This window comes from Aegilops tauschii, chromosome 3 (genome assembly GCF_002575655.3).
Source record: "Aegilops tauschii subsp. strangulata cultivar AL8/78 chromosome 3, Aet v6.0, whole genome shotgun sequence".
Taxonomy (NCBI): domain Eukaryota; kingdom Viridiplantae; phylum Streptophyta; class Magnoliopsida; order Poales; family Poaceae; genus Aegilops; species Aegilops tauschii.
The window spans coordinates 3,298,154-3,442,332 of NC_053037.3; the positions used below are offsets into that span (position 1 = coordinate 3,298,154).

The 144,179-nt window shown below is 46.8% G+C and overlaps 5 protein-coding genes, 2 long non-coding RNA genes, 1 other non-coding gene and 2 pseudogenes across 8 annotated transcripts in view; 5 read left to right on the plus strand and 5 right to left on the minus strand.

Annotated features, from left to right (window-relative positions):
* Positions 1-6,094: 6,094 nt before the first annotated feature.
* LOC109786648 (probable serine/threonine-protein kinase PBL28) lies at positions 6,095-8,000 on the minus strand. The gene has a single exon (XM_040401880.3). The coding sequence runs from the start codon at positions 7,845-7,847 to the stop codon at positions 6,468-6,470; it is 1,380 nt and encodes a 459-aa protein (XP_040257814.2). The 5' UTR covers positions 7,848-8,000; the 3' UTR covers positions 6,095-6,467.
* A 539-nt stretch (positions 8,001-8,539) lies between these two features.
* Positions 8,540-9,355, minus strand: LOC109786649 (probable receptor-like protein kinase At5g59700; annotated as a pseudogene).
* A 3,987-nt stretch (positions 9,356-13,342) lies between these two features.
* LOC109786650 (probable serine/threonine-protein kinase PBL22) lies at positions 13,343-49,297 on the plus strand (annotated as a pseudogene).
* A 2,026-nt stretch (positions 49,298-51,323) lies between these two features.
* LOC109786647 (probable serine/threonine-protein kinase PBL21) lies at positions 51,324-52,974 on the minus strand. The gene has a single exon (XM_020345226.4). The coding sequence runs from the start codon at positions 52,916-52,918 to the stop codon at positions 51,497-51,499; it is 1,422 nt and encodes a 473-aa protein (XP_020200815.1). The 5' UTR covers positions 52,919-52,974; the 3' UTR covers positions 51,324-51,496.
* Positions 52,975-87,435: 34,461 nt separating this feature from the next.
* LOC120976329 (uncharacterized) lies at positions 87,436-88,570 on the minus strand. Its single transcript, XR_005771585.3, has 2 exons — positions 88,337-88,570; positions 87,436-87,669 (listed from the first exon to the last, which is right to left on the minus strand). It is a non-coding gene; the product is annotated as an uncharacterized lncRNA (long non-coding RNA).
* Positions 88,571-96,182: 7,612 nt separating this feature from the next.
* LOC109735892 (uncharacterized) lies at positions 96,183-97,210 on the minus strand. Its single transcript, XR_002226274.3, has 2 exons — positions 96,741-97,210; positions 96,183-96,650 (listed from the first exon to the last, which is right to left on the minus strand). It is a non-coding gene; the product is annotated as an uncharacterized lncRNA (long non-coding RNA).
* A 1,590-nt stretch (positions 97,211-98,800) lies between these two features.
* Positions 98,801-104,987, plus strand: LOC109735889 (protein PAF1 homolog). Its single transcript, XM_020295091.4, has 12 exons — positions 98,801-99,819; positions 100,508-100,576; positions 101,488-101,595; positions 101,680-101,860; positions 101,953-102,032; positions 102,142-102,261; positions 102,627-102,732; positions 103,186-103,272; positions 103,387-103,455; positions 103,552-103,623; positions 103,713-103,865; positions 104,430-104,987. The coding sequence occupies exons 1-12, from the start codon at positions 99,089-99,091 to the stop codon at positions 104,535-104,537; spliced, it is 1,884 nt and encodes a 627-aa protein (XP_020150680.1). The 5' UTR covers positions 98,801-99,088; the 3' UTR covers positions 104,538-104,987.
* A 2,004-nt stretch (positions 104,988-106,991) lies between these two features.
* LOC109735891 (pectinesterase inhibitor 2-like) lies at positions 106,992-107,718 on the plus strand. Its single transcript, XM_040403151.3, has one exon. It carries the CDS (start codon positions 107,063-107,065, stop codon positions 107,588-107,590), a length of 528 nt encoding a protein of 175 aa, XP_040259085.1. The 5' UTR covers positions 106,992-107,062; the 3' UTR covers positions 107,591-107,718.
* A 1,128-nt stretch (positions 107,719-108,846) lies between these two features.
* On the plus strand, positions 108,847-108,918 carry TRNAM-CAU (transfer RNA methionine (anticodon CAU)). Its single transcript has one exon. It is a non-coding gene; the product is annotated as a tRNA-Met (tRNA).
* A 32,941-nt stretch (positions 108,919-141,859) lies between these two features.
* Positions 141,860-144,179, plus strand: part of LOC109735890 (U-box domain-containing protein 9) — a 4,746-nt gene continuing 2,426 nt past the window's right edge. The window contains exon 1 of the mRNA XM_020295092.4: positions 141,860-142,428. Within this exon, the coding sequence (XP_020150681.1) occupies positions 142,121-142,428 (308 nt within the window). The 5' untranslated portion in view covers positions 141,860-142,120. The remainder of the gene's footprint in view (positions 142,429-144,179) is intronic.

A 144,179-nucleotide genomic window follows, 5' to 3' on the forward strand; every position in this document is an offset into this window, starting at 1 on the left:
TGACCCCTTTGCCGGCGTGCACGAGCACCTCTAGGGTGAACGCGCCGCCGTCAAACGGCTCGTTGGTGGTGCCCTTTGCCCCATGGGGTTGTTCTTCTTCCCTGCACCTCGGCTTGCCGATGCGTGTGGGGATCGAAAGGAACGGCGTGGCCATGACGGCGGCGCTACTTTCTCCAGCGAGGTAACTTTCTTTGCCTTGTCAATTAGGATTCTTTGGGGAGGGAAGGATTTCTGTTGCTACCGAAAATCGACAACGCCAACCTGGGCTGATACCATTGATAGGACATGTTGATCCAGTGGGCATGGGGATTCCGCTAACAATGGTGGTAGGTATTACCTTCTCCTTGTGGCTCGAGGAGACACCGGTGCCGGCCATGGTGAGGGTGGCCGGTGATGGCAGAGAGTAGTGGGCGAAGTGGTGGCGGCGCTTCCCATCAGCACTGCACTAACCCTAGATTTGTAGGGGATTAGGTGGGGTGTACGGCTGTGCGACGAACCTCGTGATGCGAGCCGCCGGCCCCCACCTCTTTATATAGTGCAGGTGACAGGGCCCCGTCAACCATAGTGGGTTGAGCGTCCCAAGGCGCAGATATAAGGGCCCGGTGGGCCGTTGGGCCCACACGGTGGAGATCATCCTAAACATGTTCATGTTAATATATGTGAAGAGAGTCTTCAAGTCCACGCCACAGGATGCATCCTTCTCCTCCGTATACCAGCCGACGAGTGGCACGATTTGGCCGCGACGGAGGGGAAATAGAATCTCGAGCTCCGTCAAGATCGCGTGCTCCACGTCCTCCCACCCGTGCTTGTCCAGCACCTTCAAGGCCACCTCCGGGCCATTGTGGAGACGACCTTGTACACCCTCCACGAGCAGCCTCCGCTGAGCTCGACGGCAAAGTTGTTGGTCGCCGCTGCAATTTCTGCCAACGTGAACATCGTGGGGCAATAATCGGGTACCACCACCATCTGAGTCTGCTGCAGGTAGCCTGAGCAGGACTCCTCCGACGATGGCACCATGGCCATCGTCGTCGTCTGCCGGCAGGCGATGATGTTGAGCAGGAAGAAGTTGAGGATGGTGATGTCGGATATAATCCTGAGGTTGACTTGAGTGAAGCACTCGGCGTACGCGGTGGCGGGACCTGAAGAACAGATTCCCGGAGCTCCAGTCCCGACAGGCCACCACCATGCCGTGCGCCTCCTACAGCGTGCTGTTGAGCTCTTGAGCGACGGCACCAGTTCCGGCTCTTGTGGCAGGCTTAGACAACACCCCGTTGATGCTTGTTTTGGCGCGCCGTCTCCACCGCCGCTTGATCTTGTAGATGCGCCCGAACGCGTTCCCGACGAGCTACGTCACCGCTGCCGCATGCCCCACAACCACAAGCGTCGCCTTGATGGCTCAAGGACAATCTATTACGAGTGCTACCAAAGTGTTCCCCCTATTATTATTAGCTGATCAGCAACCAGAAGTAGTCGCAGTACAAGTGGAGCTAGTTGCTAGGTTTTCTGTGGGGAATCTTAATTTATTATATGGAGCTACTCGCTTCACAGACTAAGTCTGTCCCAACTTGCAACTTACACGCTTAACAATGCAAATTATAGAATCCAAACTCACGGTGCAAAAAACAAACAAACTATTCAACCTATGGCACTAGAATCCAAACTTGCATTGGAATGCAAGTTATTGAACTCATACTAGAAACAAAACATCGACATTATTATTTTACATTTGGTCTACGTTCCTCGTATTTAGGGCAGGGCTCGCCTCTACGGACAAAGACGGCACGAGTTGGCCCCCTGGCCAAGCTTGTTCTGCGTAAACCACGACCGCGTGACCATGTTGAGTAGTCGTCTCGATTGTGCAATAAACTGGCTCATATGCATGTACTCGTGAATAATATCGGTGCTACTGTTTACCGTAGCCATATTGTGCAGCAATGGAAGTACACATGAGGGCTATTTTCTAATGCTGAATGTTCATTGTAGCTTACTCAGTACATATACGATGCTATTTTCGATTGTATGTAGAGCATGTGTATTGCTATTTTCTAATGTTTGTACTGCCCTAGAAGCGGAGATCATTGCCATCTTGGAGGGCCTGTAACTGTGTTTGCAAAGGTCAGAATTACCTATTATGGTCCAATGTGATAGTTCGACTTTGATTGCCTCTTCGACAGATGAGTCATTGGACCGGTCAGCTTATGGTCAATTAACGCTGGAAATCAACAAGCTTTTGGCTCTTCGGGGTTTTGTTCCATTAAAGATAGAGCGTAGTCAGAATAGAGTTGCTCATAGTATAGCTAATATTGGTCGATCTGGTTGCGCTGTGTCCCAGACAATGTAAATAAGTTTGTATTAGCAGACTGTAATACTATTTCTGAGTAATAAAACCCAAGTTTTACCATGCAAAAAAAAATAACTAAAAAGCTGTTGTTTGTATTTTCTAATGGCTGAAAGCGTCAAAGTCTGAAGCATTTTTTTTCTTGTTCTGGTGTGCTGGATTTTTTTTTTGAAACGCGGTCCCTTAGGGCATGATTTACTAAAAAAGGTTGAAGAGAGTTGCCCAGTTAATTAACAGAAAACCAGGCGAAAATGTTACAACACGCCCGCAAAAACAAGACCCACAAGGCGACCTGGCAATCCCCACAAGAACGCACACACACCGTCGATGAGAAGAGCGCCGTTGAGATTGCAATACGGTTTCATCGTCATCACACCAATGCGAGGGCGATTCCAACTACACCATCGACGACGACCAATATAGCCCTCCCCGCAAACAAGCGCCGAGGCCTGCGCGGGCCAACATGCCAAACAGTACACCACATGCGCCGACGACCAGGCAGCTCCGACTCTGTCGACGAGCATTGCAGGTGAAAAGCACTGGGCCAGCGCCGAGCCGGTACCGGAACTGACCACCCGTCTAGTTTCGTCATCACCGCGGAGGCACCTCCTCTATAGCTCCAACTCCAGGAAGACAAGTGAGGCTTGGCAACCCCTTGAACACGCCGGATGAAACTGACTACCAAAGCTCATCAACAGCCCGACTCCGCTCGAAGCCGCCAGCGTTGCCACACAAGAAGTCGCGCCACATCACCATTGTCGGACGAGCACCTGCCGGTCGCAATGCCGCGAGCGTCCGGCCCATGGAGCGCGCAAACAAGATCCAATGCTCTTCAAGACGACGCCCCAAAGAAGGAAGCGGCGATGTTGACGCCGTCGCCCGACCCGACTAGGCCATAGGCTTTCACCCGAAGAGTTGGAACCAAGGGTGTGCAAGGGGTGGGCTCCACGACGGCGCCTCCAACGAGGTGACATGACATCCACGGACGCCGACACCGCCGGCCGGCAAGACCCGGCAAGCTTTTGCCCGGAGCACCTTCCAACACCACACCCACGCGCATAGCCCCGCACCGCTGACCCGCACACCTCCCACAAAGTCATCGCGCCATGCCAAGTGGAAGCCACCAAAGACCTCACCGGTGGCGAGAGACGCCACCGAGCCCGACCCGACTGAAAACGCCCAAATCTGGCATTCCACCGCCGTTGCAACACCACGGAGCCCACCAAAGACCTGCACGCCGCCGGCCAGCTCGAAGACGAGCCCCACAGAGCAGGAAGGGGAGGGCCATGCCCGCCCTGACTCGCTGGAGATGAGCGTCCGGACTCAAGAACCGGAGCCCACCGACGAAGCAACTGCAACTGCCACCCGCGAGAGACGCTTCTAGAGGCCACCAAGCGCCGTTGCGGAGGCCATCATCCCGCCTAGAGCCACCGAGTCGTGCAGCCGAAAGGGGATCGAGCCTCCCCCGCTTGAGCGTCTGCTGCTAGACGAATAGAAAGACCCCGCCGTACGCCGCACCCTTCGCGCCCAAGCCGCGCCGCCCCCCGACCGTGGCCACCCTCACCAGAGCAACCAACGCGAGCACCGTGTCGAGCTCCCGCCGGGGTGGACGGCCCGCGCCGTCCCTGCCCGAGCTGGAGGTAGGGAAGGCCACGCCGCCGCCGAGCCGCGCGGGCTTCACCCGGCGACCCCGCCAGCGGCGACGAAGGGAGGAGGGGACTGGTGAGACTGCGCTGGCAGCGGCTAGGGTTCGCTCCCTGGCCGCCCGCGGGAGCGATCTGGGGAGCGCCTGTGTGCTGGATTGATCCCTAGCAGCAAAGTCTGAAGCATTTTTCTCTGTTGGTTCACTCATAGCACTAGAGGCTGAAAGTACTCGGTGCATTTCTCTTGTTCTACAACCACTAGTCAGCAATGCATATATATATGACTGCGTCTGAAGCACTTTTTATTGTTTAGTTGTGCTAGACGGATGCATTTTTCCTTGTTTAGTTGTGCAGGATGGATTTTTTTCATAAAAAACATTTCATAAACGAACATAATCATATTAAAAAATGCTAGACCTCTGCATAGCACAATGCACACAACCAAGATGTGTAACACAACGAAAAATGAAAGGTCATTTTACAGCAATAATAAAAAGTCCAACCTAAGATGGGGTACATTATATCCGAAGATTACACCGCCATCCATGAATACACAGGCGTAAATACTGAGATAATTTTGCTTTGGTGCCCCGCTGTCCGCTGGATGTGGTATGGAGGGCTGATGCGTTGCCACATGTTGCAGCGTGACTTGCCATGTTCAAGTCACCTAATCTCGGTCCAGTTGAGTGGTGCTAGCATCATATCAACCAGAGGTTCATTACATAATGCCACGTGAGGAGTTACCATATCATACTTCACATTCCATACCAAAACTATATAAGAGCATCTACACCGGAATCACCTACTCCGGAGTCCTATACGTCTGTGGACACGCCCACGGATAGTGACCGGGCGGCCCTCAAATAATGCCATTTGCAATCGCAATTCCTAATTTAAAGACATCAAATACATCCACACCAACAATGGATTCCTGCAAAATGCTGCAGATTTAGACCGCATTTGCGAGGTCCGGTTGGGTGGCAATTTTGTGCCACTCAGTTACCGGTCAACCTGTCCATGCATTTGGGATGGATTTGAGGGGTTCAGTTGTGGATGCTTTAATACAATCATATAAGAACTCGAATAAAGTAACTTGAAATTACAGGCCTGCATAATTACATTTAGCAAAGGTTGACCTAAACAAAACAAAAACCAACTCAACTATACACGATTGGTGGAAGTCAATTATGACGGTATACCATACACAATGATAGATGTAGTACACACCATGTACGGTTGACAACATTTTGGTGAGCCATCGCCATCGCCATTGCCCGAAGAGAAAAGTATGTTTTTGGTCCCTCAAGTTCCCAGAAAGTATAGACTTGGTCCCTCAAGATTTTTGGTATACATTTGGTCCCTCAAGTTTCAAAACCGGATAACTTTGGTCCTAAACCAGATTTTGAGGGCGTTGACCGGGTCAAAACCGCCCGATGAACAGTAAATTCGATTTTTTTCAAAAATACTTCAAAAAAATCTGAAATTTTTTAGGGTTCAATATGCTTACATGCGCAAGGTGCGCCCAATTTTCCGTGCTCTTTCGACACTCGAGGAGCTCGTGGCCAAAAAAACAAAAATATCTGCCTGATGAATAGTAAATTGAAAAAAAACTCAAAACAAAATAAAAAAAATTCTGAAATTTTTTGGGGTCCAATATGCTTTCTTTAGAGAGAGGGTCCAATATGTTTTAATGCGGAAGGCACGATCAAAATTTCGTGGTCTTTCGACAGTCGAGGAGCTCGTGGCAAAAAAAACAATTTTTTGTTCAAAAAAAGCCTGAATTTGTCTTTTTTTTGCTATGAGCTCCTCGAGTGTCGAAAGACCACGAAATTTTGGTTGCACCTTCCGCATGTAAGCATATTAGACCCAAAAAAAATTAGAATTTTTTGTTTGTTTTGATTTTTTTCGAATTTACCATTCATCAGGAGATATTTTTGTTTTTTTTGTCACGAGCTCCTCGAGTGTCAAAAGAGCACGAAAATTTGGGCGCACCTTGCGCATGTAAGCATATTGAACTCCAAAAAATTTCAGATTTTTTTATATTTTTTTGAAAAAAAATCAAATTTACTGTTTATCGGACGGTTTTGACCCGGTCAACGCCCTCAAAATCTGGTTTAGGACCAAACTTATTCGGTTTTGAAACTTGAGGGATCAAATTTGTATCAAAAATCTTGAGGGACCAAGTCTATACTTTCTGGGAACTTGAGGGACCAAAAACATACTTTTCTCTTGCCCGAATGATGTAATAAGGACCGAATGTATATAACTTTGGTGAGCCGTCGCCGTCGCCATTGTCATCGCCATCACCGTCGATTTTTCCTCATCGTTGGATTGAGATCCAAACGGCCGGGACTTGTTTTTCTTCCTCCGGCCTCTTCTTCTTCCTCCTCCAGCAAGGCAGCAACCTTGTTCCTCCCGTCCTCCGGCCTCTCCTCCGGCTGTGAGGCAACTTACGAATAGCTACCCCGCCCACATAATAGCTAGCTTCAGCTAATTACTGACTGCTTAGTATTTATGATCGTGAGCGCCCTCGCGAGGTTGGCCACAACGTTCGACATGGCAGGCCGGTCGTTCCCATCCGAAAACAGGCAGCACTCTGCCGTGTGCGCCACGAGCTCCAGCGCCTCCAGCTGCCGCGGCGTCGCCGCGGGGCGGCGGACCAGCACATCCCGTAGCTTCCTGTTCCGTATGGCCAGGAGCACCGAGTCCATCTGCATGGTGGCGGCATCCTCCCCCGTCAGCGTCTCTAGTATCACCACCCCGAAGCTGTACACGTCGCTCGCCGCGCTCACACGCTCAGTGCGGCGGTACTCCGGGTCGACGTAAGCAGGCATGCCGACGACCTCAGTGTCGACCTGGTCTCCGGGCGCCGCCAGCAAGATGGCTTGGCCGAAGCCGGACAGGCGCGGCGCCCAGCTGGCGTCCAGCAGGATGTTGAACGAGGTCACGTTGCGGTGGATGACCCCACAACGGTGCAAGTGCTCGACGGCTCGCGATGCGCCCAGCAGCACCTCGACGCGCGCCTTCCAGGTCGACCTCACCGGCGACGAGCTAAAGCTAGAGCCGCCCCTGAGGCGCGCTTGAACGCGCACGCGCACGCGCAGGCGCAGCAGGTGGTCTCTGAGCGTGCCGTTGCTCATATGCTCGTGGTGGTAGACGATGATGCGGTCGTCCTCCTCGGAGCACCAGCCCACGAGTCGCACGATGTGTGGGTGGCTGAGGGGGAAGAGGATCTCGACCTCAGCCACGACCGCGCCCTCCACGTCCTGCCGCCCGTTCTTGCTAAGCACCTTGACGGCCACCTCCGTCTCCGTGCCATCGCGGAGACGGCCCTTGTACAGCACCTCAGAGCTGCGTCGGCTGATTTCGTCGGCGAAGTAATCGGTCGCCGCTGCAATTTGCGCCCACGTGAGCCTCACGGGGGCAGCAGGGCCGCCCGAGGAGCAGCCGGGTGACGCCGTATCCGTGTGGTAGGGAGGGCGGGTTTGGTCACCGCTGCCGGAGGTGGTGAAGACCAAGTTCAAGAGGCCGATGTGGGAGTCGATCCTGCCGTTGACCTCCTTCAAGCTGTCGGCGTGGCGGCTGGCCGCGATGAGCTGCCTGGCGGTGCTCCAGTTCTGGCAGGCGAGGACCAGCTGGTGCGCCTCGCCCAGCGTTTTGCCCAGCTCCGTGAGCGACCGCTTCACCTCCGCGTGCTGCGGCAGGCGAGGCAGCACCTCGCCGATGACGGACAGGCGGACCGTGAGGTACTCGCACTCCCGCTTGTTCTGGCGTGCCGTCCTCGCTGCATCAATGATCTTGGAGATGAGCCTTCCGACGGTCCCGACGAGTTGAGCCACCGAGGCTGTATTCCCTAGCACGTCCATGACCCACTCTACAGGAGGCTACCTAGTAGTACCAAGAAGGAGCAGGAGGAGGAAGACGAGGAGGTAGTACTAGAACTAGACTACGAGTACTCTAATTGCTATACTACTATATATGTTTTCTAGACGAGGAGGGAGGTATTTGCCGCGTTAGGTAGTATGCATAGTTGCTAAGGTCGATCGGCACGCACACGGTGTGAGAAATCTCTGATCCTTTCGCTCTCGACATTTATCTGTGGTTCTGATATATTGGAGGCGAGCTTGGCGATGAGTTTTTCGAGGAAATTCCAGTGAGTAGCTTCACTGCCATTGCTTAGGCGCCAAGCACGCGGTTTCAACGGCTTGGTCTGCGGCTCTCGACATCTAGACAGTATTGATGGGGCGTGTGATCCTGGCTGCCATGGCGCTGTCGACTGGGCTGGGTGAGGTTCAAGATGGCAAAACCCACCAGGTTTTTCTTGTCCAAACCCATCCTCATGGGAAAACGCAAGCCCATCTCGTTCCCGTCTGCGTGTACGGGGTCAGTTTTTTGTCCCCGTCTCCTAAACTCGTCGGGTTTTCTAAACCCACGAGGAATCCGTCCCCGTGAGCAATCAGCGAAAACAGCAACGTTTGAGAAAAAAATAGGAGCATGTCACAACAATAAGAGCAGAAAAAATCACACATAGTATATTTTAGTAGCACAAGACAATAACCTATTTCAACAACAAAGATGAACATATTTCAGGAACAAACAGGCACACTCGAATGCGCACGCGCCGGCGCAGGCGCAGTAGGTGGTCTCTGAGCTGTTGCTCATATGCTCGTGCTCGTAGACGAACATGCGGTCCTCTTCCTCGGAGCACCAGCCAACGAGTCGGACGAGGTCTTGGTGGCGGAGGGGGAAGAGGATCTTGACCTCCGCCATGAACACGCCCACCACGTCCTGCCGCATGTTCTTGTTCAGCACCTTGACGGCCACCTCCAGGCCGTCGTGGATACGGCCCTTGTACAAGGCCTTCAAGTCCAAGCTGCCTCAGCCGAGTTCGACGGCGAAGTAATTTGTCCTTGCTGCAATATCCGCCCACGTGAGCCTCACGGGATCAGCAAAGGAGCAGCCCGGCGACGCCACCGTCGTCATGTAGTTGGGTTGGCGGGTTCCGTCGAGGCGGCTGGCTAACCACGTTGAACAGGCTGAGCCAGGAGTCGATCTTTGTGTTTACTTCCCTAAATCTGTTAGCATGGCGGCGGGCCCCGATGAGCTGCCTAGCGGTTCTCCAATTCTAGCAGGCGACGACCAGCTTGTGTGCCTCGTCGAGCGTTTTGCCCGAACTCCCTGAGCGGCCGCTTCACCTCCGCGTCCCGCTGCAGGCGAGGGAGCACGTCGCCGATGATGGATAGGCGGATCTGAGGTGCTCGCTCTCCCACTTGTTCTGGCGTGCCGCCCTCGCTGCATCAATGATCTTCGAGATGAGTCTGCCCACGGTCGCGACAGGCTATGCCACCGAGGCAGTATGCCCTAGCGCGTCCATGACTCACTGTAGTTCGAAGAAGGAGGAGGAGGACGAGGAGTCGAGGAGGAGGTAGTACTAGAACTAGACTAGCTACTAGTAATTGCTGAGGTACGTGGCCAGGATATATTTGCCACCTTACATACGTATAGTTGGTAGGTTGGCACAATGTGAGAAATGCAATGCCCAGAGAAGAAAATTTTGGATCCTTTCGCTCTCACCATTTAATTTTGATTCGACGGCATGCCCCGTGGTTGAACTTTTCTCTTGACCAAGACGGTGTCGATGTTGGATAAATTAGCAAATTTTTTGATTAATTTAATCTATACAAAAATCATGTTGAAGGTGTGAAAAAATAAATTTCATATTGTAAGCTAATCATACTAGTACGTATTAGGTATATAATATGCATATTTATGAACATACTAAATAGTGCAAACACATAAACCAATAGAGACGGGATCAACACATTCTACCTCGAGTCGCTAAAGGTCGAAGCGGCAGCAAGAACATTCTTCATGGCATCGGAGACATCACAAATAGCAATGTCGGAGCAGTCAAGCAAGTGTTCGAAGTCGTCATTCTCTCGGTGCAGGATAAAAGGGATAGGGCTCGATGTGGTGACGCATTATTTAGCTAAGTTTAGTTTTGATAACCAGTACGATGGAACTCTTATAAGCAGTGTTCTGTCCAAATGATTGTAAGAATGTTTTAATTAAATATTATATGGGTGGTGTTTTTTCAAAAAAAGGATGTGGTTCGGGAGGACTGGTGAGAAGCGAGAGGAACTATGGTGTTGATTCATACCCGAGGAGGTAGAACAGATGATTAGGGTCGTCAACATATGTAACGTGTTCGTTAGTGACTTGTAATTAATTAGCAATTATTTATTCACTTTGAACTGGCAAAATTAAACAACACACCTGACATATATCAGGGCTCAACTCTAGTTCATGAAACACTACACACAAACGGTGGAAAAGGAGCATCCGTAAACCACTCCTCTCCTCATGCTACAATAAGATGTGAAAGATAATCCCTTATAAGTTTGTACCAAGTCTTTTTCACTATATGGATGAGACTAAACGTCCCAGCATATCATGAAGCCACACACGGGCCTCCGAGACTTATCCAGGGATTATTTGATTCATGTGTCTAAAGCCCACCCAAAATTCAACAGACGATGAAGTGTGTGATCTTGGCTGCCATGCATGGAGTGGTGTTGTGGACTAGGTTGGCTGAGATCGCAACAATGATCTGCTTGGAAAACTTTCGATCAAGATGTTTATTTCAGTGCATTATTATGGAGTCGGTTGCAATAAAATTTGATTGTATGATACACGAATATTTAAAACATCAAAACTAAAACTAAAAATACATATGATTTATTTTAGTACAAGTGGAGGTAGCCTACCGCGTAGTTGCTAAGTTTTTTGGGGGAATATAATGCATTATATGGAGCTAGTCGCTTTCTGTCGATACTTTATTGTATCTTTCAGCAAAGTCGCTTTAGAGACTCAGTCTATCCCAACTTACAGTGGAATAATGGAAATAATTGAACCCACGGCACTATAATCAAAACATACATTGTAATGCAAATTATTGGACAGCGGCGACTCTGCACCTGGGCATGAACAGTAGATTTGAATAAAATAAAAAAATCAAAGAATATGAATTTTTTAGGCATCCAAGATGATCATGTGCGCAAGGTGCGTGCAAATTTTCATGATTTTTGGACATTTGAGGAGCTCGTCCCAAAAAATTAATTTGGGTGTCTAGGAAACTTCGAAAAAGAATATTGCTCGAAGCTGATTATTTTTTTATGAGCCCCTCATATGTCTAAACACCGCTGAAAAAGAAATGTTGTACGCTCCTGGCCCACGTGAGCATCTTGGATGCCTGAATTTTTAGATCTATTTTAAAAAGTTAATACATATTAAGAATTTACTGTTCACTGAGTGGGCAACGTTTTGTATTATCGAAATTATTGAGGTTATACTAGACTTACACTATACTATTTTGAGCGTCACCTTCCGGCCGGGGAAGGCTATCGTCAGCGAATAGTGACAACCTATATGTTGAGTACTCATTTGACCTTTCGATTGTGCAATCAGCAAGCGCATGTGTGTCGTTGTGAATATATTTATCGAAACTACTGTGCGTGCGGACTTAGGATGCAGGATGATCAACCGAGTGGTGTGCTGTAGTTTAGTCATTACACTGGAGTGCAGCGTGAATTGAATGAACTTTTAGACTAGAATGTACGTGGAGAGAGGATATTTCGGATCCTTCTCTCTCTCTCCCATTTACTTAATTTCAGATTCTGTTATTCGAAAGGTCGCCACGCGTGCGAGTGATCCGTCGTGGAGATTCCGCGGCGGTCTTCCTCGCTCTACAGCAGCACCCTTGACCTTGAGTACTATACGGTGTGAATCAACGGGTGGTCGTCAAGGTCAGCGCTCATCACACGGCCGACCCCTAGCCAGTCCCTCACCTTCCAGCGGTTTGAACGGGCCGGACACGGGCACACGGGGCCGGCGGCGGGTAATAGCAGCACCTGCGACATCACAGGGCGGTGGTGTCGAGCTAGTAACCCCTAACCCTAGCTCGCTGGCCGGGGCAAATTGGGTGAGCCAGAGAAAGAGGATTGACCTAGCCGTCGCCGCCGCCGAGGACCACGGGGAATCGCCGGGTGGAGCCGCCCTCGTCTTCCGTCGAGCACCAGCAGAGACAGAGGGCGGCGGGTTTCGACTTTCGATCTAGGTGGATGGGCGAAGAGGAGAGCGAGAGGGATTTGTAGAGAAGCACGGGATCTTGGCGGCGGCGAAGGGCAACTCCTCTCGGCAGCGAAGCGGGAGATGAGGGCGGTGGAGCGGGAGATGGGGCGGCGGCGGTGGAGCGGGAGACGAGGGAAAGAGAGATGTCGCAGCGGGAGGGCGTGGATCGGGAGGAGGGGTGGGTTACAGTTTTTTTCTAGGGTAGGGTGGTGGGAGGTGGGACGAAAAAAATCAGCGAAATAAAACCGTGGATGCTATTTACCAACTCAGACATTAAGAGTAGCGAAAAGCCACATCCACATCTCTCGGGAGAAGTCCTTCTTTGTAAAACTAGTCAATATGTACTTGCAATGCACGTTAATTTGAAAGTATATTAAGTGCATTCAGATATTAAGTAGGATATTATTTATGTGTTATTATGTGATTAGCACTATATTTGGCATGAAATTAACTGCACGCTAAACGTGTTGAGCGCTCGACATTGAAGCAGTCTAGGTCGTTGGATTGACATGATTTGATGACCGAGATTAATTGAATCTGCCCCTTTGGGTCTTTTTATATTGGTATAGATGATACACACACTCGTGCTTATTCGAGAAAAAAACATTTCTAGGAATCGGAGAAAGAAGTTGAAAACCGATGGCCAAGCCGTTGATATCGCTCCGTTTGCATGGAGCATGGAGCAAAGGGTAGGTGGCGGAGGGGGACGCGGTGAGGGGGCCTGACGATGAGCCCTGAGCTTGGCGACCACTCAACGGTGCAGATCGTGAGTAGCCAGGAATACCGGCCGTGTGCTCACCGCCTTCCGCGTAGATGCCCGCGGCGTGTGGAATTTCCACGACGGCTCACTCGCACCGAAAATTCTAGATCAACAGGGTAATACGGGGGCTTTACGGGATTCCTTAACTAACTAAACTTCACCCCCCCCCCCCCCTGATTTTCAGGGGGTGTGGGCCCTCCACTCCCCATTCTTCCAATCAGTTTATCCCACCTAAGCACCTCTGTAAAGTCAGTAAAAAATTGCCCGTGCGTGTAGCATTGCTCCGCTCGCACGGGGGCGACCCTTTCAAATCCGTAATGGGATGGACGAGGGGGCAGTATCCCTACATAGGAGTATTTCTCTAGTCCAAGTTCGTTAGTATACGCGTGCTATATGACTATACATTGCTAACTACTACTACTACTACTAATCATTGGCACTCCACTCCGTCTACCTTCTCTACTTCTACTTCTACTTCTTCGACGACTGGCGTACGTACAGGAGCATCATGGAGTTCCCTGCTGCGCTCAAGTGCGCCGCCGTCGCGACCCAGCTCGTCATAACCAACATCAATCAGGCACTGGAGAAGGCACACCAAAACAAGGCGGAGTACCAACACCTCAAGCAGCGCCTGCCGACGATCGGCTACGTGCTGCATCGCCTGCCGCCGGACCCGGAGTTGGAGCCGCTGCTGGCCCAGCTGATCAACATGCTGCAAGAGGCGTACGGCGTGGTCCTCAGTTGCCAGAAGCGGAGCTCCGCCAACCAGCTCATCCGGGCTAGCATCCATGCCGACAGGTTAAGGTTAGTGAACACCAGGATCGACTCCCACCTCCTCCTCTTCTCCATCACCGGCTATGCCGCCATCGCCCGCCGCCTCGACCACAAACCGAGCTGCTCATGTGCTGGCTCCCTGCACAAGTTGCAGGACGTGTGTAAGATCCTCCAAATCGTCCCTATCAACCACATCGGCGAGGTGCCGGTGTGCTCCTCTCCTGGCCCCCTGCAGGATGTGGATGACGCGTTTGTGGCGGAGCGCGAAGGCAACAACCACACCAGCGAGGTCCCCGGCTGCTCCTCTGCTGGCTCCATGCAAAACTGGGAGGACGTGTTGGTGGCGGAGCTCAAACCCGGCCATACCGGCGAGGTGCCCGTGCCGGGCAGCTCCTATGCTGGCTCCATGCCCAAGTGGGAGAAAGCGTTGGTGGCGGAGGGCAAACCCAACAACGCCGGCGAGGTCCCCGGTGTTAGGAATAACCACGACGTGTACGTGGCCGTGTCCGGTTTAGTATATGTGCATGTACGTGTCCGTGCATGTTTCCAAGGAATCACCGAGTAGGAGTAGTATTAGCCAGGTTGGCTAATATATATACCTATGTACCTCAGGTTGTAAACTGTGGATTTGTGAGAGCAATACAAAGAAACAACAGGAGCGACACGCTCCCGTGGCCATCCAAAATCGATTCAAGTGTGTGCGTTTGTGTATGTGCGTATTGGTGTCCCGGCCAGTACTACTAGTGCATACTAGTACATGAGTCAGGAGAGAATCGATCAGGATTAGCTAGCTAGGCTAGCTTTGCACTGCGGTGCATCGTCTATCTCAGCGTAAAAGAACTTCGCCGGGATCGTCAACGTTGCTTCATCGTCGTTCATCACGTGTCGCCCTACGTCAGAAAGTACTCGGCGTCGGGTCTGGGCCAACACCCGGCTGCTCCTCTGCTGGCTCCATGCCCAAGTGGGAGGAAGCATTGGTGGCGGAGGGCAAACCCAACAACGCCGGCGAGGTCCCCGGCTGCTCCTCTGCTGGCTCCATGCCCAAGTGGGAGGAAGCATTGCTGGCGGAAGGCAAACCCAACAACACCGGCGAGGTCCCGGGCTACTCCTCTGCTGGCTCCATGCAAAACTGGGAGGACCTGTTGGTGGCGGGGCTCAAACCCAACAACACCAGCGAGGTGCCGGGCAGCTTCTCTGCTGACTCCATGCAAAACTGGGAGGACCCATTGGTGGCGGAGCGCCACACCGGCGAGGTCACGGAAGTCAGCATGGTCGTCTACGAGCAGGGCCATATGAGCAACAACACGCTCAGAGACCACCTGGTGCACGGTGTCTGGTCGACGGTGACGGAGTCCTGGAGGACCCGCGTGGAGGTGCTTCTGGGTGCATCCCGGGCCGTAGAGCACTTGCACCGCTGCGCGATCATCCACGGCAACGTGAGCTCGTCCAACATCCTCCTGGATGCCAAGTGGAAGCCGCGCCTGTCCGGCTTCCTCGGCGTACAGGTCTTGCAGGCGGGCCAGCTCGTCGCGGAGGTTGTCGACCCAGAGTACCACCGCACGGGGCTCATGAGCCCGACCTGTGACGTGTACAGCTTGGGCGGCTGCCACTCAGTGGCAGCTGGGGGAAGGGGGAGGACGCCATGACCCTGGTGGATTCGACGCTCTCATTCATTCAAGGCGGTAATCTGCGGGCTGTGTTGGACGGCCGCCCGGTGTTGCAACCCATGATACATTTGGATGCGCTGGATCTCATGGCGGACACGGCGATGCTCTGCCTGTCGCCAAACGGGAAGGACCGGCCGCCAATTTCAAGCGTCACGGTCAACCTCGAGGGGGCACTCATGATCATGCGCAACAATGGGCCTATGAAAGTATTGCGAGTTTGAGCAGATCCAATGACGTCCATAAAGGACTTTTTTTTTGTGTTTGTGAATAAAACGGCTACTAAAGTATTTGTTCAGTGTTCCATAATCTTTGTCTGTAAGTGTTGAGTATCATGATTAGTTAGGAAACATATGTTCACGGTGCTTAAGCAATACAACAACAATTTTATCAATCCCATGATACTTCCAAACTGGTCTCCACCAGTCCGCGGATGGATGCTTGAGCGAATTTGTGGGCCAACGGTGAAGATGCCCTAAGTTTGGATTAAGTGACATGGGTCAATAATTTGCATTATTCCACTGTAAGTTGGGACAGACTGAGTCTCTAAAACGACTTTGCTGAAAGATACAATGAAGTCTTGAAAGCGACTATCTACAATAAAGAATTATATTCCCCCAAAAAACACAGCAACTACGTGGCAGGCTACCTCCACTTGTACTAAAATAAATCAGTCTCAGTCGACTGAGACTTCGTTATGTCTCAGCTGATGCTATATTTTTTTGATCTTGCATGAAGATTCGTAAAAAAAATATTTTCAGATTTTTTTCTTTTTATATCTTGCATGGAGATCGATACTTTTTAAAAAAAAGGAGGAACACCCCCGGCCTCTGCGTCTGGACGATGCATACGGCCAATTTATTAATTATTAACACAAGACCTTACAAAGTCGTACAACAGTAAGACCAAAGCCACCATCTTCGCAACCTCTGTCGCTACTCCTATCTAACTGATGAAGGGGCGCTGATGGTCTGGGCCTAATACCAAACAGACCTTGCAGCCAAACCTAACATCTAAGACCTGAGGTCCCAACCAGGACGCCTGCCGAGTATGGGCACCCACCAGTCTGGCGTGCTCCTCAACCAGGACGCCTGCCGGGTATGAGGCCGCCACAGCCACCCGCCACATATCCATCTTCAGAGCTGTACTGTTGCATCGGCCTTGCCCGGTCTCGCTGCCGCCGACGCCACCACAACGCCAGACAGCGTCGACCTCCTGCGCGTGTCCGTCACCACACATCTAACGCCAAGCCTCCGCTACTCCATGCCACCAAGAGCCGCCGCCAAGCCACCGCCAAGAATATGTAGAACGAAACACCGCTCCACCGAAAGGGAGGCAGCACACCCCCACCCCTCACCTGCAGACCCTTCCATCCGATCCCAATGTCCTTGGCGTCGCCTCCAGGAAGGTTACGGTGCACGGGGCGCCGCCGACGCCCGATCCGCATCGGATCTTGGGCTTTCACCCGGACATGGGTCGGAGTGGAGAGATGGTGCCCTCAGCAGCGCCCCAAAGGAGGAAAGCGGCGCCAAAAAGCGGCGTCGCCGCTGCCGGCCAGCCAAGGCGGCCAAGGTTTCCTCCGGACACCGATCTGCTCCACCAGAACACACCGCCGAACCGGGGACTGGGAAGGGATGCATGGAAGGGAAGGGGGCAATACCTCCAGATCTGGCACGCCTGCGGCTCGCCGTCCTCACGGCCGAACCCTCAGGCACGCCTCACGCCACGCCAGCAGGGGCACCCGCCCTGGATCCGATGGCCTCCGCGAAGAAGAAGCGCCGAAGACCCCGCCGCCACCTTCCCCGGCGCCCGTGCGGGCTTTCCCGGTGGTTGTCTCCGGTGGCAGCGAGGGGGTGGGGGAGGTGGGGGGAGGCGGCGGGGGAAAACCCTAGACTCCCCCGAGTCGCCCTAGGGGCGACGCGAGGGACGGGAGGGAGGGACGCGAGGGACGCGAGGGACGGGAGGGACTGGTATGGAGATCGATGCTATATCACTAGACTGAGACTTCGTTAAGTCTCAGTCGACTGAGACCTAGACACAACCTTTAATTATTCATGTTCCTTAGAATCAAATTTTATTGAAATATATTGTAGTCAATTCCATAATAATGCAAGTAAAAAAACATCTTGATGGTAAGTTTTCTAAGCACATCATCTTCTAATTAACTAAGCTCCCTGGGCCTGAAAGTGCTCACGATCGATTGAGGTCACTGGATTCCGATTTGGTGCTCAATTTTGACCAGGTCGCTCACTAGATGGGCCTTGTTGGTAAGTTGCTAGGTCGTGTGGTCTTCCGTTGTCGATGGTGCAGGGACGATATTTTCCTGGTCGAACGGTTTCTTTGTTGGACTTGGATGTGGAGCTCTCACGACCATGCTACTCGGGTGAGCACGCCGCCGCCCTGATCTCCCTGCTCCATCCACGCCCGCGTCCGATGAGACCAGATTCGGGTTCTCCATCGCACGCTCGTTACCCTCATTCCACTGGTTGAGCACTCCCCCCACGACGGGTCTGCACGCGTGTAGTGCCGCCCAGCTCTTCCTCCTTTAGCCTTCCCTGCTCCGACACCGCCAAGTGCTCTCTCCTCCCCTCCGCCGAGATCCTCCTCCATGGACACCGCCGGCCGGGTTGTGGCCCAGGACGCCGTCGAGGCAGAGCAGCGCATCCATGAGCGCCTCCGAGAAGCACGGGCGGCCGCCACGCGCATCCGCCAGGCTCCTCTGCTCCAGCGCGGCGGATGGACGGATTCGGGCGGTTAGGATGGCAGGCGGCGGACTGGAATGGGTAGGGAAGGGGCCGGAGCCGGCAAGGGCAGCAGGGCGGCGCCGGAGCTAGCAAGGGAAGCAGGGCGGCGTCAGAGCTGGCCAAAATCGGTTGGCGACGATGGCGGGTGAAAGAGGACAGGCGGCAGCAGTGGAGCGCCGATTTGGTGGAGGGCACAGGGGCACAACAGTGATGGAACCGGTGGTGGGGCCGGTAGAGTGCCGGGATCTGGCAGTGGCGACGGCACACGGAGGGCCGGGCTGGGCGGCGGCCGCGCGTATGCGGACGGCAGGCGTCGGGGGCGGGTTGGAAACCAAATGAAGGGCGGTTGGGCAATTGGCACGCGGACAGGTTTTTACTTCTCCTATAGGTGGAGATGCAAATTTGTAACTCGGGGTGTTGTATTTTACTTCTCCGATAGGCGGAGGTGTAAATTTTTTAAATCTACATCATCAGTTGGAGAGAGGTTTTTGGGCCTTGAAGATGCTTTTAGTATAACTTTGTACTAAAGTTAGTACAAAGTTGTGAGAAATTTATTTTGAGATAGAGGGAGTAGTTTGGAAGGAGAGAGTAGAGAGAAAAATAAACCGGTGGAAAAGAAAACTAACATGGAGAGGGTGGTGGAATGTGAGGCAAAAATAAACCGGTGGGGCGTTTTGGCACCCAGAAACATATGCTCTTGGTTTCTAAAATGTGTTTTAATAATATTTTGAAATGTCACAAAATTCTGAAAAAATGTTTCGCGAGTACATCTCGACATTCTAGGTATTCACAAAGTCATTTCTTCAAAAAGCGACAATTTTTGTGTCGCACGTGAAAAAGACAAAATTCAGTGTTACAAAGGGCTTTTCACGTGACATTTGTTTGTCTTTTTACACAAGCCACAGAAAACGCCGGTTTTTTTCACAAAACTTGACGTATGCACATAGAATATCGAGATGTACGCGTCAATTTTTTTTGACATTTTGAAATGTTTTTCTGATGGTAGGAGCATATGCTCCCATGTGCCAAAGTGATTTTCGGAAGAAAAACCCCGGTACCGGCGTACCAACTACCTCGTTAGTTTTCTCAAAAAAAAAACTACCTCGTTAGAAGTAGAGATACTAGTACTAATCAGTTGCCTCGTTGTGGAGAAAGAAGGTGTGTAGCGCGCCATCCCATCCCTCTCTCTCTCGAGAGAGAAGAAAGTTCCAAACCGCGGGCCAAACCGTTGAAACCGCTCCGTTTACGCAGAGCTAGCGTGGACCGTGGAGCAATGCGTGCGAGGAGGGCTCGCTGTCACCGGCCGGAAGGTGGGGACTGGCTAGGGGTCGGCCGTGTGATGAGCGCTGACCTTCGACCACCATTAAATCACACCGTACATTACTCAAGGGTGCTGATGTAGAGCGAGGAAGACCTGTTGGTCACGTCGATCATCGCGGAATTTTCACGACGGACCACTCACACGCGCCGCGACCTTTCAAATAACAGAATCTGAAATTAATTAAATGGCGAGAACATATATCAAACAACCAAAGCCTGATGCCACGCCTACAGACTCAACAATGGGAAATGCCCTCACGCCTCACCATCTAAATACTGGGTCACAGCCGGTCCGCCCGCATGACTTACCAGGAAAAAACATCTGGTGCAGCCCAGCCAAAGCATACACTGTCTACACACGCTTCAGAAGCCGTCATCATGATCGCACCACTGACTCATCTTCAGGAAAAAGATATCCATCATCCTTTCCAGACCGCTCGGCTGTCGGCGCCTCCACAATGCCAAGCAACAGCACCGTCCTGCACTTGTAGTCCACAAGACACATCCATAACCGCCAAGACTCACCGGCCTCGATGTGGTAAATACGACGCCGCTCCACCTCTGTACCCCTCCAGTTAACGCTTGCTCCAAGAACGATGGCCCCAAGAAGGGGTGTGACACTAGACGCCACCATCATCATATCCGGGAAGCCCAAATCTAGGGATTCCCCTGGAGCAAATGACCCTTCCCGGCGAGTCTACGCGATAATCCAACGCCGCAACACCCTCGCAATCTCTCAGAAGATATGTGCTTCAAAACAATGCCTGCAAGAAGGTAGACGAGGTCACATGCCGCCACTCTCCGGTCCGGCAAGCCAAACTTGAGGTTTCACTTGGAGCTCGATGCGACCGCCATCGTGACGATGCCCTAGCGACGTACGTAGACGTTCGCCGTACCATCCGCACTAGCAGATCCAGGAAATGAATTTATCCTTGATGGTAGTCCCTCTAACCAGGAGAACAACAGACAGAGGCTCGTCGGAGACGCACACCAACGTAGAAGGAACAGGCACATCAAGCGAAACAAATCCGGGCACGTGGCCCAAACCTGTCCAACCTGACCTGACTAGAGGAACCGCCGCCAGCGGGAAGAGGATCTGGGCTCGCCAGCCCTGGATCCGCCGCCACAGCTTGCGGCCCGTCACCACGTCGTCCGCCAAGCACCGGAGAACTAACATGCCATGATGCTCGTCCTGCATCACGCCCTAGCCGAAGACACCGGCCCGCATTAGTGTCCCCACGCGAGAGGACGGGAGAGCCCCACTGCCGCCTGCGCCGACCAAGCTTCGCCTGGCCACGCCCTCTGACAGCGGCAAGGGAGGAGGAAAAGGAACCGACAACGGCCGGAGTTAGGCGCCCCAGTGCGGTTGGAGGAGCCGCACAACAGCGATCTCATTTCTAGGATCGAGAGCGACTAGGAAACATGATAATCGAATGAAACTGCTGCTATCTTTATGAACGGTAATATACACTCTCTTCGTCTCAAAAAAAGCCTCTCAACATTCTACTAACTTGTGACGATGACGATGATTCTTTTTTTTTTAGGGAGCGCGACGATTCACGACTTGCAAATATATTGTAAACCCTTAGCTGTGATCTATGTTTGGTATAACACATTTACATCATGTTGTAGGGCATACGGTAGATATACCACATCCACATATTTCATAAGTATGTTTTTCGGATTTGCTACAAAGAAAAGTCGTGTCTTCGCGCTGCACACCTTAATTGGACTAAACTTTGTGCGCTGTTGAGTTACAATTTTTCGTCCTTACTTAAGTACCGTGTATAACGTGTTACACTGCTTTGGATTAATATCCTTTATAACACTATGTTTGCTAATTTTAAAGTGCACACATTCAATTGAGGTCTTCAATTAAAATTGTATCACCCAATTATAAACGGGTCAACAATTCCTCAAAACTCTCTCGTTCAATACTTTTATACTAGACACCATGCTTCCTAGTTTTTAAGGCCTCATAATTAGTTGAGGTTTTCAATTTATAATTGGATCACCCGATTTTGACCGGTTCAACAATTTCTCAAGAAGCTTTCCCATTCAATAGTTTAATTCCTATGTTCCCTAATTTAAAAGCTCTTTCATGCAATTGAGGTATTCAATTTTAGATTTGGTATACAATTTTTTGACCCGGCAAACGATTTTTCAAATCGATCAGCAACAACCGGCCTATGAAGCACATCATTCCACGCACCGTCTCACCGCCTAGAAAAAAGAAGCGTTACCATGTGATACTATTGCACCAATAGAGTACATGCATCCACCGACGCAGAAATTTCTCATAAATATACGCCGATTAGCGGATAATACAGAACCACACCACTAAAGACCCGTCAAATCAACGCATTATATAAGTAAAACATAAAACACACTCCATCATCTCCCCCACCTGCCAAATTAAATATTCCATCAATTTCAAAATATAAGGGTATTAACTTTTTGGAAAGTAGAATTTCATTAACTTTGAGAAAGTTCAAAGCAAAAAATACACGACCTCGTCCCGGGCGCATTTGCACTATGTGTCGTCTCAAGCCAAACCGCAAATGGCCTCATCTTTCTCTCTCCCAACTTCGTTTCCCGCCCAAAGTTTCGTGCTCCGCTCGAAATACCGACTCGCGCCCGTTCATCATATTTTGACCCCTCCCTTTATTATTATTTTGTTTTGTTATGGCAGGAGACGCGGTGGCGATGGTGAACAACAATACACCCTGTTTTGGCATGACGTGGAGAATTTTCCGCCCAAAATGACGAAAAAATGACCACGATCACGACTGTGGCAAAGCGCTTCCGGAGGTGTAAAAACGGTTATAGGAACGTGGCACGGAGTTTGGTGGCCCCCAAATCCGGGATGGTGCCGAAAAATAGGGGCAATACGGTCATTCCTTTTGTATCGGGCAACGTAGGGTGGACTCGGGGAGAACAACGCAACCGGGGCTCCGACCCGCGCGGCTACAGGTCTGTCGGAGAGGCCTCGTGGTGATGGCGACCCAAGAAGACTACCTGCCGCATCCCATGCGCGTCCGCACTACGCGTCGTCTCAAGCAAAATCGCAATGGACCGCCTCTCTCTCTCTCTCTCTCTCTCAAAATTTCATTTTCCGCCCAAAGTTTCTTCTCCCGCTTGAAATACTGTCTTGCGCCCGTTCTTCATATTTGGATCCCTCCTATTTTGTACTTTTCCTTTTGTTATGCCTGGGGGACACCGCGGCGATGGTGCAAGTCTACATGTCATCCACTTCTCATCAGTTGGTCGTCTATGGCATCAGTCCAAGTCGGGCTCTCTTGGCATTTCTAGGCCGTCGGACCAAAGGCCACGTGTGTGGCAACATGCCGGCTTGCGTAGGACAAGGCTAGAGGACTACTGACGATCCGGCTCAGTGGTGGCCATCGAGCTTCACGAAATCCGGTTCCCCCAGTCAACAGGGACTGGTTATGGACACACGCATTGGTTCCTCCTACCGGCGAGGCATGAATCGGCGATGTTGGGCTAGGAGTCAAAGGAGGCCCCCTCTAGTCTTCCTACCATTGTAGGTATGCTGTGATGTAGATGGTTGGCGGTGTCTTGAGCCATGGATGCTTGGGCGGCGACCGCAGGTGGTGGCCTACATGGTTAGCTCTCTGACGGGCATCATGGCGGCGATGGTGGATGTGCCTGTTGGTCATGTGGGTGGCGAGGGGTGTAGCTGCGGGTGGCTTAGGCTCGCTTTATGTCATTGGCAATGGCGATGTCCCAATCCGGATATGGAGTTCTGGACTCGTCATGGGTGTCCTCGATGCCTAGGGCTAGCATGGGTGAGCTGTTGAGCAAAAATTCCATGCTTTGTGTTGCCGGCGGCGGCAGCCGGATGAGGCCGAGCACGTCGTTGTGGTTCTCCTCTTCATGCCAGTGCTCTAGGTGAAGACCCTTGTGTGTTCGGACTCAACCGTGATGGAGTCTGACGCCGTTGCCTTTTTTGAGAGCATTGTTGTGGGGTTAGGTGCCCTAGGGTGGGGAATTGTCGCCCTTTCTGGCTCGCTCTTACCAAGTTTCATAGATAAATTTTCAAGACATTTTTTTGTCGTTTGTCGGCACAAAAAACATGATTTTATCAGCTGCTCATACTAAATTTCAAGAGTCAAAACTTAACTTTTATTTTCAAAATTCATCAAAACGTATTGAAAATGGATCATATTTGGAATCCCTTGTCGCGACAAACACGAATATGAAACCAAAATTTAATTTGAATTATTCGGTCAAAAGATATAAAGGTTTAAAAATCGAAAGCCAAAAATAAAAGGAAGCCCGAACTTGGTGCCATCGCCCTTGCTTCGAGAGCGTGGCCTGATGGAGAGCTCGACAAGGACGACTGCTTGCGTTCACCGACACCCATAACCGATTCACCGTACTCAAGGGTGCGGATAGGGAGTGATGGATAGATATGGCGCGGACCTTCTCGTCGGCTCCCATGTTGCCGAGTGATGTCCACATCGCCTCGTACGCGGGCGTACAGTTTCCCAGAATTTCCAAAAAAAAAAAAGCTCAGGTTCACACCGGAATACGCCGATATTTCAAGATATGCAGGATTCAAGTTTAAATAATCAATTGGATGCGTGAGAGTGAGAGCTACCTAGCGAAGGACGCAACATTTCTTCTAATAGTAGTAGTAGGCAATATGTTCAAGCTACGCACACTTCTTCTTCTCTTCTTGTAATCGCAGGGAGGCACTTGGTAGTTGGTAGTGACTCGTGGTGGTAGTACAGCGAGTCGTCATGCAGTATGTGGCCGTGGTGACGCAGCTCAGCGGCACAGAGCGAGGGGCGACGCGATCGAGCGGCTGAGGTTATAACGCGGCGTGCACCGCTACCGGAAGTAAGCAGGTTGTAGGTTTGGATGCGCTGGGGTGCTGGGCTGCGCTCAGTAAGCGGCGTTTAGTTACGGCCACTCAGGCTTTTGGGCCGGGTAGGTTTAGGCTTTTTTTATTTTCCTATTCCCCTTTTCCTGTTTATTTCCCTTGAATTTGAATTTGATTCCAAGGATAAAATTAAATTCAATTTAAAAAAAATCCACAAAGGTAATATTTTTCGAACATCGGAAATTAATTTCCAGCTCATATATTAAATACAAAGTTTACTGTATCTAAGAACCAGATCGAGTCGGAGATCGTCTACTCGCGTGTACCGCTGCTAGAAAAAGTATCGGCTAAGAGTAATTCATGAGTGGAAGTCAGCATTGTTGTTAGACAGACAACAGGCAAATCAACACAGCAAAGAACAAAAACAAGCAGGAAACACGAGAATTAACGTGAAAAACTCCTCGAACACGAAGGGGAAAAAACCACGGGACATCGGAATGCCCATTCCTTTCAAAGTTTAGCATAAAGGATATTCAGGCCGCTGCCATCATCCATCAGCACTTTAGTCAGTCCAGTACCTTCAACAACTGGGTCGACCACCAACGCTTGCCTCTCAGGTGTGGCTATACGTGTTGGATGATCAGACTGGTCGAATGTGATGGCAGTCTGGGACCACTTCAAATAACTTGGTGTTGCCGGAGCAACCATGTTCACTTCTCTGTTGATAACTTTTAGTCGACTTTTGCTCTCAACATCAGCAAAAATCATCAGAGTGGAATTGACGTTGGGAAAACCATCATCATCTTCTTCCTTATCCTCACCCTTGTCCGACTCCTTTTCCTTCTCATTGGGTTGTTTCTCTCGGAACTGCTAGATCAGGAGTCGACACTGTCGAGTGGTGTGCTTAGGGTAAATGAGATTACCCTCTTCATCTTTCTTGGTATGAATGTGGCATGGTAAATCCAACACATCATTTCCGGCTTGATCTTTCACTTTCTTGGGGTTCCAGGGCCCTTTGGGCTTCCCCTTGAACTTTCCTTGAGCCACAACTAAAGCCTCACCAGGAGCAGCTGGCTCGGCCTTACGTTTCTGTTAACTATTGGAATTCCCTGCTCCGGTTTCCTGGGCCACTGTTTTGTGCTTACCACTCCGGAGTCAGTCTTCCTCTTCACCGTTAGCGTATTTGGTGGCAATCTCCATCATCCGAGTCAGGGACATATCCCCTGTCCGACCGAATTTCAGATTCAACTCTCGATACTTAACACCTTCTTTGAAGGCACAAACTGCTTGGTGATCTGACACATTCTCCACTGTATGGTGCAACGTGATCCATCTCTGGATATAGTCTCTCAGGGTTTCATTCGGCTTCTGCACGCAGTGCTGCAATTCTGTTAACCCTGTCGGCCGTTTGCAAGTACCCTCAAAAGTTCTAACAAACACTCGAGCGAGTTCCTCCCAACTGTATATGCTGCCAGGTGCTAGCTGAGTCAACCATGCTCTGGCCGAGCCTTCCAACATCAAAGGAAGGTGCTTCATGGCCACTTCATCATTGCCGCCACCGATCTGTACAGCCACTCGGTAATCCTCAAGCCAAGTGTCAGGCTTGGACTCACCAGTGAACTTGCTGACCCCAGTCGCCAACCTGAAGTTGGGAGGAATCACTACAGCCCTGATGGCTCTGCTGAAGCACTCTGGACCTGAAGCATGCACTCTGCTGCCAGTCGGGTGATCTCTGTCATGACCCTCTCTGTGTGATCTGTTCCTGTCAACCAGACCTTGAACGAGAATAGATCTCGCATCAAAGCCCGGCTCCTTGGGGTCGACTGGAATTCTTCGCCCGCCACTGTGAGGGCGTCTGTCATCGTGTTGCCGAGGCACATATGACCCACTCCTCGGAGGAGGTGTGGGCACTCGAGGACGGCCGTCATATTGCTCGTGGTTTCTGTACTGATCTTGCGGGTGCCCGCGTCCCTCACGCCGCGGGGGCGATCTTGGGCTGTGGGCCGACTGGACTGTATCTGCCATCACAGACCTGCTATGAATCCTATTCCGTGACTGAGACACTGTTGTGTTCTGCTCTCCGGCTTCTCGGAGCAAGGCCCGGATCTGCATCAAACCTCTGCCAGCTTCCGACTGGGAAGGCTGAATTGACTCCGCTATTCGGGCCGCAGCTGTGAGATTTTGAATTGGAGTGCGGTATACCTGAGTTTGAGGCGGAAAAAGCTGCCGTCGACTGGATTCAGGGATCCGCTGCCGAGCACGCTCGTCGAGTGCGTGCTGGAGGTTCTCCAGTCGAGTGCGCTCAGCCAAGTTGGCCAGGCGCGCCTCCTCCAAGGCCCGGGCCTCGGGGGTTTCTCCAACGATAGGAGTGTGAAGTGCATCCATATTGCGGCGGCGAAGCTCTTCCCTCTGCTGCGAAGAAAGGGGCTCGGGGCGGTACTCCTCGTGAACGCGTGACGGATCACCGCCGCCATCACCACCGTCGTCGCGTGGGAATCTAGGAGGACTGCATGGTCCGTTGACCATGAATACTTCCGCCGCGGGATCGCTGCTGTCGCACTCGGATGCGGTCTCGACGGAGCCAGTCGAACAGGCCGTAGAGAGTTTCGTCGGGCTCGATTGCCGCGACTTGTGGGGTAGCCGACTGACGGGCCACCGCGTGTCTCACCCACCGCTGGAGCCGCGACCGACCGGAAGGCTTGCGCCGGCGAACAGCGGGGAGCGAGGACACTACAGGAGCCGACCGATACTGGGTCGACGGCTGCCGGAGAAGGACGCCGCGGACGCACACGCGAAAATGCGCCGCCCCGCGGACGGGGAGCGCCTCGACGTCGAGTGGAGCCTCTTGAAACCAGGCGGAGTCATCGGCGACGAAGACGAGCGCCCCGAAACGGATCTCGCGGCCCTCTGTTAATCCACCACCGGAAACCATGATGATGGGAATCGGAAAAATCGCAACTTCACCAAAAAGTCGCTAAGACACCTGCCCCACGGTGGGCGTCAACGGTCGTGGATCTAAGACGGACAGTAGAATGGGGGGTAGGTATGAGGAGGCAAGATCCTAGCTATGGCGAAGTTGTATACACGAGTTTTACGAGTGCAGGCCCTTCGCAGAGGAAGTAATAGCCCTACGTCTCGGAGCCCGGAGGCGGTCGACTGAATTATGCGTGTGTGTGTGTGTGTGTGTGTGTGTGTGTGTGTGTGTTACAGGGGGTGCGAACCCTTGTGCCAGTGGAGGGGGGTGGCTTATATAGAGTGCGCCAGGACCCCAGCCAGCCCACGTTACAAGGAGTTTAATGTACATAAAGAGGGAGCATTACAGGTAATTAACGTCCATAATAAAGTGATATAAATGATCATTAAGTCTATGAGTAACGCCTGACCGTTGCTGTGCAGATTGACTTTGGATCTTCTGACTGTCGAGTGGTTTCTGTTACGGTCGAGTGACATCAAATCTTCCGAGTCGAATGCTTCTGGTCGAGTGGATGTTGTTATCCTTTGAATACTTCCGACTTTAGGGTTATGTCCTAGGGGAGGGTGTCTAGGTCAGGCCTATGACCCTACCCTAAGTACATAGCTTCATCAAGTAGTACTACCCGCAATGGTGACTCTAACAGATTGTTTACTTTTAGCAGGACAAGTGTGAGGGCGCTAATGATTACTCCCTCCGTTCCTAAATATAAGTCTTTTTAGAGATTTCAAATGGACTACAACATACGGATGTATGTAGACATATTTTAGAGTGTAGATTCACTCATTTTGCTCCGTATGTAGTCACTTGTTGGAATCTCTAAAAAGACTTATATTTGGGAACGGAGGGAGTACATGGTAATAGTGGTAACTGAAAGTGCTAGTTATCGACTAGAGGGGCGTGAATAGGCGATTTTTACGAAATTCTTCAAAACATGAGAGTTTTGAAGACAAACAATAAAAGTGAACGTATTGATATGCAGCGGAAGCTAGACTGCACTAAGCAAGCCATAGTCAAGTATGCAATGAAGTGAAAGCACGAAGACTAATAGCAGCTAGGTAGAAGATCAGGATGGAAGATGGTATGAAGCCAAACAACGATAGTAGTCACACATTGAAGTCAAACAGGTAGTGCAAGCATGCAATGACTTCACGAAGACAGATTGTAAGTAAAGAGAGGGAGAGGATAGAACCAGTCACTTGATGAAGACTATGATTTGTTGGACCAATTCCAGTTGCTGTGACAACTGTACGTCTGGTTAGGGAGGCTGAGATTTAACTCAGAAGATCGTGTCTTCACCTTATTCCCCTTGAGCTAAGGACACCCAGTCCTCGCCCAATCACTCTGGTAAGTCTTCAAGGTAGACTTCCAAACCTTCACAGACTTCGTTCACCGGCAATCCACAATGACTCTTGGATGCTCAGAACGCGACGCCTAACCGGCTGGAGGATTCACAGTCCTCAAGTGTAACAAGTCTTCAGGTCACGCGGACAGAAAGACTTCAGTGATGCCTAACACTCTTTGGCTCTGGGTGTTTGGGCTTTGTCCTCGCAAGGATTTCTCTCTCTCAAAAGCTTCGGAGGCGGGTTGCTCTCAAACGACAAAAGCCGTGCATTAACTCTGAGCAGCCACCAATTTATGGTGTAGGGGGTGGGCTATTTATAGCCACTAGGCAACCCGACCTGATTTGTCCGAAATGACCCTGGGTCACTAAGGAACTGACACGTGTTCCAATGGTCAGATTTCAAACACACGCGGCAACTTTACTTGGGCTACAAGTAAAGCTGACTCATCCAGCTTTGGATAAGATTTGCTCTCATTGTCTTCGCTCGAAGACATAGGATTTGGTTGAGCATCACTTCAGTCACTCTGACTTTGTTCACTGCGACCCTACTTAACAGTACGGTGGTTCCTATGACTCAACAAAGAAGAAAAGGAAACAACGAAACAACTAAGTCTTCGTGCTCCATAGTCTTCACGCGATGTCTTCTCATGTCATAGTCTTCAATGTGAATATCTTCACATACCACCTTTGTCTTCATACATTGTTAGGGGTCATCTCCGGTAGGTAAACCGGATCAATGAGGGACTACTACCTGTGTTATCCTGCAATTCTCACAAACACATTAGTCCCTCAACCAGGTTTGTCGTCAATACTCCAAAACCAACTAGGGGTGGCACTAGATGCACTTACAATCTCCCCCTTTTTGGTGATTGATGACAAACTGGTTGAAGTTTTCAACGGGGATAAAAGTATGTGAAATTGTAAAAGATAAGGTATTGTCTCCATAAGTAGCAAAAGGCTTCCCCTGAAAATGTGCATATAAGTAATTTGCTTTTGGAATGCAAATGCACATGGCAGGTTGTACTTATGGAGATCCTCTTCAACTTATGAAGACAATTCATCATGCATGATTTGATATAACGAAGATAATGACATGCATAATGAAAAATGGACGTCTGCAATATGACTTAGTGCGGGATTTATCATCGCACATGCGGAATTTATCATCGCATCACAGTATAGCAGAAAACGTAGCAGACGTCCATCAAGTTTAAGTGTTACAACTCAAAGAACCAAATGTATCAAGAGCGAGAGTTGTAAACACTAGGCAATATATAAAACAACTGCCCATATGGACCCGCTTGAAGACTATCAACTCATATGTTTCTCCCCCTTTTGTCAGTAAGGACCAAACAGGTTTGAAGACATAGAGCCTCTACTCGTTCCCAGAAGGAGTAGGTGAAGCTGCAGGGTCGGCGTCGGGGTTTGGCGGTGTAGAAGAACTTGGTGCAGTGTCGATACGCGCTGAAGTTGGAGGTGGTGAGGTAGCATCATCTTGATCATCTAGGACTCGGGCATTCACCGTTGCAGCTGAGGAGGAATAATCAGAGTCTTCAAGATAGGGAGTTCGACGCAAGACAACATTCCTTGGAGGAGTGGAGTCAAACTTGAATCTTTCAGTGAAGCCATCGTCTTGAAGATCTGCTTCAGCACTCAGCAATGTCAAACTCTTCCATGACCTCCGACAGGTTTCATGTGTAACAAAGGCATTCTTGGTGGCAAGATTGCGAATGCGATTGATGTCCACCAAGAGGCTTTGCATCTGCCGCTTCAGCCAGTAGTGATGCTTATCCTGTTTCTGATGCAGGGCAACGAGAAGCTCTCGGTCATTGAGAACACGAGATCGCTTCCGAGGCCTTTGAGCAATAGTGCTTTCAGTGGCTTCAGTTTGAGCACGGTGAGGTAAGCGTGTAAGCCAAAGGATAAACACGAGTGACTGCCTGGACTCCTTCAATGGGCTGTGTGAAGCTTTGGTGATCAGCATTGTGACGACAAACGGGCTCCTTGGCAGGCTCTGGGTATATGGCTTCAACTGACATATCAACTTCAGGCAAAAAGATCAGATGGTTGCGAGCAGAAGGCTGATAGTTGACAGCTGAATGTAGCTTGATGAGGCGCATAACCCATGGAGCGTAGAACTTCAGTCCAAAGAGATCAGAGCCTGATGCAACCAACTGCCTGATAAAGAAGTCTTTAGCATTGAAGCTGATGCCGTTGAAGATATAAAAGACCAAAGTCTTCACTGCTCCTTCAAGTTTCGCTGCTGAAGAATGTTCTTTGACAGGCCATAGAGTTCGCCTTATGATATGATAAATAGTGCGGGGCAGATACTCTAGGTCTTCAACAAAGAACTCTTTTGGGTAATCAGCGTCATGTGGCAGAGGCTTCATCATGCTCAACATTTGGCTCATGTTGGGCTCTGGCTTCTGAAAGATGCTCTCCAATGCATTGCGGTGAAGCTGACAACCAGGTTCATATAGTTCACCTGGAGTGGGCAGACCAGTGAGCTCAATAATGTCAAAAGATTTAGCTTCATGGTGTACGTTGCCTGTCATCCACTCAAGGACCCATGTCTTCGGATCCCTGTTGTAGCCGCGAATGTGGAGGGTGGCGTAGAATTGCAGCAGAAGCTCTTCATTCCAATGCTCCTTATCAGTCACAAAATTCAGCAATCCAGCATCACGGAAGTAGTCAAGGGCTTCTTCAAGGCATGGCAATCCAGCAATGGCTTCACAGCCAAGACGCATATGAGGGAAGATGCGCCCTTGGTTATAAAGAACACAAGAATAATAACTGCGCTGCTGATAGCTCCAGAACCGATCTGATGAAATCTTTGGCTTGGAATAGGGGTTCTTGGCACTATCAAAGAAAGTGTTGTGCGCAATGAAGCCATTTGCATTGAAGGACCCTGGCGAAGTGGCAGTACCTGGAAACCTGGGCAGTCTTGGCTTAGGCTTCTGGACCTGAGGCCTGTGCTCGACATGGTAATCAAATTGCAGACCAGCAGCAGGTGGAGGAACCAGAATAGGCCATCTGACAGTGACCAACTGACCATAATTGTATGCTTGCTGGATAGTATGTGGCCTGGGAGGCGGTACAGGAGCAGTGGCAGTGACTTCAGGCTGCAGATTTGCATCAGGTGCAGCATTGACTTCAGGTGCTATCACTTCGGGCACCACATTGACTTCAGGCGCCACATTAGCTTCAGCCATGACAACGTCATTGGCTTCAGTGTTGGTGTTGGTGGTCGCCTCAATGTTGTTAACCTCCACTTGAGTAGCTGGAGGGTCGGACACGTTCTCCTCGAGAACAACTTCAGGGTTGGACGGGGGTGTAGCAACACGAACTTCTTCAACTCTTGGTTCTTCTTGGTCATCGGCTGATGCAGCCGGAATATCTTCAACCGCGTTGGCTTCAGACTCAGGGTTGTTCACAGTTGGACAGGCTTCAGGAAATACTTGGCGTGAAACCGATTGGCGCTCTTCTCCTTCTGGAACACTCGACAAGGTGACTTGAGCCCTTGGTCCCTTGCGAAGCCTGTGGAAAGCTGGCAACACTTGTGGAGATGGAGTAGGTTGGGCCTCAAAGTCATCATCTTCAAGCACCGGAGTGGTGACTTGAGTTGGAGGAGTAGTTGGTGTTTCTGCTAGACGGGGGGAGTCTTGAGGGTGATCAGCCCATGAGTCATCCTGAGCAATTGGCCTCAAAGGACGACCAATGCTGATGAGTTCGTTGTTCGTAAGAACAGGCGATGATACCACATTGTGCTCAATCTGAGGAAGGACTTCATCATCTTCAACATTGTCTTGATGACCAATGTCTTCAGCTGCGGTGGGGTATATAGCTGGAATGTCTTCAGCTTCAGGAGCCTCTGGGGAAGCAGGCTCATGAACTATCAAGCGACGTTCTTGTTGTGCAGATGCAAGACGAGCAACAGAAATTGGCTCGACGACAAGGGGCTCTGTGGGAGCAGCCCGATCTTTCTTCTTGGTCTTGCGCTTCTTGGTGGGTGGAGCATCGTTAGTGGTGTTCTTGGTCTTGCGCTTTCTGGCTTTGGCTTCAGCTGCCCTTGTCTTCTAAAGCTCTGAAGCCACTGTGGGGACCTTAGGCTTCACGCCTGTCATACTGGCTGGGAAGACAATGCGAGGTTCTTCCCGCCTGGATGGTTCAGCTTGGTCCACAGTAGGCTTCTTCTGCTTGGCAGCCATCTTGGGGTCGATGCCAGGACGCCCAAGTGCCTTGCGCTTCTCAGCTTCATTGTAAGCTTGAACACACTTGGCAGCGAGGATCTTCATGCGCTCTCGAGAACCTTTGGCTTCTTCACATTTCTTGTGAAACGCTTCCTTGAGCTCATGCAGCATGACCTTGAAGTTTTGGACGTCTGTCACGCTGAGCTTGGCCATGTGCTTCTTGAACTGAGCCTTTTCATAGTCGATCTTGTGCTTCAGCTCAACAATTTTCTGAGCAAGAGCTAGCTCAGGAGCAATGGCGCCATGGAAGGAGATGCTTAGCCCAATGGGAAGTTGCAGATCATCAAAGTTGAGATTGGGGGTGTCAAACCACTCATCAATGAAGTTGTTTAATACTTCCACATCAAAGAGAGGCAAATCATTGAAGATTTCCGCCTCTTGCTTGCTCTTTATCAGCTGCTCAAGAGCATTATCAGCAAGATCGTCGTCACTTGACAGATCAATGGCGTCGTTCTCATTCCTCAGAACGGCAGCAGGGGTCAGAGCTGGACCAGGAGTGTGCATGGGCTTCTTCTTCTTTTTGTCAGACTTGGAGATGCGTGAGAGATCTTCAGACTGCACACTTGGTGCAGGAGGAGCAATGGCCAGAGGCTTCGCTCGCGAAGCTTTTGGTGCGGCGGAAGGCTTCGAAGCCTTGGGTTTCTTCAGCTTCTTAGGCTTCGGTGGTGCAGGCGCTTCGTCAGAATCAGCGTCATATGCAGGTTGATCCACGTATGTCCCTTGAACCATAATATGAGTGATGAGACCTTCTAGGTTGTAGAAGGGCCCAAGAAGATTGGGTTCAGCTTCGCGTGTGCCATTGGCACGAGGAGCAGAGGGACCTGGGTTGAAGTCTAATCCCTGCGACTTCTTGTTTTCTTTGGCCGAGTTCTTGGCAAACTAAAAGTTGCGCTTGAACAGATTGTCGTCACGAGACCATAGCAATGAAGATGGGTCGGCATCAGCGGGCTGCGGTCCACGGACCATGCAAGGGTAGAAGCCTTGATCAATGGCTTCAGCTCTGGACCTGGGTGGAAGATTTTTGTACAAGATGTCTCCCCAGGGTCGCTTGATGGCATTTTTCTCAGCATATTCCTGGGTCACGAACCTGTACTTGTACAATTGTTCTGCCCAATATCTTCGAATCCATTGGATTCGTGTTTTGCGCTGATTATAGTCCTCCTCTGGATCTGTCTTGTACAGCTCATAGAGGTCTGGTGGCAAATCCTTCGATGTGTTCCCGCGGTGCTGTCTGCCACCCTTCCTTGCAGACTTATCTGTTGCCACGAAGTTCAGATTGAATGGCTTCAACACTGTCAAAGGCTTCCGTCTGCTGGTCAGACAGGAACTGGCTTCGGGAGAGTTGATATGATGCTGTAAGAATTCTGCAAATGAATGCAGACTATGAGAACCAAGGGGTTCTCCCACAGACATGTACCTGTGACAGCATTAGAGATGCGAGGGAAGGGGAAGAGATCATATGCATTCTCAGAAGATTTTGAAGATAAATCAGTTTAGAAGACATTGACCTCATAGCGCGAAGACATTCACTTATATGTTGAGAGTTGGTTCCAGATTTGTACGAATCCAAGAATAAGTACAAGTGAGGAATCTAACTACGTGTGAAGCATAAGTGAATATACTAGGCATCATATGAGATGCAGACAGGATAGATCCAAATTTGTGGAGGCAGAAACCACTTTTGGTAGAAAGGATGAATCTATAGGATCAAAAAGACAGTAAAAAGAGGATTTTAATTTACCACACAATGAACTGCTAGACGGAGTAGAAGATGAGGCCGAGCAGTTCGATCTTCCGTGCCCTAACTTGGTGACGGAGGACACCTACGGTGGCGGCGGAGAAGACGATGTCTGCGGCCGGCGTGAAGATGGCGTCGGAGAGGTCGCGGCAGCTAAGCGCTTCGTCGCCGGCATCGTCGAGAGCTAGCGGTGGCGCTGGGGTTTGTCGAGTTGGAGAGGTGGAAGAAGGATTTTGGCCGCGATTGGATGTGCATTTATAGGGAAAGGGACGGCACAGCGCAATTACGCAGGTGCCCCTAGCGGTTCACATCTGAGGGACACGTGGCGAACATGCAACACATTGGGAGTTGTCCCACGTTCCCACGCCCGCCTGGACTGTCGGGTGGTCGTTCCAGCTTCTCCGGGTTTCAGGCAATAAGAATTAAGCATTTAAAACGGATTTAATGTTTGTCTCTGTATCTTCTGCTGACAAGGACGCAGAGAAGACATTCGACTGTTTCAACAGAATGCATATGATTTGGATAGATAGAGTTTGAGATAGGAAGCATAGAGAGGTTAGGGTCCGATCACATTCACTTAGTTCAAAAGATTCAAACGAGAAGACATAGCTATAAGTGAATGTTGTAGAGGACAGAACACCAAATCAACATAGTGAAGATAAACATGAAGTCAGGTTGATATTGAAGACAAACCAAATGCGAAGACATAGCAAATGTAACGCCATGAGCAAAACACTTCAAAAAGAAGAATTTGGTGGTGGCGTTACCCACCATATAGGAAGTATTAGACCCAGACATGGCGCACAATTATCGTGGCGCTCCGAAGTCGAATTCGGCATTAATGTATTCACACTCAGAGTGTAAGTCTTCATTGATTGAAGATATACATTACTTCGTGTGTTGCACATCTAAGTCATCAACATGCATCGGTGTTAGGATGTGTGCCTGATCACAGGACATACGAGGATTCCAAGATATTTAGCTCACACCGCAACTTGCAAAACCTTTTCTCATCCAAGGGCTTTGTGAAGATATCTGCCAATTGCTCTTTAGTGTTGACGTGAATGATTTCAATATCTTCCTTCATAACATGATCTCTGAGAAAGTGATGACGAATTTCAATGTGCTTTGTCTTTGAGTGCTGAACTGGGTTGTTGGCAATCTTGATGGCGCTTTCGTTGTCGCAGTAGAGTGGTACTTGTTTCAGATGGATGCCATAATCTTTGAGTGTTTGCTTCATCCATAGAAGCTAAGCGCAGCAAGATCCAGCAACAATGTATTCAGATTCAGCAGTGGAGAGTGATACACAGTTTTGCTTCTTTGAAGAGCAACAGACAAGTGATCGTCCCAGAAATTGACATGTGCCTGATGTAGACTTGCGATCCACCTTGTCACCAGCATAATCAGCATCCGAGAATCCAACTAGATCAAACTCTGAGCCCTTTGGATACCATAATCCTAATGTTGGGGTGTAAGCCAAATATCGAAGAATTCGCTTCACAGCTAAGTGATGCGATTCCTTTGGTGCCGCTTGAAATCGAGCACACATGCAAACACTAAGCATAATATCTAGCCTAAATGCACATAAATAAAGTAAAGAACCAATCATGGAGCGGTATACCTTTTGATCGAACTCTTTACCATTTGCGTCAGGACCCAGATGACTCTTGGTTGGCATTGGCGTCGTGTAACATTTGCAGTCTTGCATTCCAAACTTCTTCAGGCAATCTTTGAGATATTTCTCTTGAGATATGAAGATGCCATTGCTTTGTTGACGAATTTGAAGACCAAGGAAGAACTTCAGCTCACCCATCATGGACATCTGATATTGCTCTTGCATCATGTCTCCAAATTCATCACTGTATTTCTGGTTGGTGCAGCCGAAGATAATGTCATGCACGTATATTTGGCACACAAACAGTTCACCATCATATGTCTTCGTGAAGAGTGTGGGATCCAGGGAACCAGGTTTGAAGCCTTTGCTCTTCAGGAAGTCGTTGAGTGTGTCATACCAAGCGTGAGGGGCTTGTTTGAGGCCATACAGTGCCTTGTTTAGCTTGTACACCATATCAGGATGTTTTGAATCTTCAAAGCCAGGAGGTTGTGCAACATACACTTCTTCTTCAATCTTTCCGTTGAGAAATTCACTCTTCACATCCATTTGATACAGCAGGATGTTGTGATGATTTGCATAGGCTAGCAGTATGCGAATAGCTTCAAGCCTAGCCACAGGAGCAAATGTTTCATCGAAATCAATCCCTTCAACTTGAGTGTATCCTTGAGCAACGAGACGAGCCTTGTTTCTGACAACTTGACCATGCTCATCTTGTTTGTTGCAATATATCCATTTTGTGCCTATTATGTTGTGCTTGCGGGGGTCAGGACGCTTGAAAAGTTCCCAGACATTGTTCAGCTTGAACTGTTGAAGCTCTTCTTGCATAGCTTGAATCCATTCAGGTTCCATGAAGGCTTCAGCAACTTTCTTGGGTTCAGATATTGAGACAAAAGCAAAGTGCCCACAGAAATTTGCTAGTTGTGTTGCTCTTGAACGAGTGAGTGGACCAGGCGCATTGATGCTATCGATTATCTTCTCAATCTGTACTTCATTTGCAACACGAGGATGAACCGGACGAAGATTTTGCTCTTGCTGATCATTGTCATTGTTAGGAGGATTGTCTTCGGGCTGAGCGTTGTCTTCTGGTTGATTAGGTGTAGAAATGGTAAGTTCCTCTTCAGGCTGTGCTTCAGACGGTATGATTTCTCCAGTTCCCATTAGCTTGATGCATTCACTAGGTGGAACTTCATCTAGCACATTTGGCAGGTGCTCTCTTTGCGAGCCATTAGTCTCATCGAACCGCACATCCACAGTCTCAACCACTTTATAGTAAAAGAGGTTGAAGACTCTGTAGGAGTGCGAATCCTTTCCGTAACCAAGCATAAAACCTTCATGTGCTTTCGGTGCAAATTTTGAAGTGTGATGTGGATCCTTGATCCAGCACCTAGCACCAAATACTCTGAAGTAACTGACATTTGGCTTCTTACCAGTGAGGAGTTCATAGGATGTTTTCTTCAGAAGCTTATGAAGATAAACACGGTTGATGACATGGCATGCAGTATCAATAGCTTCAGGCCAGAACTTTCTTGGAGTCTTGTATTCATCAAGCATTGTCCGTGCCATCTCAATGAGCGTTCTGTTCTTGCGCTCCACGATGCCATTCTGCTGAGGTGTGTACGGAGCTGAGAACTCATGAGTGATGCCCAATGTATCCAGGTAAAGATCGAGGCCGGTGTTCTTGAACTTTGTGCCGTTGTCAGTTCTGATATGCTTGATCTTGACACCATAATTGTTCATGGCACGATTGGCGAAGCGTCTGAAGACATCTTGCACTTCAGTCTTGTAGAGAATTATATGCACCCATGTATATCTAGAATAATCGTCAACAATGATGAAGCCATAGAGACAAGCAGTAGTAGTGAGAGTAGAGTAGTGAGTAGGGCCAAATAAGTCCATGTGTAGCAGCTCGAAGGGTTGAGATGTCGTCATGATTGTCTTCGAGAGATGCTTGGCCCTAGTCATCTTTCCAGCTTCGCAGGCACCGCACAAGTGATCCTTCTTGAACTTGACGCCCTCGATGCCTATGACATGCTTCTTCTTTGCGAGAGTGTGCAAGTTCCTCATGCCAGCATGCCCTAGCCTTCGATGCCAGAGCCAGCACTCTGAAGCTTTTGCTAGAAGACATACTGCAAGTTGTGGTCCTGCTGAGAAATCTACCATGTACAGATCATCTTTCCGGTACCCTTCAAAGAATAGAGACTTGTCAGATTCCATTAGTACAAGACAACGATATTTTCCAAATATCACAATCATGTTCAAGTCACGAAGCATTGAGACGGACATTAAGTTGAAACCAAGGGATTCAACAAGCATCACTTTATCCATGTGATGATCCTTTGAGATTGCAACTCTACCTAGACCCAATACCTTGCTTTTACCAGTGTCAGCAAATGTGATGTGACTCTTGTCAGATGGACGTAAGGTTGAGTCCATGAGAAGACTTCGATCCCCAGTCATATGATTAGTGCATCCGCTGTCCATAATCCATTCTGAAGCATGAGGTGTCATACCCTACAGTACAGTTAGGGGGATAGGCTTCACCAAGAGTATTGTGAAGCATAAACATTTGATGGGCAAGAGGATTATCAAAGCTTAGATCAAGATAAGGACTGATAGGATGATTGGCAAACGATTCAGGAACAAAATACATAATGAGACCATTTGGGCATTTGATCTTGCGCCCTACAAGATATTTTATGTCCCCAGCAATAGCATCAGACGCCTTTGATTTCCGGCTGGAGACCTTTCCCTGCAAAAGAAAGTTAATTCTTCTTAACCACCCACATCTTCAGGGGTGGCTTAGAAGCAATGAGTCTAAGTGCAGCATCTGAGAACTTCGGCTTTGGAGCCCTAGCAAATAGCCTTGCACGAGATGAATGATACTCATATGAATAAGCAGAAAAGTTCTTAGTTTTATGAACATAGCGGTTTGAAGAAACACGCTCATATTCATAAGTTTGAGTATGATTTCCCTGCAAAACATTGGCGTTAGGGTGACTCAGTTGAGTCCTGTATCTGTATGAAGCCTTTGGTCTGGGATTTGTCTTCTTCCCAAGTGGTGTCATGATGACATTCATAGGAAGATTCTCAAGACAACTTTTGGGAACCCAGATCTTCTTCATAGGTGGCCCATTCCTGCAGTTAGTACCAATATACCCGGCAAACACTTCACCATTCTGATTCTTAAATAGTTTATAGTTTGCATCAAAGGATTCATCAATGATAATAGGGTTAGCACAAGTGAAGCCAGATAAGGTGGATGGATCCACTGAAGGTTCCTTTGCAGCAACCCATGTGGTTTTGGGGTACTGCTCAGGCTTCCAGTAGGAGCCATCAACATTCATTTTCCTCTCGAACCCAACACCCTCTTTCCTAGGGTTTCTGTTCAGAATCTTCTTTTTGAGGACATCGCACAGTGTCTGATGCCCTTTGAGACTTTTGTACATCCATGTTTCAAGCAATGTCTTCAACCTAGCATTTTCATCAGCAATGGTAGTGGTATCCTCAGCAGAGGGGTTAGTTACCACATCAACAGTTGAAGATATTGCAATAATAGCAGCAGTAGAACATTCAGCAACAGAAGTAGCGTTATCACGCTCAACGCATTTTAGACATGGTGGTTCAAATCCTTCCTGAGCGGAACTGATCTGTTGAGGGCGAAGTGACTCATTCTCTTTTTGAAGATCTTCATGAGCCGCTCTCAATTTCTCAAGCTCTTGCTTCCTTTGAAGATAATCATAGCAGAGCTTTTCATGAGTGGTTGAGAGCGTTTCATGACGACTTTCAAGTTCCTGGTACTTAACATGAAGATTTTTTATGTCTTCAATTAAGGACTGAGAACGGGTCATTTCCGCATCCAACAGGTCATCGCTTTTGTCTAATAGTTTTTGAGTATGTTCCATAGCTTTCGGTTGTTCAGTTGCAATTTTAGCAAGTGTTTTGTAGCTGGGTTTGGATTCACAATCGGAGTCATCTTCACTTGATGTTTGAAAGTAAGCATCGCGTGATTTTACCTTGGCACCACGTGCCATGAAGCAGTAGGTGGGAGCAGAGTCGTCCTTGTCATTAGCATCAGCGTTGGTGACGGGGCCATTGTCTTGAGTGTTGAAGATGGACTTGGCAACATAGTCTGTAGCTAGAGCCAAACTTGCAACGCCAGAGTCGGACTCCTCCTCAGACTCCACCTCCGCCTCCTCAGAAGCAGACTCCTCCTCTGAATCCATCTCCTTGCCAACAAAAGCACGAGCCTTGCCAGATGAGCTCTTCTTGTGTTATGAAGACTTGGACGAAGACTTGGAAGAAGACTTTGAGGATTTCTTCTTCTTCTTTTCATCAGAATCATATTCCTTGCTCTTCTTCTTCTTCTTCTTCTTGTTCTCATTGTCCCACTATGGACACTCAGAGATGTAGTGTCCAGGTTTCTTGCACCTGTGACATGTTCTCTTCTTGTAGTCATGAGTGGAAGCTTCATCATTTCTTGAGCTGGATCGTGAAGACTTTCTGAAGCCCTTCTTCTTAGTGAACTTCTGGAACTTCTTCACAAGCATAGCAAGCTCCTTTCCAACGTCTTCAGGATCACCAGAACTGCAGTCAGATTCTTCTTCAGATGAGGAAACAACTTTTGCATTCAAAGCACGAGTCCGGCCATAGTTGGGACCATAGATATCTCTTTTCTCAGATAGCTGGAACTCATGTGTGTTGAGCCTCTCAAGTATGTCAGACGGATCGAGTGTCTTGAAGTCAGGGCGTTCTTGTATCATCAGGGCAAGGGTGTCGAACGAGATGTCAAGTGATCTCAGCGGTGTCTTGACGATTTCATGCTTGGTGATCTCAGTGGCGCCGAGAGCACGAAGCTCATTTGTGATGTCAGTGAGGCGATCAAACGTGAGCTGGACATTCTCATTGTCATTTCTCTTGAAGCGGTTGAATAGGTTGTGAAGAACACTGATCCTTTGATCTCTCTGGGTTGAGACGCCTTCATTAACCTTGGAGAGCCAGTCCCATACTAGCTTCGACGTTTCCAGAGCACTCACACGGCCATACTGTCGTTTGGTCAGATGACCACAGATGATGTTCTTGGTAGTGAAATCTAGTTGAATGAACTTCTTGACATCAGCAGGGGTGACGCCTTCACCAGTCTTGGGAACACCATTCTTGATGACATACCAGAGGTCGACATCAATGGCTTCAAGATGCATGCGCATCTTATTCTTCCAGTAGGGATATTCAGTTCCATCGAAGACGGGGCAAGCAGCGGAGACTTTGATTCTCCCTGCAGTCGACATAGCTAAAACTCCAGGTGGTTAAACCAAATCACACAGAACAAGGGAGTACCTTGCTCTGATACCAATTGAAAGTGCTAGCTATCGACTAGAGGGGGGTGAATAGGCGATTTTTACAAAAGTCTTCAAAACATGAGAGTTTTGAAGACAAACAATAAAAGTGAACCTATTGATATGCAGCGGAAGCTAGACTACACTAAGCAAGCCATAGTCAAGTATGCAATGAAGTGAAAGCACGAAGACTAATAGCAGATAGGTAGAAGATTAGGATGGAAGATGGTATGAAGCCAAACAATGATAGTAGTCACACAGTAAAGTCAAACAGGTAGTGCAAGCATGCAATGACTTCACGAAGACAAATTGTAAGTAAAGAGAGGGAGAGGATAGAACCAGTCACTTGATGAAGACTATGATTTGTTGGACCAGTTCCAGTTGCTGTGACAACTGTACGTCTAGTTAGGGAGGCTGAGATTTAACTCAGAAGACCGTGTCTTCACCTTATTCCCCTTGAGCTAAGGACACCCAGTCCTCGCCCAATCACTCTGGTAAGTCTTCAAGGTAGACTTCCAAACCTTCACAGACTTCGTTCACCGGCAATCCACAATGACTCTTGGATGCTCAGAACGCGACGCCTAACCGGCTGGAGGATTCACAGTCCTCAAGTGTAACAAGTCTTTAGGTCACGCGGACAGAAAGACTTCAGTGATGCCTAACACTCTTTGGCTCTGGGTGTTTGGGCTTTGTCCTCGCAAGGATTTCTCTCTCTCAAAAGCTTCGGAGGTGTGTTGCTCTCAAACGACAAAAGCTGTGCACTAACTCTGAGCAGCCACCAATTTATGGTGTAGGGGGTGGGCTATTTATAGCCACTAGGCAACCCGACCTGATTTGTCCGAAATGACCCTGGTCACTAAGGAACTGACACGTGTTTCAATGGTCAGATTTCAAACACACGCGGCAACTTTACTTGGGCTACAAGTAAAGCTGACTCATCCAGCTCTGGATAAGATTTGCTCTCATTGTCTTTGCTCGAAGACATAGGATTTGGTTGAGCATCTCTTCAGTCACTCTGACTTTGTTCACTGGGACCCCACTTAACAGTACGGTGGTTCCTATGACTCAACAAAGAAGAAGAGGAAACAACGAAACAACTAAGTCTTCGCGCTCCATAGTCTTCACGCGATGTCTTTTCATGTCATAGTCTTCAAGAATATCTTCACATACCACCTTTGTCTTCAATGTCTTCATACATTTTTAGGGGTCATATCCGGTAGGTAAACCGAATCAATGAGGGACTACTACCTGTGTTATCCTGCAATTCTCACAAACACATTAGTCCCTCAACCAGGTTTGTCGTCAATACTCCAAAACCAATTAGGAATGGCACTAGATGCACTTACAGTAACACCATCAATAAAACGGCTTCTAAGGGTTTGAGAAGATAATTTTGAGTAAAGGCAACCTCTATCCCAAGTCCTGTGATTTTATGTGAATGCCAATTATTACGGAAAATACAAAACTGGAGTCCTACTATTAAGGGTATAAATTGTTGATTCCTTGGGATCCAAGTGCATTTCTGGACATGAAATAAACATTTATGGCAAATTTAGAAATGCATATTTGACAAGGATTTTTTTTAAATATGCTCAACATGATCAGATAGGGTGCTTGCCTGGCCAAACATAACTTGTTGATGCTGAGTCCTTCGTCGAAATCCTCCGCAATGTTGTCATCTATTTGCTACTACCTCGTCATGGTTTATTGGTCCCCTTCATATTTAGTGTCAAATTTTGACCATAGATTTAACTAACAAAATGTCGATGCATGTCATAAAAAATTATACCATGAGAATCTATGTTCAAATATGAATCGAACCATATAATTTTTTGTGACATGTATTAACATTTTGTTAACTAAATATATGGTCAACATTTGACACAAAATACAAAGGAGACCAATAAACCAGGACAGAGGTAGTATAAAAGAGCAAAATAAAGAAAATAAAAATTCCATTTTATTAAGAATACTAAAATCTATGTAAAGTTTGTGATGTCATCCAGATCTTATTCTTAATGGTTTTAAAATAGGACTTCATCTGGAGTTAAAAATATAGTGACACCGGTGTTTATTGTTTACGGAAGAAGTGTGAAGGTTACCCATTTTTCGGTCTAGCTGTTGAACAACCAATATTTAGAAGGGACAAAGGAGATGGGCCAGGTTGACAACATATATGGCTGGAATAGGGAAGAGGGATGATGACACATGAGGTCCACATGTCAATATGGACAAAACAACGGAGCGGCAGTGAACATTAATTACCGGCTATGTTCCAAGCGGCAGTCATGACGGATTCGTCATCAATATGACGAGGTTGACAATTAGGGCAATCTTTTAGGAAGCAAGCAACCTAGCTTTCACTAATCCACCTCCACATACAAACGACTGGTCGATCAATTGTAAGTTTATGGACATTAATTAGTGAAAGCTAGGGTATTTGCTTCTCAATTGTTTGTTCCATCTCGACTCCTCGACATATATCGATGGGTGACCAATTTTTCTTAATGCTACTATATGTATATATAGATCTGCATGCCATAGACACCGGCCGAGCATATGTGCACCAAAACCAATGGGTGGTTAGATGTCTCGCGACCTAATTTTAGCTTCTTCTGTTTTATCACAAAATTCCAAGTTATGCGCAACAACTAATGACCGTACAACACCAAGTGCGCCGGAAATGAATCATCCTCGAAGATTGAGGTGACGATGGTTATGGCCGAGCAGCCAGAGGAAAGAAAATGGCCATGAGGAGTGTTGATAGCAAATAACGGTCAACACACTGGCATGCACGACAATGCCATTGATGTGTGTACTTATGCGTTTGCCATCCGAAAAGTTGATAGAAAATAACGGTCGACACACTGCCATGCCATGCGCGTGTCTCCCATCCTATCTATCTGCTCATTCAACAACGATGATGCACATTCAACCTATTTTGAGAGAGTTCATAATTTGGGAGTGTAGAAATATGTTTGTCCAACTTGATTACTGTATTGCATGAGAATTGAAAAGAAAGGATAGAAATTAATGTAACCCCAACTTAGACGAGCCCAAATTACTGTATTCCAAAATATACATCAAACAATGCAGCAGATAGAGCAGCTAGCTCATGCAAGCGTGCGTTTGGAGATGCCGAACAGGTCAATATACATTTGACAGTGGCCGAGCTTAGTGAGGCCAAAGGGGGCCAATGGCCCCCCTACCAAATTTATTTCTTTGTATAAACACATAGTAATATTTAATAATATTTGGGCAAACTTTAATAGAATGCACTAGATTAGGCCCTCATGATAGTGAGGATGGAGGATGCACCAGTTTGTGTCCAGGTACCTGCTGCCCTTTCGCGACTGCCTGCAGCTCCGACTGTAGCTGCCCTATGGTGGCCGCGGCGGCGGCGGCGGCCGCCACGGCCTGTAGGATGAGCATAAGGAGGAGGACCGCCTTAAACTTGGCCGCCATGCTTTCGTTGTTTCCGAGTATTTAATAATATTCATGCCGCACCGTTACCGCAGAACGACTACTACTGTGTCATCGCCGTCCGTGAGGGGGGCCACACCCCGGAGACGCGTGCCGCCTCTTCGGACATGCCACAACACCACCCCCCATGTATGAGGGGCCGGTGCGACGCTCCGGTGGCATTGCTACCCCCCAGGGCCCCCGTCCCGCCTAACCCTGGAGCGGTTGACCACGAGATCTAGCCCTTTGACTTCCCACGGGCGGGCTTTGACCAGTGGACCTCTCCACCCGGTTGTGTCAGGTCAGCACAGAGGGACATCTGGGAGCAACATCCGGGCCAAACCCACAGCTACATCCCCTCCGTGTAGACCCGACGCGTCCGTTTCCCCCCTCCGTCCGTTAGGGGGGCCACGCCCCGGAGACGCGTGCCGGGCGTTTGCAACCGCCACAACACCTTCAGACTTGTGAGAAGCCGCGTACGCATGATTGGCGGCATGCTAGCCCACGGAGGCCGCCGGCCACAGTCGTAGACATGCGAAGGGCAATCCGCGTAGAGGGAATTGTTCGGATACTTCTCCATCACCAAAAATTATGAAAAATTACCATCGTTCCTATAGCACATGTGCCCACGTCGTGTAAAAAACTCATGATTTTATCACGATCCGAGTATTTAATAATATTCACACCGCACCGTTACCGCAGAACGACTACTACTGTGTCATCGCCGTCCGTGAGGGGGGCCACACCCCGGAGACGCGTGCTGCCTCTTCGGACATGCCACAACACCACCCCCCATGTATGAGGGGCCGGTGCGACGCTCCGGTGGCATTGCTACCCCCCCCCCCCCCCAGGGCCCCCATCCCGCCTAACCCTGGAGCGGTTGACCACGAGATCTAGCCCTTTGACTTCCCACGGGCGGGCTTTGACCAGTGGACCTCTCCACCCGGTTGTGTCAGGTCAGCACAGAGGGACATCTGGGAGCAACATCCGGGCCAAACCCACAGCTACATCCCCTCCGTGTAGACCCGACGCGTCCGTTTCCGCCCTCCAGGTGCCGGCGACGGCGCCGTCCGTAAGGGGGCCACGCCCCGGAGACGCGTGCCGGGCGTTTGCAACCGCCACACCACCTTCAGACTTGTGAGAAGCCGCGTACGCAAGATTGGCGGCATGCTAGCCCACGGAGGCCGCCGGCCACAGTCGTAGACATGCGAAGGGCAATCCGCGTAGAGGGAATTGTTCGGATACTTCTCCATCACAAAAAATTATGAAAAATTACCATCGTTCCTATAGCACATGTGCCCACGTCGTGTAAAAAACTCATGATTTTATCGCGATCCGAGTATTTAATAATATTCACGCCGCACCGTTACCGCAGAACGACTACTACTGTGTCATCGCCGTCCGTGAGGCGGGCCACACCCCGGAGACGCGTGCCGCCTCTTCGGACATGCCACAACACCACCCCCCATGTATGAGGGGCCGGTGCGACGCTCCGGTGACATTGCTACCCCCAGGGCCCCCGTCCCGCCTAACCCTGGAATCGTTGACCACGAGATCTAACCCTTTGACTTCCCACGGGCGGGCTTGACCAGTGGACCTCTCCACCCGGTTGTGTCAGGTCAGCACAGAGGGACATCTGGGAGCAACACCCGGGCCAAACCCACAGCTACATCCCCTCCGTGTAGACCCGACGCGTCCGTTTCCCCCCTCCAGGTGCCGGCGACGGCACCGTCCGTGAGCTGGGAGGCCACACCCCGGAGACGCGTGCCGGGCGTTTGCAACCGCCACAGCACCTTCAGACTTGTGAGAAGCCGCGTACGCAAGATTGGCGGCATGCTAGCCCACGGAGGCCGCCGGCCACAGTCGTAGACATGCGAAGGGCAATCCGCGTAGAGGGAATTGTTCGGATACTTCTCCATAACCAAAAATTATGAAAAATTACCCTCGTTCCTATAGCACATGTTCCAACGTCGTGTAAAAAACTCATGATTTTATCGCGATCCGAATATTTAATAATATTCACGCCGCACCGTTACCGCAAAACGTCTACTACTGTGTCATCGTCGTCCGTGAGGGGGGCCACACCCCGGAGACGCGTGCCGCCTCTTCGGACATGCCACAATACCACCCCCCCATGTATGAGGGGCCGGTGCGACGCTCCGGTGGCATTTCTACCCCCCCCCCCCCAGGGCCCCCGTCCCGCCTAACCCTAGAGCGGTTGACCACGAGATCTAGCCCTTTGACTTCCCACGGGCGGGCTTTGACCAGTGGACCTCTCCACCCGGTTGTGTCAGGTCAGCACAGAGGGACACCTGGGAGAAACATCCGGGCCAAACCGACAGCTACATCCCCTCCGTGTAGACCCGGTGCGTCCGTTTCCCCCCTCCAGGTGTCGGCGGCGGCGCCGTCCGTTAGGGGGGGGCACGCCCCGGAGATGAGTGCCGCCTCTTCGGACATGCCACAACACCACCCGATTGTGGTAGGTCATCCCATAGAAACACTTGGGAGCAACGTCCCCTCCGTATAGACCCGATGCGGCTGTTTCCGCCCTCCAGATGCCGGCGGCGGCGCCGTCCGTGAGGGGGGCACACCGCGGATGTGAGGGGGTCACACTCCGGAGACGGGTGCCGGGCGTTTGCAACCGCCACAAAACTTCTGTCGGCATAGCTGTTTTTTATTTTAATAAAATAAAAGGACCTATATTCAAAAGAACATGACGGCACATTATTAATGTGCTCGAAAAAATACAAACTATATATATATTCATAATCTATGGAAAAAAATTACAAACTACATATATATTCATATTATACATAAAAAACATAAAAACATATGTAAAAAAAGCAGAAAAACAAATGTAAAAAAACACATATAAAAAATAACTATGCCGACCGCATTGCCGTCGGCATAGATCAGGGTAGCCCGACGGCCAGGATAAGCCGACGGCCAGGACTAGGCTGTCGGCATAGCTCCAAGTAGGCCGACGGCTGCCGTCGGCATAGTTTTGGCCGTCGGCGTATGACCGTTTCCAAATCACATCCGTGTATCGACTGCGACGGCGCCCAGCTCTGGCTCCCTGCAGACTCAGCTGGTGGTGTCGCAGTCACAGGTAAGCTCCATCTCCTCCGATAACCCCAGGGCGCTTACGTGGTCGGAGATTGCAGCGTCGACCAGCTTTGCCGTCGAGCTCGGCCGGGGCCGCTCGGGAAGGGTATACAAGGGTCGTCTCCAGTTCCACTTCCACCACGGCACGGAGGTGGCCGTGAAGGTGCTGGAAAAGCACGGGCGGCAGAGCGTGGAGGACGCGTTTGTGGCGGAGAGCAACATCCTTTCCGGCCTCCGGCACGACAACATCGTGCGCCTCGTCGGCTGGTGCACGGAGAAGGAGTACCGCACGCTGGTCTACCAGCATATGGGCAAATGCACGCTTAGAGAGCACCTGCAGCATTTTGGCGGTGGCCCGAGCTCGTCGCCGGTGACGACGTCCTGGGAGACCCGCGTGGAGGTACTGCTGGGCGTGGTACCGCGGCGAGGATCCGGTGGTCATCCATCGCAACGTCAACTCGTCCAACATCCTCCTCGACGCAAGCTGCACGCCGCGCCTGTCCGGCTTCGGCTCAGCGGTGTTTCAAGAGGCGGGCAGGGAGCACTTCGCGGAGCTCGTGCCCACGTTGGGGTACGTCGACCCGGAGTACATGGACACGGAGCGCGTGAGCCCGGCGAGTGACGTGTACAGCTTTGGGGTGGTGATGCTGGAGGTGCTGACGGGGAGTCCGCCGGTCATTAACGGCGTTGGTGTGACCTTCCTCGTGCACTCCGCGCTCCCGCGCATACAGAACGGAAGGCTGCGGGGTGTGCTGGATGGCCTCCCGGCGCCGAAGCCGACGCGGCGTCAGCTGGATGCGCTGGATCTCGTGGCACACACGGCGAGCCACTGCCTGTCCCCGCGCGGGCAGGACCGGCCGGCCATGTCTGGCGTCGTGGCCAGCCTCCACACGGCTCTCGAGATGATACGCAGCAATGAGCCAATGTCTTGGGGACGCCTGGATTGCTGAAAATTAGCGAGACTACAAAAATGTCTCCATATCGTTTAGATATCCATTTAATTATCTGGCGAACCACCAATTCTCCGCTACAATAGCGAACGTTTTCTTTGACCTCCCATCTATTTTGTGAAGAATGAAAAGTAATGAATGAATGGTTAATGATTTCATTGGTGATTGGCTTTGTACGTATACATGTTGGAGAGGCGTTGGTTACATAGAGAGACAGATGCGTTGCAACCACGCAGGGACGCGTCCGTTGGCAACGAACACAAACAATTCACGGGTATTGCTTACAGCTCACTGGAAAAAATAATAAGAAAATGAAACAACATGATACTACCGTGCATCAAACAGCGTGCATAAAAGTGATTAACATCACAAACAATTCATTATACTTATGTCATATGGTATTGTCGTGTCCTCTTCCTCCCAACACCTTTGGCCGAGAACACCTTCTTCGTCTACAACATAACATCAAGGTCCACCAATGCATGATGATCATCTTCATGCCTTTGCAATTACAACTATAACTGTCTCTATAGCATTGTGTATTATACCAAAAAAGGCTTTCGCCCCACTTTATAAATAAAGCAAACCACAAGAACCACAAATAGTACACACAATTGTGTGTATTATGAGCCTTGGGTCGAATATATATTGAGTACAATACTTAGAGGATCAAGAATCCTCGTAGAGATAGGATCAAAACCATTCATATCTAACCCCGTGTAATCTCTAGCTGCCAAATATATCTCTAGCGTATAGGCTGGGTGAAAAAACTAGGGAGGTCCAATTGTAAAACTATCTACATAAATTTATTTATATTCAGTTTTTTCAATTATTTTCTATGTTACATAAGCCATGTGAAAATTTCAGGATGATCCATGGACCATCATGTCCACCCCGTAGACATGCCACCATGTTCTTGTTGCCGTGTCCACCACCCGAATGATCTTGCGGACGAGGTTGGACGCGTTCCCAGCGAGCTAGCTGCGTCACCGCGTGCGCATGTCCCACACCAACCGCCAACTAAATGATGGATCAGTGACTGTACTACGTGAGTACGAGTACAAAGTGTTCCCAATCCCTTAATCAACAACCGGAAGTAGTCGTAGTAGTGCAAGTGGAGGTAGCCCGCCGCGTAGTTGCTAGGTTTCTATAAGGAATCTTAATTTGTTATACGGTGCTAGTTGCTTTAGAGACCAAGTCTATCCATACATACATTGGAATAATGCAAATAGTGAACCTATGGCACATTAGAATCCAAACTCACATTGGAATGTTAATTACTGAATTTGTACTTAAACCCAACTTAAATAATACTTATAAATTGGGTTTAAGTACAAGTTTTACTAAATCAGCGACAACTAATATGAAGATGGAGAGACTATTATTTTGAGCCTAGCTAGGCACTTGATCTACGTCCCTCGCATTCCCGGGCAGGGCCGACATCCGCCGTTAGTGGCAGAGCGCCTGTCCCCCGGCCTCGCGCACACACGTCCTGCATAAACACGGCTACGTGGTGGTGTTGAGTCAGGCACGGGTTTTTTGGTCGTCAATTTCGATAACAAAACATGTGTTATATGGTACCGAAAATATATCATTGACGTTAGTTGTTGTCCAGTTGGTAGACAGGGAAATTTGACTCTTTCTACATACCATAATAGCTACAAAAGATACATATTCTCGTTTTCTCCTCGAGTTTCTGTCGTGCATCAATGCTGCTCTTCAAGTGGCCCAGGTAGGCTCGTGTTTCCCGTGAACACTCTGATGGACAATACACTTCACATGGTGGAGGACTGGAGGTAGTGGTGTCGCCGTGAATGCTTCGACGGTGGTGATGACAATGTTGGTGAGGAGAATCAAGACGAGAAGGACGCCGGCGAAAGATGAAGCTTGCGGACTAAGGACAGCGGTGCTCGGGCATCATGCGAGGGAGGGACATGGGATATAAAGGAGCTCCATTTGTGGGTTGGAGAAGCTCTGAGTAGCCCATGCATGCGCCAGGATTGGGGCATGGTTGAGGAAAACACAAGAAGGGGACATCCGCTAGGGAAAAAACCTAGTCCAAGGAGAGGATGGAGGAAGGAGGCAAAAAAAAAATACTACTCCTTGCGTTTTAGAATGCCAGATCATGAATTAGTAACTGCATCCAATCTCCGAAAAGCCCCGATTGTTTCAATTTTTGAAATGGGATATTTACGGAATCCCCATGAAAAAGTAAGGTGTATTGATTTCTATGCAAGTGAACCATTTCAAAATGTTTGACCAAGATTATAGAATAAAATATCTAATAGATAAAATATGAAACTACTTTTCATGATAGATAAAAAGGCTCCGTTCACGACGTAGACACGTTTGGTTTTATTCATTCGCTCATTTCAGTCCATATGTGATCCATATTAATTAAAATATTCAATTTTCTTTCTCGAACGGCATCACAATTTCTTGGGGCAAACCAACAAACAAAACCTTGGATACAAATGCTTTATTCGCCGTTTGACTGAGAATTAGTTAATTCTCACTGGTTCTCCGTCTAATGAGGCTTAAGCGTGCCATGGACATTGGCTCATGGCTGCGTATCACCACGAGCGCCTCCTCGAGGTTGGCCACGACCTTGGACATGTCCGGCCGGCCCATCCGCGACAGGCAGAGGCAGCGCTTCGCCGTGTCCGCCACGATCTCCAGCGCCTCCATCTGCGGCAGCGTCGGGTCCAGCGACGGGCGACGGTCCAGCACATCCTTCAGTGCTAGCTTCCCGGTCCGTATGGAGTCCAGCTGCAGGGTGGCCGGATCCTCACCCGTCAGCGCTTCTAACATCACCACCCCGAAGCTGTACACGTCGCTCGCCGTGCTCACGCGCTTTGTGCGGCTGTACTCCGGGTCGATGTACCCGGGCGTGCCGACGACCTCCTCAACGAGCTGGCCGCCGCGCTCCTGGCCCGCCGCTTGATACACCGCTGAGCCGAAGCCGGACAGGCGCGGCGTCCAGTTCATGTCCAGGAGGATGTTGGACGAGCTGACGTTGCGGTGGATGACCACCGGCTGCGCGCCGCAGTGCAAGTAGTGGATGGCCCGGGACGTGCCAAGCAGCACCGCGACGCGGGTCATCCAGGGCGCAGTCGCCGCCGACGAGCTAGAGCCACCGCCCGGGTGCTGCAGGCGGTCTCTAAGCGTGCCGTTGCTCATATGCTCGTAGACGAACATGCGGTCGTCCTCCTCCTCGCACCAGCCGACGAGGCGCACGATGTGGTCGTGGCGGAGGCGGAAGGTGATCACGAGCTCCGGCACGAACGTGTCGTGCGGCTTGTGCTTGTCCAGCACCTTAACGGCCACCTCCGGGCCGTCGTGGAGACGGCCCTTGTACACCGTCCCCGACCAACCTCGGCTGAGCTTGTCGGCAAAGTTGTTGGTCGCCGTTACAATCTCCGCCCACGAGAACATGCAGGGGTAATCGGGCACCACCGTCAGAGTCTGCAGGGAGGGAGAGCCTGGCGATGGCACGGTGATCATCGTCGGCACCCATGTGTGTTCGAGACTGATTCGAGCGAGATGGCTGGTGATGGCGGCATAGTTGACCATGGGGAAGAGGCTGAGAACGAAGTAGATCCTGGCATTGATTTCCCTGAAGCTATCGGCGTGGCGGCGAGCCCCGAAGAAGCGGTTGGCGGCGCTCCTGTCCTGGCAGGCAAGGACGAGCTCGTGCGCCTTGCCTAGCGCCGTGCGCAGCTCCTTGAGTGGCCGCTCCACCACCGGGTCCCGCGGCAGGCGCGGCAGCACGTCGCCGATGATGGACAGGCGGAGCGCGAGGTTCTCGCACTCCCGCCTGTTCTGGCGTGCCGTCGCCACCGCCCGAATGATGCTAGAGATGAGCCCGGTCGCCTGCCCGATGAGCTGTGTCACCGCGGCCACATTGGCCACGACCGTGAACGCCATGATCACTCACTGCTGCACTATGAGTATGTTCCCCTAGCTAGAAGGAAGAGGATATTGGAGGTAGCCTTTTTTATCGGTGGTAGCCTTTTTTATCTGCGCACGCTCGAGGTGTTTGTGGAAATGTCTTAGGCCAGTGGCCACTAGGCTCCGCGCCATTGTCTTGGTCAGTCGTCGCTCCCTCTCTGCACCGTGTTGGCACTGGGCTCCGAAGAATTGTCAAAGTCAAGCTCAGATGCACGACGTTACCAGCCCTTAAACCATAACCGCATACCGGTTTCTACGGTTTGGCCCACACGGTTTGAATGTTTCTTCTTTTTTCTCTCCCGGCAAATCGTTAGTTCGTTAAGCCAAAAAAGAACTTTTGATCCAGTTTTTAAATTTTAAGAAAACATGCACTCTCTGTAAAGAAATATAAGAGCGTTTAGATCCTTAGAGCATCTACAGCCGGACATGACAAATCTGATCCCTCAAACGCCCGTGAACGCAACAGGTCACGCCTCAAATTTGCTACTATGCATCCGAGTCTCTCATATTTCAACCCCTAAATCCATACAAAGCATGGAAAAGAAATCCTACGTACTACCCTAGCTAACCTTCGTCGTCGGAGATGTCCACGACGTCGATGCCGGGCGCCGGGTGGACGGGCATGTAGGAGGGCTCCAGGTCCTCCACCCCCCCCCCCCCCCCCCCCGGCCTCATCTATGTAGGCGAGCATCTCCTCCTCCTCTGCAGCGTGCTCCGCCTCCATATCCTGCTGACGACGGCGTCTGGCCTCCGCATCCGACTCCAAGCGGAGGGAATCAAGGATGGCCTGCTGCTCCGCCTGGAGATCTGCATCCCCAGCGTCTCCCACATCCTCCTCCAACTCCTCCTCCGGATCCACTACATCCTAAGGTAGCCCCGCGGCGATCCAGGCTTCGTGCTTTACCCGGATCAGCTCAAGGAGCTGCAGCAGGGGTTCTGGCGTTAGAAATGGGTAGCTCCTTACCCGGCGGCGTGGAGGCATGGCTACTAGTGGTGGCGGATGCGGAGTGGAAAGTGCCGACGGTGGCGGACGGGAGGAGGAAACTGTGGAGGGCTAGGATTTCGGTGTCTGCGGTCGGCTTAAATAGTCGGGCTAGGCACTACGCTGCCCGTCGAAGCGGCGCCACGCGGCGACATCGGTCCGACGGAGGAGAGGAGCTTCAGACCGCCGGGTTTCAGACTATTTATGAAGGAAATATGCCCTAGAGGCAATAATAAAGTTATTATTTATTTCCTTATTTCATGATAAATGTTTCTTATTCATGCTAGAATTCTATTAACCGGAAACTTGATACATGTGTGAATACATAGACAAACATAGTGTCACTAGTATGCCTCTACTTGACTAGCTCGTTAATCAAAGATGGTTGAGTTTCCTAGCCATAGACATGAGTTGTCATTTGATTAACGGGATCACATCATTAGGAGAATGATATGATTGACTTGACCCATTCCGTTAGCTTAGCACTTGATCGTTTAGTATGTTGCTATTGCTTTCTTCATGACTTATACATGTTCCTATGACTATGAGATTATGCAACTCCCGTTTACCGGAGGAACACTTTGTGTGCTACCAAACGTCACAACGTAACTGGATGATTATATAAAGGTGCTCTACAGGTGTCTCCGAAGGTACTTGTTGGGTTGGCGTATTTCGAGATTAGGATTTGTCACTCCGATTGTCGGAGAGGTATCTCTGGGCCCACTCGGTAATACACATCACTTAAGCCTTGCAAGCTTTGCAACTAATGAGTTAGTTGCGGATGATGTATTACAGAACGAGTAAAGAGACTTGCCGGTAACAAGATTGAACTAGGTATTGAGATACCGACGATCGAATCTTGGACAAGTAACATACCGATGACAAAGGGAACAACGTATGTTGTTATGCGGTTTGACCGATAAAGATCTTCGTAGAATATGTGGGAGCCAATATGAGCATCCAGGTTCCGCTATTGGTTATTGACCGGAGACGTGTCTCGGTCATGTCTACATTGTTCTCAAACCCGTAGGGTCCGCACGCTTAAAGTTCGATGACGGTTATATTATTAGTTTATGTGTTTTGATGTACCGAAGGTAGTTCGGAGTCCCGGATGAGGTCGGGGACATGACGAGGAGTCTCGAAATGGTCGAGACGTAAAGATCGATATATTGGACGACTATATTCGGACATCGGAAAGGTTCCGAGTGATTCGGATATTTTTCGGAGTACCGGAGAGTTACGGGAATTCGCCGGGGAGTATATGGGCCTTATTGGGCTTTAGGGGGAAGAGAGAGGAGAGGCTGGGCGCCGCCCCCCCCCCCCCCCCCAAGGCCTAGTCCGAATTGGACTATGGGGAGGGGCTGTGCCCCCTCTTTCCTTCTCTTCTCTCTCCCCTTTCCTTGACTCCTACTCCCGGTGGGAGTAGGACTCCTCCTAGGGCGCGCCATAGAGAGGGCCGGCCCTCCCCCTCGTCCACTCCTTTATATACGGGGAGGGGGGCACCCCTTGGAGACACAATAATTGATCCCTTCGATCTCTTAGCCGTGTACGGTGCCCCCTCCACCATAATCCACCCTCAGTCACATCCTAGCGGTGCTTAGGCGAAGCCCTGCGTCGGTAGAACATCATCATCATCACCACGCCGTCGTGCTGACGGAACTCTCCCTCAAAGCTCGGCTGGATCGGAGTTCGAGGGACGTCATCGAGTTGAACGTGTGCTGAACTCGGAGGTGCCGTGCGTTCGGTACTTAATCGGTCGGATCGTGAAGACGTACGACTACATCAACCGCGTTGTGCGAACGCTTCCGCTTTCGATCTACGAGGGTACGTGGACAACACTCTCCCCTCTCGTTGCTATGCATCACCATGATCTTGCGTGTGCGTAGGATTTTTTTTTTAAATTACTACGTTCCCCAACAGTGGCATCCGAGCCAGGTTTTATGCGTAGATGTTATATGCACGAGTAGAACACAAGTGAGTTGTGGGCGATATAAGTCATACTGCTTACCAGCATGTCATACTTTGGTTCGGCGGTATTGTTGGATGAAGCGGCCTGGACCGACATTACGCGTACGCTTAGGCGAGACTGGTTTTACCGTCGTGCTATGCACACAGGTGACTAGCGGGTGTCAGTTTCTCCAACTTTAGTTGAACTGAGTGTGGCTACGCCCGGTCCTTGCGAAGGTTAAAACAACACCAACTTGACAAACTATCGTTGTGGTTTTGATGCGTACGTAAGAACGGTTCTTGCTCAGCCCGTAGCAGCCACGTAAAACTTGCAACAACAAAGTAGAGGACGTCTAACTTGTTTTTGCAGGGCATGTTGTGATGTGATATGGTCAAGACATGATGCTATATTTTGTTGTATGAGATGATCATGTTTTGTTGAAGTTATCGGCAACTGGCAGAAGCCTTATGGTTGTCTCTTTATTGCATAAGATGCAAGTGCCAAATAATTGCTTTACTTTATTGCTATGCGATGGCAATAGTTGCAAGAGCAATAGTTGGCGAGACGACTATGTGACGACACATTGATATAGATCAAGATGATGGAGATCATGGTGTCATGCCGGTGACGATGGAGATCATGACGATGCTTTGGAGATGGAGATCAAAGGCACAAGATGATGATGGCCATATCATGTCACATATTATGATTGCATGTGATGTTTATCTTTTATACATCTTATTTTGCTTAGTTCGGCGGTAGCATTATAAGATGATCTCTCACTAAATTATCAAGGTATAAGTGTTCTCCCTGAGTATGCACCGTTGCGAAAGTTCTTCGTGCTGAGACACCACGTGATGATCGGGTGTGATAGGCTCTACGTTCAAATACAACGGGTGCAAAACAGTTGCACACGTGGAATACTCAGGTTAAACTTGACGAGCCTAGCATATAACAGATATGGCCTCGGAACACTGAGACCGAACGGTCGAGCGTGAATCATATAGTAGATATGATCAACATAGTGATGTTCACCATTGAAACTACTCCATCTCATGTGATGATCGGACATGGTTTAGTTGATTTGGATCACGTGATCACTTAGAGGATTAGAGGGATGTCTATCTAAGTGGGAGTTCTTAAGTAATATGATTAATTGAACTTAAATTTATCATGAACTTAGTCCTAGTAGTATTAGCATATCTATGTTGTAGATCAATAGCTCGCGTTTTGCTCCCCTGTTTTATTTTGATATGTTCCTAGAGAAAACTAAGTTGAAAGATGTTAGTAGCAATGATGCGGACTTGGTCCGTGATCTGAGGATTATCCTCATTGCTGCACAGAAGTATTATGTCCTTGATGCACCGCTAGGTGACAGACCTGTTGCAGGAGCAAATGCAGACGTTATGAACGTTTGGCTAGCTCAATATGATGACTACTTGATAGTTTAGTGCACCATGCTTAATGGCTTAGAATCAGGACTTCAAAGACGTTTTGAACGTCATGGACCATATGAGATGTTCCAGGAGTTGAAGTTAATATTTCAAGCAAATACCCGAGTTGAGAGATATGAAGTCTCCAATAAGTTCTATAGGTAAAAGATGGAGGAGAATAGCTCAAGCAGTAAGCATGTGCTCAGATTGTCTGGGTACTACAATCGCTTGAATCAAGTGGGAGTTAATCTTCCAGATAAGATAGTGATTGCCAGAATTCTCTAGTCACCATCACCAAGTTAGTAGAACTTCGTGATGAACTATAATATGCAAGGGATAACGGAAACAATTCCCAAGCTCTTCGTGATGCTGAAATCGATGAAGGTAGAAATCAAGAAAAACATCAAGTGTTGATGGTTGACGAGACCACTAGTTTCAGGAAAACGGCAAAGGGAAGAAGGGGAACTTCAAGAAGAACGGCAAGCAAGTTGCTGCTCAAGTGAAGAAGCCCAAGTCTGGTCCTAAGCCTGAGACTAAGTGCTTCTACTGCAAAGGGACTGGTCACTGGAAGCGGAACTGCCCCAAGTATTTGGCGGATAAGAAGGATGGCAAAGTGAACAAAGGTATATTTGATATACGGGATTATTGATGTGTATTTTACTAGTGTTTGTAGCAACCCCTCGGTATTTGATACTGGTTCAGTTACTAAGAGTAGTAACTCGAAACAGGAGTTGCAGAATGAACAGAGACTAGTTAAGGGTGAAGTGACGATGTGTGTTGGAAGTGGTTCCAAGATTGATATGATCATCATCGCATGCTCCCTACACTTTCGGGATTAGTGTTGAACCTAAATAAGTGTTATTTGGTGTTTGCGTTGAGCATGAATATGATTTGATCATGTTTATTGCAATACGGTTATTCATTTAAGTTAGAGAATAATTGTTGTTCTATTTACATGAATAAAACCTTCTATGGTCATACACCCAATGAAAATGGTTTGTTGGATCTCGATCGTAGTGATACACATATTCATAATATTGAAGCCAATAGATGCAAAGTTAATGATGATAGTGCAACTTATTTGTGGCACTGCCGTTTAGGTCATATTGGTGTAAAGCGCATGAAGAAACTCCATGCTGATGGGATTTTGGAATCACTTGATTATGAATCACTTGATGCTTGCGAACCATGCCTCTTGGGCAAGATGACTAAAACTCCGTTCTCCGAAACAATGGAGCAAGCAACAGATTTGTTGAAAATCATACATACTGATGTATGTGGTCCGATGAATATTGAGGCTCGTAGCGGGTATCATTATTTTCTGACCTTCACAGATGATTTGAGCAGATATAAGTATATCTACTTAATGAAACAGAAGTCTGAAACATTTGAAAAGTTCATATAATTTCAGAGTGAAGTGGAAAATCATCGTAACAAGAAAATAAAGTTTCTACGATCTGATCATGGAGAAGAGTATTTGAGTTACGAGTTTGGTCTTCAGTTAAAACAATGTGAAATAGTTTCACTGCTCACGCCACCTGGAACACCACAGTGTAATGGTGTGTCCGAACATCGTAACCGTACTTTATTAGATATGGTGCAATCTATGATGTCTCTTACCGATTTACCACTATCGTTTTGGGGTTATGCATTAAAGACAGCTGCATCTACGTTAAAAAGGGCACCGTCTAAGTCCGTTGAGACGACACAATATGAACTGTGGTTTGGCAAGAAACCAAAGTTGTCGATTCTTAAAGTTTGGGGTTGTGATGCTTATATGAAAAAGTTTCATCCTGATAAGCTCAAACCCAAATCGGAGAAATATGTCTTCATAGGATACCCAAAGGAGACTGTTGGGTACACCTTCTATCACAGATCCGAAGGCAAGACATTCGTTGCTAAGAATGGATCCTTTCTAAAGAATGAGTTTCTCTCGAAAGAAGTGAGTGGGAGGAAAGTAGAACTTGATGAGGTAACTGTACCTGCTCCCTTATTGGAAAGTAGTTCATCACAGAAATCTGTTCCTGTGACTCCTACACCAATTAGTGAGGAAGCTAATGATGATGATCATGTAACTTCAGATCAAGTTACTAGCGAACCTCGTAGGCCAACCAGAATGAAATCCGCACCAGAGTGGTACGGTAATCCAGTTCTGGAGGTCATGTTACTTGACCATGACGAACCTACGAACTATGAGGAAGCGATGATGAGCCCAGATTCCGCAAAATGGCTTGAGGCCATGAAATCTGAGATGGGATCCATGTATGAGAACAAAGTGTGGACTTTGGTTGACTTGCCCGGTGATCGGCAAGCCATAGAAAATAAATGGATCTTCAAAAGGAAGACGGACGCTGATAGTAGTGTTACTATCTACAAAGCTAGACTTAGCAAATTGCCACATTTTATGAAATCTGGCAAATGGATGTCGAAACTACATTCCTTAATGGATTTCTTAAAGAAGAGTTGTATATGATGCAACCAAAAGGTTTTGTCAATCCTAAAGGTGCTAACAAAATATGCAAGCTCCAGTGATCCATCTATGGACTGGTGCAAGCATCTCGGAGTTGAAATATACGCTTTGATAAGTTGATCAAAGCATATAGTTTTATACAGACTTGCGGTGAAGGCTATATTTACAAGAAAGTGAGTGGGAGCACTACAGCATTTCTGATAAGTATATGTGAATGACATATTGTTGATCGGAAACAATATAGAATTATTCTGCAAAGCATAAAGGAGTATTTGAAAGGAGTTTTTCAAAGAAGGACCTCGGTGATTCTGCTTACATATTGAGCATCAAGATCTATAGAGATAGATCAAGACGCTTGATAAGTTTTTTCAATGAGTACATACCTTGACAAGATTTTGAAGTAGTTCAAAATGGAACAGTCAAAGAAAGAGTTTCTTGCCTATGTTACAAGGTGTGAAATTGAGTAAGACTCAAAGCCCGACCACGGCAAAAGATAGAAAGAGAATGAAAGTCATTCCCTATGCCTCGGCCATAGGTTCTATAAAGTATGCCATGCTGTGTACCAGATCTATTGTATACCCTACACTGATTTTGGCAAGGGAGTACAATAGTGATCTAGGAGTAGATCACTGGACAGCGGTCAAAATAATCCTTAGTGGAATAAGGATATGTTTCTCGATTATGGAAGTGACAAAAGGTTCGTCGTAAAGGGTTACGTCGATGCAAGTTTTGACACTAATCTAGATGACTCTAAGTCTCGGTCTAGATACATATTGAAAGTGGGAGCAATTAGCTAGAGTAGCTCCGTGCAAAGCATTGTAGACATAGAAATTTGCAAAATACTTACGGATCTGAATGTGACAGACCCGTTGACTAAAATTATCTCACAAGCAAAACATGATCACACCTTAGTACTCTTTGGGTGTTAATCACATAGCGATGTGAACTAGATTATTGACTCTAGTAAACCCTTTGGGTGTTGGTCACATGACGATGTGAACTATGGGTGTTAATCACATGGTGATGTGAACTATTAATGTTAAATCACATGGCGATGTGAACTAGATTATTGACTCTAGTGCAAGTGGAGACTGAAGAAAATATGCCCTAGAGGCAATAATAAAGTTATTATTTATTTCCTTATTTCATGATAAATGTTTATTAATCATGCTAAAATTGTATTAACCGGAAACTTGATACATGTGTGAATACATAGACAAACATAGTGTCACTAGTATGCCTCTACTTGACTAGCTCGTTAATCATAGATGGTTGAGTTTCCTAGCCATAGACATGAGTTGTCATTTGATTAACCCGGATCACATCATTAGGAGAATGATATGATTGACTTGACCCATTCCGTTAGCTTAGCACTTGATCGTTTAGTATGTTGCTATTGCTTTTTCATGACTTATACATGTTCCTATGACTATGAGATTATGCAACTCCCGTTTACCGGAGGAACACTTTGTGTGCTACCAAACGTCACAACGTAACTGGGTGATTATAAAGGTGCTCTACAGGTGTCTCCGAAGGTACTTGTTGGGTTGGCGTATTTCGAGATTAGGATTTGTCACTCCGATTGTCGGAGAGGTATCTCTGGGCCCACTCGGTAATGCACATCACTTAAGCCTTGCAAGCATTGCAACTAATGAGTTAGTTGCGGATGATGTATTACAGAACGAGTAAAGAGACTTGCCGGTAACGAGATTGAACTAGGTATTGAGATACCGACGATCGAATCTTGGGCAAGTAACATACCGATGACAAAGGGAACAACGTATGTTGTTTTGCGGTTTGACCGATAAAGATCTTCGTAGAATATGTGGGAGCCAATATGAGCATCCAGGTTCCGCTATTGGTTATTGACCGAAGACGTGTCTCGGTCATGTCTACATTGTTCTCGAACCCGTAGGGTCCGCACGCTTAAAGTTCGATGACGGTTATATTATGAGTTTATGTGTTTTGATGTACCGAAGGTAGTTCGGAGTCCCGGATGAGATCGGGGACATGACGAAGAGTCTCGAAATGGTCGAGACGTAAAGATCGATATATTAGACGACTATATTCGGACATAGGAAAGGTTCCGAATGATTCGGGTATTTTTCGGAGTACCGGAGAGTTACGGGAATTCGCCGGGGAGTATATGGGCCTTACTGGGCTTTAGGGGAAAGAGAGAGGAGAGGCTGGGCCCCCCCCCCCAAGGCCTAGTCCGAATTGGACTAGGGGGAGGGGCTGCGCCCCCTCTTTCCTTCTCTTCTCTCTCCCATTTCCTTGACTCCTACTCCTACTACTTGGAAGGGGGGAATCCTACTCCCGGTGGGAGTAGGACTCCTCCTAGGGCGCGCCATAGAGAGGGCCGGCCCTCCCCCTCCTCCACCCCTTTATATACGGGGAGGGGGGCACCCCTTGGAGACACAACAATTGATCCCTTGGATCTCTTAGCCGTGTGCGGTGCCCCCTCCACCATAATCCACCTCGGTCATATCGTAGTTGTGCTTAGGCGAAGCCCTGCGTCGGTAGAACATCATCATCGTCACCACGCTGTCGTGTTGACGGAACTCTCCCTCAAAGCTCGGCTGGATCGGAGTTCGAGGGACGTCATCGAGTTGAATGTGTGCTGAACTCGGAGGTGCCGTGCGTTCGGTACTTGATCGGTCGGATCATGAAGACGTACGACTACATCAACCGCGTTGTGCTAACGCTTCCGCTTTCGGTCTACGAGGGTACGTGGACAACACTCTCCCCTCTCGTTGATATACATCACCATGATCTTGCGTGTGCGTAGGAAATTTTTTGAAATTACTATGTTCCCCAACAATTTACATGTGGGACCCTAGTGTCAGTCCGACATGGCGGAGGCGCCCGGCCCCATATCCGCTCCATATTTGGGCTGGATATGGGTGGTGTCGGTCAGTCCGGGTGTTTAAGTCCCGTTTGAGGCGTCTGTCTAGGTCGAATTTTCGGGACCGATTAGTGACCTGGGCATTTGCGGCGGTTTTGGGGCGTCCGACTATAGATGCTTTTAGTGATCTAAACGCTCTTATATTTCTTTACAGAGGGAGTACTGAGCACCACACCAATTAAAATTTGGTTCCCACACAAAACATAAATCTTTGTTAATTTTATAACACCGGGTGAAAAGCAAGATAACCCGGCCACACAAACTTGCTAAACTAGGTCTATGTTACGAGATTAGGTAGATTTTGTTTAAGCTTAATTGAGATTAGATCATCACAAGATTACTGATATGACAAATCACATACAACATATTAGAAACATGTTGCATATAGGCATATGGATCAATGGCACATTTCAAGATAGAGAGTGTCAGAACGTACATATGAGGGCACCAGGAACTCCGGTGCAACAACATCTTCAGCCATCCATACATGAAAAAGTTTAGTTGCCGAGTATCGAAATACTCAGGCTATGGTCAATAAATACCTGGCAACATTGTGGCTGAGTGTCACTGTCGGCAAACCGGACTCGGCATGAACCATGTCATCAATAAGGAGTGGAGTCGAATGTCCTTTGTCGGGCAGTCGGTAACGTGTAATTCGGGTGCAAATCATACGTACTCGGCAACATAAAGGCAAGTCACCACCGGCGACGGCATCGCCATGTGGGGCCTGCATATGCCGAGTGTCCACCGTGACCGCTCGACAAATGCAGTGCATGACGGATCGCCACGGAACGACTGGGTATGCCGAGCGTGCCCCAGCGATGCTCGTTGATCAGTTCTCCCATAGCCTACTAAGTGTGGTCATGTAGTACCTTAGTACGGCGAGTATCTACGACATCTTACTCGGCATCTAGGTTGTCGAGTACAAGTTGCTCGACAACCACTTCAGATATAGCCTACCAGGTGGGCCAAGTAGCTGAAGGAAATATGCCTTAGAGTCAATAATAAAGTTATTATTTATTTCCTTATATCATGATAAATGTTTATTATTCATGCTAGAATTGTATTAACCGGAAACATAATACATGTGTGAATACATAGACAAACAAAGTGTCACTAGTATGCCTCTACTTGACTAGCTCGTTGATCAAAGATGGTTATGTTTCCTAGCCATAGACATGAGTTGTCATTTGATTAACGGGGTCACATCATTAGGAGAATGATGTGATTGACTTGACCCATTCCGTTAGCTTAGCACTCGATCGTTTAGTATGTTGCTATTGCTTTCTTCATGACTTATACATGTTCCTATAACTATGAGATTATGCAACTCTCGTTTACCGGAGGAACACTTTGTGTGCTACCAAACGTCACAACGTAACTGGGTGATTATAAAGGTGCTCTACTGGTGTCTCCGAAGGTACTTGTTGGGTTGGCGTATTTCGAGATTAGGATTTGTCACTCCGATTGTCGGAGAGGTATCTCTGGGCCCTCTCGGTAATGCACATCACTTAAGCCTTGCAAGCATTGCAACTAATGAGTTTGTTGCGGGATGATGTATTACGGAACGAGTAAAGAGACTTGCCAGTAACGAGATTGAACTAGGTATTGAGATACCGACAATCGAATCTCGGGCAAGTAACATACCGATGACAAATGGAACAATGTATGTTGTTATGCGATCTGACCGATAAAGATCTTCGTAGAATATGTGGGAGCCAATATGAGCATCCAGGTTCCGCTATTGGTTATTGACCGGAGACGTGTCTCGGTCATGTCTACATAGTTCTCGAACCCGTCACTACTGGAATCAGCTAATTTGCCATCTGCCAGCTCTTTGCCGTCTGCTAGCTGACGGCAAAGAAGCTCTTTGCCGTCTGCCAGCTCTTTGCCATCAGCTACCCAAAAGCAGACGGCAAAGAAGCTCTTTGCCGTCTGCCAGCTCTTTGCTGTCGGCCAGCTGACGGCAAAGAATCTTTGCTGTCCGCTGGCGGACGGCAAAGAGTGAGGTGGCCCCCACCCCCCGCCCGTTTTTGAAAAACTTAACGGGCCACCTCTTTGCCGTCCGCTAGCAGACGGCAAAGAGGCAAAAAAGCGGACGGCAAAGAGCCTACTACCTAACGACCCGTACCCCCGCCCGTTACTCGCTTCTTCCCTCTCCCTCCCACGCCGCCGTTTCTCTCCTCCCACGCCGCCGCCCGCCGCGCGCCGCCGCCGCCCCGTCGCCCCCGCCGCCCCGGCTCGCCGCCGCCCCGGGGCCCCGTCACCCTCACCGCCCCGGCCCCCCGCCGCCCCCGGCCCCCCGCCGCCCCGCGCCCCCCGCCCCCCGTGCCCCCCGCCGCCCCGTCGCCCCCGCCGCCCCGGCTCGCCGCCGCCCCAGGGCCCCGTCGCCCTCACCGCCTCGGCCCCCCGCCGCCCCGCGCCCCCCGCGCCCCCCGCCGCCCCGGCTCGCCGCCGCCCCCAGGCCGCCTCCTCCACCGCCCCGCCCCCTCCTCCACCGGCCTCCTCTACCCCCCAGGTGAGCCCCCATTTTTCAGTTTTTTTTCTGTTTTTTTCTTTTTTTTCCTTTTTAGTTTTAGTTTTAGTTTAGATTTAGTTTTAGTTGTAGTTTTAGGTTTAGTTTTAGGTTTAGGTTTAGTTTTAGGTTTAGGTTGTAGAAGAAAAAAGAAGAAGAGGAAGAAGAAGAAGAAGAAGAGAAAAAGAGGAGAGGAGGAGAAGAAGAAGAGGAAAAAGGAAAGGAAGAAGAAGAGGAGGAGGAGAAGGAAAAAGAAGAAGAGGAAGAAGAAGAAGAAAAAAGAGGAGAGGAGGAGAAGAAGAAGAGGAAAAAGGAAAGGAAGAAGAAGAGGAGGAGGAGGAGAAGAAAAAAGAAGAAGAGGAAGAAAAGGAAGAATAGGAAGAAGAAGAAAAGGAAAAAAGAGGAAAAAAACCCCGACCCGACACGGCACCCCGACCCCGACCCGGCACCCCGACACGACACCCCGACCCCTAGACCCCGACCCCGACACCCCGACCCCGAGCCTGACCCGACACCCCGACCCCGACACCGACACGGCACCCCGACCCCGACCCCGACACCCCGACCCCGACCCCGACACCCCGACCCCGAGCCTGACCCGACACCCCGACCCTGACACGGCACCCCGACCCCGACCCGACACCCCGACCCCGACACCGACACGACACCCCGACACCGACACCCTGACACCACACCCACCCTTACCCCGACACCGACACGGCACCCCGACCCCGACCCGGCACCCCGACCCGACACCCCGAACCCGAGACGGCACCCCGACCCGACACCCCGACCCGACACCCCGACCCGGCACCCCGACCCGACACCCCGACCCCGAGCCTGACCCGACACCCCGACCCCGACACCGACACGGCACACCGACCCCGACCCGGCACCCCGACCCGACACCCCGACCCCGACACGGCACCCCGAGACCGACACGACACCCCGACCCCCGACACCTCCCGAAAAGGTGTTCTTTGGCCTTCCAGAAGCCGACGGGGTCATATATTTGTGAATTATTAGTTAGGTCATATATCTTTCGATTTTGTTATGAAAAACATCATATATAATTGTGTTGATCGGGTAGTTTTAAATGTGCAGTTGTTTCATCGCTGCGAGGTTTGGTGTTCGACGACCTCGCCGTGCGTTTGACGAGCTCTGCCCCTTCGTTCGTGGGTGAGCACAAATGACATGTCCTCCTCCCCCATTAATTATTTGATCTATTCCGATGAAACTTGATAGCTAGCTACATATGTGTCTTGAATCATCAGTATGCGTAACCAATATGTGTCTCCCGTTCGAAAGCGTCATAGTTATAAATATGCATGCATTTGCATATTTATAACCTTGATTCTTTCGAATTGTCCAACGCTATCCATGGACAGCCCGAGTATGTTTAGATTGGGTTCGTTTTCCCATATGCTTTGCTCCGGATCCGACGCATAAATTTCGTCAGTGCCTCCCCTGTTGTTCTCCGGGTACACATCCTCTCTGTTTATTGCAGAGACGTGTATCAGGAGAAAAGCGGGGAGGTGCTGCCGAAATTTTGCGTAGGATCCGGAGCATAGCATGGGAAAATGAACCCAATCTAAACATACTCGGGTGGGATTAGGACCTATCATTACCTATTAGAGTGTAGGTTGCATGGACGTAATAAAATTGACAAAGTAGATCAACTGATGAATACATACATGGTGAATTATATATATATATATATATATTTGTTGTGTGTCTAGTAGCTCTGAAAGTCAAGATGAGTGATCGTGCGTGGATGTACACCGGTCACACTGGTCAGAACAAATGGAGCACTGAATGGTTCACAAAAACCAAGGGGTTTGTGCGAGCCGCATTTGCAAATGGCCAGAGGAAAACCTGGTGCCCCTGTTTACGGTGCGGCAATTGGGAAAAGAGGACAGAGGCTGAAATGGGCAAACACCTGCAGAAGAGTGGTTTTACGCCCGATTATACGGTGTGGACATTTCATGGTGAGTCTGCCCAACGTGACCGAGCTGAGGTGGATCGTCGTCGCACCGACGAGCATGGTACCGGGATGGAAAACATGGTGCAAGACTTTGATGATGCTCGGGATTCGGACGAGGAGATGGAGGAATATGCAAAGGCCTTCAATGAAATGTTGGAGTCTTCAAAACGTCCGCTCCATGAGCACACTGAGCTTTGTTAGTTGGATGCCATCTCACAAGTAATGGCTCTGAAGGCTCAGTTCAACTTGGGCAGAGAATGCTACGATGCAATGATGACAGTATTTGGACACTTTCTACCCAAAGGCCATGTAATGCCTGCAAACCTATACCAGTCGGACAAAATCCTCCGTGCACTGAAGATGCCCTATGATAAGATACATGCCTGTGAGAAAGGATGTGTCTTGTTTAGGCTTGACTATGCGGACTTGAACTATTGTCCCATTTGCAAGTCTTCCAGGTATGTTGTGGTAGACAACGGTATGGGTGAGAAGACACAGACCAAAATCCCCGTTAGTGTTCTTCGGTATATGCCAATCGTACCAAGACTTCAACGTCTTTTCATGGTCGAAGAGACGGCCAGACAGATGACATGGCACAAAACGGGCAAAAGAACCGAACTAGATGCAGATGGGAATCTGATGATTGTACACACATCGGATGGTGTTGCGTGGAAAAAGTTTGATGAATTACATGGTGACAAAGCGGCAGATCCGAGGCATCCTCGAGTCGGCATCAGCACGGATGGGTTCAGTGTGTTTGGTATGACGGCAGCCCAATACAGTTGTTGGCCCGTATTTGTCTTTCCACTCAATCTCCCCCCCGGACAGATTATGCAAAGAAAGAACATTTTCCTGACGTTGATAATTCCAGGGCCCAACTATCCGGGGGAAAATATGAATGTGTACATGCAACCGCTTAAGGACGAATTGCAAGAAGCCTGGGATAATGGGTTCAAGACATACGATGCCTATAGCAAATGGAACTTCATAATGCGTGTCTGGTACATGTACTCGACGCATGACTTGCCGGCGTATGCGCTATTCGTTGGCTGGTGTGTGCATGGAAGGTTCCCGTGCCCCACATGCAAGGGAGCTCTTGAGTTTCGTTGGCTTCAGGCCGGTCGCAAGTTTTCTTGCTTCGACATGCATAGAGAGTTCCTGAATCCTCGCCATAAGTTCAGGAAAGACAAGAAGAACTTCATCAGAGGTAGAGTTGTCAAAAACTCTGCACCACATGCATTGACAGGCCAACAGACCCTGGATCAGTTAAACGCTCTCGAGCCAGATCCCGAGCGTCCAGGGTACTTCAAGGGGTATAATTCTAAGCACGCCTGGACTCACAAAACATGCTTATGGGATCTGCCTTACTTCAAAGACCTCCTTTGCCCACACAACATCGACGTGATGCACACTGAGAAGAATATCGCCGAGGCACTTTTTGGTACATTGTTCGGCATAGATGGGAAGTCAAAGGATAATACTAAGGCTAGAGTCGATCTGGAGGCGCTATGTGATAGGCCGTTACAAAACATGAAAGAACCGAAAGGAAAGCAGAACTGGACGAAGCCAAAGGCATGGTTCAATCTTGGAAGGCCGGCTATGAGGGAAATTATCTTGTGGGTGAAAATGCAGTTGATGTTCCCCGATGGGTATGCAGCGAATCTGCAGAGGGGAGCCAGTCTTGATAAATTGAAGATATTTGGTCTCAAGAGTCATGATTGGCACATATGGATTGAGCGGGTAATGCCGGTGATGTTGCGTGGCTTCATCCCTGAGGATGAATGGCTAGTACTGGCAGAACTCAGCTATTTCTTCCGTGTTCTTTGTGCGAAAGAACTATCGCCTGGCGTGCTAGAAGAAATGGAAGAGTTGGCGCCGGAGTTGATCTGCAAGTTAGAGAAGATCTTTCCACCGGGCTTCTTTAATCCAATGCAACATTTGATTTTGCATCTCCCGACCGAGGCAAGATTGGGGGGGCCCGTGTAAAATCGTTGGTGCTACCCAACTGAGAGGATGCAGAAGACGCTTCGACAAAAATGTAAAAATAAACGTAGAATTGAAGCATCGATGGCTGAGGCATTCATCACTGAGGAGGCGGAAAACTTCGTGACAGCACACTACGAAGCCAAAAATCGTCATTTGCATAATCCGAAGCCTCGGTACAATGCTGACGACCCTAAAAAGGGTGGATCCAACCTCAGCCTATTCAAAGGGAATCTCGCACCAGCCAGTGTTTCAAATCCAGTATCTTTGGATAACGAACAATGGCGGACCATTTCGTTGTATATCTTCAACAACCTGATAGAAGTGCAGCCGTACATCGAGTAAGTTCTCGGTACATAGTTTCGCAACTTCTATTTCCTTTGAACTGCTCTTATTCCTGGATATTTCATACAGTCGATACGTCGCCTTATTCTCGTATGGAGCGGTGATCCAAAAGGATTCTGTCGAAGAGTATGAGCTTCTCGCAAAGCAAGGTGGCGGCTATCCCGGTTTCATCTCTTGGTTCAAACAAACGGTAATTTCTATTAGACTTGTAGGCTAATTTGTAGGCGGCTATCCCGGTTTCATTCGCTAATTTGTGCGTAATGCAACAATCCTTTCATATTAAACTTGTAGGCTAATTCAGAGTCTATGGACGCCGAATTGAGACAAGTCGCTAATGGTTTTGACTATAAGGTCCGTTCATTTGACAAATACGACATCAACGGGTATCGCTTTCGTACCTATGGCAAAGAGCTGTCTATGGCCGACCGAAAGTCTACAAATTGTTGTGTATCTGCTATCGGCGAAGGAGGTACCGAGTATTATGAGAGAGTTGAAGCAATTTATGAACTTCTATTCTATGGTGAAAACCCACCGAATGTCGTAGTCTTCAAATGTTATTGGTTTCAGCCGAAGGAGACTAGAAGAACTCATGAACATATAGGGCTAGTTGAAATCAACCAAAGCACCCATTTAGATGTTCCTGATGTCTATATTACGGCTCAACAGGCGACCCAAGTATTCTATCTACCGTGGGCCTGCCAAACTAATCCAAATCTGAAAGGTTGGGATGTCATTTATGAAGTGCCGCCACGTGCTAGACTATCTCCCCCAAAGGAAGAGGATTATGAACCTCACATTAACCCAGACACATATGAAGGAGAATTCTTCCAAGAGACACGTCTTTCCAAAAAGCGTTTCAAGAACCGCTATACTTCACCCCAAAACATTGAAGTAGACAGCGACAGTGAATCCGACATCACCCCAGAGGAGGAACAAGAAGAGCCGGAACAAGAAGAGGTTACTGCTGCGGATGACCTGTCATTGCTTGACCGATTACGTCAAGGTGGCCTTGCACATGTTGATGCCACTGAACCCTATGAGCCCGTCATTGATTATAGTGATGATGATGATTATGCATTTATTGATGATACTGATCGAGATTATTAGTAGTGTCAGGTATTAAATTTTTTAATGTTGTACTTGATGATGATACACTTAAGTGATACACATATTATTATTCATGTCGGTCTTTTTTTTATGTTGTACTAATTTCGTTTACTGTTTGTCATGGCAGGTGTTGAAAGATGGTGGGCGCTGGTCGGGAGCGCGCCAAGGCCCCTTCTTCCTCGGCGCGTGGTCTGAGGTCTTCGATTCCAGACGTACCTCTTCGCCGAGCGTTGCTGGACAGTATGTCCACACCGCCGGGCCCTTCTTCGTCCACCGCGGTGCCCAGCAGGGGGCGAGGTAGGAAGAGAGGAGGTGGGGCACGTGGTCGCGGGAGAGGAGGTAGGGTGACTCCTAGGGCGCCTTCCTCGCCGCCACCCCCAGCTGTTTCACCCGAGCACGTGACTGCTAGGGTGGACTCATCCGAGGAGGAGGCTACACGGACTCCGGTCCACGAGCCTCCGGTCCACGGGTCTTGGGCCCACGAGCCTCAGGTCGACTGGCCTTCGGCCCATGAGAGTTCGGCCCACGAGACCCCGGAGGAGCACACGTCCGGATGGGGTACCTGGCCGGATCAGCTCGAGGAGCCGAGTGGCCATGCTGATGATGGCGGGGAGCCGACTGATCTTGAGGAGGAGGGTGGCACCGTCTACCAGCGTGGTGCTACACGGCTCCCGTCCGTGCCGGCGACCCGCGAGCAGAGGTGGTTGATCTTCCCTGATGGGGAGAGGTACGTAAGTGCATTTAATATTTTTGTACCTTCTGCATTCACGTTTCTTCAAATAACTAATGCGTTGGCCTTGTCATGCTGCAGGGGTTGGGACCACCATCATAGTGTCCGCCGGCCCAACTCCGTCCTTGGAGTTCTTTGCCGGCAAAACTTCCCGGGGTTTGTCACGTTGCCTGGTGAGGGTCGGCTTCCAGAGCTTGGGTTGAGCTGGGAGCACTACGTGGCTGCCCCGGCCCCGCCGGATGTCATTATCGACGGTGTCGTGTGCGACACGAGGGCAGACATGGTGATCAGGACGTTCTGGGTAATTTCTCCTTTACACATTTCAAAATCTTCAACTAGCTAGTTATTAATTGTACTAATCAATATTGTCTCATTTGATTGCAGACATTCTACAGGTGTGAGGAGGGATACGAGGAGGACTGCGCAAATGTTATCCAGAACGTCTGCAAGCGCCTACTCCAGAACTTACGGCACGAGGCTCGGGTGCAGGCTGTTCGAGACTACTACGCCTTGCGTGGTATCAAGAAGACCAAGCCGGCGTGCCGCGATAAGTTCCTGAGTAAGGAGCAGTACATGAAGGTAATTCTTAAGGCCTTCTACTTAAGTTCCTTCATTTAGTAATTCTTAGCCGTAGCGCTCAAGTTTCTATTTGCTAACTTAGGCGCCTCCAAGATGGTGTGCGGATCGGATGGATTGTTGGGAGGTGTTGGTCGATGAGTGGTGCTCACAAGAATGGCTAGCCCTCCACAACCAGGCCAAGGACAAACGTGCCCAAATGGAAGGTGTGCCACACCATCAAGGCAGCTCCAACTTATATCAGTTCGGGCGCAACTGGGTATGTGGTTTGCTTCATGATTCATGCAATTCATTCATCATGCTAGCTTGAGCCCTTTAATTACTAATTTTCATTGTTTCTCTCTTTCAGGCACGCCACAATAAGGCGGATAAGGTGCCAGAGGTGTACGACCTGTATGCCATGGCCCACACTGGCTCTTACAAGAAAGTCAAGGCTTTCTCTCAGTCTAACCTCGATGATGCAAACAACTTCACCAACATCTCCTCCCACAACAAGCTCGTGAGATATAGAGATGAGGGGAAGGCGAGGAAAGGGGAGGACTTTAACCCGAGCCAGGGTCCCATTGATCCAGAGCTGGTGATGATATCTGGTGGCGGAAGGTCCCATGGCTCCATAGCCATTGGAGATGGACTTATCCGTTGTCCTAGCACTCTCCCGGAGATCAAGGCGCGCCAGTCGAGCTCCGCTCCTGAGATAAGGCCTCGTGAACGGCCAGTGCAACTCGCCATCAAGGTTAGTGATACGTACTCAGTTATCTTTCTCCATTACATTGTGTGCGCTTCCATCAATGATTACAAATGGTCATGTGAGTGGTGTTGCAGGCTGCTATACAGACTGAGAGAGATAGAACGGAGAAACTTCTGGCGGAGGCGGCGGAGAGGCAGCGGGAGATGGAGGAGAGGACGAGAAAGATGATGGAGGAGGAGAGGGCACGGAATGACATGCAGGCAAGGGCCATGTACGAGCTCCTTGTGGTAAGTTTCTTCTGCAGATTACTTGCTAGTCTTAACATTTGAGTCTCATTACTAACTAGTATGACTCTGTTCTGAAAACCAAATGTGCAGTCTGTGTGCGAGAAGTCCGGTCAGCCCGCTCCGCCGATGCCAGTGATTGCTCCTGGGAGCACGGTGAGTTTAGTTTGAATGGACATTACTTGGTAGTCTTAACATTTGAGTGTCGTAATGCTAACGAGACATTGGAAATGATCTTTGGTGCAGCTTAACTCCAGAAACGCATCGCACGATCCTTCTCCAGGTAGCGGCACTAGCCACCCCGCTCCTACACGTCCCTGATCACGGTAAGTTTCTCTGGTGTTTTGCTTAACAAATGCATAAAGACCTAGACTTAGCTTTATTTCCTCCAATATGCTTACCATAATGACCTAGAGTTAGCTTATTTTCCTCCAAAATGACCCATTTTACCTAGGTTAGCTTATAAATGATGCAGTTCATCCAAGTTAGCTCAGAAATGACCCATTTTACCTACATTAGCTCCTAAATGATCCATTTTACCTACGTTAGCTTTAAAATGGCCCATTTCACCTAGGTTAACTCCAAAACGATCCATTTCAACTAATTTAGCTCATAAACGATCCATTTGACCTAAGTGAGCTAAAAAACGATCCATTTCACCTAAATTAGCTCTTAAATGATCCATTTCACGTAAGTTAGCTCAAAAAGATCCATTTCAACTAAATTAGCTCTAAAATGATCCATTTCAACAAAGTTAGCTCAAAACCGATCCATTTCAACTAAGTTAGCTCAAAAACGATCCATTTGACCTAAGTGAGCTAAAAAAGATCCATTTCACCTTAGTTACCTAAAAAACGATCCATTTCACCTTAGTTACCTCAAAAACGATCCATTTCTAACTTTCTTATTTTGCCATTTTCCAGATTTCATTATGTGCTGGATGGAGTGCTTGTTCTACTCTTCTTCTTCTTGTCTTCTCATTCTTGTCTTCTCATTCTAGTCACCTTAGCTATGGAGTGCTACTTTATGTATGGATGGAACTTCTTTATGTATGAAATGATGGATGGAACTTGTTTATGTATGAAATGATGGATGGACCTTGTTTATGTATGAAATGATGTATGAACTTGTTTATGTGATGAATGCCTGTGAAATATATCTATATGTCATATATATTTTCTGTGCAAATTGTGGGATTTAACAAAAAACAGAAAAAAAAACAGACAATATGCAGGCTCTTTGCCGTCTGCCACCGACGGCAAAGAGCTCTTTGCCGTCTGCCGCGGACGGCAAAGAAGCCACGTGGCAGCCAACTGTGCTTCCTGGGAGCTGACCCATTTGGTCAGTTTGCCTACAGTGGCAGACGGCAAAGACTTTGCCGTCCGTGGCAGACGGCAAAGAACCTGCACTTTGCCATCAGTGGCAGACGGCAAAGAACCTGCCATCTAGTGATGTGTAGATGACATCATAAGGCGGACGGCAAAGACCAAAGGCTCTTTGCCGTCTGCGGCGGACGGCAAAGGTCTGCCGTTAGCCACTTAACGGACTGACAGCGCAATTGTTGCCGTCCGCCCTCTTTGCCGTCCGCCGCAGACGGCAAAGAGCCTTTGCCGTCCGCCGCCAGGAAGCAGACGGCAAAGGAGCTGTTTACCGTAGCGTTCTTTGCCGGAGCCTTTTGCCGTCCGCGGCTGACGGCAAAGGTCTTTGCCGTCCGCCTTTCGAGCCTTTGCCGTCCGCCATGGCAGACGGCAAAGTAGCTGTTTCCTGTAGTGCGTAGAGTCCGCACGCTTAAAGTTTCGATGACAGTTATATTATGAGCTTATATGTTTTGATGTACCGAAGGTTGTTCAGAGTCCCAGATATGATCACGGACATGACGAGGAGTCTCGAAATGGTCGAGACATGAAGATTGATATATTGGAAGCCTATGTTTGGATATCAGAAGTGTTCCGGGTGAAATCGAAATTTTACCGGAGTACCGGGAGGTTACCGGAACCCCCCGGGGGCTTAATGGGCCATAGTGGGCCTTAGTGGAAGAGAGGAGAGGCGGCCAGGGCAGGGCCGCGCGCCCCTCCCCCACTAGTCCGAATAGGACAAGGAGAGGGGGGCGGCGCCCCCCCCCCCCTTTCCTTCCTCTCTCCCTCCTCTTTCCCCCTCCACTCCTAGTCCAACAAGGAAAGGGGAGGGAGTCCTACTCCCAGTGGGAGTAGGACTTCTCCTGGCGCGCCCCTTCTGGCCGGCCGCACCTCTCCCCCTTGCTCCTTTATATACGGGGGCAGGGGGCGCCCTAGACACAACAATTGATCGTTTGATCTTTTAGCCGTGTGCGGTGCCCCCCTCCACCATAGTCCACCTCGATAATACTGTAGCGGTGCTTAGGCAAAGCCCTGCGTCGGTAGAACATCATCATCGTCACCACGCCGTCATGCTGACGAAACTCTCCCTCAACACTTGGCTGGATCGGAGTTCGAGGGACGTCATCGGGCTGAACGTGTGCTGAACTCGGAGGTGTCGTGCATTCGGTACTTGATCGGTCGGATCGTGAAGACGTACGACTACATCAACCGCGTTGTGCTAACGCTTCCGCTTTCGGTCGACGAGGGTACGTGGACAACACTCTCCCCTCTTGTTGCTATGCATCACCATGATCTTGCGTGTGCATAGGAATTTTTTTTTTGAAATTACTACGTTCCCCAACAGTAGCACCTTAGTAGGCTGAGTTTCCGCGACATTGTTCTCGGCATCTAGGTTGTTGAGTACCAGTTGCAGAGGATACTTGGCTTACCGATACAACAAGCAGTGCCATTTGTCCCTGCTTTCATAGATCATGCCATGTGGAACCTAGGCCAAGTATGACAGCTGGCACACACACACTTATAAGCCGAGTGTAACACTCGACTCAGCCTCGAGTAGGTTTTCTTTTGCTTGCTAATTGAACTAGCACTGCATTTCCGCACATATACATCAACAAGCATATATAGCATAAGAGGCACATTACTTCGGCCCATAACATGTACATATAGGTCCATATAAGCCATAAGCCACATATATAAGTACACAAATGGTTCATGTAAGCAACAAGTCACATATATCCACAAGTTTTTGACCGACAAGCTAGCACCATAGACACTCCAGCAATGCAATGAGCTCCACCGCCGATAGCTTTCCTGAAACAAACCTACAAGTTCAGAAGGACAAGCATGACTTCACAAGTTCAAGTGCAAATGGTCGAGAAACACATGCATGAGTTTAATCGATAAGGCACAATCATCGACAAATGCCTGGAGTCATTGTTGCATGTTGGTCAAAGCGCCACAACCCGTAGTATGCGTTACAGGGCTAGCTTGCCCATTTGTAGATCCTCATGAGTACATGAAGGTAAGTAACACTGATCTAAAATTTTAATTTTAGATGACTAACATTTCATTTAACTCATGACTTGATGCATTTTGTTGTTTAGGTGCCTCCCAAAAGGTGTGCCATAGAGGTTTCGTGCTGGACACAGATGGTGCCCAAACTATTTAGTCCCATACCGCCTACCGAGATAAAATTTAGCCGCCCAAAAAAATGTTAATACCGTGACTCGAGCCAGCGACCTCAGGTTAATTCCAAGGCAATGCAAACCATTCCGCCACCCTGCTCTTACTTTAACAGGAACAGTAGCTTCTATATGTAGTATATCTGGCCAGCTGGGCCGCACGAGTGGAAGGGTGTTGACGTACATATTCCATCCAATAGGGACTGATTTGGAAATCTAACTGAGATTTCGAGGCGTTTACCTCCAGAACGCCTTCAAAGCATGTGCTGGCAACTTTCAAAACACCCCTCGTGCTTTGGTAAATTGCGGCGTTCTCTAGAAACGCATCTAAATCTCCAGTGGCGTTTTGCAAAACGCCTATATACTATTCCATATCATGGCACTTTTTTTAAATGCCATTAATTGAGCATCTTTTGAGGCATTTTTCGTAAGTGCCTGCTAACAATGGACCTTTGAAGGCATTTTCTCCACAACGCCTTTGAAAGAGATAACCTAAGGCACTTTTTTTATGCCTTCAATAAAAATGCCTCCATTTCTTAACCGTGTTGTAGTGCCTGCCGATTCAAGTAGTCAATAAAATACAGCACGCCTTAACTTATTTGATAATAAGCCATGAAAAATATCGACCAGTATTTATTATGACCAGGTAGTTTAGAAAATCTTAGTTTCAAGTCTAAACCATGGACGACATGAAAAGAAGTAACGAATGTGCAATTGTGCATGCATTGACCCGATGGAAATCAGGTTTGCCAGTCTTTTTACATGGAAAACTACCACAAAAAAAGGAGAATCTATATATAGGGGCAGTTAGAAAAAAAAATACTGGAAAAGTTCAACGGTGGCGGAGCCGTTGAAACCGCTGAGTGGTTGTGGTTTATGCAGAGGGAGTGAGAGGGATGGATTCGTACGATGAGCTTGACTTGGCCGACTACTTGGGTTGGGTCATCAGTCATCCGGCAACCAATTCAGCGTACTCAAGGGAGTGAGGAACCAAGTCGCCTCGCGAGAGCTACAACTCCCGGCTTTCCCAGAATTTCAACAAACGCCTCGAGTTCACACGCCGAGCTTGAATAAGATTCTAGTACGATCGAAGGATCCTCCGAACATTTCTCCCCTGAAAATTACACGCGCCACCTTCACGAATGCCTTCATTTCCACGATGACCGATGACGCTGTGTAGACGTAGATTCGGGTGGTGATCGTGGGGCATGCGGTTGGGACCTCCTATGAGACCTCCTAATCGGCGCTTTAAGCGCATTTAAGTGAGCTGCTGACAGAAAGACCAAGTGATTTCTCAGATAACTGCTTCGTCGTTAATTGTTTCTGTGTTCCTTCTTTCGCTGACTGTTTCCGTCGATCTTTTGTTTCCGGAGAACCGTCGATCAGTCGTTGTTTCGTTCAGTCTCTCCTTACCTTCTGTTTCATTCGTTATGTTTTCTTCTATTTCTCTAATTCCTTTAAATACGTTCGTGGTTCTCTGTTTCCTTCAGTAGTGTGTTTGGTGTTTCTCTGTTTTTAGTTTTCTTATAGAGCAGTTTTAACAAGAGCCCTAGGGCCGCGTTGGGGTACCTAGGACAGGACATGCCATAATTTCATGCTAATTTTTTTTAAATAATACATTTTTTATATAAAATTTGAAAAACAATATACGATTTTGAGAAATTACACAAATAATACGGTCTCGGCTTCCTGTAAGCGGACTGGAGCTAGTTGGCGGCAAGCCGAATAGGACCCAGTCGGCCACCAGTAAGCCGATTAGTGGCTGGGCCACCTGATGCACCGCCAGTCGGCCAGGTTACATGCAGTCGGCCAAGGGGAGGCCGACGGGCCGGCCTATCGGCTTCAGGTAAGCCGATAAGTGGCTGGATGGATGGGGTGCTGCATGTGTGATCGATGGGTGGCTGCGTACGTGGGCTAATTGATTCCAATATTGTATGTGTGCTTAACTAGCACTAGTAGAAAAATGGTCAAATGTGAAGCACATTAGTGCCGGTTTGATTTTGAGCCGGCACTAATGTGTCCATTAGTGCCGGTTCCAACGGCTAGGCGGGCGGAGATCATTAGTACCGGTTCGTAAGCAACTTTTTGTACCGGTTCGTGTCACGAACCGGTACTAATGATGCTGCGTCAGGCTGTGGTCAAGCTGTGGCCCCACGGGCACCTTTAGTACCGGTTCGTGCCATGAACCGGTACTATAGTTTCTTATTAAGCTGTTTTTTAGTCCCACCTCGCGAAGAGAGAGGACTAGGAGCGGTTTATAAGCTCTGAGTGCAGAGATGATGAAGAAGAGGCGCAATGCTTATCTGCACATTGCTTAGCTTTAAGCCTTGAGGAATAGTGTAGACTGCACAGAGCTATGTGCAGTGCTGTTTGCACTATTCCGAAAGGCTTGAAGCTAATTAACGAGCATTGTGCCTCTTTTTTATCTTTAATAACTTATTACAACTCCGGACTTCTTGTGTTACGGCAAAAACTGGACGCACTTCGTGTACAAACTGGACAATCTCTTTCGAAGTATCAGGGTTTCGGACGAGAACTCATCTGTTACACGGGCACTTCAATGTTTTTTAAACTTATTTGAACTCTAGCCTATTTTTGCGTTCAGTATGCATCATTCAAAGCGACGTCATCAATTTCCAACACGTTCTGACATCATTTGCTGTTTTTCAGTCATTTACCGATTTTTTTAGGGAGCTAAATGACTGTGAAATTGAAAATCACTACAAAATGAACTCTGAAAATATTGAAACTTGGCATGGTATCATCATTTCGCCCGCATAGCATGTGCAAAAGAGTAGAGAGTGTCACGGCGAAAACTGGACGCACCTCGTGTACAAACTGGACAATCTCTTTCGGAGTATCAGGGTTTCGGACGAGAACTCATCTGTTACACGGGCACTTCAATGTTTTTTAAACTTATTTGAACTCCAGCCTATTTTTGCGTTCAGTACGCATCATTCAAAGCGACGTCATCAATTTCCAACACGTTCTGACATCATTTGCTGTTTTTCAGTCATTTACCGATTTGTTTAGGGAGCTAAATGACGGTGAAATTGAAAATCACTACAAAATGAACTCTGAAAATGTTGGAACTTGGCATCGTATCATCATTTCGCACGCATAGCATGTGCAAAAGAGTAGAGAGGGTCACGGCGAAAACTGGACGCACCTCGTGTACAAACTGGACAATCTCTTTCGGAGTATCAAGGTTTCGGACGAGAACTCATTTGTTACACGGGCAATTCAATGTTTTTTAAACTTATTTGAACTCCAGCCTATTTTTGCGTTCAGTATGCATCATTCAAAGCGACGTCATCAATTTCCAACACGTTCTGACATCATTTGCTGTTTTTCGGTCATTTACCGATTTGGTTAGGGAGCTAAATGACTGTGAAACTGAAAATCACTACAAAATGAACTCTGGAAATGTTGGAACTTAGCATGGTATCATCATTTCGCCTGCATAGCATGTGCAAAAGAGTAGAGAGGGTCACGGCGAAAACTGGACGCACCTCGTGTACAAACTGGACAATCTCTTTCGGAGTATGAGGCTTTCGGACGAGAACTCATCGTTTACACGGGCACTTCAATGTTTTTTAAACTTATTTGAACTCCAGCCTATTTTTGCGTTCAGTATGCATCATTCAAAGCGACGTCATCAATTTCCAACACGTTCTGACATCATTTGCTGTTTTTCAGTCATTTACCGATTTGTTTAGGGAGCTAAATGACGGTGAAAATTGAAAATCACTACAAAATGAACTCTGAAAATGTTGGAACTTGGCATGGTATCATCATTTCACCCGCATAGCATGTGCAAAAGAGTAGAGAGGGTCACGGCGAAAACTGGACGCACCTCGTGTACAAACTAGACAATCTCTTTCGGAGTATCAGGGTTTCGGACGAGAACTCATCTGTTACACGGACACTTCAATGTTTTTTAAAACTTATTTGAACTCCAGCCTATTTTTATGTTCAGTACGCATCATTAAAAGCGACATCATCAATTTCCAACACGTTCTGACATCATTTGCTGTTTTTTAGTAACTTACCGATTTGTTTAGAGAGCTAAATGACGGTGAAATTGAAAATCACTACAAAATGAATAGCAGAAAATAAATAATGCAGAAAAGAAAAAAACTATATAATTTTTTTTATATTCACAAAGAAACTAAGTACAGCAAAAAAAATTACTCCGAAATAAATAGAAGAAAATTATATAAAAAATTGTTGGGGCGCTGCCCGCTGGGCCTGCCAACCCGGGTTTGCAAATACAGGCCCAGAAGGGCTAGAAGGCTCAACGGGCAGCGCGCCAAAGTTAGGCCCAGAAGCCTGCTATAGAGAGGAGTTTGAGACAGCAGCCGCGCCGGGGCTTTTAAACTGGTGCGGGCGCCCCTCGGCTAGCGAGGTGGGACTAAACTTGCCCGCACCGCTCCTGCGCCAGCGCACACCTTTAGTACCGGGTCGTGGCTCCAACCGGTACTAAAGGGTGCCTTTAGCACCGGTTGGAGCCGCGAACCGGTACTAAAGGGCAGTTTCCCGCCCCTTGGCCTGGCGAAAATTGGCCTTTAGTACCGGTTGGTGGCTCCAACCGGTACTAAGGCCCCTCCTATATATATGGCACTTACGAAAAATTCAGTTTCATCGACCACCACTTCTTCTCCAACTACTTCGCGCGACATCGCCGCCGCCCTCGCCGCCCCCGCCGCGCGCCGTCGCCCCCGCCGCCCGTCGTCGCCGTCATCGCCGTCATCCTCACCGCCCGTCGTCGCCGTCACCGCCGTCGCCCTCACCGCCCGTCGTCGCCGTCATCGCCGTCGCCGCCGCCACGTACCCCGTCGCCGTCTCGATCGCGCCGTCGCCCCCGGTCTGCCGCTCGTCGTCGCGCCGTCCCCGTCGCATCGCCGTCTCGCGCCGACGCCCGTATGCCGCCGCCCCCCGCTCGTACACACACACATACACACACACACAGACACACACACACACACACATATATTGTTTTTACTTATTTTCTGTTTTCTGTTGTTTAGATTAATGTTAGATAAATTACGTAGATAAGAATGTTAGAATGTTAATGCTAGATGAATTATATGGAAAAGATGTTAAATATTAATGTCAATTTTAGATGAATTAGTTAGATATTAATTAGCTGTATATATGAGATTTGAACTAGTTGAATTAATATAACTAGTTTATTTTTAGTATGAAAATTAATAGAACAAGTTTATTTTTAGTAAGAAAAATTTAGGTATATGAGATTATTTAAACTAGTTGAACTAATATAACTAGTTTATTTTTAGTAAATGCTTAGTTGAACTAGTTGAATTAGTAGAACTAGTTTATTTTTAGTAAGGAAATTTAGGTATATGAGATTTCATGATCTAATTAAAATATTACTATATATATAGCTACTTTATATATTTTAGTAAGAAAATTAATAGAACTAGTTTATTTTTAGTAAATTCTTAGTTGAATTAGTTGGATTAATAGAACTAGTTTATTTTTATTAAGAAAATTTAGATATCTGAGATTTGATGATCTAATTAAAATATTACTATATGGAACTAGCTACTTTATTTTAGTAAGAAAATTAATAGAACACGTTTATTTTTATTAAATGCTTAGTTGAATTAGTTGAATTAACAGAACTAGTTGAACTAATAGAAGTAGTTGAATTAGTTGAATTAGTTGAATTAATAGAACTAGTAAGTGTTTAATGTTTCACCTATATGAACATAGGAAATGTCGTCTGACGACGAAAAAGATTTCACTAAATGCGAATTCTGTGAAGACCACCGCGGCCTGTGCGACAGAAATTTCCTTGTTGATGGTAGGCGCTTCAGCATCAAACTGGATGAGACCTTCGAAGTGGATACAGTAAGTCACAACGACAAGTCCTTTTTCGTAATTAAGCATGACTTATATATGCTTCATTTGCTTCAACTTATAATTTTAAATTTTCACTATTCTAGTAGCGCATCCCCTGCCATGCAAGAATTTTTGTCTTGGATAAGATAGGTTTCAATGCTATGGAAACTATGGAGGTAAAGAGAGTTTACCTGAAGACCGAGCATGCTGGTTATAATTTCAACGTCAAATTATACAATGCAGACACGTACACCTATTTTGAATGCAAAACTTGGCAAGCACTATGCAAGGCTTTTGCATTTGAGCCTGATATGGTTATCACCTTTGATATTCGTCCGGAAGATGATATTGAAGGTAACAGGGACATCTGGGTCGATGTGCAGACGCCTCCAGTTCTACCATTATGTGAGTTTCTCAACCATATTTATGTCTTTGATATTGTTTATTCAAAAATAGTTGACAACTAATTTCTATTGACAGCTTATTTCCATTCAAGCAAACATGTCCGACGCTTGGTAGACAGGACCTACTACTGTCCCGGAGCTGAACTAAACTGCGAGGAGATAAGTCATTATGTTTCATGGCTTGAGGATTTTGATGCTGTTAAGAGAAATCATTTTCCTGAATTTGAAAATCTTAGTACTCAAAACGTGCGACCAATGGTGATCGTATTGAACTACGGTCACATGTATTTAGGAAAGATGGTAAGATTTTTACTATTAGTCCTCAGTGCATCTTTTGCATACAATATTTTTCAAGCTAAACTTTCATTGCTAAGTATATTAATTACTATACGATGTTCTTCAACAGGGACTCCCGATGACAGTTGTGCCTCAGTGGATCGAGACTAAAGGTCGCATGTCAATTGTTAGCTTACGGCCAAGATATCCTACAGTGCACATGAGTGCATTCAGGATTTCTGAAAGCGATGAATGCTTAATAGTGAAAGATTGGAGCAAAATTGTTAACGATCGCAGAGAAGTACTAGGGGGCAGCAATCAGAAGCGCAACCCACGATTAGAAGACAGGTTCATCTGCATGCTCCAATATGATGAATCAGGAGAGCTATACATGTTCTATGCTATTTTACCTGAGAGAGAGCAGCAGGAGTGATTTAGCTAGTTATCATGCTCTTAGTACTTGTTGTCCTCTCATGCGTGCCCGTGTTCTTCGTCCTGAACTTAATCTCAAAGAGTGATTTGCTTTTGTGGTGTTATGAACGCTTATAATATCATGACCATGTTGAACTCGATGATATCTTTGCTAGCTAGTATATACTGTTGTTGGTGATGATATGATGCAAGAGTTTTTATATTAATATGATGATGATGATGATGAGTTATTATATCATATATGAAAGAAACCGCATATTAGCTTCAACTGGATGGATCCTAGCTAAGTGATCAAGTATATGCCATATCCATATTACTTGATCACTTAGTGATCTAAGTAATATGGATATGGCATATACTTGATCACTTAGCTAGGATCCACATGCATCCAGTCGAAACTAATCTGCGGTACTTTCACCTAATGATTTAACAACTCATTATAATGTAAAACAATCACTAAATTAAATTGAAAACACAAAACTAAAGGAAAAATAAAAATTAAACCAAAACACACACAAACATTTAGTACCGGTTGGTGTTACCAACCGGTACTAATGTCCTACACGCACCCGGGCCTGGCTCGTGCCACGTGCTGGCACGTTAGCGCCGGTTCGTGCCAAACCGGTACTAGGGGGGGCGCCTTTAGTCTCCACTCCATAGTGCCGGTTGCAGAACCGGCACTAAAGGCCCTTACGAACCGGTGATAAAGGCCGGTTCTGCACTAGTGTAGTACTGCCTTCGTTCCTAAATATAAGTCTTTTTAGAGGTTTCAACAAGTGACTATATACGGAGCAAAGTGAGTGAATCTACACTTTAAAATATGTCTACATACATCTGTATGTTGTAGTCTAATTGAAATGTGTAAAAAACTTATATCTAAGAACGGAGGGAGTACATGGGCTGATTGATTTCAGTATTGCATGGCCATGCATGCACGTGCATATGCATGACAAAACCACCTACGATGCGTACTAGCACAGGATCATGACTTGGTACAGCACTACAGCTAGTGCGTACGCGCATGACCTGGCCGGGTTGTACGTGGTCCAGGACCTGGTGTAGTGGTGTATATACAATACATCGAATATGTGTACACCGACCGGCCGCATATGCATACGCAAGTACCCGAATACCCGTATGCCTGACTAACCCATGAACTCGCACATATATAATACTGGAATCAATCAGCCCACGTATGCCCACGCAGCCATCCATCCATCACACGCAGTACCCCATCCATCCAGCCACTTATCGGCTTACCTGAAGCCGATAGGCCGGCCCGTCGTCCTCCCCTCGGCCGACTGCATGCAACCTAGCCAACTGGCCATGCGTCGGGTGGCCCAGCCACTAATCGGCTTACCGGTGGCCGACTGGGCCCTACTCGGCTTGCCGCTGGCCGACTACGCCGTATTATTTATGTAATTTCTCAAAACCTTATATTATTTTTCAAATTTTATAAAAAAAAATATTATTTAAAAAAATTTAGCTAATTTCACAAGAGCCCCAGGAGTCAAACAACCACATCATCATCAGTAGATAAAATCAAAGCTAAATATTTAGAGAAAAGGCCATAAGGGGCTGTTTTTTGAGAAAGCAAAGATTTATGCTGGCTAAACCATTCCCCTTAAATATCACATAGCCAAAACAGACCAACCACTGACCTGAAGATCAACCAAGCACCAACTACAACCAGCATATGCATTGCCGGGCAGATCGACAAGGGAAGCACTCCAGCGCACGTTGCACAACACACAACTAAAGGCTTCAAGAGAGAAAAACCAAGAATCATCTAACTATTATATTAGAATCACGGAGAAAAACTCACATGACTAAACTTGAGGGCTAAATCCACTAACTATTATACCAGAATCATCTCTAGAAGCTCAAGTGTTTGCATCAAAGACCATCAAACAGAATACAAGAAAATTGTCATGGAATTAAATGTACCAGCACACATGGAAGAAGAGAAAGAAAAGGAGAGGGACCAACCGAGTGGCTTACCTACGCAACAAGAAGTGGTCACTAGAGTAGACAGAGGAGGCCTGGGGGAGTAACGGAGGCAACTGTGCACAGTATTATCGAGTTTTGACAGTAGGATCACTTCAATTATGAAGAGTATTATTTTATAATAATGGTGGGACCTACTATCTGCCGCATTCTGCGACAGAATGTCTGGGCTTCCCATAGGGCAGCCTCCGACTGGGCCGGCCCACGCGGCAGCTACGAGCAGTGTACAAATCAGAAAAATGAGAAGTGAAAGTTAAGTTTTAAACTCATGATCCCGCTATTGTAGCCACATGCTTTTTTAATGGTTTGTAGCCACAGGTAGCTAGCCACTGCGACTGATTAATGTTCCGGATAAATAGGCAGCGCGAATACTTTAAAACTTGCTACCTTGGCACATTGGACTTTTTTATCATTTCTTCAATATTTTTTAGAAAGCTTCAGAGCGTTTTTGACAAACACACATGAGGTTTGAAAAATTATGGATAGTTCTTAAATTTTAACCAAATTTCAAAACCAGAAAAAAAAATTGAAATTGTGAGCAAAATTTGGAAAACTGGAACATTTTTTAAAATTCCGACCAATTTTAATAAACACGAACCAGTTTTTAAAAATTATGAACAATTTTTTAGTTCTCAAACCAAATTTAAGAACATATTTTTCAAAATTGTGAACAAATCTTGCAAAATGGGAACCTTTTTAAAAAATTCCGAGGAATTTTTTAAAATAATAAAAAGGATTCAAAAACACAATGTGAACAAATTTTCAGAACAAGGAACATTTTTTGCGTTTGTGATCACAGCTTGAAAAATGGAGCTTTTTTAAAATTTCATACAATTTTTTACTATCACGAACAACTTTTGAAAAAATATGAAGAATTTCTGAATTTGTTAAAAAATAATAAAAAAAAGGAACCTGTTTGAAATTTGTGAACAACTATTTAGAACAAGCACATTTTATAATTTTTGAACAAATTTTGAAGAAAGAGATATTTTAATAAATTACAAAAAAATGAGGAACCAAAACAATATTCAAAAACCACAAACAATTTTTGAAATTCCAAACATTAATTTCCAAATTACCAAACATGTTTTAAAAGTATGAACATAATTTGAAAAACAGGAACAAATTTCTGAATTCAGAACAATGTTTCAAATTCCCAAATATTTCCTGAAGAAAGTAAAATAAACTTGAAAACTGAAAAGAAAAGAAAAAAAACCCTATAATGAGGACCAAAAAAACGTCCCAAAACTGGTGCAAACTACTCCCTCCGAAAACTAATATAGGAGTGTTTAGATCACTACTTTAGTGACCTAAACGAGATCACTACTTTAGTGACCTAAACGCTCTTATATTATTTTACAGAGGAAGTAACTGGTTAAATGGGTGGACCCAGTTGCTTCGCTAGTGCCCCTGCCTGTTCGATGCGGCGACAATTTGCCGCAACACGCGGCAAATAGGGATTTCCAATAGCGGTGACTAATGAGCACGGCGATTCAGTGACCGTACCACTTACTACGTACTATTCGGGCCCTACACACTGTATATATAGCTCGTTGTAGCCAGCGTGAACGTTTCAATGGCGTGGCATCCGAAACGTTCAATCGGCGTATCTGCTAAGAAGATATGCCGATCAGTTGCACGTTGCAATCCTTCAAGCCTAAACGATAAGTACATTCACTACAACACGAACCCCCCTTCAGCAACGCATCAATGCGTTGTCGTATCTTCATATATGCGTTGCGATGGTCTACACCAACGGATTAATATGCGTTGTCGTTGGTGCCGTTGGAAGGATCTACAAGAACATATATGCATGCGTTGGTAAACGGCGTGTAGAAGCGTTGTTACGTAGCAACATATAGACCTAGAGCCCAACAACGTTTCATATGCGTTGGTGGCGACTCTAGATCATTGCAACAACTAGAAGCTTCGCTAAATAGCCTAACCAATTAATTATTTTTTATATATTGTGATCCATAATTATTAGGTACTCGCGATAGTGCATAGGAGAAGCAATATAATAAACAGAGAGATCTCATATATTAAATCAAGCATTTTGCATTACAAAGAGCATTGTCCAAAGATTACAAGAGATGAAACTATCTAGTAATAGCCCGATTCTTGACCTTGCAATCAACTATAATGTTTGAAACATTGATCCTAAGAATGACATTCTAACTATCTTGTAGTAGCTCCATTCTTAACCTTGCAATCAACATGTGAGCCATGCATCGTCAATTTATCTTGGTCATCTACAAAAATATGAGATTAGTTAGTTATAGTAAGGAAATCAGGTTAATAGAGAAGTAAAATGTAAAGGAGCACCATACAAATGTGATTTACCAAAAAGTAAGATTTATATACAGATCTGGTTAATAATCTGAATATAAGAACATCTTCGAAATGAAATTTATTAAACAACATTACCGATTATGCAGCCTGTATCGAGTACAATTTGTTTTGCATCTTACATCAGCTCGAAACTAATATGAACTATCATTATCTATGTTTAGCTTCCAGTCTATTAAAAAGGATCGAAATGTAGAAATGGAAATTAACTGCAGATATTTGCAATGTCAGTACGATCACCCAACAAAGAAATAACAATAATACACACATTCGATAAGGTCATCGCCGTGCTATGAAGTACAAGCACAGAGACTTTGAGTCTTCTTCCTTACTTTGTAAACTGATGATATTCTGTTTCAATTAATTGCAATGCATATGTTCTGAATATCTATGACTCCTTCATATAAGAAAGTGCATATCAAAACACCGGTTCACGCTTACTTTGTTAACTAACGACATTTTACTACTGATGCTTGGGATGATTCATTAGTCATGCTTGCTATGGTGTACCCAGTGCCAACAACTTGAAAATCTTAAAATAATCTACATCATGCAAGACTTCGTAATTACCTAGGAATTACAAAGGCACACATTATAATATCTCGATCCATGTAAAAAAATCTCAGAGCCTGCAGAATCAACGACACGAAAAAAAGCATCATCAGAGTTTGGACAGTGGGAGTTATCCACTCATTCATAAAAACAAGACATGCATAATGAACTAAGAAACAGAAAGGGGAAAGAGCGCTATGAACTATCTAATCCGCTTCTGCTTGTCATGCTATCTAATCCACTTCTGCTCGTCATCACACCTACTCTTAGCCCCTGACTCGACCCGGAAGGAATCCACGATCTAATTAATATAGACAAGAGCATGTTCTAATCACTGAAAAAAATAGCGCGCTATAGCGTCGCTAATAGCACGCTATAGCGTATGGAGAATTGCTCGCTAAATATATCAGTGTACAACGTCTCGCTAATAGCACGCTGTAGCGCGATATAGCACGCTAATAGCATATTTTGAGGTCGCCGCTATTTTGCTGTAGCGCGCTATTTTTTTCATTGGTTCTAATCAGTATACAAGAGAGAACGTCAGAGAATAATTCATTACTAGCTGGGAAACATGAACCTGCCAAACTGAGCCTACAGTAGGAACTCTGGTTTCCGTATGATCTTGCACCACCACACCGAGCAGAGATCAGGCCTCAAACTACAAGCGGAGATTCCGTGGAAATCAGTTGGATCCACGGACCTGACAGCAACAAAATTAACACCTAATGCTTAACAAGAAATAGCTATTGAGAAAAAAAAGATGCAATATTCTACCTGAATTAACACATACAGACAAGTGATGAATCAAACATTCTTTCTGAACAAGGGGATGCAAACATTCTTCCGGAATTAACTAGATGGAGATTGTACTATATTCCTAGAAGAATTGCAGTAAAATGATAAGAGAGATGGCGTATACAAATTTTTGGGTTTTTCTTCTTTTACATATACTAGGAAATATACCATGTACATTGCAATGGCAGAAAAATAACCCTCCGACCACCCATTTTAGTCCCTAAATGTAACATCCCAGATTTCTTCCTTGTTCCAACCATATTATTCGGGTATTCAGGTGCTTAGAGTATTACGACTCAGATCAGCCTCTACAGGAGGAGCTCAGCTCAAAATCAGTTCAGTACTAAATCTGGTACTAGGTGCATGAGATTACACTTGAGCATGAAGTCCTGTTTGAACTTGTGTGCCCAGATTTACTTTGGAAGCTAGCTCGCTACTAGGCGCACGGGATTATACTTGAGCACCAAGTCTTGTTTGAACTTGTGTGGCGGACTGGCTCAACCAATCATGAAAAATAAACATAACTCTTGTTATAGTACTTGTGAGGAAGGATTGATTATGATTGTTTTTGCTAGTACGTAGCTGCACTGGTTTTAGAATCCGACTAGTTTTTGCTGTTGGTCTGAACTGTACTAGAGCTGCTGCTTAAATAATTAGCACTTTGGATAGGAGCGTATGGTGCAGTACAACTTTTATTGTTGAATCTGTATTTCTACTAATAGCAAGGAAGAAGCTTGGTTAGCATTGGAATATGACTGTTGTAAAATAAATTCATATGTACCCAGCCACTAACTATTACCGACATTAGTAACTCTCTTTGTTGGCAGCAAAACATATATGTTACTTGCATATTCCGGACATAAGAAAATGGTTGTCGGCCACAGAGACATGTACATGCATCACTTGGAAGATCAATTGTCATGCTTAGGTCTTAGTTTATAGTTTGTTTTTGACATGGTTTTTGTATATAGTTACATACCTTATGTACAGGCATTAGCCCTTCAAGTACAAGCCCGCCAAAAAAAGGTTGTTGAACTTGTATTTCTACATTGGTTTTGTCTCAAACTTAACTAGTTATTTTGTGGCTTATAGAGTACTATTATGTATAATGTCAGACAACTTTCATGTTCCAAGTTCAGCTGGGGACATCATGACACACTCTCTTAACTAAAATGGAACCCCAATACAAATCAAGGTTGAATGTAAGTGCAGAACCATCATGTAGTAACAAGTCAGAATTGGTTACCCCTGCTCTAGCTTGGAGATAGAGGGATGGAGGATCAATATCCTTTTGGTTGATAACCACGAAATTATTGCCACTTCCTGAGTAAAACCTGAATGCTTCAGAAACATGGGAGCACAATACTTGCCAAGAGAGAGAGAGAGAGAGCATGGGTGCACGCTAAGCAAAATACCATATTTCTCAATTCAGTGATCTTCTTGACACATTCATCAACTTGTTATCTCTCTGTAGAAACCATCTTTTCTCTTCGTTCAATGTTTGAGCAGAAGATCCTGCATTTATTTCACTGAGAAACTTAAGTATCTGTTAAATGGTTCACTTCAGTTATGCGACTAAAATAGGAAATCTTAGTAGGTTTGAAATTAGCTTGTGCTGCTGCGTGGGCAGGGACAAGTTTGAGTAAGGATGTGATCCATCGATGTTGTAGCTTGTAAGATGCCGCCGGCAAGGAAATACAAGGATGGGTGGAGTTAGCAGTGAATATTACTGTATCTTTTAGTGATACTAATACAGAATTGCAGATGCACGAGAGACAGAATAAGACCTGCTGTAGTCGATGAGGATGGGTGCATCGTGCTTGTGTGGTCCCTAGCTGTGCGTAAGAACAACAGCGACATCTGCATCTGCAGCCGAGCAGAGGAACGGCCGCGGCGACGCCTTCGCGAACGCGAGGAGGATGGGCGGTGATGCCGTGTGTGTCCACAACGCGCGGGGAAAGTGGCGAGGGAGGAGGGGTTGGCGGAGGTTCCTCAAAGAACCGACGGCGAGGGGACGGCGGCCGTGGTGGGAATCCTGGCTGCCTGTTGTGTCTCGAATTTTTGTTGGCCTTTGGTGTGTCTCGCTTAGGATAAAGGAAGAAGAGGGGAACGACTCGTGCGCGAGAGGTTAGCGTCAAAAGAGACGGAGGTGGGTACGGAGTGGTTAGTGCTAAGTGGGGATGGTGGGATGTTTAGCCAAACAACACATTCTGTTATTTCGTTGCTGGACATACGTTGCTAAAAGGGGGTTTTTGTTGTAGTGATTAAATGTCACAGACTTACTGAAACAATAAGAGCGGCGCAGCAGAAGCGTGGTAGATCCATAAGCACAGTTCCCAGGATCTAAACCTGGCTCTGGTAATTATTTTATTTGCCTTTTTTTATTTTTGTTGGCCCATTGTATTTTTGCGTACAGTAGGCTTCCATTTTCTGTTGGATCCATTTCTGTTTTCCATAGTTGTCAGGCCCATTTCTTCGATCTCCTACTTACCTTACCAATTTCTAACAGGGCTTCGGATTTTTTGCTACGCCCATCAGTTTTCTGTTCTTGTCTAATTTTCTCACCCTCTATGTGATACGCCTCAGACTATAGCAGCGTACTTACAACAATCTCAGGCAAAGCTAGCATTCAGTTCAAGGGGTTACCTGTTATGTATCAAACAGTGATGATGTGAGGCATACTACGGAGATGGAACCTCTCCAGTGTGTGTGAACTAGCCATGAGGTAGAAGTTGACTATGTCCTTTATAGGTTTCGGCCTTGGTTTTAGTGTCCAACTCGAAAGAGTTGAAAGAGCTGAACCACAAGCTCGACTGGCAGAGAAGGGCATGGACCTGCTCAAGAAGCAGATGGAGAAATCTCAAGGTAAATATCGAGAAGTTTCAGCATCCTGAAATTGTATTGTAAATATGACATGGCTGCTGTGAGCTCTAATTCATATGACAATGTACGTGCAGCTTCTTCCCCTGAGCTCGAAAAGCTCCGGTCCGAGCTGTCAAACAGCTCGGTAGGAAGCCGACCAGTAGAAGACTGCAGCGAAGCGAGCAAGCGAGGCGCTGGCCAAAGAAAAGGAGGCTGGCGAGAAGCACGTGTCCCAGGTGGCGGAGGTCGAGGAAGACCTCAAGGGGCTTTACGCTCAGCGTGATACCCTTCAGGAAGAGAAGAGCAAGCTGGCCTCCGAGCTCGCAACGGCGAGCACGGCCTGTAAGGAGGCCACGACCCAGGCCCCGGTGGATCGCGATGTGCTTTAATAGGTGAAGCAGATCACCGCCAGTAAGTCATACCTGCTTCGCTGCGTTTTTGGCGAGAGCAGATTTGCAATCTTCCTTTGACTTCTGTTTATTTGTTGTGTACGCAGCCCGGCTAGGATGGGTCGCCAAAGGCCGAGCCGGTTTGATCAGGGTAAGGACGATGCCAAAACCTCGAAGCACCATGCTAGCAGCGAGCACCGTAAAGATCAGGCTGTGGAGTATGTCCGTTTATCGCCGCCCTTGCCGATGCCTGGCAGCACGGGGCAACGGACTGCACGCCCCCGCCGCCGTCACGGTTCCGAAACCTCCGAGGGCACCGTCATCCCCATTGACTCCGATGCTCCTCTAGATGTGCCGCATGTGATCGTGAGTGACGGGGCGCAGCGACTCCTGAGCGAGGCGGTCGAGGCGATGGATGGATCTGCTCTAGTGGCGAAGCCCACGTCCCCGGTGAGGGCTGCTCACGTGGCGCCGCTTGCACCGCCGTCGGCGCGGGACGAGGTGACGAAGTCCATGCCTCCGACAACAGGTGGTCCGGCGGCGAAGCCCTTGTCTCTGGCATCATCGACCGGCGCTACGGAGGTAGGCAACAAGCGGTCATCTGATGAAGCGGATGCCGGGGTGATCTCCAAGAAGCCGCGATCGCCTCCTCTTACAGGTAGGTGTTGCTCTTGCCACATGCATGTCCTTTGGAAGACCCGCCTTTTTTTACCTCTTACATATATTTCTCGTGTATTTTTCTTTTTCTTTTTTTTTAGGTGTCGCGAGTGACGCACCAAACCTGGACGACTTTTGCTCTCCCGAAGCTAAGGAACTCCGGGCTTTGGTGTCAAAGCACCAGAAGATCATTGGAGAGGAGGGCGTCATGTTTGAGAGCTTTAAAGCTCCTCCGGCTGAGAAGATTCCTACGCCCAGCCTCATCCTCCCGGCAGCTAGCCAGAAATATATAAACGTGGAACTTGCTGATATTCAGGAGTCACTCAGGAAGTGGCCTCTTGACAAGGAAGAAGCCATAAAGATGATCACCTCAGCAATAGGCCCATGGAAGAGCCACTATGGAAGCCATAGAGATGATCACCTCAGCAATAGGCCCATGGAAGAGCCACTATGGGAGCAAGACCCCGCCCGATCTCGAGGTCCTAATTGGACGCCTCCAGGCGGTGGTCGCTCGGCTTCAAGGGCATGGTGACGCCGCTCCTGCAGACGCCCCCGCACCTGAGCGAGTGATCTCCTTGATAGGTAAACTTGATGCAGCTCTTGTGGAAATCGCTTCTGGCCGTCGCCGTCTTGAGGAGGATGGGCCACGTCTGGAGGAACGCCTCGCCGACCTGACGTCCATCCACCGCCGGCAGGTGGAGCAAGCTGAAGCTCATCGAACGATGGCCGAGGGTAACACGGCCCTTGCCGAGAAGCATGCGAAGCTGGCGGCGCAAGCTGAGAAGCGTGCGACAGTCTTGACCCAGATGACGACATCCTACACCCAGAACCTTAAAGCTCACGAGCACGCGGTTCGGATCTCTTCCGAGAAGACTGATTTGTATGCGCGCGAGACGCCGTGCAGAGGCGGGCGCATTCTTGGCGGCCGGCGGCACTCCCCCGGAGATCGCGATCGTCATGTCCTACCGTCCTCTTGGCTGAGGGGCCGGTCCGTGCCATCATCTTCTGCAGTTCTGCTCCCGTGATGAAGGGCTGCACATTAGTCTTAAACAAATTTCAGCTTAGTGAAATAAAGTTTGTTTTAGGTCGTGCCGAAGAACCGATTGTTTAGTTCCAGTGGATTTGATTAAGTTTGTATTACCGATTAATCTAGCAATAAAAAGATGATGGCTCTCGTGATTTCACTTTTTTTATTTTAATGTTTATTCCGCGCGGCTTTATTTCACGCTAAAGAGGGAGCTATGTTGCATCAGCCTCCAAAGTCCAGCGCTCGCCTGAGCAGACTTGCTCGTGCGTTGTCGTCCTTTCCGGCTCGCTACGCGTTCGGACCTCTCCTGCTCATCAGGCACCCGGCTAGCTTGACCGCGGCCATTACGAACTCCGGGGCCGGCGACCAGCGTATGGGTACGCGTATTTTGCCTGTTCGCCATGTTTTACCTGTGTAACAGAAAAAACAAACCGGTGTACAGGTAGATGCACGTGTGGAGGGTTAGATGCATGGCCCATGCACGCACGTATCCATGGACTTTTGCACAGAGTAAGTCATGCGTCCGTTCGTGCCGGTTGTGAACCATCACAGTTTCTGCCCCCGGCGGTGAGCGCCGGCCACAATGACTTCAGCGGACACCGCAGCCCTTCGGGCTCACCTTGCTCCTCCGTAAACTCTGTGCTAACTCCACCGCGTCATCACCTTCGTTCGCTCAGCTCCACCATTGCTTGCACGCGTAACTTGAACGACCTCTAGACTGTACCTGTGTGGAAACAAAAGGAAACAAAAAATAAAATAAAATAAAATTAGGATGCCGCGTAACTGTGATAACGACGGTGGCCTCCTGAGCTTTGCTGCTCATCGTAGTGCTCGCCGCCACCACAGCACAGCGTCGCCGCCGAGGTAGGAGGCTTCTCGTTGCGAGAACGACGTGTTGCGGATGCCATCTACACCATCGGCAGAAACGACTGTGTGATCTCCGTGTAGCGACGCAGTTGCAGGTATGTTCTTCTACACGCGCATTCTTTAGGGAGCTCGTTGCGACCGCCCGACGGACGATGCCAGCCACCGAGCCAGCCCTACTTCGTCTTCATTTGGCGGCGGAATGACATGCCTTGTCCTGAAAACAAAATAGAATTTACCGAACTTGTCGTGACCGCCTAACTGCTGCGGTGCCAGACGACTAGATCGGAGGGTTTCACGTATTCATGCTGGCCGCACTGGCGCATTGCACTGCTCCCATTATCTTCATATGATGATGTAGGTGAGGCGTCGGTAGACCATCGACAACTCTGTTTCACCATGAATAGTGTATCGCCAGGTGGTATGCCGGGACGCCATCAGCCTTATGGATGATCGAGGGATGATATTGCCCCCAAGCTTCATTGTTTTTGGAGACAGGGTACCGGAGTGACATCGGCACCTCGTGAGCTCAGGTGCTTCTTTCCTACACCCATTGTTCATGTTGGTGCAGATGATTGGTTGCCGGGATGCCGTCAGCATAGCAGGTTGACGTCGGGATATCATCGACGTCCACAGGCGTACGGGGTCGCCCCCGATGCCTGTGTTGTTGGTTGGTGTAGAGACTCGACGTCGTGTTGGAGTCAGCAACGCCGAGAAGTACCTATTCATTGCCTGCAAAAGATGTTGGGGAAGCGCAACAACTAGAAATACCCAACAAAACAAAGCGAACCAAGAGGAAGAAAACAAAAAGGAAGGTTTGGTTGGGTTTTAAAATGTTGGCTTTCCCGTTATACACCAGCCATAGATGTGACATCCGAGAAGGCTACCAAAGGACTTGTCATCGGGAATCGTCGAAGTACCATGACGATTACGAATAACCAGATGAAGCAGCTGCAGCTGGCGGAGCTGTTCCGTGCGTCCCAGCCGGCGATGCAAGACCTCTGCATCAACCTCTGGCCTGCCGAGCGGATGCCAACCAGCTTCTTCGGCGTGGTGAGCAGGCTTCGAGAGGCCAGCCCTCATTGTCTACTTGACATGCATGACACTAGCTACTATGATACTCCTATTACAACCAGCCTAAGTGTCCCGACTCTGTACTAAGATTAAGACACTTATTTTGGGACGGAGCAAGTACTACTATAAGATAAGATATAAGACAAGATTTGAATACATGATACATTGTGTCCACTATATTATTCCAGGCCTCATATTTATAGTACATCTGTATTTATTATGTCACATATAAGATATAACATCACACATATGTTGTAAAAACCTCTAAATATAGCAAGGCATGGAGTCATGGATTGTCTTCTTGCTGAGCGTCACATGCACCTTTATTGCGTAAGGAAATACTAACATAATGCCCAAAACGGCAAACATATTACACACATATATAGCGTCAATGCGAGATAACAGTTGACGGCGAGCTTATTTCTTCAGCTCCTCAGCGCCAAGGCAGGTAGCGTCGGCTCATCCAATGGGTCTTTTCACTCGACAGATAACAGACGCCGTCCGCGCCCCTGCTGATCTGCGGCCGCGGCTCGGTCTTGCGCGGTTGCCACCACCGGCGTTGGCGGCTGAGGAGCGGCGGGGCCGCACCAAGGGCACCCCGCGTGGACCGGCCGGCCGCCCTGCGGCGCCGGAGGCCCGCCGTAAGAACCGTAGTACACACCACCTGCATCGCCCGAAAACCAAACGTACGTACTTAGTTTACATGTAGAAAACACGATCGAGAGAGCAATTATACCGCTGGTGTTATTGTTACTTCGGATGCCCGCGGAGCATGGCATGGGGCAGCAGATGAGCAAGGCAGCCAGGACGACGACTAGGAGCGCCGGAGAGGAAGACCAAGAGTTGGAGGAGCGGCGCGCCATGGTCGTCTCGTCTCTTCTCTCCGGTCGATGATAATCCTTGGATTAGTAGAGCAACGTACAGCTGTGTGAAGCAAGGGTTCAAAAGCAGCGCATATGGTATATGCAAGAACGGTAATGGCGCTTGTTTTATAAGTACTTACTGGAGGTGCTGCCCATTAGTCTCTCTCTCTCTCTCTCTCTCTCTCTCTCTCTCTCTCTCTCTCTCTCTCTCTCTCATATGATGAGAAGCAAAGGTCCGACGGTCAAAGTCAATCGGTCTTCAAAAGAAACTGGTCGGCACACACTACACTACACTAAACGAGTCAAGTCCCGTGGCTCAGGTCCGTTTCGAATCTCAGGGCGACGAGCATGGTCAAGGATGCCAGCGCCTTCCTACACCAAGACCGCTCTCTAAGCGATATATATAGTTTACCAATAATTCTTGACCAAGGCATCGTACGTTGGTCCAACTAGACACCAAATCTTACACCATGTTCCGGACTGGGATAGATTAGACAAGTCAAGATCATGTGTAGTAATAGTAGATAGCTGTTGTAGGCGTTTGATTCCTGGGTAACACTCTATACGAAAAATTTGTAATTAATAAAAAGTAAAAAAACTGATTTCTTTTTTGAAATAAACTTGACCTTATACTTAGTGTAAAAAAAATTCAAAACTAGAAAAACCTCCGCTGACGTCAGGGCAGTTTTTTTTTATTCGGCCAAAATAGTGTGAATAGTGACTTGTAATAGCAATCAATTTTGTTTTTTCAGCCTGAATTCAACAATGGTTTTCTATTCGTGAAAATTTATATACTAGTGCAGAAAAGTCAGGTTTATTCAAATATTTTAATATTTTTAATTATTTTTCCCATATCAGGATATACGCCCAACAACCAAACGATATTTCCCCGTTGTAGGCCCAGTTCCCTACGGACCGCAAGGACGGCGGAGCCCCTAAAAAGGACACCAGCGTGGAAAAATAAAATAAAATTGTTGACGTGGCCTGATGGAACGACCGTCAAGGATCTCGTTGAGATGGAGCAACTCTCCAAGCATGATTTTGCCCCCGCTGTGTATATAAAGCAATCACAGAACAAAGTACACGACCAAGCGATACAAGGTGATTGGTAACCCTCATACAATACCAATCTCAGTATAGCCAAATCACGCAGGATGCACATGAGTATGCTATGGAAATAGAGTGCAACAACAACTGAGTATAACCTCACACAACGCTTTACAACACCTGCACTCCATGACAACCACCCAAGAGGGAGAACGACACTATGCGTCGCCTCTGCCGAGTCCATAACGGACAAAAATGTTTTCACCCGGAATATTTGTAAGGATGGAATTAATCAAGACCATATTTGTGAGCATAAAACTGATCAAGACCAGCCATCCTCCAACAGAGAGAAACTTGTATTTCCAGCTACTCAATCATTTCTCTAAGCGCCCCTTTACATGTTTTCACTCTGCATTAGTCAGACCTTGATAATGAATCATAATTTCAAAATATTTAATCAAAAATTGACCTTGCGCACAACCAAACAGGTCAGCGTAATCGACTGTTACCTCACCAGCTTCTTCAAAGCAACACAAATTCACTTTTATGAAAGCTAATTTTAAGATCTGACATTTGCTCAAACGCTGAAAGTAAGAGTTATAGCTGTTGAGCCTTGTTCAGGTCATGTTCCATAAAAAATAATTGTATCATTGGCATATTGTAGAATAGGGAGACCACCGACCCATCATCCACAAAGTGTGACATTACTCTGCAATCTGATCGTTCTACTTGAAGCGGTCAATCAGAATAGCCAACATGTTTCAGTTCTTTTTGACAGGTTTTTTTTAGTGCGGCGTGGAGCTGGCGATTTGAAAAGGAAGGCGAGCACTGATCGGGATTCGATTTTCACCCGTGCGAACCACTGCAAGTGCAGCTAATTGGGCTTTCCTTCGAATTTAGACGCGGCCCAGTCCGGCCCGTTTTCTCTCCGGAGCACAACCCTTCGTCCTTGGACGCCACAAGTGCCGAGACAGCGCCGCCGCCGGGCGTCAAACCGCGTGCTCTCCCCGTCGCCGCGCCGCATCCAGCTCCGCCGGGTCAAGGATCAAAAGGGGTGCCCGCTCTGCCGCCGGCGACCCAGCGCGGCCGCCCCTGATTTCCCCAGTGCTAGACCCGCCACCCGCTGCGACAGTGGGGCTGGTGTGCTGCTGGGGTTAGGGTTTGAGGAAACCCTAGCCGCCTCCGGCGCGCGATGGCCTACCGGCCGTACCCGCCGCCTCAGGGGCCCTTCCCGCCGCAGGCCCCGCCTATCAACCCGTACGGGCAGCCGCAGCCGCCGCAGCAGCAAGCGGGGTACGGCCACATGCCGCCGCCGCCGCCGTTCCACGCGCCGCCGCCGCCGCCCCCGCCCGGACCGCCCCCTCCGCACCAGCCTCAGTACTTCGGCCACGCGCCCCCGCAGCAGCAGCAGCAGCAGCGGCCGCCGCCGCCCCAGATGTATTACCAGCCCCCGCGGCCGCCATCGTACGGCGGGAACAGCAATCAAGCGCCCCCTCCACCGCCACCACCAGTGTCTGCTCCCCCTTCCGCGCCGCCACCGCCACCGCCTCCGGCCCAGCCCCAGCCGCCCCCACGGGAGGCCCCCCCGCCGCCGCCAAAGGAGCGGCAGGCCAAGGCGGCGCTGCCGAGGGTGGAGTCGGAGGAGGAGCGGCGAGCGAGGAAGAAGCGCGAGTATGAGAAGCAGAAGCTGGAGGACCGGAAGCAGCAGCAGCTGATGCGCCAGTCGCAGGCCACCATTCTACAAAAGACACAGAAGGTGCGCGCCGCCACGCAGCAGCAGCAGCCACAGCAGCAGAGCCGCCACCTCCAGCCATCAGCTGGGGCTCGGCCGGCGACGACAGCGTCTCGCCCAGCCGCCGCGGCCAACACCGAGAGGTTCGAGAATCGGCTCAAGAAGCCGACAACGTTCCTCTGCAAGCACAAGTGAGTATAGCAAATTTTAGACTTTTGGTCTCTGCAAGTGCTAGTTCGAGGATATTGGAGTCCTCTCAGTGTTTAAAAAAATGTGTGCTTGGGCAAATTATTATGCTTATCTTGCACTTGGGTATTTTGGTTGGCAATCCGAGCAATTGCCAACCAAAATCTACTGCTGAATCAGGACAAGCGACAAACGACCTGTTTGGATTTTGGTGCAACTGCACTGTCATTGGTGAAGTCAGTGGCATTATGATTCATAGCCTGACCTTCCCTTTTTCTAAGCTTTTGGGAATATGTGCTTTGTTATTACACAAACTGTAGCTTACTAATGATTCTTATGTTTTCGACATATATGCTGTTTCTTTTTGTGCTTAGAGAAATGATCACGTCTGCATGATTCTGGAGTAGCATCATAGGAATCACGAGTTATGCTTCAACACTACATATTTCTTGTTGTGAGACTAGAAGGACGAACCCTTTTGTGCAGTAGGCAGGCTTACCGGTAGGCCAAATGGTTCTGAAAGCATCACTCCGTCAATTGGCAGTTTCCTTTTGAAAAGTGTGCCTATATATGTTTCTAAATTGGGAGAAGCTTTGCAAGAGCAACTGATTTGCATGAAATGTTTATCTCCGTCTTTCGGAATTAAACTACTGTATGACCATGTTTCCTTTTTTGCCTTTCTTGTTAATGCAGGTTTAGGAATGAACTGCCAGACCCAAGTGCACAGTTGAAATGGCTGCCTCTTAATAAGGACAAGGACCGGTAGTTTTCTATTCTTATTTTGATCAGATTGCTCTGTTCTGCTGTTACTTATGTTTGGTGCAGTGAAAGCCATTTCAATGTTGCTTATATAGTTTTAGTATACCTATTACATTGCTCTTGTCAAATTTGCGAATTTTTAACTCATTTGTTATTATTTAGGCATTAAATGAATTTCTAGCTCATTATAGTATAATGACCATTCTCTTTATTGAGGCAACCTGTTTGAGCATATGGCATATAGCAGGTCTAAGCTTGTATTTATACTGCTGTCAGTCCCATAGCATGAATTTGCTTTTAGAATCAGTCCCAATTTTAGCCATTTGGTCATATTTCAAGCACAAATCCAAGAGACCCAGCATGTTATGTGCAGCAATGGAAGGGGTATTCTTCGCGTGAACAGTACCTGGCAGCACTTTCTCATGCAAGGAGAGCAACAGGCTGCTCAGGTTTAAGTTTGTTCTAGAGATATCCTTGATTGACATCCTTAGTCAAGATATGGTATCCTAGTATGATCTCCTTCTCTATGTCAGTTGAAGTTGTAGGAAGGAGATCTGTTTGTATATGTGCTGCTGCATGCTTCATGGGGATGAAGAAATAAAATATATCAAGCTCCTTGGCCTATCTGCCCCTTGCCCCTGTGGGACGCCTGCCTCTATGGTGTCGTTGCCCTGCCCGGGTCTAATACAAATATGATCATTTTGTTAGTCATATCATCTTGTGTGAGTGAATGGTCTCTCCACTGTTGTTCTTACAGACAGAGCCTGTGCCATTTCCATGACATTTGCAATACTCTGCTTTCTTATTACACTATTAGTTGGTGTTTCTCTCAGTTGTACTTCGTTCTGCATGTTGCAGTTATCTTGGGGCAGCCATACTTACTTTATGTTTTTCTGTGTATTGCCCTTTCACAGATATACCAAATACAGGATCACGTCATTGGAGAAAAACTATATGCCTAAAATGATTGTCCCTGAGGATCTCGGGATACCTCTTGACCTACTTGATATGAGTGTATACAAGTAAGAATTAAGCCAGCCATATGTTTCTACCATTCTGATGATTCTTTCTAGCATCCCTAACTTGAGTGACAAACATACATTTAGCCCTCCCTCTGTTCATCGCCCCCTGGCTCCAGAAGATCAAGAGCTGCTGCGTGAAGACGAGGTTCTCACCCCTGTTAAACCAGAAGGTATAAGGAAAAAGGAGAGGCCAACCGACAAAGGCATGTCTTGGCTGGTGAAAACACAGTACATTTCTCCACTTACTACTGATGCAGCCAAAATGGTAATGCCAGCTGATTCTTCTATAAATATAGTTACATACATTGTGCTCGATTACTTCATTATATACTAAAAAGGGTAATTTGGCCATTCCAGTCGATCACTGAAAAGCAAGCAAAAGAAAGGCGAGAATCAAGGGAGGGTCGTGATAATGTCCTCGAAAATCTTAATGATAGGCACGACTTTCCTTTTACTTAGTTTATTCTTTGGTTTCTGAAGGTTAGCCTGTTTTGCAATCCTGGTGCAAGCCCAATGACATTATTTTTCTGTGCACGTGTATATCAGACAGAAGCGGATCAAAGCCATTGCAGAATCCTTCAAAGCAGCTAAATCACGCCCTGTCCACCAGACTAAACGAGGGATGGAGCCAGAGTTTGTTCTCCCTTTGGTACCCGATTTTGATAGGTATGACTTTTCAGATGACACTTTATTCTGTGTGTCTGTCATTATAATTTAGAAGACTTAATTCTTCATTCTTGACATCTGATGTGTGTTGAGCATGGTCATTTCATTGAAGTACGATTTGTTGCCAATTCACTTTCCTATCTATGTTAAGAAAAAAATGTTTACTTCCCACTAGCTATAAATTTCAGGTTAGTGTGTTCCAAAATTTATTGTTGTTGGAAAAGTGATGTTCCCTTATATATGCTATAATTTCTTCTGTTTTGCTGTTCAAGGTACCACCTTGGTTTTTGTGTTGCCTTGGAGTCATATAACCTGGTGGATGAATTTAAGTGATCTCAAATTTGCTTTTCTGCTCACCTCTGTAGGTATAATGATCCATTTGTTATGGTGAATTTTGATGGAGATCCTACAGCTGATTCGGAGCAATATACCAAGCTAGAGAGACCTGTACGTGATGAATGCGAATCCCAGGTGTGTTGCATTTCTTTTTCTTCTGTCTTGAGCTTTCTGATTTAGTTACTTCATAGTTATGTTAACACGCTCATATGGATGTATTGTAGAAACAGGTATTTTATATTGATTGCATGTTAATGTCAAATGCATATATTTCGAGACGTTGTGCTAATACGTCATTGATGTTCTGCCTCCATATACCCTCATATCTGTACCAATATAGAAAGAACCAAATGGGCAGATCCAAACCATCTCAGTCATCAAATCATGAGATCTAGCAGTTCAGATCGCTCCAATGTTGAGCACCAAACACGTTTAAGTTGTAGATATGTTTAGACTCAACACCATCTTATAGAATCGGACGCACAATTGAGATCTTTAATTACGCAAGAAATATGCCACTAATTATTAATGTGCATTGCACATACACGATTACTAGTATATCTAAGGTTTTCCGTGTTCTCATGATAGGCTCTGATGAAAAGTTTTCAAGTCAGTGGTTCAGACCCTGCAAAACAAGAGAGATTTTTGGCATACATGGCTCCAGCACCCCATGAGGTATCCATCCTTTTGTCGACTCTAGTACATCTTTATTTGAAATGTCACCTGTTATAGTTATAATTTGTTTTGGCATTATTATCATAATCTGATCACGACTATGGTTTTGTCTAGCTTCTCAAGGACTTGGATGATGAAAATGAAGACTTCCAGTACTCCTGGATTCGGGAATATCACTGGGAAGTATGTGGCATTTTGCTAATGGGTCTGTGATTATGTCTACTTTTCGTTCTGCTGGTGTAAAACTGCCTACATGCCTTTTCTTGTCTCGTGATTCAGGTAAGGGGGGATGACAAGCAAGATCCAACGACTTACCTTGTCTCATTTGATGACGATGAAGCAAAATATTTGGTAACTTGCTCTGTGCATACTTTATTTATTCTGATATATGACAGTGATTCATTGCTCATTTGGTTGACGCTTTATTGTCCATTTTGCAGCCTCTTCCTACCAAGCTAGTATTGCAGAAGAAAAAAGCAAAAGAGGGTAGATCTGGGGATGAAATCGAGCATTTCCCAGTGCCTTCTAGAATTACTGTGAGCAGGACATCACATGGTGATGAGATGGAGCATGGAGAATCATCCAGCATGCATGTATGACTCATTTTTCCTTTGTAACTGCTGGCATGAAAGTTTACTTTCAGTGAACTGTTACTAGTATATACCGCAGCATTTTCGTTCTTCAGTTTTTCGTCTCTATTTAATACTACTCCCTCCGGTCCAAAATATAAGGTGTATTGGTTTTTTTCCAAAAGTCAAAGCATTTCTATGTTTGACCAATTTTACAGAAAAATGTATCAGCATCTACGGTACCAAATAAATAGGATATGAAAATATATTTCATGATGAATTTTTATGATATGAATTTGATATTGTAACTATTGAAGTTTTTCTCAATAAACTTGGTCAAATATAGTTAGGTTTGACTTTAAAAAAAATCAATACACCTTATATTTTTGACTGGAGGAAGTATATTTGTAGGCGGTTCATCCTCTTGCCAAGTCATATATGTAGCTACTGCGTTTCTTGCAATCAGTTGACTCATTCTCGCTCTTGGGATTGTTCACCTGTTTATTATCCCCAACTCTCCCCATGTTAGATCATAAATTGATCTTTATGCATTACCATTACCTTTAACTAAAGGTTTCTCCTCTGCAGGGTAATTTAAAGCGACGAAGATCTTCTGTTGATGATGATCTTGATGAGCATCCGAGGCGTTCTCGTGTAGAAGATGCAGAGCAGTATAGTGAAGACGATTCTGAATGATCAGTAGATATGAAAGGATCGTCATTTTCTTGCACGTTGAATTAACCAGCACGTATGAATCTTTGAAGATCTCATATGCATTTGCTCTGGCGCCTCCATAAGTAGTTATAGGGTGCAGGGTTGATGAAAGAAACTGCTTGAGTGCATTCGGCAATAGTAGATTTTGAAGTGCAGAGCGGGCAAAGCAAGGCTTAGTGTAACTGGACCTTAAGACTGGTCTCAGAATTGAGGGTAGAAGGTCTCATCATCATTGTAAAAAAAAGGCTCTGTAGTCTTTGGGAGTGATTCTCCGTTGCTGTTTTGATGATATAGGCCAATTTATTTATGTCAGGATTGCAGACAGCTGTGTATGGTAATTTTTTTTTTCTGGTGGAAATGATGATCAATGTATTTGTGCTACGAGGAATGTTAAGGTGCGATTAGTGAAGATCAAGAGCAGCATTGCAAGAAGAGTACATTTTGTTTCATTTTTTTTTTGCATGTTGTGCCTGTTGAAAGACTTGTCTTGGGGGGGTATTTTCCCCCTTTTAATAGAAAACATTGTTTTTTTTTCTTTTGCAATAATTCCTTCTCTAAATTGAGAGGAATTGGAAGTGCAAATTTCAGATAATAGGTATGTTGAGATGATGTAGAAACCACATTTACCTGCTTATTGCGACTGTCCTAATTCCTAATTGAAGTGGTATCAGCAGCAGTGTTCTCAACTGTTGCTTGGAATCCTGTCTTTGAGTTGCCATTGGAGATTGGAAAGATACACCGATCATCAGCTTATGTTGCCAGCTGGATTATTCATCATCCAGTACTGTCAAACAGCTTTGGTGTTGCCATGATATTAAGGTGGTAACCAGCCAAAGTGCTGTTCTAATCCCGAGCTTACGTGAGCTCGGGTGAACAGTAAAATCAAAATAAAATAAAAAAGTTCAAAAATTCTGATTTTTTTTTGTCAAACATTGAAAAATGTTTTCATTGCTTGCAATTTTTCATCCTCGGGTGACATTCGTGGAAAATGCAGCAAAAAATAAAGTATGCTCCAAAATGCTTTGAAAAATAACATTTCGGAACATCGATTATTTTTGCCACGTCTTCCGGTGTTCAAATTTAGCAAGAAACAAAAACATTTTGCCACTATTTAATACAAAAAAAATCACTTTTCCTGATTTTTTTTAATTTTACTCTTCTTTCGATGATATCATCTATGCGCCGTGAAGCTGCTGGTGAGTCGATTAGAATTCGCACGAACGGGACGTTTTGGTGCACATCTTACATTGAAGAACAGAGGATGTACATGTTCATGGTGGCTCCAAGAACACATGCATTTAACGGCTGGCTGTGCCGATGACAACACAGTAGTGTGAATTTTTGAATGAATAGCAATTGTACCTACTTGTCACAGCAGCAACAAAAAAGACTATCGGAGTACAACAGAAGCGATGCTTATCGCGTACAAGTAAAGTGGACATCGAAAGGTAAACAAGAAGATCAGAGTGGCGCAGCGGAAGCGTGGTGGGCCCATAACCCACAGGTCCCAGGATCGAAACCTGGCTCTGATAATTGTTGGTTTTTTAATTTTTTTGGCCCATTGCTGTCCAGTTTTGGGCCCACGTACGAATTTTCTCTAACCGGGGTTCATTTTTCTATTGGACCCGTTTCTTCTTTTTGAGTCGTTCGGCCCACTTCTTCTATGCATAAATATATACATCTGCTCTATCACGAGCTGGGCTTTGTGTCTGTAACTAGTCCTGTCTTCTTTTTTATATTTCCTTTTTTTTTTCTTTTCTGAATTACATTTCTATATTTTCATTCATCTAGTTTGTAACTAGGCTAGCTTTTCACAGAAAAGGACTTGCACCATGAGTTAACATCCGAATATATAGTTTTACTTTGAGAGTGCTTTTCTTTGAAGAGATGCTCGCGCGGGAAGTGGTAGACACCATCTAATTTTTATTTTTATTTTACTGTTCATCCAAGCTCATCATCACCATGTGTTATTATTCGTCATCGGATTCTCTACTCTTCTTTTGATGACACCATCTGCGCATTCCAAAGCTGCTGGTGAGTCAATTATAATTCCTACATACGTACGTTCATGTCGGCTTCCGGAATGCATGCATGCAACGACTGGCTGTGCCGACGAAACCACAATCCTGTGAATTCAAATCACAGCGACAATAAAGGATCAAAGAAGAACCCTTCCCATGGTGTGAAAAGAGAAGGTAAGAATGGGACCATGTTATAAGCCTAGAGGAGATATAGATAGAGATAGAGATAGATGAAAACACCCCCTGAGATTTGTTAGGAATTAATAGAGTACAAAAGAGATATAATTTATTAATAGCAAAACATAAAATCTATTCAATGCTTACCTTTTTCAATGGGTTTATTGAATTGAGTGCCCAAGATTAACATACTCATCAAGTATTTCCGTATTTACGATCCCTACTATATATATGAACCATCTAGAGACGACATGTTATCAAACACCATAAACACCACATATACTCATCAAGGTAGTCGTGGCACAAACCATGAGGAACTGGCAACAAGCTCTCTCGTGTCTCGCCCTCCTCCTCTTCATCCTCGTCTCGTCCAGCGCTTCCACTCTAGATGACACATGCAAGTCCGTCGCCGCAAGAAACAAGGACAACTCCTACAACTACTGCATCTTGTTCTTCCAGGCCAACAACACCAGCCCCACCACGGACAAGCGCGGCCTCGTCGTCATCGCCACAAAGATCACCCGAGCAGAGGCCGCAAACACCCGTGACCGCATCGACGCCCTAATGGCCTCGGGGACGAACAAGAAGGTCAACGGGTGCCTCTCTGAGTGTCGCGTGCACTACACGATCGCGCTGAACTGGCTCGAAGCCGCGGCGAAGGGCATCGAGTCAGGTAATTTGCAGGACGCGGAGGTGACCCTCAGTGGAGTGATACTGGGCATCGACACCTGCGAGGAAGGGTTCCGCAAGCTAGGCATCAAGTCGCTTCTAGCCGTCGAGGATGCCACGTTCACTGCAGGCGGCTCCATCGCTCTCACTATAACAAGCATGTTGTAACTCGCTGCCGCCGAGGATGCGTGAATATGGCTAACGGTTTTAGCTATACTAGTCCAGGATCATCTCGATCGATCAATAAACTCTTCGAACCTATAATTCAGATCAGTGAACTTTGCAAGTACTTTGGATGGAATTTTGTTTTCTTGTAGAATTAAATTATTATTTTTGTGGTGCTTATAGAATTGATTTTCTGGTGAATAAAAGTACTCCCTCTGTCCCGATTTAACCGGCGCACAATTTGGGTAAGATCATGGTGATCGAGGAAATGAACGTCCCATGTAATGTTCGGGCTTATTTAGGAGATACAGAGCAGTATAGTGAAGACTATTCTGAATGATCAATACATATGGAAGGATCGTCATTTTCTTGCACCATCGAATTTTGTCAGCACATATGAATCTTGAAGATCTCATATGCATTTGCTCATGTCATGCCTGTTGTGTGGTGTTGACAATGCAGATATCATAACCCAGTCTGAAATTTTGACTTATAAATTTCACTAATAAATTGTAAAACATGTGTCACAAAAATTATACTGTCTAAATGCAATTTGGAATACAAATCCAACAATGTATTTTGTGTGTGTGGATTATAATTTATATTTTATTAGTTATATAGATGGTCAAAGTCTATGTCAAAATATGAGGGTGCCAAATAAACCCAGACATAGGTAGTACCAAATGGACAGTAATTTAGTAGAAGTAATTACTCCCTCCATCTCAAAATATTGCACATATTAGATTTATTTTAAGTCAGACTTGGTAAACTTTGGCCAAATTTATAGGAAAAATTATCAACATCTATAATAAATACCAAATAAACATCATTAGATTCATCATGAAATATATTTTTATATTGTACTCCTATATTTGGTATTGTAGATATATATATTTTTTTCTCTAAAACCTGGACAAAGTTTGTGTAGTTTCACTTATGTGAAAACCAATGCACACTATATTATAGCGGAGGGAGTACAAAGGAGGCATGGATTCATATTCGCTGGCGGTAGCCCCACAAAAAGAAGTTTCACCCAAATTGGAAGTGTTTGAATTTCATTTAAATAGGTTTGAACTAGAGGCCTGAGATTTAAAATGCCTATTGCACATGTTCATCTGTTCACTTTCCTGGCCTTCACCAAAATTTTCATATTTTTAGGCATTACCTGACTGCTTCATCTAACTAGCTGAGCGGCTGCATGCATTGAGATGAAGCGGCTTCATCCATAAGTAAACGGAGATCGAAACGTAAACATGAAGATCAGAGTGGCGCAGCGGAAGCGTGGTGGGCCCATAACCCATAGGTCCCAGGATCGAAACCTGGCTCTGATAGTATTTTCGGTGAGTTTTACTTTCCTAATTTTTTGTTGGGCTATGTCTCTTTTCAACCGGGCTTCAATCTTTCGTTGGGCACTCTTTTCAACTCGGCCTCAATTTCACCCGTGGCCCATTTCGAATTTAACAAGAAGATCAGAGTGGCGCAGCGGAAGCGTGGTGGGCCCATAACCCACAGGTCCCAGGATCGAAACCTGGCTCTGATATTTTTTCGTTGGGTTTGCTTTTATAATTCGGCCCATTGTTGTTGTGTCCACATGCAGAATTTTCCAACCGGGCTTCGATTTTCTGCTGGGCCCGTTTCTTCTTCTTTTTTTAGTTGCTCGGCCCGTTTCTTCTATTCTGGTCTATCAGGAACTGGGCTTCGTATTTTTTACTAGGCCAGTCTTCTTTGTTATATTTCCTTTTAAAAATAAACTTTTGAGAATTTCTTTCCGTTTTATATTTCCGTTCATCCAATTTCGTTGTTGCTTCATTTGTGCACGTAGTTTGGTAGCACGAACCACGCTTGCTTCCTGCAGGTGATCTAGTTTTATATGCGTGGATACCTATCCAACTATTTCTTCTTTTTTGCTCCGTTCATGGCTAGCTTTTTAGCGAAAAGGACCTGCAGCAGAAGCTAACATCAATAGATGATCGAGGCCGAATATATAGATATACTATGAAACATAAGATAACCATAGTTGTTTCTTTGAAAAGATGCTTGCATGTGAGTGGTAGAGAAAGGGCATATACCAGTTACCAAAGTTATACCAAAAAAATCATTTTGGCTAAAATGCTCTAGCTAGGATAACATTCATGTATCACAGAAATGCTCATGTTAGCACTGATTGTTCTTATGTGTGTGGGTGCCATGCTGAGTTTCAACTGTAGCTATCCATAATATGCACAAATTATCCGTAATGGATTAGATGCCATGTCTTGGTATAGCAAGGTTCTAATACAATGTTTTGCAAGAATTTCAGACCCGATTAAAGCATCGGCGTAGCCAAATTAAATACAGATGGTTTGACGCCGAAAATTATCATATCCGGACGTAAACACCCTTCCTCTCTGCCACTTTATTCCTTTGTCACTCTCTTTTATTGTTCTTGTCTTGTTTATTTTGGCCTTTATCCAATCTCTTTCATGACGCTTGATTGTGTATGCACTTAATCAATTAATTAGTGCATATGATGTTTTACTGCTGAGAACACGGCTTTGTTGGATTCTATTCGATCTTGTACATGGTTGATCGATGTGTTAACCACCGGAGACGTAAAGTGGTTGATCTACTGTAAAACATTAGATTGCTGTAGTTTTTTCTTTGAAAAGATGCTCGAGCGGGAGTGGGAGAAAGGGCAAATCCCACTTACTAAAGTTAGACAAAACAAAAAAAAGTGGCTCAAGGCTCTAACTGGGATAGCATTCATGTACCACAAAATACTCATGTTAGCCCTGATATTTCTTATGTCCATTTTTGTTTTGACTCATGTTAGCACTGATTTTTATGTCCATATTTGTTCTTATGTCCATTTTTATGTCCACAAAATGCTCATGTTAGCACTGACTATTCTTTGGTGATTCTTGAGTGTAGTTATCCATAACACGCAAGAATAACCCGTAATGGATAAGATGTCATGTCTTCATATACCAAGGTTCTGATAGAATCTTTTGCAAAGATTGAGGTACGACTAAACCACAGGCGTAGCCAAATTAAATTCAGATGTTTTGGCGCCGGAAATCATCTTATCCGGACATCAAAGCATGTCCTCCATGTCACTTCATTCCCTTGTCACTCTCTTATATTCTTTGTGTCTTGTTTATTTTTGCCTTTATCAAATCTCTTTCCTGACGCTTCTTTGTGTGCGCACTTAATCAATTAATTATTGCGTAAATGTTTTACGGCTGAGATCACGGCGTGCTGGATTCTGTTCGACCTTGAGACGGTTTATCGACGCGTGAACCACTTGCGACATATTATCATCCCTTTGTTATGTTCCGTCCTAGCTTCTGACCGATGGATGCCGACATATTTTTTGTTGTTGTTGAGGAAATCGATCAATGCCCACTACTCATAGTAAGAGTAACATAGATAATAACATGCATGCCATGTACGCAAAAAAGATGATATGACAATAAATTAGAGCGGAGTGAAACAAATAAAGTAACACAATATGCTACCATCACATGCATGAACAAAGTCACTTACCATTATAAACAGCCTTAGTTAAATCTCCATTGGCGTTGCGTGCCCAATGAAACGTTTCTTTAGGGAACCAATGGAAGGGTCGTTGCCTGACTTATTCAACGGTATTGGTCAGGCTAGCTAGTCAGTCTTGTTTGCATTACCTGCCACCTGTGCATTGTCTACGTAGTGATAATTGGTCTTAAAAGGTTAGGTGCAATTAGGCGAGACGAACGACCCGATCTAGCTAAACTGTTTTACCCAGTAGTGAAGGGAATATGTCGATCTAGCTGGTCATAGCTACTTACTTGACGAGAAATATACTTTGGTTCCTAGGTGTATATGCACTTTATATGAGAAAACAAAATACAAAAAGTAAAAAAAAAAAGAAGTTTTTATAAATAAAGTTGACTTTCTTTTGCACTAGTATATAAATTTACGAACAAAAACCCAGCATTGACTTCAGGGTAAAAAAACAAAAAATATTTACTACTCCCTCCGTCCCATAATATAAGAACGTTTTTGACACTAGTGTAGTGTTAAAAACGTTCTTATATTTTGGGACAGAGGGAGTATTATAAGTCACTATTCACAATATTTTGACCGTAAATTTTGTTCTTTTAAGAAGTCAATGGGGTTTTTCCTTTTTGTGGAATTTTTATTACAAGTACAATGGAATGTCAACTTTATTTCAAAAATATTTTCAGAATTTTACGGCTTTTTTTTATTTATTACTATTTTTTCCATATAGGGTGTATATACACACATAGACCAAAAGTTCCCATCCCTTACTTGACCATCAAATTTCACCCATCTTCTCTAGCAGATGTGGAAAATGAGCAAGGGGTTATCACTCACAGTGCTAGCTGGGCATGCACCTACTTAATCCCTGATGTACGTACGTATTAGTACATTTCATCTAACAATATTATGTACTCCGTGTGCATGTCGGCTAGCTATAAAGTTTGCAAGAAACTTGCTGTGTTAATTAGGGAGGCAGGCAATGCAAGCAAACAACGTGATGTATAGAATGAAAGCAAAGAAGCTTTGGTTACAGCCTACGAAGTAAGTAATTGGGCAGCAAAGTGGGTCGATCGATGGGATTAATGTAGTCCCAGCAAAAAGAAGATCACCCGCAAAACAAAAGCAAAAAAGAAGATACACCCGCAAAAAAAGAGAGCAAAAAGAAGATCAGATTAATGTAATAAGAAAATGTTGTTCCTAACTGGAGTCTGATGATGCATGTGATCCCATCCATGGATGACTCTCAAGCCAAGCCAGCTTTTGCTCACTCACTTTGGCTTAACGGCCACTCGAGCCTGACATTATATATGCATATCATAACGCCGTCCCGTCCCGTTACTTGCTCTGTAATGGCCCTAGTTTCCGTCCGCCCATTAAACGACGGCCACCGCCGTTTTATCACCTCCATCAATCGGTACTAATAATTAAACACATTGTGCACGCAATAGCCAAGATCAGTGATAAAATTATTACAGTGATTACTTGTTTTTACTGGAGTCAAATTCGCAGCACTGTAAGCCGTCTAGTACGAATATATACCACCATTGGTTACTCATGATCCAATGAATGTGACCTTTGTTACTATATATTACGGTCGCGGTCGATGGCTGGAATAAGCTTTGATACTTACATACACGTCAGCTCCAACTCAACTAGGCCACCACCGACATGGAATCTACTAGATTAATAATGCTTAGCCACAAGTTGCTTACGGATCAACAATCAACTACGTAGTAATTCCTCTCTAATCTAATTTAGCTCGGTAATTAGTCAACTTAATTAGTCTCAAAACTAATCAACTAAGCTGTTTCTGTCAAGTGTCAAGCAACGTGAACACAAGTTGGTTCATTACCCTGCAACCACGAAACGCTCAACGTAAGGCGACAGCTCAATAGTAACTGCGGTCGACGCCAGTACTGCCTAGACGGATCTGGCGGGTGGGCATGGATCCGGGTGAAACTCCAGGCCGGCATGGCGGCCGCACCAAAGTCGACGCCCTCGGCACCGATTCCCTTCCTGGAGGCTTCGGTGTGGATCCGACGCCCCCCACCTCTGCCATGAGCGCAGGCAAAAGCCTATGTTCCTTTATTTGGGCGATGATGGCACTTTGGTGTCGTGTTCCTTCCTGAAGGTGTCGACCGGGGACTGCTCAGGGTGGTGGAGTTGCTGGTAGTTTGTAGTCGGCGCGAGATGGCATGTAGGTGGAGCGGTGTGGCATCAACCGTATCATCGACGGTGGGTCTCGGCGGCATGGCGCAGTGGAGACTCGGCGTCCGTGCGCGGAGATGGACTCGCGCAGGAGGAGGAAGCTGTCTGGCGTCATGGTGGCGTTGATGGCAAAGAGGCCTGGCAAGGTCGGTGCATCAATTCTGCTCTGAGGATAGACCGATGGAAGATGGAGGTGACAGCCCTTGTAGCGTGCGGTGCTCACTGGGAGTGTGCCGGACCGATGTGTGACCCAATCCAGGTAGTGGCTTGGATGGGACACCCGGCTTTAGATGTTAGGCTTTGGTGTGATGTCTGTTTGGTATTAGACCCGGACATTCAGCACACCTTCATCAAGGTGATAGGAGTAGCAACAACGTTGCCAAGATGATGGCTTCAAGCTTATTGATATATCACCTTGTATGGTCTTTGTGAATAATTAATAATATGGCTGCATGCATTGTCCAGATGCAGAGGCCGGGGGTACATCCTCCTTTTCAAAAAAAAAAAAAAATTGTATGTCTACACCCATCTCTATGAGCCTCGTTTGTGCTTGGTCCCTGCAGGTCCAGCTAGTTTCCAAGTTTTATATGCGTGCATACTTGGACAATTGTCCAATTATTTGTCTCCCTTTTTCCTTCTTGTTTGTCGCTTTACATCGAAAGGGACATGCAATGTGCATGCTCCCTATCCTAGAAATTGCACTGTTGTAGGACTAGTATAGTTTTTATGTGGAAAACATGAGATTATAAGTTATAGAAAAGTTCATATCCTGTTGAAGAGGAAGAACAAATCCCACTGACTATTAACAGAGAGAGGAAGGGAGTTAGCAAAAGTAAGGCATAATAAAATTGGCTAAAGGTTTCCGAATGACGTCACAAAGCTATAAAGACAAGTCCAATAGCTTAAGAAAATACATTGAAAGAGGATGATGACATGCGCCGATCATATCTAGATTGATTTGGCCTGAATAATAACACATGACTCACGATACACACAATATTTATTTCGGCGTAAAGGTCGGTTTATTTGTCGAACACCAACAGAAACCAAACAAACTTGCACAACCTTGCTTTAATATATATCAGCATCTGATCACATAGTCAGGTTGGGTTTAGTCAGGGATTCCATAAAAAACTGCTTATGCCTTCGTTCAGCAATGTTCTTTTAGAATCTTTTCAAAGATCCCACTTATTAGAAATAAAAAGAATCTTGTAAGAGCCATTGGATCAATGCGCCACAGAATTCCGCTGGTTTGGTTTCTTATGCCCTAACGTTCTAGGAGGATTTACGGCGACTTCGTAAATTTCAAGATGATATGCCGGCTCAGTCTTTCGGAGGTGCTCATAGGGGTAGGCTATGCGTGTGTGCGTTCATAGGGGTGAGTGTATGCGCGTGTATATGAGCGCTTGCGTCTGTACTGTGTTAAAGAAACGTCTAGGAGGATTGCGACACATGGGTCATGATGATGCATGAAAATTTTATATTTTACATGCACTTGACGTTTTGCCAAGAAAATTATGTTTCTGTATTTCTCATTCGTAGGAAACACTTCAAAATAGATATAATCTACCTTCAGGTAAGATGTCGTGGCTGTTCATTCAACCGAACACCCGAGTCTCAGATGACGCCCGGGTCTCAGATGAGCAAGCAAGCCAAGTAATACTTGACGGCTATGGCTTTCGGATCCAAACGCCGTCACTTTTTTCTTCTTTTTCACCTTTATCTGATGTCTTTCTTTTGTTGCCGATTTTTATATACGCACTGCATTAATAGATTACTCCATAAGATGTTTTACGGCTGAGAACATGGCTTGATGGATTCTGCACACGGTTGATCTACGTGTTAAGCACCTAAGAGACGTATTGTGTCTGATCCATTGCTCAGTTCATTCTGGCCTGGCCTACTGATGGATTGATGCTGACAGGTTAGTCAGTTAGTTAATTCTTCACTGCCATTTATATGTACATACTGCCATTTATAGGAGACCATGCTTTCTTTAAACAAAATCAGAGGGGGTGCAGTCCCCCCAAAAAAATCACGAGCAAGAAATTGATCACTGCCATGCAAGTAAGGACAGTACATTTCAGCTAGCAATATTCAGTATTAAGAAAAAACAAACAAAATCTAGCAATATTGTATACTCAGAGTCAGTGTGCATGTCGGCTGTAAAGTTTGCATGAAACTTGCTTTGCTAGGAAGGAGAAAGCAAGCAAAACTTTGGTTACAACCAATGGAGAATAGCTCTGCTGGGTAAGCAATTAAGCTGCCAGTAGGGGTCGATCGATCATCGATGGGATTAATATAATGGCCAAACGATCCATGCTATGTCAGCATGTGATCCCTGGATAACTCTCAACCCAAGCCAAAGCCAAGCCAGCGGAGGAATATGAGCTTTTGCTCACTTTGGCTTAACGGCCACGCGAGCCTGACATCATTGCGTCATATATAGCGCCGTCCTGTTCCGTTACTAACCGACGTTTTCCTTCCGCTTTCTACTAAAATAAACAGCACACCACAGCCAAGATCAGTACTAGTAACATCACCTGAGTAAATAACTGAACCCTAATCACAGTCAAAAACTAAGCCTTGTAAAATATATATGAGCCTACAAGGAATAAGCAGCTTTGATATTTACGTACATGTCAGCACCAACTAGGCCGGCCACAGAATAGAATTCTCTCTTTTCTACTAAAAAGGAATCTACTAGCAGCAAGATTAACGTTTGCTTAATTATTGACAAGTTGCGTACGGATCAACAATCAACTATGCAAAATTTAGTCAACTTATTTGTCGTAAAATTAAATTAACCAAGGAGGCTGTTTCTGTCAAGCAAGACTAAGTCGCCTTGGTTAATTACGCTGCAACTGTGAAACGCTCAACGTACGGCGACAGGTTGACAGTAACTGGAGCTAGTACTATGAAGACCAATCAGTAGGAGGGGGGGAGGGAGTAATTAGTTAGTAACTTGAGTACACCGGTATTTACCAGTGGTACACATAGGCTGAAGGAGTGGTCAAATTTTTAGGACAACCTATATGTAATCCACGTACACACTGTGACACAAGGCGATTCTTCGTAAGCACATGACTAATTAAGATCGATGGAACAGCTAACCAATCTGTGGCCACGATGAAGGAGTACACTTTCCAGTTAACCCAGATCGAGATGATCGATTCTCTTACTTACTAGTGAGTTTATAATTTGTCTATCTATGCTAGCTGGCCGAGGCCGTCTAAACTATAGTAGCACCCCGGTAGTGGAGTACTTGCTGAGGAGTACTCCTACCTCGTGTACGTACGTGTGGATATTCTGAGGCACCAACATCCTAAAAGTTACTCCAGTACCAATGAAATTGTACCAATACCAGCAGTCTTAGGAGTGCATATATACTACTAATACGAGTGTTGCGGACTGAAGCTCCAAACGCATAGTCAGAAAAATAAACCACCAACGATGGATCAAAGCAATGGATAACGGAAAGTAAAAGCCACATGCAATGGATAAAAGCTGGCAGCATGCATCTATCCGATGCAGAGGCCGGGGGATGACCTCCTTTAAAAAAACCGGAAAGTAAAAGCCACATGATCAGGCCATGATGCATGTCATCTCTCTTGGCGCAAAGAAAGCAGAGGTGCTCAATCGGCAACATTTCTTCACATGGTCAAGCCAATATGATCACACTCTAACCAAACCAAGCCAGGCTAGCCAATGAGACAAGAAAACTTTTTTAGAGTCGGCGAAAAAGAGCAACTACTATATTATGGAAAAGCTTTTAGGACCCAAAGATATTATTAGCTGATGAAGAGTCGGAAAATCAGAATGTTCAGCAAGACAAGAGCCCACAGAAACCAACAAGATCTTGGTTGCAGTTGCTGTCTGATATGATCAAGAATTGACCCTTTGGTACATGGAGAGAATGAGATGAGAGAGACCGATGGCCGAGTGGCCAGTCTGATATTTCAACTCGAATTCCCCTTTCCTTTTTCGATAAATGAATATGTATGTCTACACCCATCTATAAGAGACTCGTTTGTGCTTGATTCCTGCTGGTCCATCTTGTTTCTAAGTTTTATATGTGTGCACACTTGGACACTTGTCGAATTATCACCCTTTTGTTCATCGCTTTACATCGAAAGGGACATGTGATGTGCATGCTCACGATCCTTGATATAGCACTATATATTGTAGGTCCAGTATAGTTTTTCTGTGGAAAAAATGGGATGTTAAGTGGTAGAGAAATTCATATCCTTTTGGAGAGAAAGAACAAGTGCCACTGACTACTGAGACAGAGAGGAAAGGAGTTAGCAAAAGTAAGACCTAATAAACTGGCTAAAGGTTTCTGGATGACTTTACAAACTATAAAGACACGTCCAATAGCTAAAGAAAATAGGCGCCACTCTGCTGGTTTGGTTTCGTATGCCTTGTGAATGTAGGAGGATTTCGACACATGCGTCATGTTGATGCAGGGAGGTTTTATATTTTACGTGCACTTGTCCTTTTGTCAAGAAAATTGTGTTTCTCATTCATAGGAAACTCTTCAAAATAGATAAATTCAGTTGTATTAGCACGAGAATGACCTAGTCTTGCCCTAATACATAGGTAAGATGTGGAGGCCGTGCATTCAACCGAACACGCCATGGACCGCATGTACATGACACATGGCGCCCGAGCCTCACGTGAGCAAGCCAGCCAAGCATATACTTGTTGACGGCTATGGCTTTCAGAGCCAAACGCCCTCACTTTCTTCTTTATTTTTGCCTTTATCTGATCTCTTTCCGTGTGGACGATTTTTATATACGCACCACATTAATTGATCAATCCACTTTTTTGTATGTGGAGCAGTTTCGTACTCCATAAGATGTTTTACGGCTGAGAACACGGCTTGATGGATACTGCTCGACCTTGCACACGGCTGATCTACGTGTTAAGCACCTCAGAGACGTACTATGTCTGATCCATTCTTCGTTCATTCGGTTCATTCTGGTCAGGCCTATAAGTTGGTTAGTTAATTCTTCACTTGCAATTATACTCACGTACGTGATCAATTGAAGGATTGCTTTAATTCAACGGATGGGGTGGCCTATCTTTTCTCAAAAAAAGAAAAGAGAGAGAGAGTATGTGAAACATGAGCAAGGAATTTATCACACACATGCATGCGTGCACAATACATTTCATCTAGCAATATTGGAAATTCAAAAAGAAAAATCTAGCCGTATTGTATACTCTATGTGCATGTCGGCTGTAAAGTTTGCATGAAACTTGCTTTGTGAAAATCAATGAAGCTGCGAGTGGGGTTCGATCGATCATCGATGGGATTAATATAATGAGCAAATGCATCCATGGAATCTGATGAGGCAGGGCATCCATGATCCATTCTATGTCAGCATGTGATCCATGGATAACTCTCAACGCAAGCCAAGGCAGCGGAGGAATATCAGCTTTTGCTCACTTTGGCTTAACGGACAGGCGAGCCTGACATCATGCATGCATCATATAACACGCCGTCCCTTAGTAACCGTCGTCTCCCGACGGCCCCCTTCCGTTTTCTACTACTTTCTCCGTTTCAAATTACTCATCGCAGAAACGGATGTATCTACAACTAAAATACATCTAGATACATCCATACATGTGACAAGTAATTCGGAACGGAGGGAGTAAAATAAACTCCATACAACGGCAAGATCAGTACTAGTAAAATCATCTGAGCGAATAACTGAATCCTAATCAAAATTCAAAAATTAAGCCTTGTAAATGTATGAGTCTCTGACGAATCAGCAGCTTTGATATTTACATGTCAGCACCAACTTGGCCGGCCACGGAATTGAATCCTCTCTTTTCTACTAAAACGGAATCTGCTAGCAGCAAGCCTAAGGGTTGCTTAATTATACACAAGTTGCGTACAGATCAAAGATCAACTACGTACATAAAATTAACTTAGTCAACTTAATTTGTCATAAAACTAAATTAACCAAGGAAAGTGTTTCTGTCAAGCAACACTAAGACGACTTGTTTAATTAGGCTGCAACTGTGAAACGCTCAACGTATGGCGGCTGGTTCACAGTAACTAGAGTCAGTACTACGAAAGACCAATCAGTAGGAAAGAGGGTGGTAATTAATTAGTAACTGGAGTACACCAGTTTTTTTAAAAAAAATTGGAGTACACCAGTATTTACCAGCAGGCCGGGGTGATCCTCCTTTTCTAAAAGAGCACCGATATTTACCGGTGGTAGACACATGCCAAATGAGTGGTTAATGTTGGACTCAGATAAGTACCAAACGTTAGGGGCGAGGGCATGGCAACTCCAAACATTTTTAATGGCAAGTTTAGTGACGCGAGGATGACTACTTTCGTACTTCAGTTTATTTTTGACAGAAACTTATCGTGTGCCACTGAAATCTGACATCCTTGCGTGACTGAAATTGCCATAAAAAATGTCAGGGCCGGAGTGCCAAGCAGCTGACGTATGACACTTATATCATTTGGGTTAAAAAATTTAAGACAACCTACATGTAATCCGCGTGGGTCCAAATTAACTCATAGAGACACACGGTGGCACAAAGTGATCCACAAGCACACAACTACTTTCTCCGTCTCACAATATAAGACGTTTTTGCAAGCTAACAAAGCTAGCTTGCAAAAACGTCTTATACTCCCTCCGTTCCATAATATAAAAACGTTTTTGACACTATTATATTATAGAACGGAGGGAGTCGTAATTAAGATTGATGGAACAGCGAGCCAATCTGGGGCCACAAGGAAGGAGTACACTGCAAATTTCATATTAAGCCAGATCGAGATGATCGATTCTCTTACTAGTGTGTTTAATTTTTCTATCTAAGCTAGACGGCCGAGGCCGTGTAAACTATAATAGCACTCCGGTAGTGGAGTACTTGCTGAGGACTACTCCTACCTCGTGTACTCATACGTGTGGATGTTCTGAGGCACCTACAGCTTAAAAGTTACTCCAGTACCAATGAAATTGAACCAATACCGGCAGTCTTAGGAGTACAGTAGTAATAAATACTCTCTTCGTAAAGAAATATAAGAGCGTTTAGAGTGAGTAATAGTTACTTAACCAAGAATGCTTAATCCATTGAGACTATATAATCTGCTGGGGTGTCGGTCATTCTTGAGTCCATGTAGCCGACACCAACACTGATTTTACAAACTACTTGATCTTCCAATAGATCGAAATCTAGTCCCACTTGCAAGTGGGGGAAGTTGCTACGTAGGTACATGTGTACAGATCCATGCTTGTTTCGTTCATTGAAGAAAACAAGCCTCAATGTCTAAAAATAATAATAAGCTTAATGATTAAAGTTTTAGGTTTGTCCTAATTCAAACTTTTCTAGGTTTGACCAAGTTGTTAAAAAAATCAACATCTACAACACCAAATTAGTTTCATTAGATTCATTATAGAATATATTTGGTATTGAGGATATTAATATTTTCTAAAATTGGGTCAAACTTAGGACAAACCTAGAATTTTAAATATTTTGAAACAAATGTAGTGTGAAACATTTACAGGATACTTATGGGGAGCTCCCTACGGAAGTGTTGCCTGAAGGGAAACCATAACGGGCCTGTGACTGGTTAGCCACACAGTCGATTGCATGGAACTCATGGGCAATACGTGTAACATGCCACACACACACACACACACACACACACACACATGCATGCATGGCACAGTCGGCGCTCGATCATCGAACAGACCAAGCACACAAACGTGCGAGGTTGGCGATCGATTCTCTCACTGAGATGAGATGGACTATGCATGTGACGTGCCACCAACCTTAGCCTACAAAGGACAACGCGTGCACATCACATATATGGATCACTTTCCGTCTCGCTGAAGAAAATCGGGTTGTGTAGTTGTACGTGTGGCAAAATATAATCATTTCATAGGCCTCGCACCGACAGAGAAAAAAAAACTTGAAACTTGCTTGTACTAACTTAGATACCACTGCTTTGTAGACCTTGCTTTGCCGAGCGTATTTTTTTGTGCACCCGGCATACATCATGTATGCTGAACCCACCAAAATTTACGCACGGCACACGAAATATACTCGGCATACAATGTTTTTCCTATAGTGTAATGCCGCGTGTGCTTAGATTTAATAAATAAATCTGATTTATTTGTAGTACTGTATTAACTTGTTAATGATATTTAGGACGATGGTCAGATTAGCGCCTTTCAAATTTCGATCCACGATATGTTAATCAATGGAGCACTAGCAGCCAGCTAAGTCGTCTGCTTTGTAGTGTGGTAGCATGCGCGCAGTACCAACCTTGGAGATCGGCGTGGAAGCGCCTATCTCCCACCCTGAAGATCTTCTTCTGATATTTCTACAACCAATAGTACCAATACAAAAATATCACTCCATTAGGTAGACGGCAAGATGGATGCAGCGTGAACATGCACTACAAGTTGCTGATACACATCGATAAGTGGGAAGCTTCTTCAGTCAAGAGGAGGGAACAGAACAGCTAGCTGGATCACATGCACATGCCGCGTCCTCCTAACCCCAGGCACTCCATATATTCTGCTTGATTGCTGCACCCACGCATCCCGATGTGGCACACTACCATCACTGTTGAGAGCACGTACGTACGCTTGCATCGCACTGCCCCTCCCCCTTGAATCCTGCAGCTGCCACGGATCTGGTTCTGCTTCGGGCCACTGTAGCAAGATGATGGATCCATCGTCTAATTATTAATGTTAGTAGCTGGAGTGGAGCGTCGGGGAAACTATTTCAGAGACAATTAGCACTGCTATAAAATAAGAAGACGAAGTACACCAACAGCTGGCGTACCTAATCAAATACTAACACTGGCCAGCGCCTAGCTCTGGTATTTTTTCTTTTCTTTTTGCGACGTACCAGTAATCTGGGGAGACTATAATACTCCGAGTTAATTACTCCCTTCATTCCATAATGTAAAATATTTTTGACACTAGCATAGTATAGTGTTAAAAAATGTCTTACATTATAAGACGGAGGGGGTAATTTTTATTCTTGCCCCTGGTTGATCAATTAATGACCCGCGGACCGGCCTACAGCATACTAAAGTTAATACAAAGTTGGGTCATCTATTTTGGAACGGAGGGAGTACCTACTAGCCTGATCATCAGGTTAATCGATCAATAATATGATGGTGACAACGTCAACATATCTAGCCACAAACCATCATTGTGAAGAATATCTGGCTGAAATGGTTGATCCGCTGCCATTTGTTGTGTGGCCAACACGACTCCAGTTAAGTCAGCTGATCCACGTACGCTACATACGTGGAGCTGCTCTGCAGTGCGCGCCATTTCACTGTCACGGTATCTTATGTCACGTACGTGCCGTGACTACCTGCCTGTCTCGTGATCTCTCAATTAAACCATGCTTGAGGGGGCTTCTTGCCAATTGCTGGCGAGAATGAGCCATCCATCCACATGGACCATGCATGCATGCATACGCTTCAACGTATGGGGGATACACGGACAGTAGTATCATCCTTGAACAATGGTGGGTGCATCCAGTAGTATTAGCGCAAGAATGACTTTTTTTTAGGGAAGCGCAAGAATGACCTAATTCAGCCCTAAACTTAGGACATAGGGCGTACGTATATATGTTAAGCCCTAAAATCAGGTGGCCGTGCAATCAACTGAACAAGCGAGCCGTGGATCGCACGTAAGCAGCCAGCCAAGCATATACTCCCTCGGTCCGGAAATACTCGTCGGAGGAATGGATATATCTATATGTATTTTAGTTCTAGATATATTCATTTTTATGCATTTCTCCGACAAGTATTTCCGGACAGAGGGAGTACTTGTTGACGGCTATGTCTTTCGGAGCCAAAAGCCATCACTTTCTTCTTTATTTTTGCCTTTATCTAATCTCTTTCTTTGTAGCCGACTTGTATATACGCACTGGATCAATTGATTACTCCATAAGATGTTTTACGGCTGAGAACACGGCTTGATGGATTCTGCTTCACCTTGTACACGGTTGATCTACGTGTTAAGCACCTAAGAGACGTACTTTCTGGCCTGGCCTACCAATGTGGATCGATGCGGACAGGTTAGTTAGTTAGTTCTTCACTGGCATGTCATTTACACGTAAGTGACCAGTTGAAGGGTTGCCTTGATTCAACGGTATTGGTCTACCTTGTTTACACTCCGGGCCACCCACCATTGACGTTAGAGGTTTTAAAGGGTTAGGTCCAATTAGGCGAGATGTACGACCCATTCTAGCTAAATTATTTCCAGTGTGAAACATGAGCAAGGCATTTACCACTGAAATGTATATGCAGTACATTTCATCTCTAGCAACATGCTCCCTCCATCCAGAATTGCTTGTTGGGAGTAATTCCGGACGGGCGGAGTAGTGTACTTGGTGTCCATGCCGGCTAGCTAGCTATAAAGTTTGCATGAGACTTGCTTTGTTAGCAAGGCGGCAAGAAAAAAAGGGGAGGGAAAAAGCAAGCAAGCAAGCAAGCTTTGGTCACAGCCAATGGAGAATAGCCCTGCTGGATAAGCAATTAAGCTGCCAGTGGGTTTCGATCGAGCATCGATAGGATTAATATAATGAGCAACTGGTGTACGTACAACCTTGGATCGAGCATCTGATGAGGCAGGCATCCATGCATGATCCATGCCTGTCAGCATGTGATCCACGGATAACTCTCACCCCAAGCCAAAGCCAGGGAAGGCATATCAGCTTTTGCTCACTTTGGCTTAACGGTCACGCGAGCCTAACATCATTGCATCAACAACCCGCCGTCCCGTTCCGTTACCGTTACTAACGGCCGACGGTTTCCTTTTGTTTTCCACTTCTATTAAAATAAACCGCACGCCACGGCCAAGATCAATACTATACTAAAACTATCTAGTAAATAACTGAACCCTAATCAAAGTCAAAATTTAAGCCTTGTAAAATATGTATGAGTTTTGGGGAATGGGATCAATCGAGATTCTATATACATGTAGAACGTCGATCGATCGGTGGATGGATCCACAGCTGGAATGAGAGCTTTGATATCATATTTCCATGTCAGCTCCAACTCAACTAGGCCGACCATGGAATATAATCCACTCTTTTCTACTCAAAACAAATCTGCTCGCAAGATTAACGTTTTCTAGCGACAAGTTGCACACGGATCAAATATCAACTATGCAAAATTAACTTAGCACATTCGTTAGTCAACTTAATTTGTCGAAAATTAAACTAACCAAAGAGGCTGTATCTGTCAAGCAACACCAATACGACTTGGATAATTACGCTGCAACTGTGAAACGCTCAACGTACGTACAGCGACCCAGGAAAAGTAACTGGAGCTAGTACTATGAAAGACCAATCATTAGGAATGATGGGGTAATTAATTAGTGAGTGGAGTACACCGGTCTTTACCAGTGGTAGACACAGGCTGAATGAGTGGTTAAATTTTTCTAGACGGCCTTGTGTAATGCACGCGGCTCGAAATTAACTCCTAGCTATAGACACGGTGACATAAGGCGATTCGTAAGCACGCATCAGTAATTAAGATCGATGGAACAGCTAGCCAATCCACGGCCACGAGGAAGGAGTTCTGCTAATTTGAAATTAAGCCAGGTGGATCGAGATGATCGATTCTCTTACTAGCTAGTATGTTTAATTTGTCTACCTAAACTAGCTGGCCGAGGCAGTGTAAACTATAGTAGTCCAGTAGTGGAGTACTTGTTGAGGAGTACTCCTACCTCGCGGGTGGCACCAACAGCTCGCACACTTTTAAAGATAGTACCAATGAAATTGAACTAACACCCGCAGTCGTGTGAGTACATATCAAAAGGAGTTTTCGCTGGGCTTTATAGATAAAGCAACAACCGAGCAATACATCCAACATTACAACCGAAGGAACAAAAAATAAAAAATGACAAAGATATAAGAAGCTAAAGAAGATCCAAATGCACCAAGAACAAGCTTGAGCATCAGAGCGAGTGAACCCCAGATTCTGCCAACAATGTGGCGAAAGCCAAGGGAGTAACCTGGCGCTGGTGGAAGACCACGCTTCATCAACTCCGTTCTTTTGACTGACGGAGGGACCAACAGCAGTGCATCTGGCCTGGTCGCCGCGGGCATGGGCCGATTCTTATACGTGTGTAAAGTTGTTGTAACAATTGCCCTAATCGCACTAATCACTACTATCGTGGGTGTGGTTCTGATGAAATGTAATAATTTTTAGTTTAGCAATGCATGGCACAATAAAACAAATATCTTCTTGTCACGCTTGTTCTTGGAAGAATAACATTTTAATGGTTGGAAAACTTGTGAGAGAATATATACACCAGAAAGTGGGCAAAATGATATATCAACATAGTGTATACACATGAACATATTCCTGTAAAATCTTATGATGAAATATGATTTGGTGTGAGCTGCACAGAAAAAACAAAATTATTGAATTTTATAGTGAATAGTGCATGTGCTAGAAATACTTGATTGCTTTGTAGCTTTCATGAAAACATATTTCATCATGAAAACTTACAAAAAAAAATACTCCCTCTGTTCCTAACTATATGACATTTTGCTAGTTAAAATTGAATTACCAAAAACATCATATATTTAGGAACGGAGGGAGTAGGATGCTGCCGGCTACTGGATTATAAATTTTCCTTTATTCAGAAAATGCTCCTACACACGAAAAGTATATCCATATATTGTTAATGTACATTAGAATAGATATTCATGTGATTTCAAAAAATAATTACATGATTTTCCAAAAAACAAAACAAGAATGTAAAAGAAGTAAAAAAATTATAACAGAAAAAAAACTCAAATATAAAGAGATAAGACGAAAGGAAAATGAGGCAAAAAAAGGGACCCATTACTGGGCCGGCCCAACCAGCGGTAACACCTTTCATGTGGTTTGTAGGATATTCCCTTAATTGATGTCTTGTTTGTTCTAAAAAATAACATCATGGTGAATTCTAAAATAAATATTACTCCCTCCGATCCAAGAAAAATGTCACAAATTTGAACTAAGGTTGAACTGACCTTAGTTCAAAACTGCGACACTTTCTTCCGATCGGAGGGAGTGAACAGTCATTTATACCGAAAAAGGCTTTCGCCCCGCTTTATATATAAAGCACCGTTCAACATCACCCAGTACAAACTCACGCCCACACAACACACGCACACAGACCCAAGGCAAGATATATAGGCGCTGAGCGCGGCAACACCATCCCTAGCACTACGTGAAGAGGTGAAACCACATATGACGAACCGTGGGCTCCAAGGCGATGCCTTCATGAAGGGGATGACACCAGAGCGCCGCCGCCGCCCGATCCGAGGATCAGAGTTTCCCCCGGAGCAACACGAAGGGCAATGAGAGCCGCGACGACGCCTTCAAGAAGGGAACGAGTCCGCCGCCGCCGGTCCATCCGAAGAAAGAGCAGGTTTTCACCCCGGCCACCATTCACCGCCGCCAAACGCCACACCCCGGCTACCACGCCGCCCACACGGCCATGACAACTGGGCAACACCAAGCCACGGGCTCTGCCCAAGAGCCCCGCGGAGCCACCATCAGGGCCACCACCCCGACATCCAAGACCTTGACACCTCCTCACACGAGATCAGCCGCTACCCCGACCAAATACACGAGTGGAAAGGACCTGCCTTTCGCACCTGCGGGCTGCCCTCAGTGCCGAGACCCAATAGGCTGGCCGAGGCTGGCCTCCATCACCCCGTCCTCGGCACCGGGCGCGAGACGAGCTCGGTCCTGCTGCCTGACGCGAGACGAGCATGGTCCTGCTGCCGGGCGTGAGACGGGCTCAGTCCTGCTGCCGGGCGCGAGACAAGGACAGTCCTACTGCCGTGCGCGAGACAAGCTCGATCCTACTGCCGGGTGCGAGACGAGCGATGGACCGTCACTGGGGGAGGGCAACCGTCGATGAAGATAGCAGACGGACGCCCGAAGAGAAGGGTTGAAGGTCCACACAGGCTGCACACCGACGGGCCGACGCCGGATAAGTCCAGCTACTGCCGTGAACGACCCGCACCACCGCCATGAGCCACCACCTTGAGGAGGTGACGATCATGGCAGACCACCACCGCGCCGCCGCCACCACCTACCAATGCAGGGCGGCCGCCCCCGGCCCAAGCCGCCCACGGCCCGCGTCGTCACACGGCGGAGAAAGCAAGCCAGCCGACCCCCGCCCGCCTGGACGCGCACCAACCGCCGCCATGCCTCCATGGCCCTGCTGGCCACAGCCCTCGCCGCCGGACGGGCCGCCAGCGCCAGATCCGGCCGGATCAGACTGGGACCGCCCCGCACGAACCGCCCGAAGGACGAAACTCCGCCTCCACCGCACAGCTGCCGAAGGCACCGACGAGCGCCCACGCCACCAGTGTCGCGACCCGCAGCCCCGCCGCCGCGCCCTGCACACAGCGCCGCGCCCCGCTGGATCCGCAGCACCTCGCGCCGCCGGAGACAGACGGGGAGGAGAGAGCCCCCGCCGCCACCCAGGCCAATCAGGCTTCGCCCGGCGGCCCGTGCGGGTGGCGGCGAGGAGGGCGGAGAAGGGCGGAGTCGAGGGGGGCCGGGGAAGACGAGGCCCGCCCGGCCGCCGCGGGGTGGCGGCGCGGACGAGCGGGAGGGCGGAGTCGCGAGATCTAACCCTCCGGGAGGTCGAGCCGTTCACACTTACCGGTCCAACAGTCATTTATTCTTAGAGGATGAGTGAGTTTCCTTTTTTTTTCATCGAAAACCCATTGTGATTATTCTACTTATATAACACTATATAGGTTTTCTTCTTTGTTGCAGCTTGTTGACAACATACATACCTAAATGGCATATCGGCATATATACGGAGAAACCATTTTCTTTTCTGAATGCCTGCTTCCCTAATCAAGTACTCCCTCCGTTCCTAAATATAAGTCTTTTTAGAGATTCCAACAAATGACTACATACAAAGTAAAATGGATGAATCTGCACTCTACAATATGTCTACATACATCCGTATGTTGTAATCTATTTGAAATGTCTAAAAAGACTTATATTTAGAAACGGAAGGAGTACTCACCAACGGCGTGTCACGTTCGTAATAGTGCTGGAAACTAATGAAACGGGAGAAGTAATTAAGGGCTCTTCAAAGAGCCTAAACAGTCTGTGGTGCCGTCATGAAGAGTTTGGGGATCCTGGTCGCTCATGACCATACCTAGATCACGAGGTTATACGTACGCATGGAACTCGTGGGCACTACGTGTGCATGTCACATGCGCACACATGCAGTCGGCCCTCGATCGATCGAACCAAACTAAGCACAAACGTGCGAGGTTGGCGATCGATTCACTCACCGAGATGGACCGTGCATGTGACGTGCCACCAACCTTAGATATACCGGACAGGACGCACGCGTACGTGCACATCGCATCGATCGCTTCCCATCTTGCTCAAGAAGCTCGGGCATGCAGTGTTCGTGGCAAAATAGAATCATTTCATAGGCCTCGCACCGACAGAAGAACGTAAAGGAAAACACAAAAACTCGCTTCGTAGTAGTAGTAATTAACCTGAACACGATGCATGCGTGCGCTTGGGCTTAGATTAAGTAGCTAGAAATATCTTGGACGCTGGTCAGATTAGCCCTCTTCTATTTGTGATGATCCATGACGTATTAAACTATTAATCAATGTAGTGCTAGCGGACTACACGGTCTAGTGGTCAGCTAACTCTTCAGTTTTATAAGTATTTGTAGTAGCAGTACCAATCCGTGGTTGGGAAGGACGGTGGTATCCCTAGCCAGCAGGGTTTAAATCCGGTTGCTCGCATTTATCCTAAATTTACTTCAAGATTTTCGACGATGCAAGATGCTCATTGGAATATGGTGTGCGTGTATGCATTTATAAGGATGAGTGTATGCGTATATATATTAGCGTTTGCGCCTGTAGTAGCCTTATTAAACTACCGCCAATATAAAATACTACTTCCTTTCTTAAAGAAATATATAGTGATCTAAACGCTTTTATATTTCTTTACGAAGTAATAGGTATATTATATTCCACAAAATACAAGTCCAGTAGCCGGCAGGAGCTAGGAGAGCAAGAGGATGGAATTGGATCACGTCACATGCAGATGCAGATGCAGATGCAGGGCTGCTGCTTGCTGCACGCATGCTGATGTGGCACATTGCAATCACCAGCTGTAATGTAATGTGCACTGCTGGTCTGCTACTGTTGAGAGCACATGCGCATGAACACGTACGCTTGCATCGCACTGCACCTGCACCTGCACGTACCCCCCTGCATCTGGGTCTGCTTCGGACCACTGTAGCACGATGATCCACCGATGCAAGCTAATTTGTTCAAATCTGTTGACAGCCCGCATACATGGATGGACAAGAAAAATAATTAACGATGTTGGATCCATGCTCTCTGAGTGAGTGAAACCTGCACTATGACCAACTGCATGAGAAGACGCGTACCAAGCTGGAGCGACAGCACTCCCTTTGACAAAAAAATATAAAAACGTTTAGATCAATAATGATTTAAACACTCTTATATTTTTTCGCGCAGAGAGTACTACCACTAGCCGGCTGAACAACAGGCCGGAACTGCGGATTATATTACTACCAAGATTAGTCACATTTGGTATGTACTCCAGTAGTTTGAGGAGACTAATACTCCTAATACTTAATAGTTAATTTGTTTTGCCCTGATTGACCAATTTCAAAGTAGATAATTCAACTTTGTACTAACTTTAATACAAAGTTAGTACAAAGTTGGGTCATCTAATTTAAAAAGGAGGGAGTACTAGCCTGGCCATCAGGTTAATCGATCGATGATGGTGACAACATCAACATATCTAGCCTTAATCATCATTGTGAAGAATATCTGGCTGAGATGATTGCTGAGATCAGCTGCCATTTGTTGTGTGGCTAATAACACAACTCCATCCAAGCTGGCTAATCCACGTACCCTACATACGTGGAGCTGCTCTGGACCTACGCGCCATTTCACTGTCATGAGATACCGTATGCACAAGGATTGGTTTCTCCATACCATTCCGTGCTGGTCGAGGCAAAGCCCCGGGACATCTCCGACGACGAAGCTAGGTAGGGTAGTACGTAGTATGTAGTACGTAGGATTGATTTGCATAGATTTAGGGGATGAAATATGAGAGATGCAGATGCAGAGTCGCTAACTTAAGACGTGACTGATCACCGTCCGTAGACGCGCCCGATCGCATCCGCGGCCGTTTGAGGGGCCGGATTTGCCAAATCCGGTTGTAGATGCTCTTACTCCACTAGCTAGCCGGCAAGATGGAGGGTGAACATGTACTACTCCCTTCGTTCGGAAATACTTGTCATCAAAATGAATAAAATGAGATGTATTTAGACGTAATTTAGTTCTAAATACACCCTTTTTTATCCATTTTAATGATAAGTATTTTCAGACGGAGGGAGTACAAGTTACTGACTCATCCGTCCATCGATACCTGGAATATCTTGTGGGAAGCTTCTTCAGTTAGGAGGATGGAACAGAAGAGCTAGCTGGGTCACATGCAGATGCCGCGTCCAGGTATATATGCTGCGCCCACGCATCCTTATGTGGCGCCAGTAACGTAGCACTATTGACAGCACATGAATAAGCACGTACGTACGCTTGCATCGCACTGCATGGTGCATGCAATGCCCCTCCCCCTAAATCCTGCAGCTGCCACGGATCTGGTTCTGCTTCGGGCCACTGTAGCAAGATGATGGATCGATCGATGCAAGCTAATTTGTTCGCATCGACAGCCGGCACTGCATTGCATGGACAGGAAAAACAACGGTGTTGGATCCATGCTCTGTGGCTGGGTGTGGGTGAGGTGCGCCGTGGATCCATCGTCTAATTAATGTTAGTAGCTGGAGTGGAGCGTCGGCCAAACTATTTCAAAGACAATTAGCACTGCTAAAATAAGAAGACGAAGTGCACCAACAGCCGGAGTACTTAATCACGTACTCCCTCCGTCTGGAATTATTTCGCATAAATGAATGTATCTCAGATATATTCCATTTCTAGATACATCCATTTCTATCAATTTTTTCGATAATTAATTCCGGACAAAGTACTCCTTCGTCCCCCCTCCCAAAAAAAAAATACTGGCAAGCGCCTATAGTATTTTCTTTGTGACGTACCACTCTACCACTAGTCTGTGGAGACTAATACTCCGAATTAACTAATTATACTAATCGATCTTGCCCCTAATTTGATTGACCGATTAATGAAGAACAAGCCCGGCGGCTGGCCTCCAACGTACGTACTAGCCTGACCATCAGGTTAATCGGTCGATGATGGTGACAACATCAACATATCTAGCCTCAATCATCATCGTGAAGAATATCTGGCTGAATTGGGAGCTGCTCACTTCCATAAATAGGTAGTAAAGAAATTGCTAAATCTGTTAATGATATCCTTGATCTTGAAGTAGAGCGAGCTTCAGAGATGATTCCAAATTTAGCGGCTGTTAAACCTGTGAACGATTCAGATATAGATGCTTTGGGTGTTAGGGTACTTGATAGCTTTTGTGCGGATCTTACACCCTCACATCCCAAGACAGAGGAGGATGAGTGTTCTATATCTCCAAGGGGTTCGAATCATGTAGATTCTGAGGCGGTTAGGCCCACTGAGCTCGGTTGTGTGGACCGGGTAGAGGACCAAAACAAGCCTAAGCGCAAGTGGAACCGGAAGATTTATCCGGCTTCGGTTGTGCGAAGATGTGCTAGGATCCGGACCACTAAAAAATTTCATGATGAAATATGAAGGGAATCTTTTGGAATAGCAGAGGTCTGACAGACTGGCTAAACGAAGGTTTCTGGCGGATGCTTCTATAGAACACAAGTTAGATTTTATCGCCCTCTCTGAAACTGGAAGGTACAATTTTACCTCTCAGTTTCTTAGCACCTTATCGGGAGGAGTTGATTTTGATTGGCATTGCCTACCCCCAAGAGGAAGATCCGGTGGGATTTTACTAGGGGTTAAATGCGACACGTCGGAGGTTCGGATTGTTGTCATGGGAGATTTTGTGGTTAAGTTTCATGTCAGATCGAAGGTTGATGGTTTCCAATGGGCACTGGTGGCAGTGTATGGAGCCGCATAGCCTGAGCTCAAACCAGAATTTTTGGCGGACTTAGTTCGTATTTGTGGAAGTGAGCAGCTCCCAATTCTGGTTGGGGTGATTTTAACATTATTCGAAGACGGGAAGAAAAAAACAATGATAACTTTGACGACAGATGGTCGTTTATGTTTAATAAAAATTATTGAAAGCATGGATCTTAGAGAGATCGAGCTTTCTGGTAGAAAATTTACTTGGGCCAACATGATCGTGTTCTCACCAGCGTCGAATGGGAGCAGAAGTCTGGTGACGGTCCAAGGGCTGTCGCGCGCGATTTCTGACCATACCCCTTCAGTTTTGAATTAGCATGGTTTGAAAGAGAAGGTTTATTGGATCTGATAGCACGGGAGTGGGCTAAAGATTCAGGAGGGAGATCGAGTGTAGAAAGATGGCAGAATAAGATTAGGCACTTAAGACAGTTCTTACGTTGTTGGGCTAAACATTTGAGAGGGGTCTATAAGGTTAAAAAGAAAAGGCTCCTTAACCTTATTAATTCCTTCGAATTAAAAGCCGAGTCCTCCATTCTAGATACCAGGGAGCTGGAAACTAAAGTGGAGGCGGAAATGAGACTGAAAGAATGCTTCGGGAGGAGGAATTGAAGTGGGCGCTAAGAGCTAAAGTACGAGAAGTTATTGAAGGGGACGATAACACACAATTCTTTCATATGATTGCGAATGGCAAGCATCGAAAGAAGAAAATCTTTCAGCTCGAGCAAGATGAGGGGATGATTTTAGGACAGGAGAACCTAAAACTATAGATCACCAATTATTACAAGCAGCTATTTTTGGGGCACCTGAGGAAGTTTTGTGTCCTGAGACGAGTCTAGGGTTGAGGATATTCCTCAACTTGCAACGGATGAGAACGACATTTTGACCGCCCCATTTTCGGAGAAAGAGGTGTTTGAGGCAATTTCACATATGAAGATTAATAAAGCTCCTGGGCCGGATGGTTTTCCGGCTGAGTTTTATAAAAAGTGTTGGCACATCATTAAGGGTGATTTGCTTCCAATGTTCCATGATTTGTTTTCTGGACATTTGCAGCTATTTCACTTAAATTTCGGAGCGATTACTTTACTTCCGAAGAAAACAGAGGCGGTGCGGATTGAGCAGTTTAGACCGATCTGTCTTCTTAATGTCAGCTTTAAAATCTTCACCAAGGTGGGAACTAACAGGCTTACGCAGATTGCACATTTTGTGGTACAGCCATCTTAAACTGCTTTCATGCCGGACAGAAACATCCTAGAAGGAAGGGGTTGTGGTACTACATGAAACGCTCCATGAAATCCACACAAAAAAACTAGATGGGGTGGTTTTTAAGGTGGATTTTGAGAAAGCATACGATAAGGTTAAATGGCCATTTCTACAGCAGGCCTTGCGGATGAAAGGATTCGATCAGTCCTGGAGAAAGCAGGTAGATTCTTTCACGCAAAAAGGGAGTGTCGGAATCAAAGTGAATGATGACATAGGTCATTATTTCCAGACACACAAGGGTGTGAGGCAAAGGAGACCCGATGTCACCTATTTTCTTTGACATAGTAGTAGACATGTTGACATTCTAATAGGAAGAGCTAAAGACAATGTCCAGGTAGGCGGGCTCGTCCCTCATTTAGTGGACGGAGGAGTGTCCATTTTACAGTACGCTGATGATACTATCATCTTCATGGAGCATGATCTGGCAAAAGCAAGAAACATGAAGCTTGTGTTATGCTTATTCGAACAGTTGTCGGGGTTAAAGGTTAACTTCAATAAAAGTGAATTGTTCTGCTTTGAAAGAGGTAAAGACGAACAAGAAGCTTACAAACAATTGTACAGATGTGAATTAGGTTTGTTGCCTTTTACGTATTTGGGCATACCAATTCACCATCATAAGCTATCTAACAAAGAATGAAAGTGCATTGAGGATCGACTTGAAAAGAAACTAAGCTGCTGGAAGGGCAAGCTTATGTCATATGGAGGCCGACTAATTCTCATTAATTCGGCGCTCACGAGTATGCCAATGTTTCTCTTCTCCTTTTTTGAGGTACCAGTTGGAGTTTGGAAAAGACTGGACTTCTATCAATCGCTCTTCTTCTGGCAGAGCGATGAGTTAAAATGAAAATACAGACTCGCTAAATGGGATATTATCTGTAGGCCAAAAGACCAAGGTGGTCTTGGTATTGAAAATTTAGAGGTGAAGAATAGATGTCTTTTGGTTGTATAAGCTATTTGTAGAGACCGATGCCAATGGGCCCAGATTCTGCGTAATAAGTACCTACATTCTAGAACCTTATCCTAGGTGATGGTCCGACCGACTGATTCACCGTTTTGGAAAGGACTGATGAGAGTGAAATCAGCCTTTTTCCAAAGGACAAAATTTATCGTTGGAAATGGTACTACCACGAAATTATGGGAGGATACATGGTTAGGGGAGACGCCTCTAGCTATCCAATATCCTTCTCTCTATAATATTGTTCAGCGTAGAGATGCTTACGTTGCAATAGTATTAAAGTCCAACACTACTAGGGAAAAGCTTATAGGCAGATGCTTACTAATAGCGCGGGTTTATACCCCTCATTACTGCTACTTACTAGTAGCGCGGGTTTTTACCCCTCGCTACTACTAAGTTGATAGTAGTAGCGCGGGTTTTTAACCCTCACTACTGTTAAGCGGTCTCTACCGTGACCCCCGGGACATGCCATAGTAGTAGCGAGGGGTATAAACCCGCGCTACTACTAAGTTGATAGTAGTAGCGCGGGTTTTTAACCCTCGCTACTACTAAGTACGAGGTTGGTGAAGTCCCCATATACTCGGCCGAATCCCTCCTCTCTCCCTCACTCTCCCCCTCTCTCCATAGGCTCTTCTATGGTGCTCCTGCCCAAGCGCACCTCCTCTTCCATGGCGCCCAACGAGTTCACCTCCCCGCGTCGCTGGCGTCCAGGAGCTTGCCTGTCTTCCCCCTCGCCTCTATGCCACCACGATGGAGCACCTCACCACCCGCGACCATCCCCGCTGCTACCTCCATCTCCTTCCTCTCTCCCTCGTTTCTCTCTCTCTCTCTCTCTCTCTCTCTCTCTCTCTCTCTCTCCCTCTAGATTGACTCACCCTCCCATGTCCTTGCCCGTGCAGGTCGTCGCCATGAATGACCAGGAGCTCACTGCCTTGGCTGCCTGGCCATCAGGTTAATCGATCGATGATGGTGACAGAATCAACATATCTAGCCTTAATCATCATTGTGAAGAATATCTGGCTGAGATGGTTGTTGAGATCAACTGCCATTTGTTGTGTGGCCAACACAGCTCCAGTTAAGCCAGCTAATCCACGTACGCTACATACGTGGAGCTGCTCTGGACCTACGCGCCATTTCACTGTCACGAAACCTTACGTAGTACGTGGGGTAATTGCCTACCATATATACCTCGTGATCTCGCGATTGATTCGTGCATGGGAGGCTTGTTGCCGATTGGCTGACGAGAATGAGTGTGGCGGAGTGCAAGGAAGGCTTGTTGTCAATCCGCCATGGAGGTTGTCGACAGGCGTGGCGGAGTGTACTCAGTACAAGCGGCTCCAATGTGGACAATGCTGTTGTAAAAGGCGAGCAGGCGCGCGCCGGTGCTGGTTCCGAACGTCCGGCAATGCTTGTATAGCGGTCGGATAGGTACAACATCGGTGTCAAAGGAGGAGGGGTGTGGATGCAAAGTGGGGGGGGGGGGGGGGGGGGGGGGGGGGGGTGGGGGGGGGGGGGGGAGGGGGAGTGGAGAGGACCGGGAGGGCGGATTTACTGGGCCGCGTGGTGTCGGAGTCCAACGTGGTTGCTGTCCGGACTCCTCCCCCCCCCCCCCCCCCCCCCCCCCCCCTCCCCCACAGTTTGTCTCCACTTTGCGGGTGAAAGTGCAGCATCCAGACCGTCGATTGGACCGATACGGGGTCTTGTTGGATGGCTTCCGCGGGTTTGGACGTATGCTGACTATTTGAGGTCGGCGTTTTAGATGCCCATGCATGGTACGTATGTGGGGTAGTTGCCTACCATATATATCTCGTGATCTCTCGATTGATCCAATTGGCCGATTGGCCGACGATATGAGTCATCCATCCTGGGAAGAACTGGTCGTTAACCGTAAAGTATGCATTACCGTATGGGCTAGGATACACGGAAGCTTTGATGTATGACAGTACTAGTATCATCGTCTGAGTTTGATGATCTCCACGTCTAGCCTCCACCACCCTTCCTCGATCGGGAAATTTCCATCAGTCTCAGACATGGAGTATCGGTTCCCGAGTGCATACACACATGAATCAACAGTAAATAAAAAGATAAAAAAAATGACACAAATATTGTTGAATGTTTAAGCTGCTTGCAAAGTTTCGTCCCACTCCCTCCCTAATGGTTTGCACAGAAGAAAAGCAACACTCTCAAATGCTTCTTTACCTACACTTCCATAACTGTTACTACTTTATTATGCAACTTTGCACACATATGAAACATTCAACAATGTTTCTCACAGAAAAACAGATTTTTTAAATTCTTTTTACCATTTTTCAAAAAATTACTGTATGCACCTGGGAGCAGAAGGATTGGTATCTCCATAGCATTCCGTGCTGCTCGAGGCAGAAGCCATCAAATGCAATTTTTTCTTTATTGTAGAAGCAAGTCAAACGGAATGTCATGGTTTCGTTTGAGTACAAAAATTAGATAAGTTTGTAATCCTACACTTCATGTCGTCAGAATTCGACATTTGTTTTAATATACGGGTTTGATTAATAGGACAAATGAAACCGAATGAATATGACTCACATCTCCGCTTCCATAGAAAAGGTGTGGACACACATCTTGTGCGGTCTTCTAGTTGTTTATCGAGTGAGATTTGGAGTACGCGATACGTGTGACTGAGAAGAATGGAACCGAATGACTCACATCATCGCTTCCATAGTAATGGTGTGGATAACCCTCTCGTGCGTTCGTCTTTGTGTTCTTATCGGGTGAGATTAGAAGTACATGGGACGTGTGGCTGAGAACAAGTTTCCGGCCAGAATTGGCGTTACCGGTGCGTTCTGCACCGGAGAAAAATATTCCACTCCATATAACTACCTCGTTTTGTTCCATCTCCTCAACCAAGCACATCGATGTCCTTAGAACAAATTGGAACAATGCCAATGCGTTCCGCTTCATTTTACAACCGAACACACGACAAGTGTTGCCCTAGGACCCAAAGTGAAGTGACCAATTCTTTGCGAAAAAATCGATTGAACCGTCATGAGTTACACATGTTCCTCATCCTACATTGCATGTCGTCGAAAATTTCCAACTCCTACAGGTAGTAACTAATGATAAATTCTCTATTAATCACTCTATTCTTGAATACATCCCGCATGAGATGTTTCGTTTGCTACCCGTTTGGTTAATTGGAAACATGGAACCAAATGAATATGACTGACATCGCCACATCCATAGGGAAGTCATGGACACCCCTCTCGTGTGGTCGTCTTTGTTTTTTATCGGTTGAGACTTGAAGTATGTGAGATGTGACACGGAGAACGATGAAACCAAATGAATATGACTCACCTCACCGCTTCCATAAAAAAGGTGTGGACACTCCTCTCGTGCGGCGTTCTTTGTATTTCCAATGAGATTTCGAGTGTGCAACACATGTGATTGAGAAGGATGAACCGAATGGCTCACATGGTCGCTTCCATACGAATGGTGTGGATACCCCTCTCGCGAGTTCTTCTTGGTTTCTTATTTGGTGAGATTTGGCGTACGTTGGACCCATGTCTAAGAACGAGTTGCTCGGGCAGATCCTGTGCTACCTGTGCATTCCTCAACCGGAGCGAATATTCCATTCCGTAGAACCATCTCTTTTTGTTCCATCAACTCAACCTAGCACGTCGATGTCCTTACAACAAACCGGGAAGAATTTCATTGCACTCCACTTCATTTTCCAACCGAACACACCAGAAGTCTTGCGCTAGGACCTTAAGTGGAGCGAGCAATTCAGAGAGAGAAAGAGACAAAAAAAACCAATTGACCCGTCCTAAGTTACACATGTTCCTCATTCTACATTGCGTGTCATCGGAAATTTCCAGCTCCTACACATAGTAACTAATGACTAGATTCCATTAATCCCTCTATTCTTGAATACTCATCTCAGATGTTGGTTTGATCTCAGTTTGGTTAAATGGAAACACAGAACCGAATGAATATGACTGACATCGCGACATCCATAGGTCCGTAGGAAAAGTGTGGATACCACCTCTCATGTGGTCTTCTTTGTTTTTTTATCGGTTGAGATTTGAAGTAGGTGAGACGTGTCACCAAGAACAATGAAACCAAATGAATATGACTCACCTCGCCGCTTCCATAGGAAAGATGTGGACACTCCTCTCGTGCGGTCTTGTTTGTTTTTTCTAATGAGTTTTAATTTGGAGTGCGCGAGGCATGAGATTGAGAACGATGAACCGAATGACTCACATGCCACTTCCATACAAACGGTGTGGATGCCCCTCTCGTGCATTCTTATTTGTTTCTTATTTGGTGAGATTTGACGTACACTAGACGTGTGTTAGAGAACGAGTTGCTCGGCTAGATTCCGCGCTACCGGTGCATTCCGCATCCAATGTGAATATTCCACCCCGTAGAACAATCTAGTTTTGTTCCATCACCTCAACCAAGCATGTGGATGACCTTACAACAAATTGGAACTATTCATTGCGTCCCACTTCATCTACAACCGAACACACCACAAGTCTTCTGCTAGGACCTGAACTGGAGTGAGCAATGCGGAGAGAGAAATACCCAATTGAACCATCATGAGTTACACATGTCCCTCATCCTACATTGCGTGTCGTCGAATGTTTCCATGTCTAATGATTAAATTCCATTAATCCCTCCATTCTTGAATACATGTCATTTTACACATTTCATTTGATCTCAAGGTTTGGTTAGTTGGAAACATGGAACCAAATGAATATTACTTACATGGCTGCATGCATAGGGAAGCTGTGGATACCTCTCTCGCGTGGTCTTCTTTGTTTTTTATCGGGTAAGATTTGAAGTACACGAGACTTGTCACTGAGAATGATGGAACCGAATGAATATGACTCACCTCGCCGCTTCCATAGGAAAGGTGTGGACACCCTCTCATGCGGTCTTCTTTGTTTTTTTCGATGAGATTTGGAGTGCGCGAGGCATATGCCTGAGAACAATGAACTGAATGATTCACATCGCCGCTTCCAAAAGAGCGCCGTGGATACCTCTCTCGTGTGTTCTTCTTTGCTTCTTATCGGCTAAGATTTGGTGTATGCTAGACGTGTGTCTGAAACCGAGTTGCTCGGCTAGATTTGGTTCTACCTGTGCATTCTGCATCCAAGGCGAATATTCCACTCTGTAGAACCATCTCGTTTTGTTCCATCTCCTCAACCAAACATGCCGATGTCCTTACAACAAATTGAAGTGAGAAATATTCCATTCTAGAACTGAACACACCACAAGTCTTGTGCTAGGACCCTAACTGGAGTGAGAAATATTCCATTGTACAACCGAACACACCTAGGTCTTGTGCTAGGGCCCTAACTGGAGTGAGAAATTGAGAGAGAGAGAGAGAGAGAGAGAGAGTGAAAAAACCGATTGAACCATCGTGAGTAACACATGCCCCTCATCCTACGGTGCATGTTGTCAAATGTTTCCATTTCCTACATGTAGTAGTTACTGATTAAATTCTATTAATTCCTCTATTAAAGCGGTTCTTGTGTGAAAAGTGCCAACTGACTATCTCCTTATTTTCTGACGATAAAGGTAAAGAGAAGGGGCCGTCGTTGGTGCATAACAGATCCGGGGTGAACAAGAATTGGGGATCGGATGCGGGCGAAATTCCCGGAGGAGACTGGCCAGATCGCCTTCTTGAGGCTCTCTGGGCTTATCGGACGAACGTGGTATTATCTCTATTAGGACGGTTATGAGGCTCTGCTCTTTTTTTTTTCTCGTTCAAAAGATTCTTCCCATTATCATTATATAGAGAGGCGGAGGCGCGTAGCAATAAAAAAGAATACATCTCGTTTTAGACACTGGCATGGTCTCTAGGATAGAGATAGTGACCACCGTACACGTATGTGTATCAGAGGTAGAAGAAAGAATGGAAAATATTTAATCATAAAAGTTTTCAGTGGAAATTGTAAATGAGTATAGTGTCCATCTTGGTAATAAATGTGGATACTTCTTACCATTAAATGGTTTGATATCAAGCTTTGGTTATTTGGAAGCATTGAACCGAATGAATCGAATACGACTCACATCGCCACTTTCATAGGAAAGGTGTGGATATCCCTCTCGTGCAACCTTCTTTGTGTGTTTATCGTGTGAGATTTGAATTGTGCGAGTTTGTGTGGCCGAGAATGAGTTGCCCGGCTAGATTCGGTGCTACCGACACGTCCGGGGCGAATATTCCACTCCGTAGAACCTTCTCGTTTCGTTCCACCCGACCAAGCAGACGCGTCGATGTCATTAAAACCCCAAAACCATCTTATTGCATTCCACTTCACATTCTACAACCAGACGAGCCACAAAACCTTTGCGCAAGGGCTGAAAACGGAGTGAGCAATTGCAATTAAGCCGTTTTGAGTGACATATGTGTGTCATCCCACACCACATATCGAATGCTCCTAGCTCCTGCGCGCATAGTAATTAAAGCTCGTTACTCCCTCTCTTCTTGAATACGTGCCGTTCTAGATGTCTCTGCATAGCACACTCGACAGTGACCATCCTACCACATGTGTATATCAAAACAAGAAAAATGAAAATATATGTTATTAATGTTTTAGTACAAAATATATCTTATCAAAGTTTTAAATGAAGATGTAAATGAGTGCCATGTTCACCATGCTAATTAATGAGAACATAATCCTTAGTACTCCCTCCGCCTAGATGTGTAAGTCATCTTACGTTGTGCACCGCGACCAAGGCGGAGAGGAAAACGAGAAAACTTAATGTCTTTTTGCTAATTAATAGCATTGCATGCAATGAACAAACCACTGCATGTCATGTTTGGTAGTCTCAAGTCATTGAAAGCATGCACGGCTCACACCTCTTATTGGTTGATATGTCACAAAACAAGAAACGAGGAGGGAATTAATGTACCGTGCCTAAGGGCCTGTTTGGTTCCAAATAAGTCACCAACTTATAAGTCGAAAAATGAAAAAAGTGACTTATTTTGCCAAATAGACCCAACTTATAAGTCACCTCAACTTATAAGTCATAATTAAGTTGCTCCACCCCAACTTAAAACTTGTAAGCCACCCCTTTACGTGGGTCCCATCACTGGTTTTAAGTCACCTGACTTATAAAAGTGTTTTTAAGTCACATGGCATGCGGCGTCGACGTGTCGAGTGCCGGTTCGAGCCGACGTGTCCCCTCGCACGCATATGTGGCCGTCCGCAGTTCCCCATGCCCGCGGCCGACAGCCCGACACACACACCGCTCGACGGGACGGAAAGCCAGCGAAACGGAACGGCGAGGTAACGGCGCCGTTACTCCCCCGTTGAGGTCGCCGTCGCCATCCACCCCCGCCCCGCCCGTGCTCCCAATAAGACCACGACGGCCCGACCCCCTCCCCTCCTCGCACCCCACCACCGAGCGAGCGACGCCAACGACAGAGGAGACACAGAGAGACCACCGGAGCTGCCCACCCACACCTCGAGGCCGGAGCGGAGGAGATGGAGTCGCCGGAGCCGGTGAGCCCGTCGTCGTCGTCGTCGGGGGAGCGGCAGCACCACGGGTTGGCGGGCGCGGCGGAGCGGCCGTCGGAGACGGCGGCGCTGCGGGCGCTGGTGGACCGGGTGCGGGGCGGGGAGGTGGAGGCGGCGCGCGAGGTGCGGCGCCTCACGCGGGCCTCCGCCCGGCACCGCCGGAAGCTGGCGGCCGCCGTGGAGCCGCTCGTCGCCATGCTCCGGTCCGGCGCGCCCGACGGCGCCGGCGAGGCCGCGCTGCTCGCGCTGCTCAACCTCGCCGTCAGGGACGAGAGGTACAGAGCCCGCCGAACCCCTTTCCCCCGCATATCCTCTGTATCGCTCCCTCAGTAGCGCCGATGTTAATTAATTCTGCTTTTCAAATCAAGCTTAATTAATTTCTTCCGTGTTTTTCGGATATCGAACTTGGAATTCCCGATTGCTTCGATTTGGCAGTATTTGTCCTCTTATTTCACACCCAACAATTGCTTAGATTTGCTAATATGTCCCCCAAATGATTTGAAATAGTTTGGAAGTTTGTTCCCTTTGTCGCTGAAGTCGGTAATCTATCTCCGCCAGGCTCACTAGCAGCGATACCAGTTCGGATTTCCGATAGATTTCACCGACAGTTTCCACGTTCCACGCCCAATCGATCCTCAAATTTCCGCAAAGAAGTTCAAATTGTTTGCCGACTTTGCTGCGAGCGTGCAGAGTTTTCTTGGATTTAACCGTCTAGCTACCGCACGGGCCTATTTGATCACCGGTTTTTGGACTGGTTCTGTGTTTGTGTTTGGTTGGTCGTACAATTCTTGGTCCCAATCGAACGAATTGTTTAATCGTGGCGGCTTATCAATTCGATTTGCCTCCGCCCTTCATTCAGAAAATATCTTCCCCTCCTCAACCCTTCCGTGGTCCTCCGCCACAAAAAAAGATTGCCGCACAGTTGCTTGGTTGTTGGGTGAAATCAATTTTTCAGCCACCGGTGGTAATTCTGTAATGTGTATTATTATGGCGTCGCCGTGTGATTGCTTCTACGTGTTTACCATGAAGACATATTCCCCCGAAAAATTAGCCTCTTACTACAAGGCAGCAAGGCAAGCATATTCTAGTGTAGGATCATCACGATCAAACATCATCATCTAGCAGGTAAGGCATCATCCATCATCATGCTTTTCTTCTCTTCCCTTGGACGCGCGGCCAATCGGATCGTTTCTGCTGGTGGCAAAGAGATGACCATTCAACCATGGGGAAAGCTAACAAGACGGGTGGGTTTAGAGTAGAGTAGATTGTTGGTCTGATTTGGACGCTGACCTAAGTTGGCCAACCACCGTATCCTGGTTGGCGGCTTCCGAGAGAAAAATCTAGCATCAGTTGAAGCGGTCTTTCTTTCTTCTTTGTTGCAGAGAAGAGAATTCTTGGGCTGCTGCCTAATATTTTCGCCCTTTTCCAATTGCCGCGGTCAAGATACAGTTAGCCTCCCACACCTGCTTTGGAAATTTCCTGCCCATGATGCCGTAAGCTAATCTGCTTTCGGATACTAGAGAGTATATCCAAGCATGTTGACCCGTTGGTCGTTGGTAGGCCTGATACTGATACCAATCAACCTGCGGATAGGAGTCGGTCAGGTGCAGGTATCCCTCTGTTTACTCTGTTTCCTCGAGGGTAAATTCATCAAGCGGGTAAATTCATCACCCACTCTTCTGTTCAGAGCTGAGCCGATCCTTTACTGCTTCTCTGTGGAATTGATGCCTTGCTTTTAAGTTTTAACTGCCGCTCGGTCTGGTGATGTCAACTGTGCCAACAGCGATGAGAGAATCAACTTCTTGTCTTGATTCTTGAATGAATGAAGATCTGATCTGGTTCCATCCGTTTAGACCGCCATGGATAAGGCCAGCCGATAGTACCAGGCGTAGTTTATTCTCGGCCCATGGGCCGCACTTCCCTCGTTGCTCTTGGCCCATCCATCCTCGACAAGCCTTTATAAAGCGGAGCGCACGGCACCGCGACCTGAAAACCCTAACCCCTCACCAGAGCCAGAGGGGCAGCC

Coding starts and splice junctions, on each gene's coding strand:
- LOC109735889 (XM_020295091.4), top strand. CDS start 99,089: ATGGCCTACCGGCCGTACCCGCCGCCTCAGGGGCCCTTCCCGCCGCAG. Junction 101,861..101,952: donor CTACTGATGCAGCCAAAATG/GTAATGCCAGCT, acceptor TGGCCATTCCAG/TCGATCACTGAAAAGCAAGC. Junction 102,733..103,185: donor GTGATGAATGCGAATCCCAG/GTGTGTTGCATT, acceptor TTCTCATGATAG/GCTCTGATGAAAAGTTTTCA.
- LOC109786647 (XM_020345226.4), bottom strand. CDS start 52,918: ATGGCGTTCACGGTCGTGGCCAATGTGGCCGCGGTGACACAGCTCATC.
- LOC109735891 (XM_040403151.3), top strand. CDS start 107,063: ATGAGGAACTGGCAACAAGCTCTCTCGTGTCTCGCCCTCCTCCTCTTC.
- LOC109786648 (XM_040401880.3), bottom strand. CDS start 7,847: ATGGACGTGCTAGGGAATACAGCCTCGGTGGCTCAACTCGTCGGGACC.